Here is a 144179-nt window from a genome sequence, read left to right as displayed (position 1 = left end):
TCGGTCTGAGGCATATTCATACATTCATTTACATTTTTATTTTAAATGCCTTCATTATCGAACTCCTTTAAACCCTACCCTATCATTTAGAACCGAATTCCAAAACTTTTATTGTAAACCAAGTATTTGTAGTAACATCTGTGGAATTCACACTAATGTTGTGAATATGATAGGCATGTATTTTACCTCTTCAGGTGGGAAAAATAAATCCATTCTTAACTAATTCAAAAGAATAACTTCAGCAATATATTCAAGTAGTTATCAATGTGGGTCAACTTCTAATAAACATCGAAGAACAAGCTGCCAATCCACACATACTTACCGAATGCTTATAATGTATAAATATTTAAAGGAGGGTGAGCTGTCACCCTGGCCCACAAGTTAGAGAGGTAATGAACAATTTAGAGAACAGTTATATGCTGATTTAAGTGGTTCTGATGACTGTAATTAAAAGAGCAATTCAAAAGAAAGAGAAACTGGTGTTGCTAAAGTGAAAGATTACCTTTCTAGAGAAAGTAGGATTTATGTTGTCCTTAAGAGCCAAATATGATTTCAATAGATGCAGAGAAGGGTCAAAAGAATAGCAAAAGCAGAGCACAAAAGAAGAGCAAGAATAAAAGGCCCGCTTGCTGACTGGGAGAATATAGAGAGTGATTGAAAACAGTGTTGGAAAGGTAGTGAGAGAGTAGGGTCCACAGGAAGTGTCCAAAACAATGGACGTAACTCAGTACAGCAGGCAATGTTGGAAGCAGTGAAGGAGGTAACAGCTGTGGGAAGTTGGTAGCTGGATGGATTGGAAAAATGAGACCCCGGGATCAAAGAGGTAAGACAAAGACTGGTAAGATTAGGACTTCAGCAAGGAGAGGGGCACTGGGCTTTCATTCAAGCAAAGTAGGTAACCATATAAGCTGCTTATTTTCAGTGGTCCTTATTCATGGTGAATGATATCTAAGATTCAGAGCCTTCATTACTTCAATGCAAAGCTTGATTCCACTTTTTAAAAACTTGAGTTGCAGTAATAGTAATAGAAATTACACTGGGTAACGTGATAAACTGCCATCAGATATTCCTACCTCAAGACAGGCATTTTTGTTTTTCGAGAAAGAGAATTTTGATTAGAGGAAGGCAGATAGACTGTTGGCACTATAAATTTGAGGGAACAGGAAACAGACATCACTAGGGGTGCTCAGGATCTAGAACTGTTTGAGTGAGGGTCCCATACGCAAAATTCACAGGCTTCAGTTTCAACCAGGGTACCGTGTGAGGAAAGTGGACATGCAGAAAATATGAAAAACATTTTGAAAATGAAGGACAAAGCTAGTGTAGAGTGCATGAAGGAGAGAAAACATGTAAAACATAACTTCAAAATTATGTGAAGATTGTAATATTGGTGAGGCCACTAACAGAAATAAAGTGGTTATAAAAAGGAACCCATTTCAGAAGTAAGTGAAAGCCTTCAATTTTCCTTTCAAGTGCACTTATGCCAGAGACAGTTGGAAATGCGTAACTGGAGCAAGGGAGGAAGTAAGGTTACTAACGCATATTTGGAAGTTATTCAACATAGAGCAATATCTGAAGTCTAGAGAGGTACATGTGGGAAACAGAGTAAAGAACATGGCTTTGGCTTTGGGAAACAGGAATAGGAATGGGATTGAGAGTGACATAAGAGCTAGCGAAGAACACAGAAAAAGAGCAGGGGAAGAAAACAGGAAAGCACTTCACTGTAGAAGTCAATGAGAAGAGAATTTTTTTTCTAATGGGTAGTCAGCATTATCAAATGTCTAAGGAGTCAAAGTAGATAAAAACAGAGGAAAGTTTTTTAGATCTGGAAAGAAAGAAATCAGTAGTCATCTTTGAGAAATGAGACTCAGTGCACAGGGGTAATACAAATACAAAACAGACGTCAAATGATTAAGGGTTAAAGTAGCAGAGAAAAGAATGATTTGGGCAGGAGAGACAGAGGGAAACAGTAAGAAATGATGTCCAAGAATACAAGGGAGGCTGTAACCAGAGCCAAGAACCTGCCATCTTTGAGTTTCAAAGGTGGGATGAGAGGAGAAGGAGGGTGAGCGATTTGCTAGAGTGAAGGCAAAGGACATAAAGATATTAGGGTTGGCTTTAACATTGAACACCTTGCCTTTTCTTCACCATATCATTTCTTTCAGTCTTCTGCGTAAAATCAATATGATGTCAATGGAAGGTTTGGGAGCTTAAGAGAGAAAAGACTAACTCCCATGAAGAATGTTTTGGGTCAATGAGAGATGAAAAGGGCTGACAAGCATAGTGGGGCCAGATTAAAGTTGGACCCTATATATATGCTATGCTCTAGATGTCTGTGACTCAGTGTCTCCTCTAGCAGTGCCTGGAAATTAGCCACAGGAGAAGAGAAAGCCCCTGAAGAAACTGTCTGGGGCACAATTAGCTCAATGCAGCCTTAAATATTGGAAGTGAGGAAATAAAAGATGCTGGAGAGTACCGGATTGCGGTAGCTTTCCAGGGTATCTGGTGTGGAGGTGCCCGATATATCCTAAATAAGGCAATCTACAGTCATTGATATTAGCATGGGCTTGGGGGAAAGACAGACCTAGTTTTAGACCCCAGCTTTACCTCTGACTAGCTATATGTCTTCATGAAAATTATTTAACTTCTCTGCAATTGTGCAGTAGATATTCCTAGATCACACTGATGTTGTAAGGATTAAGTACTCTGATGCATGTGAAGGGCTTCAAACGACACCTGGCGCATAGTAAGTACTCAGGAGGCAATAGCTGTGACCCTCACGGCTGAATTCATGTTAGTGCATTGAGAGAAGGAAACAAGCAGCAGATGAACACCAGCTGCTGGCAGAAAATGAGAACCTAAAGTTCAAGATCTCAGTGATGTCACTTGGTGAAGTTGATCGGGGTCACAGTGGAGTCCTTAGGAGTGGACTATAATAGAAAATATGAGGACTGCAGAAATAGGCGAGAGTTTGCCTACACCTCACATTTCCTTGAGCTGATTGGCTGTGTTAAATCCAGCACTAGGTTATGTGTCTGTGAAGAAGCGTAGGACGTGGCGATGGCCGTGGAGGGTGGGGGGGTATCCCCGGTGTCCTCCTGTGTCCCTTCCACCGCCAGCTTTTAGAACCTGTTCTCAGTGTCACAGACAAAAGTCACCCAGCCCCCCACAGCTGTTTGATGCCACACTACCTACATACAGGATGGCCCCAAGGGAGGAAACAGGCCAGTTTGGGAAGATTTCCAGGAACATCCTGGAGAGTTGGCAGGGCAGAGGAAATTAAAATAAGGAACTACTTCTCTCCGTGTGTGTGTAAGTATCTAACAATCTATACACAGACTAGCGGTTTCTGAGTTTTCTCCAAAACCTTGCTGGGCCAGGGCCAGGTTGGAGGAAAGATCAGAAATAAATAAATAAGTATACTGTCATCTTACTGTCCAACATTTTCAGAAGGGGCTTCTGTTCAAAGCTAGTGTGACATTAATATGAATCTCATGAAAGAATGGGTTCCAAGGTCAGATAACTGTGAGAACCACTGGATTCAGTGAAGTTAAGTAGCCTTCTTTCTTGCAGCGTTCCTCGGAGCTTTTAATATGTAATGATGTATTCTAAATCTGCAAAATGAATTCTTTATTTCTAGACCTCTGTGACCATAAAAGACTTTTTTTTCATAGAGCATCTAGAGGGACAGCGGGGACGTCTGAAGCTGAGCCCATCAATAATAATTCAGGTGCCTGCAGTCCCAGAGCTGGTGCCCTCGTCTACCACTGAGGAGTGAAAATCACTAGGCATAGATCAAATATAGTCAGTGTGGAATTTTCCTCTCTCAGACAGATATACAGCGTATATCTAAGGACGTGCCAAGATATATCAGACATACTGACCACCATACACTCCTACTGATCTGTGAAGGGATGAAGGACCGGGACAGAGAAGACTCAGGCAGCATCCCTGGAGCAGACAGCAACTAGCTACACTCATCTAGAACTAAATGTTTGGCACCATTCACTCATACAATCCTCACACAAGAATGATAACTATTGCCCCTATTTACAGATTTTTTTGTAAAAACTGAGTATCATAAACACTAAGGCCTTTTTCCAAGGTCATTAAGCTTGTAACTGGAAACACCAGGATTCAAACCAGAGTCTTCTAATTGTGAGGGCAGTGTGTTTCCACTGCACCAGGCAAACACAATACTGGTGCACGATACTTGAGGACGCAATACTGTTTTTAAGCTTTTTTATAAGTAATGGTCACTTGTTCTTCCAAAAACCAGGATTGTGGAAATGGGAGGGGAAATAATAGAATACTTTGCTGATGGTGGCAAAGAGTAGGGGTTTTGTACCTGGGCCCTGGCATCAAATTCCAGGATGACATAACCTTGGCTACTGACAGGTACTTTCTCAAGAAAAGGGAAGAACATGTTTTCCAGAAACTGAAAGATTAAGGCTAAAAATTTTAAAGGGAGGTAAAAAGATCCAGATTAAAAAAATCAGTAATTATATTGAAGGACAGAAATCTTAAAAAAGGGAAAAAAGGAAAAGGAACAGCACTGGAATTGACCAGTAATTCACGTGGGAAAATAATATGTAATTGGGTTAGAAACAAGATTTGTATTCTCTTTGTATAATACCAAAGCCCAGGGTATTGGATAAGAAATGTTTATCAGTGAGCAGGTTAAAGGCTTGGACATTTGTGGAAGACACAAAATTCAAAAGGATGGTCGCTTGACAGAGTCAAGATCTAAGAAGCTCTTGAGAAGCTAGAAAAGGATTAGCTAGGTCTTAAAAGTAAATCTAATTGGGAAAAACATAATATATTGGACTTAAGTTCCCCCAAACTTAGCAAGTTCATGATAGGGGTATGTATCTAAGAAGCTGCCTGTGTTAAAAAGAACAATGGATTTTAACTCATAGCACATTCTATGTGAGTCAACAGCACAATACGGCCACACAAGAAGCTATTACAGATTATATTCATCACAGTAATTAACACTGTATGCTGCCAAAAATCACGGTGTTTAAAATAATAAAACTGAATTTCACAGTCACTCCAAGTCTGGTGATGCACTGAACGGCTCTTCTGCACAGCTCTGTACCATGTGGTAACTCAGGACCCAGAGCTGCCTTGTAGCCTTGTGATCTGGAGCACATGACTCCCAGGGTGGTCATGAAGAATCCCCTGGGGTGTTCTCATGGATCGGAACTGCTGGTGCTTTACACCATTTCCATGTTCCCAGCTGAGGCCAAACAAGCTGCCTTTTTATTTCAGTTTTCATGCTATAAATGAGTATCATCCCCTTGTTGTCATGTTTTTCATAGTTTTGTACTTTTTGTTGGTGATTTTGCTATTTGGAATGACCCCTACGTGTAGTGCTGAAGTGCGGTCTGGAGTTCCTAAGCACGAGAATGTGCCCTCTAGAGAAAATAGGTGTGTTAGATAATCTTCATTCAGGCATGAGTTTCAGTGCTGTTATCCATGAGTTCAATGTTAACAAATCAACAATATATATTAAATAAGGTGTCTTTAAACAGAAGCACATATAATACAAAGTTATGAAAATACTGTGACCAGAGGCTCACAGGAACCTAACCCTTTATTTCCCCTAGGAGCAATGTGCTAATTCAGTGTTTGTGGCGACTTTATAGAACATACTACCTTCAACGGTGAGAATCAACTCTATCGATTAGCAAAACAAAGATGATCTTAGCTGACAATTATTGCACACTTATCAGGTACCAGGAACTAAGGCAGTACTCTATGGGGATAATCCTTAATTTCTATAATAATGCCATGAGACCAGTAGTTTACTCCTTTCACACATGAGAAAACAGAGGTTTGGACTTATCTGAGGTTCTAGGATTCAAACTCCAACAGCCTGACTCCAAAACCTGCACTCTTAATCCCTGTGTAGTAATGGGGTCTCACTAGTTTTCCCACCCTGAACTGGTAAGATACTGTGATTTTACCTGATCACAAACAACCCACGCCTGAATACTCCAGTGCTTTTTACCGTGTTTCCTCACCTCCTTACGCAAAAAAATCACATACTCAATAATACTTGAGAGTATCATCACCTTTGCATTAGACATATATAAAAACTGGGAGGGTATATATATATTGCATTGCTTTCCAAGCCTCAGATGCACAATGCCCATCAACCCTTTAATAGATCATTAATGAGGAGACCAGCTGATGCTGCCAAACAGCCCTCCTTGCAGACCAAAGGAAACAGCACTCACTGCTTACTCCACAGCAGAGTCCCCCTCTGCCCCCAGTCACTGCAGCCAGTAGGAAAGGGAAAGGGGCTGAAACATTGCATGACAGCCTTTCCTCCAGGTCCCCAGAACAGTGCTCTCCCTATGTCCTGTTGCCTCTGTTCTCGGGGCCCTGAGTTAAGGGATGGCTCTGTGACTAGGATGTTGACGAGGCAGGACTCATGAGATGTAATCAGCAAGTGCCTTTACTTTTGCCTCCCACTATACTATTAAAATTTACTCAGTGGAGGAAAGTCCTTCCACTCCCCCCACTGCAACCCTGGGCAATACCATACTTTTCAGTTCACTGTCAGAGTACAAAATGCCTCCAGGCACCGTGGGTCACAAACACAGGCTCAATTTGGTAATCAGATCATCTTGTCTTAGCTTTCCATTCCTGTCCCTGTCATATACTTCCAAAACCTCATCCTCTTCTTCTTGTCCTGCCATGGGTATACTGGGGGAGGTAAAAGAGGGAAAGGAGGAAGAAAGGCTTCATTTGATTAGTAACACTGCAAGACAGCATCGTGCTCTCTGGGCTTATCTAAAGCTCTTATTTTTGAGGCACATTTGAGAGCTCCTTGGGGATTCTCAAGCATCGCCATCCTCTGTGGTCACTTCTTTGACTCAAACAATGCATCTCCAGTCTGGTTGGTCACCTGATTTCTCCTTCAGCTGCTGGGACTCCACCAGTGACCTAAAGTTCACTCTGTCTGCTGGGGTGCCACCACCCCTCCAATCATCAACTCTCTCTCATGCAGGATTCACACCTTTCATGGGAAATACCCACAAATCCTTTACCTGAACAAATTCAGGGGATATAGGCTAATCCTAGTATATCAGAAACAATTCATTCCTGTAGCACCAAGGCAGCTAGGCAGCTCATCCCTCATGTTCTAGATTCCCCACGCAGAAGGCAAATCCCTGTCCATGGTGCCTGGCTAACTACAGGCGCACATTTCAGGATCTCCAGGTAGTCTTGTTGAAGACCAGAAGCAGGAGGCAGGTAACTTCTAACCCTTGCCCTTGACGGAAGAGGGGGCAAAGCTCACAACTCAACCAGCACCTTCCTCCAAAGAAATCCTTTACAAAAATTTCCTGTCCACAAATATGAACCTTCTCAACTCTTTTCTATATGCAAAGTGAGTAAAAGATTGAAGAGTCATAAAACCAGGTTTTAAGCACCTACTTTGAAATTCCAAACAGATGCTCTGTCTCACAACATTCTGGTGTCTGATATCGATCATATCTCGGTACCTTGGGTAAGATTCCAGTTTAACATTTTGTATATCTATATCTTCTTTTTCCCAAGACATAAAATGTATTTTCCAGCCACTCAAGAATTTGGAAAGCATAGTTCTATGTGGATGCCATGCTGTAAGCCATTTGCAGTTGCACAGAGTAGTCTTTAAATTTTTAAATTTATTTTGTCTTCTAAACTCACACAATTACTGTAATTGGAAAAATTATGAAATGAAGCAATGGACTTTTTACATAATTATTTCCTAAAGAGATAATGAAAATTCTTCTCTCAAAAGTAAACCTGCAGGCGTAACAAGGGATGATGTCCCTTATGTACTGTGTACATGGCCTGCAAAATAAACTAGCACAGCACTTTTAACCAAAATGGCTATTAAATTTTGCCTAGGTAGGTATTGTTTTGACAACTTCTATTTCTCAGGGACCAACTCCATTTTTTTCTCTCCTTGTTTCAAGGTCAGTGGTTGGTTCTTTATCTTCATATGCTTATATTAAAGAAAAAACACAAGAATTTTTCATTAAAGCTTAAAAAGGGCATAACTCCTCAAGCAACTCTTAACCTAGAGTCATTTCTCATTTTTTTAAATTCTTCTTCCTCTTTTTTTAATATGGAGTCAGAGCTAATAATTCTTCCTCTTAAATCTTCAGTTTTAATAGGGTCACAAAAAGCATTTGCCATGACTCTTGCAGAACACAACTATTCTTCTTTCCACACAGAGGCACTTAAGTCACCTTAGTGGTCTCCTTGTACCCAAAGCACATTATTCTCCAACGTAAAGGGCAAAGCCCCTAGACTTATCAGGGAACTTCTGGGGGCACTGAGATACTGATGAGGCTAGACAAGCCTTCACAAGGCTCAGAGTGGTTGCTATTCTGAAGATGTTTGGATAATATTATTTAAAACCAGTTAACTTATTTATTTGAATATGTACACAATAAAAACCTTAGGGGAATATTTAAAGTGTCTAGACACAAAGCCACAAAATATAATCCCAAAGACAAACTGAACCTGATCATGTCACCCCCTCCCATTTAATAACTTGTGGTTTGCTTTCCAGTACTTAGAGCAGCAGTCTCCAAAATAAGGTATGTGCACCCAGGGGATAAACAAGATGAGCCACTGGGGTGCAGAAGTAAAATGTTAGAACTTCTATTTTTAGATATCTAAAATATAAGAAAGTAGCTAAGGATTTCTAATATTTAAGATACGCATTGGGCTTCCCTGGTGGCGCAGTGGTTGAGAGTCTGCCTGCCAATGCAGGGGACACGGGTTCGTGCCCCGGTCCGGGAAGATCCCACATGCCCCGGAGCGGCTAGGCCCGTGAGCCATGGCCGCTGAACCTGCGCGTCCGGAGCCTGTGCTCCGCAACGGGAGAGGCCACAACAGTGAGAGGCCCGCGTACCGCAAAAAAAAAAAAAAAAAAAAGATACGCATTGATCTCAAGGATTTGACAGTGGAGCCCTCAGTCATTCGGTTACTTGAGCACAATACAACACAGTTCAGTGTCCATATCTCAGGCTAAGTGGACTTATAGGGTATATGAAATACCTTCAACTAGAACAACCATTACAAAAGGGATAAAAGGCTTAAAGAGATCTTTCAAAGAAGCTGTGGATTAAAGAAAATGCTAATGAAGCCAATGAATAACAAGAAAATAGCCAGACAAACATTTCTTCCATTTCCAGTTTGAATTCTCAGTCAACCACAAGAGGAGGTGAATGCAACAATGAGATAATCAGATCTGTCACTGAGATACAGTTTTTTTCAAAAATTAAGCACAAAATCTTTTCCTTCTACATAAATGAGACAGTGTAAGGCAATAGGGAATAACTTCTTTCCTGGAGAAACCTGTGAGAGAGCATTTCAAAGTAAAATGTTTAGAAATATTTTCTTTGTTATATGATTTTTGCTGCTGGAAATGATACGTATCATCTTTAAAAACTGCCAAATCTGGAGACTTAAACTTCCAATTTCCTAACCTGTTTAAAAATTTCCAGGTGAACAGTTTTACTGGCTTGAACACATTATAAACACATTGTACAAAATATGAAAACAAAGCACTTTCAAATTCACTTGCATATTGACAAGCAATTGACAGCAGGGAAGGTGCAAACATAGCACACAAATTAAAACAAAAACTTTTGCATAATTGGTGGATAGTTTTGAAAAATAATTATCATAATTTGTAAGTGAAACCAACAATGTATATCTTTCACTTGAATCCATGTATCTTTGTGAGCTATCATTTTTGGCTGTGATACCATTAAAACCCCAAATTAAAGAAAACTAATCTTGAAATAATAGCTTCAAACAGCTGTATCAGTGTTAAGCCAAGATTTTCAAATATAATTAAGCATATTCATTAACATCACTCTCATTGAGCATCATCATCATTATAAGGCAGCCAAAAGGTATTGTAAGACATCAATAAACTAAAATAAAATGTATTTAAATATTAATTTTACCTTCAGTCTATCTTTTTAAATTTCTATATTTGTACATACTATAATGTATACAGTATAGTACTAATACAGTGTTACATGCAGATAATTTATGGAAAATATAGTTAGAACAAATGCTCAAGTTATTTTACTGAGAGAGAAGATGTACAAGCAGAAAGCACAATTCGGAAGCTAAAGTTCAGGCTCCCTGGTCTGGCATGGTTTTCTCTCATTCTAGTAGCCTCTTTCCCTGTCAATTTCTGCCCACCATCCCCACAACTACCAGCACCATGTTTTGGTCAGTCTGACTAGCTATCTCCTAAACACACCAAGCTCCCTCATACCTCTGTGTCTCAGCGTGGAATGTTTTGTCCTCTCCTGGCCACTGCAGAATTCCAACTTTTCCTTTAAGACCTAGACCAAATGTCACCTCCCCTGTGGAAATTTGTTAAACATATGTCAGCAAGGAGATCTGGTTTCTGGGGAAAGATGATAAAAGGGAGTGTGGTGACTTTGAATCTCAGTTCTGCCACTTGAAGTCTAGCTACGAGATAGTTGATCTTCAGTTTTCCCACCTGTGAAACGGAGATTCTGTGTTACCTTATATATAGCAAGAGTCAGCAGACCTTTTCTTTAAAAGGCCAGAGAGTAATTCTTTTTGGCTTTGCAGACAAGTCTCTCCTGTAACTACTCCATTTTGCCTTCCCAGCCCAAAAGCTGCCATACACAATACAGAAACAAATTGGCATTGCTATGTTCTAATAACGCCTCACTGACGAAAACTGCTGATATGCTGGATTTGGCTCGTGGACTATAGATTGCTAACTTCTGCCTATAGAATTGTGATGAGGATTGAAGGAACCCACACAACATAAGTAAGGCCCCTGGCATATAGTGGGTAGTTAGTCTCTTATGTGCTAGGCTTGGGGAAGCATCAGTACATGTGATCCCTGTAGTCATGTGGTGGGGAGATGGGTATTAAGCAATCACAGATTCTATAAATAAACCCTCCCACCCAACCTCACATGCCGGAGTTAAACTGATCACTGTTATGAAAGGTCTGTGAAATGCTCCTCTGTTGCCTTATTTTGTTTGCCATGGTTCTTTGAAGAAAACATAGACGCTGTTATGAGTGCACAGCAGTGCTCTGTGGAAATGACACTGCAAGCTGAGCCATGACTTAACCATTAGAGGGAAGGGAAGAGAGAGGAAGTGTGTTACAGGCAGAGATGAACATGAGTAAAGACCCTGAGGAGGAAAACTGTTTGGCCCACTTGCAAAACAAAATGAAGAGTTTAGGGGTTGGGGAGAGTCTAAATATCGGGCTGGGTAAGTAGGGAGGGGTTGGAGGCCTATAGGCCAGGGGTCCCCAACCCCCGGGCCACGGACTGGTACCAGTCCATGGCCTGTAAGGAACCCGGCCGCACAGCAGGAGGTAAGCAGCGGGCAGGCGAGTGAAGCTCCATCTGTATTTACAGCCTCTCCCCACTGCTTGCATTACCGCCAGAGCTCTACCTCCTGTCAGGTCAGCAGCGGTATTAGAGTCTCATAGGAACTCGGACCCTACTGTGAACTGCGCACGTGAGGGATCTAGGCTGCCTGCTCCTTATGAGAATCTAATGCCTGATGACCTGAGGTGAAGCAGAGGTGGTGATGCTAGCGCTGCAAACACACAGATTATCATTAGCAGAGAGGTCTGACTGTGCAGAGACCATAATAAATCAGTTGCTTGCAGACTCATATCAAAACACTATCAGTGAGTGGCAAGTGACAAGCTGCATCTAGTGGCAGGCTTTAAGTCGGAATCCAACACTTATTTTAGTCTGCACGTGGCCCACCCATTATTTTATTTACCACTTCTGTCCGCACCTCTTTCCCACACTACGCACTTGTCTCAGTCACAGTTTTGGTAAGCCCACAAGCTAACCCTAGCCAAAATAAGTAAAAAACAAACGTCGCTGGAGAGCTTCTTTGAAAAGGGGGAAAGACCAAATGATGAGACAGCAGAAGACTCTAAGACTGCCAACCCAAAGAAAGCTGCATTTAAAAGAAAATATCATGAGTCCTACTTAAATTACGGGTTCATTGCAACAGGTGATTCACATTCTCCAGTCCCGCTTTGTATAATATGTGGTGACTGGCTATCCGACAAAACCATAAAACCTTGAAAATTGCTTTGCCACATGGAGACCAAGCACCTTGCAATGAAAGAGAAGCTTCTGGAATTTTTCAAAAGAAAAAAACGTGAACATGAAGAACAGAAGCAATTACTGAAGGCCACCACTTCATCAAATATGTCTGCACTGAGAGCATCGTTCTTAGTGGCTAACTGCATTGCTAAAGCTAAAAAGCCCCTTACTGTTGGTGAAGAGTTGATCCTGCCTTCTGCTAAGGACATTTGTCATGAACTTTTAGGAGAGGCTGCAGTTCAAAAAGTGGCAAGTGTTCCTCTTTCGGCTACCATCATAACTAGATGAAATGATGAAATAGCAGAGGATACTGAGGCACAATTGTTAGACAGGATTAATGAGTCACCGTGGTATGCAATCCAGGTTGACAAGTCTGCCGGTGTTGACAACAAGGCAACAATGCTTGTTTTTGTACGCTATATTTTTCAGGAGGATGTGCATGAGGATATGTTACGTGCACTTTTGTTGCCAACCAACACCACAGCTGCAGCACTATTCAAGTCTTTGAATGATTACATATCAGGAAAACTGAATTGGTTATTTTGTGTCAGTATATGCACAGACAGAGTGGCTGCCATGACTGGACGGCTTCCTGGTTTCACTACTCGGGTCAGAGGGGTCGCTTCTGAATGGAGCCTACGCTCTGTGTCATACATAGAGAAATGCTGGCTAGCAGAAAAATGTCACCTGAACTTAATAACGTTTTGCAGGATGTGATTAAAATTATCAACCACATTAAAGTACATGCCCTTAACTCACGTCTGTTCGTGCAGCTCTGTGAGGAGATGGAGGCAGAGCACACATGTCTTCTCTTATACACAGGAGTGAGTAGGCTTTCTAAAGGGGAATCACTGACCAGAGTTTCTGAGTTATGAGAGCCGCTCCAGAGATTTCTTTTAGAAAAACTGTCACCACTGGCAGCACATTTCAGTAACACAGAATGGGTTGCAAAACTTGCTTACTTGTGTGACATATTCAACCTGCTCAACGAACTCAGTATGTCACTTCAGGGGAGAATAACAACTGTGTCCAAGCCGGCAGACAGAGTGACTGCATTCAAAGCCAAACTGGAATTATGGGGGCGACGAGTGAACATTGGGATTTTTGACATGTTTCAGACTTAGCAGAGATTTTGAAAGAGACGGAGCCAGGGCCTTCTTTCTCTCGGCTGGTGCATGATCACCTATCTCAGCTTTCAAAAGAGTTTGAGCATTACTTCCCAACCACAGAAGACCCCCGAACTGGGAAGGAATGGATCCGCGACCCAGTTGTGAATAAGCAGGTGAATCGACTTTGTCCCTGCTAGAAGAGAATCAACTGCTTGAGATCGCAAGTGACAGTGTCCTTAAAAGTATGTCTGAGACAATTTCAAATCTCCATACGTTCTGGATTAAAGTCAAGGCAGGATATCCTGAGATTGCCACAAAAGGCCTGAAAAGCCTGCTTCCATTTCCAGCATCCTATCTTTGCGAAGCAGGGTTTCTGCAGTGACAGCACCCAAAACGAGATTACCTAGTAGACTGGACATAGCAACACACTTCGGGTGTCACTGTCTCCCATCATCCCCAGATGGGACCACCTAGTTGCATGCAGGAAAACAAGCTCAGGGTTCCCACTGATTCTGCATTACAATGAACTGCATAATTATTTCATTATATATTATAATGTAATAATCATTACATTATTATTATTAATAAAGTACACAATAAATGCAATGCACTGGAATCATCCCAAAACCATCCCCTCCCCCGGTCCGTGGAAAAATTGTCTTCCACGAAACCGGCCCCTGGTGCCAAAAAGCCTGGAGACCGCTGTCACAGGACATGTAAAGGGTTTGGGATTTGATTCTAAGTCTCAAAAGGAAGCCTTGAATAGTCTGTAATGATCTCATTTGTATACCCAACATATAGAAGATCATGTGACTGTCATTATGTACTACTAATAAGGCAGCAAAAATATTTTGTGAACTATTAATAACTAATGACACCTTTGAAAAGAATCCCTCCTTCAAACTCTCCCCAAAACCCCTTTCAATTGTGTCCTCTGTTTCCTTCTGGGACTGTTGGATGCAAGCCACTAAGAAAGTTGCTTCGGTCCTGGAGTGAAAGGTGGGGCTGGGACCCCCTCCCCGCTTCTGAGGAGTATGAGACATGGCAGCAGCCACGGGAAGTGTGCATCACCTAGGAACAGGAGGGCTCATGGCCTCCAGGGCACAAGGAGCCTGACCCCTGCACAGTGGTCAGCGTGGCCACCGGTGGGACAGGCAGTAGTGGTGAAGGCGTTCTGTTCCATGTGACCTCACAAGGAAACAGTAGAGCTCAAGGGAGGCCCAGAACTGGTAATCTGGTAATCTAGTAGGTAAAATGTTTCTGATTGCTGGGAGCCACTCTAGCACATTAATTGAACCTGAGGAGGGGGTGCCTGGAACCTCTGATCTATATGTGGGTCAGAAGCACGAGTGACAACCTGGGCTTTTGCTTGGCACCTGAAGCGGAGGGCAGTCTTGCGGGACTGAGCCTGTAACCTGTGGAATCTGACGCTCTCTCCGGGTGGATGGTGTCAGGATGGAGTTGAATGGTAGGACACGCGGCCGGTGTCGGACAGTGGTGGTGGTGTGGCACAAACCTCACAAACCAGAACTGGATGCAGAACCCCTTCAAAGGGGACCAAACAGCAACATGGAATACCTAGAAGCAGGACCCAAAGAGGGGGCAGAAGCAGAAACTGAAAGGGGCAGATGAAGATGGACAGACAGGGCCCGAGCGAGACAGCATAAGCTCAGTAGATTTCTCAAGGTAAATTGCTTTTGTCACATCCTGCTGTTTGTGAACATGAGTAAGCTTTGCCTGTTATCACTGACCTTTACGATTCTGATTAGCTGCTCAGCAATTAACTAGTATTCCCCAGACAGTCTTAACTCTGTAATAGAGGAGAGAGCCACAGCAGGTCTCCAGGTTGGAGGAAGAGTGGAGAGAGCCTGTCGAGGAGAAGGAAATCACAGCGCCAGCTGCAGAACAGTGAGCCTTACAGGCTCCTTGCCCGTGGTTCTAAAAAAGAATAATCCTACAATGAGTTTATTAAACTTAAAAATACTTTATGTCACGGGCAACACAGCAAAGCTTTCCTCCACTTGCTGTACCGCAAACCTGAGGCCGAGTTGGGTTAGTTACACATCAAACATGGCACAAACTGCAGGGACCCAGAGCTGGGAGATAGCGCCCGCCCCGGCCCTGAGCCCCAGGCACCTTCTCATCTGCCTTATTTCCTCAGTAACCAAGTAGAAGGCTGGACGCCTTGCTGGAAATCAGTCTGGAAATGTTTGTTCTTCTGAACCTTCATGTCAGAGCACCTTCTTTGACTCTGGTTTCAGGCAATAAGATTAGTGGATGGTTTCTCCAACACAAAGCTAAGATCTTGGCAACCCTTTCAAGCACTATTTTTAGGCTCTCCCCACACACACAAGAACAAGAGGAATCTGAGGCAGAGAGTGTAGACTTACACAAAGAGCTTCAACACAGGGGCTAACACGGAGATCTTCAGTCACTCAGCACACCTCCTCTGGCTCTGCCGTACTTAAAATATGCAACACTGAGTCCACAGGCCATCGTGCTCCTCGGCCCTTGGAGAGGAAATTTCCAATATGATGAGGAAGTAGTTCCAGGGTAATGATGTATAAATGTACTAAGTATAGAGTCATCACACAATTATCCTAATTAAAAAGTGAGACAAAGTGTACATTTATCCTATCAATGCCAAGGGAAACTTGCATTTTTGTCTTTATCCACATAGATGCACCACAGTGCCATTTTTATAAATTTCTTTAAGGAAGAACAGAAATTAAGGCTATAGTCAATATTTGTTTATGTCCAGCAATGATGCTAATACAATAGCTCTGAAATTGGGACAGATCCAGGATGAATTTCATGGAACTGCAGTGGAAAGTGAATGGACTTAGAGCCCAAGTGAGAGGCATGTGGATATAAGCTCATACCAGAGCATCAAACTGGGTTACTACCCCTCTCTACAGACAACATTCTGAAACAGCTGGGCCAACTGTGGTTCTATTACTAAGCCCTCGTGGAATGCAGCTCTCATCAGCATTAGTCTGGAAGAAAAGAATCCAAAAAAAAAAAGTTATTGGTTACTCTCTAACATTCCTGAGAAGTGATTGAAATCTTGCTCCTGTCTTCATTTCCATAAGAGTGGGGATGCAAATGAGTTCCTGTGAATGAGAACTGTAGTCAGCAAAGCCAGACTGGGCCAGGAGGCTGAATCGCTGACCCTCAATGCCAGGTGCCAAAGCCACCACCCACCAAACACAAGGCAGCAGACATACCACCGGGCATTTTCCTGGCCCCTTTAACCAGTTCCTCAGGCAGGGATGAGACTGGTGTCTCGAAAGGTAGAGATGGAAATGACAATGGAAGGCATTAAGATTCTTAAGACACAACAAGGAAGGGGTATATATAGAGAGAGGGGGTTGGAGACAATCACAGTGTCTGTTAACTTAAAACACAGCATGGGGAGACATCGCCCAGCTTCCTGGAGCAAAACCTCGCCAGTAAGATCATTCAATCCTTGGCCTAGTCATAAGCCCAAGGGAGATTACAGAAATGAGTGATGGCAGGTCTCCTCCCCACTATGTCAGTGCCATGGGATTTACCCAGTAGCTCAGTTACTCCTCGTAACAACCAAAGGAGGTTAAGCACTACTAATGGCCCCGTTGTACAGAATGGGAAACTAGCACGTCCAGAGGCTAAGCCCTTACCCAAGTCCTGCAGCTAGTAAGGGGTTGCAGATCAAAATGCGAATGTGTCTGATTCCAGAACGATGTTTATCAAACCATGCTTCTACTGCCACAAAGCAGCTCTTCTCCAGGGAGGGAGCAGCAATGCGGGTCCATTTGATCACTGAGCTTTGGTGAGTGTAAGACCCAGTGTGCTTCCTGATTACAATGACACGGTTAGATTCTCTTGTAACAGTGGATTACTTTTTGTTTGTTTCTAAAAGGGAAAACTCTCCTGTTTGCTTCTACTAACCTTACCACTTCTGACACTGAACGTGTGGGTTTTCCCCAGCAAGCAATTCGGACATTAACCACCCAGAATTAGCACAGACCCCATAAATTAAGGGCTCAGTCCCACAGGACTGCCCTCCCCTTCTCTTCAGACAGCAATCACAAAAAGCCAGATTATCACCTGTGCTTCTGATCAACTCACTGTAAAGCAGAGGTACCCACACCCTCCGCCTCAGGTTGATAATTTGCTAGAACAGCTCATAAAACTCAGGAAAGCACTTTGCTTACTATTATCTGTTTATTGTAAAAGACACAACTCAGGGACAGCCGAATGAAAGAGAAGCATAGAGCATGGTATTGGGGGTGGGGTGCACAGAGCTCCCATGCCCTCTCCCAGAGTTTACCACCCTCCCAGTACCTCCATGTGTTCACCAGTCCAGAAGCTCTCTGAAACCCTTCACTTAAGATTTTCATGAAGGCTTCATTATATGGGCAAGGTTGATTAAATCACTGGCCATTTGTAATTAAATAACCTCCAGCTCCCTCCCCTCCCCAGAGAGGTCAGGGGGTGGGATTAGAAGTTCCAACTTCTAACCACACGTTTGGTTCCCCTGACAACCAGCCTCCATCAGAGGTTATCCTGGAGCCCCCTAGCCACCAGTAATCTTCTTAGCATACAAAAAGACACTTGTCACTTTGGAGACTCTGAGGGGTTTAGAAGCTGTAGGCCAGGAAATGGGGGCAGAAATCAAGTATATGTCTCTTACTATGTGACATTTTCTTTATTTATTTTGCAGAAAATCCATGCTGCTGTGCTAAGTTAATGCATATTAAATTGTTTTTAAAAATCAAGTCCTTGGTCTGAAAGAGCCTCACGTTAAAACACAAAGGGTTTAGGCTAGGAGCTGTGTTTAGGATTAAGATTCCCTTTTGCAAGAAACTAAGCCTGAACACAAAAGTTGCTGTTACTAAAAGTCATATTGCCAACAGCTTTACAAGGTCTCTGAAAATGATCAAGTTGACTTAGAAGATAAAGATTTGCCAGAGAGACGTCCTTGGCAATGCACAGCTCCTTGCCTGAAATGAGACACAACAGGAAACATGAAAATGCAAAGTCTGTGGGAATATAATTTATCTAATGGACAAGACCAACTTATTTGGTATAACAAAGTTAAAAGAATGTGTTTTCAGGCAGCGGCTTCCTGTTATATATCCTATTTCAGAGCGAACTGCTAGTTACCAGACAAACCTAGAAGAGTCAGTCTGCTCTTCCAGAATCATTGACATAAGTTTATCTTTAAACAGTCCAAGTATATGGTTTCTATTCACAATTACAGACTCTCAGAGACACCCATGTATTCCACATCTATGTCTCTGGAAGAAGAAAAAACCTCTTCTTAAATTGATTTGCCCTTTGTCACTGTCACAGATATGTTTTCCCTGTTTTGACAGGTAGTTGTAATTCTATTAGCAGGCCATCGACTTCCCTGTGAAATCGATCTGTGTTGGGCTGGCTGGGTCTTCTTAAACTGGCTGATTTATTGCTTCTGCATGTTTTTAGAGACAGCACATGCATGCTCACAAGTGAGCTAAAGAGTCAAGGGGTTGGAGAGGAAGAGGGAGAGGAAAAGAGACACTCTTCTGTCACCACAAAGTATAAAGTATCTAAAGAACTGTTGAAAATAAATCATTTCTAGCCTCACTGTGGGCTGTCTCAATGGCAGGTGAGTTGTGACCTTTGGTCGGCAGCCTAGTTGAGATGCCTGCTGATGCCAGCCAGTATAAATGACTGTCACTTTCCCTTATTAATTTATCTTCCTGCCTCACGTATAAACTAGAAGGACTTGCTCACCTCAGATGTCCTTGATGTCAATCTATCGTCTTTGCCTAATTTTCCTCCCGGCTCACAGTAACCAGAACACGAGCGGCTGCCTCCCGGTGCCCGTCTCTGCCTGCAGTCTTACCCATTGACAGGAAAGCACCTAGGCCAACTGCAGGAGATCACAATTTGCCGGAGGTCAGAGACAGAAATCACCACTGCATTTTGTTTAAAGAACCACATCAGAGAAGAAAAGAAGGGAGAGGAAGGGAAGGGAAACTTAATAAACACCCTTGCCTTAAAGTTCTATCCCAAGATATATAATGGAATCAAGCAATGCTAGATTAAAATAGTATGTGTGAAGAGCAGGCAACCTAAAACTAAGTTGATTTTTCTGGTACTAAAGAACAAATCATTGCACAGTTATATACCTTTACAAACTGAACATGGTTCTAAATATTCTAGTTTTAACTCCATGAACGTAAATATGAATAGTAACACCTCACGAGTACCATCTGTAATTTCACCCTTGAGCAGTATAGTGGAGAGGCTAATTCTAAGCAGAATTATTACCAGGAAATACAGTTAGGTAGGCAAATTCCACTTTGGCACCCTCTCTTCTCCATTGATATATGTATAAAGGCTTCCACCAAGATACCTGACTCATCCTTACCTTCTAGGATAGCACTGGAGCTTTCTCCACCTTCTCTCTCCACACCTTCTCAGATGTTAGGCCAGCTAAGTGATAAAGCCATGTTTATATAAATGATTCACAAGACTTAATGTATTAACTCTCGCAGTAAGATTCTGCAATTTAACTGGGAATTTTTATAGATATAACACTTTAACCCAAAATAGAGATGAATGGTAAGAACCCTGGGCACCACCGAACACAAACTGGTAGATGGGGGGATACTGGTCAGCAGGTTTACTTTTCAACAGCCCTCAAATGACACTCCTAGGATGGTGCCGGTTCTGAACCACAAATAATAACTCTCCTGTCCTACAGAGCCCTGTGGAAACTGACAGTCCTGTTCTGTGCTGTGCTTTGTCTACTTGGGTAAGCTGAGGATCCTGAGGTTTCCAGGTTAAAGCTGGCCAAAAGAGGAACTTGTGCATGATTTGGAAGGCAGAAGCGAAGCAGCAGCCTTTACTCTTGGAAGGTGGTCACAGTCTGACATGGTAGCAAACAGATGCAGATGAGCCAGGTAGGTGCCAGCTTGTTCTCACTTTGCTCTGCTTTGCATCCAGCTCTTCTTGCCAACTGATGGCCCTGCTGGCCAACAGTGGCCCCAGGAACACCACCAGCTGCTCAGCTGCAGACCCTCAGAGGTAGTAACCACACAGAGGCAACAGTTTCCCAAAGACTTTTCCATGGTTCCACTTTGGCAGCTGGATGAGCTTGGCTTCCCAGATCAGGCAACACAGACTTCCCTGCAAGCTCCAATTTGTCCATCCTGGCCAGCACTTCAGGCAAATTGGTTAAGAACTCCTTCTTGGATCCTCCAACTCCTCTGCAGGACCCTACTTCCCAGTTCCTCCCACATTTGTTTCAGGTCTAATTCCTATAAGAAATCTCTTATTCCCGTAATACTCACAGTGGCCCTGTTGTGAACCAACCCCTGACTGACATGGTCCCTTGCAGAGGGTCTTTACAGAGGCCGTGTCCTACACACGCAAGGCCACACACATGTGCATGATTCACAGCCACAAGCTATTTCCTGTTACCACGGACCACATTATCTGTCTGAGCCTCCGATTTGTGTGATATAATGTACAATTCATTTTTTGACTTGTTTATTTTATCATTTTTAAAGCTGAGTCTGATTTTCAATATGTGCTCTCTATGCATCATCTAAATTGAGGTTACAGACTCAGGTTTCAAAAAACAAATTACAATGGCATGATCAACAGGAACCATCTTGAAACCCCAAGCTAAACAGATCATCTTCGCACACATGTCTGCATGCTGAGTGCAAAGCATAAGGGCCAGGGGAACTGGGAGGTAAATATTGGACGGGACAGACTGGTCAGCCTATAAATGCTGCCTTTTGGTCCGATGCTCACAACTGGGCCAGTCAGACTTGGTCAGGGCCAGGTTCATCTGCTGCAGTGGAAAAGTGACCGTTCACAAGAAAGCTGTGAAGGTGACAAGTGCTCTAGGACCCCTCTTAGTGCAACACCTATTTCTGGCACTTAACATGCATGATAACAAACTGGGACTTCAGAAGGGAGTCTTTTCAGAAGGGAAAACACACAAACTCTGTCCATGTATTTTACCCCATTTATTGTATAGACTGAAGAAAAAAAAAATCAAAGAAATGCATCAATATATACCGCCGTCAGAGAACTCCAGTTACAGTTTTTTATTCAGAGCAATTTTTTAAATCCTACCTTTAAAATCTTTGAAGCTAGAAAAATAACTATAATATGTAAAGCTTTTCTTGTTTGCCATGAATATCAAGTGCTGATACAGCGCTCAAAATTGTACAAGCCATACAGACAAGCACAACATCTGCCTTTGAAAATGCAAAAGCATTTTTCAGAACAGAACTAAATAGCACACATAAAAGAAGCCAGCTTCTCTGAAGTTGCTCAGGTGTCAGATTACATCTGCAAAATCAAAATTATATCACAATATTCTTGTCTGATATTTAATTTGCTTTACATCAAATAAACATGAATAATGAGAATGAAATCTCAGCCTAGGAGCTGATAACATCATAAACCATATAAAGGACACTTGGTTAATTTCTGTCATAAAATGCCATCATAAAACCACACCTGCATGAAAAAAGTTTTTGCCAGTTTCTGTCTTCTGCCCTCAAAATAGCCATCCCTGCCAAAGGACATTCAGTTCAATGTCTGGGACTATCAGTTATTAGGGCTTGTCAGCAGTCAGAAATCATTCAAATATATTTCCTGCACCCTTCCAAAGCTATAAATTAAAATTGTACACTAGCACCTGCTGAACAAAAGGATTTGGGCCTAAATGACAGCAGTCAGGATTTAGGTTAGATAGAAATAAATATTTTGTGATAAGGCAAGTTAAGATATTGGAAAGGGTCATATTGAGAGAAACTAGAGCCCCCCCGCCCCCGCTGACCCTATTTGAAAAACAAGATGTATTTTCCTCCAGGATCCATAAATCAAGAGCTCAGGTAACTGTCGGGCTTTGTATATAATAATAAAAAAAGGTTGTATCCATTCATTTCTCTATTGATTATCAATTCCTACAAGTCTACAATTAAATCAGAAAAGCAACATAGGGAGACAGTTCTCATCCTCATTTTCCATGAAATGTGAATCCTTTCACACCTTTATCATTTTCCCTTTAATCAGTCACCCATGAATGTGATAATTAACAAGCTTGATAACAGAAATCCAAGAATAATAGAAAGATCTCTGGCCTTTAGGTCAAGAGACCTGGGTTCCAACACCATTCTATTAGCTGTGTGATCTTGGAAAAAATCAATTAACTGCTCTGGGCCTCAAATTATTCACGAGTAGAATAACGTCTGCCCTACGTACCTCACAGGCTTGTCATAGGATCATATGCAATAATGTCTATGAAAGTGCTTTGTAAAACTGTAAAAGATAAATTATGTGATGGTGCCATTATCATTATAAGTGGCTGTACAATCACATCCCCAAATTATGGAAAAGCAGATTTCTCTCAATTAATAAGAATATATAATGCAGATGCAGTGAATAGTAAGTAAACACCAGCAGGATGGGGCAGGGAATGGAAACCAACTGAAATGTTTACCCAAGTGGTTTTTGAACAGATGGAAACCATGAGGTCTCTGCCATACTTCGTATTCTCTGGGTCTCTTGTGTTCTGAGAGACAGCTTTGTCCCCTTCAGCTTTTCAGTCCTTGATATGGTTTTCCACAACTCCTGCTACACTGAGAATCACTGTGGTAAAGCCTGCTGACACCTGCTCTCAGGAGCCTAGACACTTGTTCAACCTTAGAGAACACAGAATATGAATCATGATTCTCTTTAGAATCCTGTCTTTGGCCCATGAGGGTTTATAGTTAAATTCTGAATGTAGGTTGGCCTGTCTTTGCTCTGTGGTACATTGTTAATCTGGGAGGCTTTAAACTTTTTGAAGGCAGTGGCATGGCAAAATAAACTTTCTTATAAATAGGAGACAGCCAAAAACCCAGAGATACCAGAGAAAGTCATATAGAAAATTCATAAAGAATCACACAGTATTTCTGCAACATGCTTGTCATAATAATTAAAATTACTTCAGGGTGCCTTGCAAAATATAAAAGTACTAAATAATAATTGCAAAACCAGCTAAATGTTTGATGACAGATCTGGAGAAAAGATAAGATGTGGCAGATAAGTTCTCTTCTCTTTTGAAATAAATTCTTAAGTCCAAAAAGGCATTTAAATTTCAAAACTCAGCTAAAATATTACTTTGGGACATACTCAAGTAATTTACGGCCTATTCTGTGACTGCTTTCTTCAAGAAACTCATGGAATCTATTTGAAACCTTGACCTATTAAAACAATATATAACTTGAAATTTCACTAAAGATTTCCAGTAGTTAAAAGTGGCATCCTTAAAACCAAAATGCTTTTATCATAGCATAGATGATTCAAATCCTAAATGCACAACTTCTAATAACAATATTTGACCCATAATGCTCAAATTGGCAACTGTGTATAAATACAACCAAAAATAATTCAAGAGTTAACTTTCTATTTAATAGACTATTTAGGCTCTTCAATTACCCAAGTCCATTGTAGCATATGATTTTTAAATCATCTAACAGGTTACCTCTCCAACAGAGCTCTTGCTTTGTTATTTTGTTTTGCTGTCTCAAACGTACAGGTTATAGTCTGTTCCTTATCCTGAGAAATGTGTGTGCTCCTGAAAGCTAATAAACCAACATGTATTTATGGTGCATTAGGCTTCGTACTCTGTGAGGCTGTGGCAGGTACAAAAGGTGGCCCATACACAGGAATCTGTCAAAAATTAAGCCTACGGATTAAGTGCTAAATCGTGCCACAGAATACAACTGTGCTTGGAAGTCAGAAGAAAGGAGAACACTAAGTAATGGAATGGTTCAGTATAATCTCCCCGGAGGAGAGGACTTGAGTGGATCTTTGAAAAATAATTTAGGATTCAGAGGGAAGGGTACTGGATTTTCAAATGGAGAAAAGGTCATGATCAAATTCTTTAAAGAAATCAGTCAGAAGTCTAGACTGACTGGAGATAAGGGATGATATTAGAAGGTAATGAAGGATAAACTTAGCCAGGTAGAAATCATTTTATAGAATCTTGATAAGTTGACAAAGAAGTCAGGCTTGATGCAATAGGTAAAAGGGAGTCACTAGGCTAGTGCCCAAACAAAGATATAATATGAAAGATTAGTGTTTAAGGAAGCTTCTGGTGACAACTATATGCATGGGATTGGGTAGGAATGAAACTGAAAGCTGGAATAACAGATTGTAGTATCAGAATCAGAAAGAAAAGATATAGAACTGACTACCTGGAAGAGAATTCACTGACTAAGTCAAAGCCCTCCTTTTTTCAAATGTGGATACTAGGACTTAGGAAGGTTGTTAGGCCTGTACAAGTTGATCATCTTCCCAGTTAGCAGCAGAGTCGGGACTGAAACCTAGGTTTCTGGGCACCTGGATAATTCTACTAAAGAAATTTTGAAGAAAGAAATTGTAGGACTTGATAAAAGGCTAGTTTGGCAATAACAATAAAGATAAAAGGCATAAAGCTTACTTCTGTGGCTTAGAGTCTAGAGGTGAGTGGTTTAACAATACCGCAGTTAGCCATGAGGAAGTTAACATAACTAGCTTGGGAGAAAAGCTGATGAGTTAGAATTTGATTATGTTGAATTTCAGGTGATAGTAGAATATCTAGGTAGACATGCCCTACAACAATTGGACATAAGGAACTGCTCAGGGCTCATAGCACAGTCTACAGCTCCTACCCAGACCTCTCTCCAAACTCTCCAGACTCTCTCCCCAAGCCTCTCTCCAAAGTATCATCATATATCCAACCACTCATCTGACACTAGTACCTCCAATTTAGATTGGTCAAAACTGAATTCATTATGTGAACTCTCAGGCTTGGTTAATACTGTTATCCATGCTGTTTATTATTGTCATTGAAGTCAGAAACCTGGGACGCATCTTCATCTCCTTCTTTTATAATACCTCACTGACTGCAGCCAGTTAGTGACCAAATCCTGGTTGATTTCTCCTCCTTCCCATTTGTCCATCCTTATTACTGCCATTGTGGCTTAGACCCTTGTCATCTCAGGCCTGATTATAGCAATTGTCTCCTAACTGCTTCCATTGTCTCTACCCTGCTTCCCACTTTAGCCTTTCCCCATATAATTATCAGAATGATCTTCTAAAATGCAAATAAGATCATCATGTATTCTTTAATTTCTATTCTCATGGTCTATATAGAATTTAAGGTCCTCAAAATCTTATCCTTTTTTCCTTCTTAAGAGCTCCAAACAATGAAAATATATGGAATTGTCTGAATAGTCTATCTGGTTTGCATCTCAGTATCTTTGGGTAACTCTTTCTGCTTGGAGCACCCTTCTCTCCACATCTCCCCTACTCATACTTTCCACCCCTTGAAGCTACTGAACAACTACTCCTATTTCAAAATTCCCAAATGAGTTGTTTCAGAGATCTAGACAGCAGTTAAGGTTCAAGCACAGCTAAAGAAGCCATAAAAAAAGACGGAGAAGGAATGACAAGTACTTTCCTAAATGCCAAGGAAGAAAAGAGTTTTAAGAAGGAATGGGAGGAAATCATTTAAAGAGAGTTAAAAGTATATTAAAGATATTTATAACACCATTACTATAGCAGTGAAAAACGAAGACAATCCAAATCTTCAAAACAGCGCACACTCTGACATATTGATTTGATAGAATATATTATGCCAATAAAGGGTTAAATATGAAATACATACAAATAAATTCTCCTGTAAAATAATGCTAAATTAAAAAGTAGAAGAAAATGTGGCATAACTCATTGACTACAACCATGTAAAGATATATGAGCTTAAATAAAAAAGCTGAAGATGAATAAACATAGTTACTGAGGGATTATATAGATTTCTTCTGAAATATTTGTATGTTTCATTTAAATGTTTAATTTTTAAAATAATGGATGTTATCAGTATTAAATTCAACAAAAAAGGTCAAACAGTTATTTATAAATAAAATCATGCCTTACCTGGGTTTGACAGGTACTACTCAAAAGTATACATCACTGATTTCTTTTATAAAGTAAACATGCATAACAAAATTAAGTCATAGTGCTTCTGCTTTGTAAGTTCAAATTTTACGTTTTGTGTTTTTTTAAAACACGGCATACCTTCACTGACCAACATAAATGTTATTTTATGCTTGTGATGGTCCTCTCTTTAAAACACAGAAAATTGAGATTTGATTTTACCAGTTTTGTTTCCTGGATTAAAATTTCCAAAAGTTCTTTATAAGTCAGTTATATGCTAAGTCAACCAATAATCATAAATGGAAAACTTAATTGTTAGAAGTAAATGTGTTCAGGATAACAAGTCCTTTTTTTCCTAACCGGACACCTACCCCGGACCATATTACTTCCTTGGGATATCATAAGGTAGCATAAAGTTTGGGTGTAGATAACAGGTTGAACTAGGAGGTCTAAATTAAAATGCCCCAGGCAGGCAAGGTAAATTAATGAATCAAGTCATACTTCAGAGTACATGCCTATCCATAAGAGACCATTAGCTACTCAAATCCATGACAGGTTGCTCTAAAGAAATGCCAGCTCAGTGTTGTCACAGCTTCACATCAAGCAAGAGAAGGAAGAAATCCAGACTTACCTATGAAATCTACCAATTTTAAATGTCCCTCAAGTGAATGATGAGACTAGAGAGTAACTGGGGTCTACAGCCCTAGCTGGGCTTAATTACAGCAGGTCATACATTAAAGGTCATAGTTTAGAGGCAGGTTTTATTTCACTTATGTAGTATTTCTGAAAATGTTGAGCTTCTACTCTACGCCAAGCACTGAGCTAGGCAAAAGATTAGTATGACTTATTAAGGATACATCCCTCTCGTCACTCCCCTGAACAAAGCTCACAAGAGAAACCAGGGAGGCCCAATCACAAAACCAAAAGGTGGACTACTGTGTGCTGTGGTATAGAAGCCAAGGAACTACAGAATTCCAGTTATATAAATGTTGTTAGAATTGGAAATTTGGAAGTTATCGGTAACGGTACAGAGAGACATTTGATAAGTCCTATGGACGCAGGCACAACAGCATAGAGTACAAACATAAAAAGGAGGAGAGGAATTAAAGGCAGCAAATGAGGACTACTCTTTTGAAAAGTTTAAATAAAAAGGAGGAGAAATAGATTGTATAGTAGCTGTAGCATAACATGAGAGAAGAATTTATTTTAAGGATTTTTAAGGAAAATAAAAATCAAGGGATTGATATAGAGTGGATGTTTAAGATTCTCAACCAAAAGTGGAAGACTAAAAGAAGGAAGGCTCTAACGGATACAGCAGTGCCCAAATGGAAACAATAAGTCAGCAGGGTTTGTAATCCTAATATAAAGTAGAATTCAGGCCAAAAAGCAACATTCAAGAAAAATAAAAGCACTATATAATGCTAAAAGCCAGAATCCACAAAGATAGGAGAGTTATAAATACCTATGCCCCAAACAACACATAAAGTACCTATGCAAATCAGAAACTATCGATGATACAAGGAGAAAGAGATGGAATATCACTTTCAGTACAAAACCAAAGAAAAAATATAAATAAGGATATAGAAGATAGAAACAATATAATTATTCGATGTCTCTTTAAAAAATATATATGAACTACAACACTAACCTTGAAAATAAAAAATATATTCTTTCAGAGTACACATGAAAAATTCACCAAAATTCTTAATATGTTACGTGACAAAGAAAACATCATAAAGTTGCATAAAGTAGAAACACTGCAAACAATACACACTGACCAGAATATAATAAAATTAGAAATGAAAAGTGCAATTAAATATAAAAATCGCCTTCCAACCTAGAAAAAACTTTTAAATTTTATTAAACTCATTGAAAAAGTGAAGAAAATATAAACAGAAATTATCAAACTTCTGAATAATGTAAAAATGAAAAAACTATATGTGACAGAGTCCGTTGGATATATTTAAGGCAGTGATCAAAAGAAAATTCATACCCTTGAATACCTACATTAATTAAAATAAAAGAATAAAAATAAATGAATTTACAATTTAAAAACGTACAGAAAGAGTGACTGATTAAACCAGAAGTAAGCACTAAAAAGGAAGATAAAGATAAAAGTAGAAATTAAAGATGCAGTGAATTGGAAAAAAAAAAGATCAAAATTTAAAAATCAAAGTTCTGGTTCTCTGGTAGAAATTGACAAATTAGACAAATCACTACTTAAATTAAAAAAGGAAAATCAAGGGGTTTTTTTTTGCTGTGGAGTTGCATAAGTTCTTTATAATGGTTCTTTATAATGATTTTTCATCATTAGTGTACAGGAATGCAAGAGGTTTCTCTGCATTAATTTTGTTTCCGGCCACTTTACCAAACACAGTGGTTAGCTCTAGTAGTTTTCTGGTAGCATCTTTAGGATTCTCTATGTATAGTATCATGTCATCTACAAACAGTGACAGCTTTACTCCTTCGTTTCCGATTTGGATTCCTTTTATTTCTTTTTCTTCTCTGATTGCTGTGGCTAAAACTCCAAAACTATGTTGAGTAATAGTGGCGAGAGTGAGCAACCTTGTCTTGTTCCTGATCATAGTGGAATAGGTTTCATTTTTTCACCATTGAGAACGATGTTGGCTGTGGGTTTGTCATATATGACCTATATTATGTTAAGGTAAGTTCCCTCTGTGCCTACTTTCTGGAGAGTTTTTATCATAAATGGGTGTTGAATTTTGTCGAAAGCTTTTTCTGCATCTATTGAGATAATCACATGGTTTTTCACCTTCAATTTGTTAATGTGGTGTACCACATTGATTGATTTGTGTACATTGAAAAATCCCTGCATTCCTGGGATAAACCCCACTTGATCATGGTGTATGATCCTTTTAATGTGCTTTTGGATTCTGTTCGCTAGTATTTTGTTGAGGATTTTTGCATCTATGTTCATCAGTGACATTGGCTTGTAGTTTTCTTTCTTTGTGACATTTTTGTCTGGTTTTGGTATCAGGGTGATGGTGGCCTCGGAGAATGAGTTTGGGAGTGTTCCTCCCTCTGCTATATTTTGGAAGAGTTTGAGAAGGGTAGGTGTTAGCTCTTCTCTAAATGATTGATAGAATTTGCCTGTGAAGCCATCTGGTTCTGGGCTTTTGTTTGTTAGACGATTTTTAATCACAGTCTCAAATTCAGTGCTTGTGATTGGTCTGTTTATATTTTCTGTTTCTTCCTGGTTCAGCCTTGGAAGGTTGTGCTTTTCTAAGAATTTGTCCATTTCTTCCAGGTTGTCCATTTTGTTGGCATATAGTTGCTTGTAGTAATCTCTCATGATCCTTTGTACCTCTGCAGTGTCAGTTGTTACTTCTCCTTTTTCATTTCTAATTCTGTTGATACGAGACTTCTCCCTTTGTTTCTTGATGAGTCTGGCTAATGATTTATCAATTTTGTTTATCTTCTCAAAGAACCGGCTTTTAGTTTTATCGATCTTTGCTATAATTTCCTTCATTTCATTTTCATTTATTTCTGATCTGATCTTTATGATTTCTTTCCTTCTGCTAACTTTGGGGGTTTTTTGTTCTTCTTTCTCCAATTGCTTTAGGTGTAAGGTTGGATTGTTTATTTGAGATGTTTCTTGTTTCTTGGGGTAGGATTACATTGCTATAAACTTCCCTCTTAGAACTGCTTTTGCTGCATTCTATAGGTTCTGGGTCATCGTGTTTTCATTGTCATTTGTTTCTAGGTATTTTTTTATTTCCGCTTTGATTTCTTCAGTAATCTCTTGGCTATTTAGTAGTGTACTGTTTAGCCTCCATGTATTTGTATTTTTTACAGATTTTTTTTCCTGTAATTAATATCTAGTCTCAGCATTGTGGTAGGAAAAGATATTTGATACGATTTCAACTTTCTTAAATTTACCAAGCCTTGATTTGTGACCCAAGATATGATCTATCCTGGAGAATGTTCCATGAGCACTTGAGAAGAAACTGTATTCTGTTGTTTTTGGATGGATGTCCTATAAATATCAATTAAGTCCATCTTGCTTAATGTGTCATTTAAAGCTTCTGTTTCCTTATTTATTTTCATTTTGTATGATCTGTCATTGGTGAAAGTGGGGTGTTAAAGCTCCCTACTCTTATTGTGTTACTGTTAATTTCACCTTTTATGGCTGTGAGCATATGCCTTATGTATTGAGGTGTTCCTAGGTTGGGTTCATAAATACTTACAATTGTTATATTCTCTTCTTGGACTGATCCCTTGATCATTATGTAGTGTCCTTCTTTGCCCCTTGTAATAGTCTTTATTTTAAAATCTATTTTGTCTGATATGAGAATTGCTACTCCAGCTTTCTTTTGATTTCCATTTGCATGGAATATCTTTTTCCATCCCCTCACTTTCAGTCTGTATGTGTCCCTAGGTCTAAACTAGGTCTCTTAGACAGCATATATATAGGTCTTCTTTTTGTATCCATTCAGCCAGTCTATGTCTTTTGGTTGCAGCATTTAATCCATTTACATTTAAGGTAGTTACCGATATGTATGTTCCTATTACAATTTTCGTAATTGTTTTGGGTTTGTAATTGTAGGTGTTTTACTTCTCCTGTGATTCCTGCCTAGAGAAGTTCCTTTAGCATTTGTTGTAAAGCTGGTTTGGTGGTGCTGAATTTTCTTAGCTTTTGCTTGTCTACAAAGATTTTCATTTCTTCGTCGAATCTGAATGAGATCCTTGCTGGGGAATCTTGGTTGTAGGTTTTTGCCTTTCATCACTTTGAATATGTCCTGCCACTCCCTTCTGGCTTGCAAAGTTTCTGATGAAAGATCAGCTGTTAACCTTATGGGGATTCCCTTGTATGTTATTTGTTGGTTTTCACTTGCTGCTTTTAATATTTTTTCTTTGTATTTAATTTTTGATAGTTTGATTAATATGTGTCTTGGCATGTTTCTCCTTGGATTTATCTTGTATGGGACTCTCTGCACTTCCTGGACTTGACTATTTCCTTTCCCATATTAGGGAAGTTTTCACCTGTAATCTCTTCAAATATTTTCTCAGTCCCTTTCTTTTTCTCTTCTTTTTCTGGGACCCCTATAATTCGAAAGCATTTAATGTTGCCCCAGAGGTCTCTGAGACGGTCCTCAACTCTTTTCACTCGTTTTTCTTTATTTGCTCTGCATTAGTTATTTCCAGTATTTTATCTTCCAGGACACTTATCCATTCTTCTGCCTCAGTTATTGAGCTATTAATTCCTTCTATAGAATTTTTAATTTTATTTATTGTGTTGTTCATCATTATTTGTTGGCTCACTAGCTCTTCTAGGTCCTTGCTAAACATTTTGTGTATTTTCTCTATTTTATTTCCAAGATTTTGGATCATCTTTACTATCATTACTATGAATTCTTTTTCAGGTAGACTGCCTATTTCCTCTTAATTTGTTTGGTCTGGTGGGTTTTTAACTTGCTCCTTCATCTGTTGCGTATTTCTCTGTCTTCTCATTTTGCTTAACTTACTGTGTTTGGGGTCTCCTTTTCGCAGGCTGCAGGTTCGTAATTCCCATTGATTTTGGTGTCTGCCCTCAGTAGGTAAGGTTGGTTCAGTGGGTTGTGTAGGCTTCCTGGTGGAGGGGACTGGTGCCTGTGTTCTGGTGGATGAGGCTAGATCTTGTCTTTCTGGTGGGCAGGACCGCATTCAGTGGTATGTTTTGGGGTGTCTGTGACCTTATTATTATTTTAGGCAGTCTCTCTGCTAATGGTTCGGGTTGTGTTCCTGTCTTGCTAGTTGTTGGAAATGGGGTGTCCTGCACTGGAGCTTGCTGGTCCTTGAGTGGAGCTGGGTCTTAGCGCTGAAAGGGAGATCTCTGGGAGAGCGCTCGCCAATTGATGTTACATGGGGCCAGGAGGTCTCTGGTGGTCCAACGTCCTGAACTCGGCTCTCAGAGGCTCAGGCCTGACAGCCGGCCTGAGCACCAAGACCGTGTCAGCCACGTGGCTCAGTAGAAAAGGGAGGGGAAAAAAAGAAAGAAAGAAAACTAAATAAAATAAAGTTATTAAAATAAGAAATTTAAAAATATATTATTAAAATAAAAAAATTTTTTTAAGTAATACAAGAAAAAAAAAAAGAGAGAGAGCAACCAAAGCAATAAACAAATCCACCAATGATAAGAAGCGCTAAAAACTAAACTAAGGAGCAGAGACCTTCAAAATGGCAGAGGAGTAAGATGTGGAGATCACCTTCCTCACCACAAGTACATCACAAATACATCTACATGTGGAACAACTCCTACAGAACACCTACTGAATGCTGGCAGAAGACCTCAGACTTCCCAAAACGCAAGAAACTCTCCACATACCAGGCCATGTAGCTGACAGGGTCTTCGTGCTCCGGGCGGGTTTCAGGCCTGAGCCTGTGAGGTGGGAGAGCCGAGTTCAGGACATTGGTCCTCCCAATGTCCTCCCAATGTGGAGTCCTCCCGGCTCCACATAATATCGAACAGTGAAAAGGGAAGAGTGATGCAAGATAAAGGTGGAGATAGCACTGACATATACACACTACCAAATGTAAAATAGATAGCTAGTGGGAAGCAGCCGCATAGCACAGGGAGATCAGCTCGGTGCTTTGTGACCACCTAGAGGGGTGGGATAGGGAGGGTGGGAGGGAGACGCAAGAAGGAGGGGATATGGGGATGTAAGTATACATACAGCTGATTCACTTTGTTATACAGCAGAATCTAACACAACAATGTAAAGCAATTATACTCCAATAAAGTTGTTAAAAAAAAAAAAAAGATAATATTGGGGGTAAGCTTGTAGACATCATTTTTTTGGCAATGGCTTTTTTGGATTTAGCACCAAAAGCAACAAAAGCAAAAATAAATAAGTGGGATTATATCAATTTAAAAATTTTCTTCACAGCATAGGAAACCATCAACAAAATGAAAAGGCAATCTCTGGAATGGGAATAAATATTTGCAAATCACATACCTGATAATAGATTAATATCTAACATATATAAAGAACTCATACAACTCAACAGCAAAAAAAAAAAAAAAAAAAACCCTTGATTTTCCTTTATTAATTTAACTAATAGTTTGTCTAATTTGTCAATTTCTACCAAAGAACCAGAACTTTGATTTTTCAATTTTGATCTTTTTTTTTCCCAATTCACTGCATCTTTAATTTATACTTTTATCTTTATCTTCCTTTTTAGTGCTTACTTCTGGTTTATTCATCACTCTTTCTGTACCTTTTTAAATTGTAGATTCATTTATTTTTATTCTTTTATTTTAATTAGTATAGGTATTCAAGGGTATGAATTTTCTTTTGATCACTGCCTTAAATATATCCAACAGACTGTCACATGTAGTTTTTTCATTTTTACATTATTCAGAAGTTTGATAATTTCTGTTTATATTTTCTTTCACTTTTTCAATGAGTTGTTTAATAAAATTTAAAAATTGTTTCTAGGTTGGAAGGCCTTCATTTTTAGTTGCATTTTTCATTTCTAATTTTATTGCATTCTGGTCAGTGTGTGTTGTTTGCAATGTTTCTACTTTATGCAACTTCATGATGTCTTCTTTGTCACCTAACACAGCATTGTAAAGCAATTATACTCTAATAAATATGTTTAAAAATAAAAACTAAACTAAGATGAACATAAAAATCAGAAACTGGTCAGTTGCATACAGCAAACCCCAAGTCTATAATTGCTCCCAAAGTCCATCGCCTCAATTTTGGGATGATTCCTTGTCTATTCAGGTATTCCACAGATGCAGGGTACCTCAAATTGATTGTGGAGATTTAATCCGCTGCTCCTGACGCTACACGGAGAAATTTCCCTTTCTCTTCTTCGTTCGCTTGGCTCCTGCGCTTCAGCTTTGGCCCCGCCTCTGCATGGAGGTCGCCCTCTGGCATCTGTTCTTTGCCCAGACAGGAGGTGGTTAAAGGAGCAGCTGCTTCGGCGGTCTGGCTCACTCAGGCCGGGGTGAGGGAGGGGCACGGAGTGCAGGGCGAGCCTGCACCGGCAGAGGCCGGCGTGACGTTGCACCAGCCTGAGGCATTCCGTGTATTCTCCAGGGGAAGTTGTCCCTGGATCACAGAACCCTGGCAGTGGCAGTCTGCAGAGGCTCCCGGGAGGGGAGGTGTGGATAGTGACCTGGGCTTGCACACAGGCTTCTTGGTGGCTGCAGCAGCAGCCTTAGCATCTCATGCCCGCACTAGTAGCCACGGCTCGCACCTGTTTCTGGAGCTCGTTTAGGCGGTGCTCTGAATCCCCTCTCCTAGCACACCCCGAAACAATGGTCTCTTGCCTCTTAGGCAGGTCCAGACCTTTTCCCGGACTCCCTCCTGGCTAGCTGTGGCACACTAGCCCCCTTCAGGCTGTGTTCACGCAGCCAACCCAGTCCTCTCCCTGGGATCTGACCTCCGAAGCCCGAGCCTCAGCTCCCAGACCCCGCCAGCCCCAGCAGGTGAGCAGACAAGCCTCTAGGGCTGGTAAGTGCTGGTCGGCACCAATCCTCTGTGCGGGGATCTCTCTGCTTTGCCCTCCACACCCCTGTTGCTGTGCTCTCCTCCGTGGCTCTGAAGCTTCCCCCCCACCCCCACCGTCTCCGCCAGTGAAGGGCCTTCCTAGTGTGTGGAAACTTTTCCTCCTTCACAGGTATCTCCCCAAGGTACAGGTCCCATCCCTATTCTTTTGTCTCTGTTTTTTCTTTTTTCTTTTACCCTACCCAGGTACGTGGGGGGTTTCTTGCCTTTTGGGAAGTCTGAGGTCTTCTGCCAGCATTTAGTAGCTGTTCCGTAGGAGTTGTTCCACATGTAGATGTATTTTTGATGTATTTGTGGGGAGGAAGGTGATCTGCCGTCTTACTCCTCCACCATCTTGAAGGTCTGTCCTCCCTATGTCTTCTTCTAGGATTTTGTGGCTTCAGGTTTATGTTCAAGTCTTTAATCCATTTTTTGTTGATTTTTGTATGTGGTGTAAGATAGGGATCCAGTTTCATTCTTTTACATGTGGCTGTCCAGTCTTCCAAGCACTATTAATTGAAAAGACTATCCTTTCTCTATTGTGTGTTCTTGGCACCATTGTCAAAAATTAGTTTACCATATATTCATGGGTTTATGTCTGAGCTCTATTCTGTTCCACTGATCTATGTGTCTGTTTTTATTCCAAAGCCATACTGATTTGATTATTATAGCTTTGTAATATAGTTTGAACCCCTTAATAAATTTTTCAGTTCAATTACTGTATTCAGCTCTGTAATTTCTGTTTGGTATTTTCTTACATTTTCTACCTCTGTTGAAATTCTCACTTTGTCTATGCATTCTTCTGCTCTCAGTGAGCATTTTTAAGACCATCATTTTGAATTCTGTATCAGGGAAATTACTTATCTTCTTTTCATTAAGGCCTGTCTCTGGAGTTTTATCTTATTTTTTTGTTTGGAACATATTCGACTGTTTCTTCCTTTTCCCTGACTCTCTGTGTTGGTTTCTGTTCATTCGATAAAATAGCCACCTCTCCATCTTGACGCAGTGGTCTTATGTAGGAGATGAAACTTATAACCCGGCCCTAGCTCTTGTTTGTCTCTCGAACCTTTGTGATTGTCCAAGTTGCCTCCTTTGTTCTTAGAACTCCCAGAAATTGAAGCTGGGCCAAGACCTGTCAGTGTCCCAAAGGGGAGGATATCAGTCAGCACCTGATGGGAAGCCAGACATTTAGGCAGCAGCTGTTAAAGAAAGACTGGGGGCTGGGCATTTTTGTCTCTTCTCTCTGCACTGAGCCTTGGGGGGATAGCCAGTTAAGAACTTTTTCTTTGTTTGCTATAGTCCTGTGGGGTCCATGACCACAAGCCATACTGGCTACCAGAGATGCACTATCAAGTGTTTCATCATCTGATCTGAAGCCATAAAAGCTAGGTCACCAGAGGTGTGCACAAGCTCCTTCCAGGGAGACACCAATGACCTGGAGCAGGCCAGAGGGAGAATGTGGAGACAGTGCTCACCAGCCTCCCAGGTCTCAGGGGAGGATCATAAGCATTTATAATAATTATTATTTATTTACTTGTCATTTACAATAATAATCCAGTGTGCTAATTAAAGCCTGACCCTCAGGCAGCAGCTTTTAAAGTGTGTAAATAGGCCTCTTTCAGGGGCAGACTGGAAGATAGGTGATTCTGTCTGCTCCTTCTGTGCTGAGCCCTGGGGGAATAGCCATACAGAGTCCTTGTGTTCCCATTAATAACTGTTTATTTCTTTGCTATAGTCTTGTGGGTCTCATGGAAGTAAGCCCTGTTGGGTTTCAGAGCTAGATGTTTGGGGGGCCTGTCCCTCAGGTAGAAGTCTTCAACATTGGGATGCTAGATGTTGGGTCCAAACCCTTCACTCCTCAGGGAGAAGCTGGGAGTTGTAAGTTCCCTCCCGATTGTTTGTTCCTGTGCCAGGTGTAGGGTTTGTGGCATAAGTTTGTCTTAGCCTTTCATATCCATCCTAATGTAAATATCTTCTTGTTTACCCCATATGTAGGAGTCACTCAACCAGTTTCTGGATTTCTTTCAGAGGAAATTGCTCCATATATAGCTGTAGACTTGGTGTGCCAGCAAAAAGGTGAGTTCAGGAGCCTCCTGTGTTGCCATCTTGAACTGGAACTCACAGAGGACTTTTTAATATACCTACACAGCTCTAAGGAATCAATGACAAAACTATCTCACAAAATTAAAGAATTAATCAAGGTAGGAATATATAGAATTAACATGCAAAAATCAGCAACCTCCTTATACACAATAATAAACAGAAGATATGATAGAAAAGAAAACCCCATTTACAACAGCAACAAAAAAGACAAAATACTTGAGAACAAACTTAGCAAGAAATGTTCAAAACCTATATGAATAAAACTACAAAGCACTCCTAAGTGGAAAGACATTCCTTGCTCTGGTTAGGACATTTCAACATCATCAAGATGTCAGTTCTCCCCTAATTTATGAATTTAATGCAATCCCAATAAAAATACCTACAAATTCTCTCCTAGAGCTAAACAAGGGACTCCTAAAGTTCATATGGAAAAATAAACATGCAAGAATACTTGGAAAACACTGAAAAAGAAAAGCTGTGAGAGGGTACTAACCCTACGAGATATTAAAACATACTGTAGAAGAGTGTACTACTGATGTGTGGACAGACCAATTAAGTAGAATAAAAAGTGCAGCAACAAGCCCAACTACATATGGAAATTTAGTATATGATAAAGGTGGTATCTCAAATTACTGGGGTGATGAAAAGATAAAATTAAATCCATTCCCGAAGCATACATTAAAACAAAATGAAACAACACAAGCACTAGAAGAAAACACACAAATTCCCCTATAATCTTGCTATAGGGGAAAAATTAACTAATAATAACTCAAAACCCAGATGCAATAAAGAAAAATTGATATTTTTACTACATGAAAAGTTAAAAAAAAATTTGCTTGACTTGAATATCACAAACAAAATCAAAAGACAAATGACAAATTGGGAAGAAAATCGGGAACATATATCACAGGTAAAGGGCTGATATCTCTGATATAAAAAGAAATGAGGAAAATAATGAACAAAAATTCTACAGAAAAGTAGGCAAGAGACATGAACAGTCAATTCACCAAAAAAATAAAGATTGTAAAATGACTCTAAACATATGAAAAGATGCTCAACTTTACTCATTAAATAAATGAAAATTAAAATTACACTGAGCTACCATTTTACCATCAAATTGGCAAAAATTCAAAAGCTTGACAATATAGTCTGTTCACGAAGTTATGGAAGAAAAGCACTCTCATACAACACCAGAGTAATGCAAAATGATACAACCCTTATGGAGAGGAATTTAACAGTATCTAACAAAAGTGCAAACACATTTACCTTTCAATCCAATGATCCCATTTCTACTATTTTTACCAAGAAGTTATACATCAACAATATGAGGTTATTCATTGCCACATTATTTGCAACTGAAAAATCCAAGAGCCCAAACATAAGAGATTGAATGAATTAACTATGGTACAAAAATGCATTGAAATATCATGCAGCAGTGAAAAGGAATAAGGAGAATATCTATGAACTGATATGCAGTGGTTTTCATATCAGTGCAAAAATGTGTATACAGTATACTTCCTTTGTCTAAGAAAGAAGGGAAAGCAGGAAACGTATAAGAATATGCTTGTTTTTGGAAAAACTATAGAAAAGATAATATAGAAAAGAATGAAATTAGTTACCTACAAAGAGGTTGGGGCAATAAAATGAAAGGAATAGAGGAGGGATTGAGTATACATGATTATACCTTTTTAGATACTTTTGGAAACATGTTAATGTTCTATATAGCCAAAAAAATAAAAGTTAATCAACACAGATGAGGAAAACCACAAAATTAAATGCAAACAGAAACAAGTGATCCAAAAAGTATTTTAAACAATATAAGCATACTGTGGGAGAATTAAAGAACTAACCAAAGTTACTTTTGAACACCAGTCATGGAGTAAAAGAACAGCAAACAAATCTGGACCTCCTCTTAGTAGGTTTGTTTTTGTGGTGGCAAAGGTGTATGAATTCTTAAACTATTTTATGTGCGTTGAAGGGATAAGCAAATGAGAAAATGCGTTGATGTTGCCAGAAGCCAGAGTTCTCAGTGCAGAAGAGACAGGTAAATACGGAATGAAGAAAGGCAAGTAAAAAGCCTTGTGAATTTGGATTAAAAGCAGAGGTCTCAGCAAGAGCTCATGGTTTCTAATACGCAAATATACACAAGTTCTGCAGGAGCTCCTTGAAGAAATACCGATTCCAGGTCTGGGGCAGGAAGAATTTAAGATCAGCCTTAAACATCTTTTTTATGCCAGAAAGTAAGAAAGCACTCAAAAAAATGATGGAAGCATGTCAAAAAAAACACAAGAGCCAGCTTGAAGGGCCTCCCACTGACCCAATCTGGGCCAATTTGAGATGGAAATAATTACAGTAAGAATTATAATCTATTGAATAAAATAGGAATCCATGAGTCCGTACTGATACTAGATGACAGTGATAATGATGATGATGACACATACATACCTAAATACATAAACTTTTGTAACGTATCTTGTTTCAATATTAATTTCTTTGATTATTAATAACAATGGATTTTAGACCCCTCTGTTTCTTCTTTGAAATATAAGCCCATGTCCTTTCCCCATATTTTGATCATCATAGTACATCTATGATGGCACAACTTTATCATATTCATTGCAGCTAAATTGGCAACTTGTCGTGTTCCTTTTAACAAAACTTTATCGTATTTACTCTAACTATTTTTCCTAGTTTGTCATTTTTCTTTTAGTAAACAGGAATATTTCATTTTTAAAAACTCCTTCTGACAGTATACGTACATTAAGAAAAATACTTACTGTGTTACATTCCTTAACTCTTCCTCAGGAAGAGAAAATAAAATGTCCCCCCAAATCCCTAGAAGGCACCACTGCTGCTGAAATGGAAGAGGAAAGAGACAGAAAAGAGGGAGCCAAACTGTGAGGGTTAATGAGAGAGGAGTCCTATTCCCTGTGTCGTGCCTTAAACCATTCAATTGCGGTAAAGAAGGACATCAGAAGAGAAAAATGTGATCCTTTTCCACAGAGAAATTAATTACTTTCTTAGATTTGAAACCTTTCCAGTGAAAAATTTCCTGTTGCCCAGAAGCACCTTTCTAATTAATGATATCCTTTAGTTTCTCAGGTAAGCTCACGCTGCACAAATCCCTTCTCAGCTTAGAAGGGAAGAGGCTTTTAAGGCGTGAACTGCAGGCTGAAAGAACAGGAAAGTTACACAGAGGAAATGAACTGACAGCTGAAGTCCCGGCCTCCCGCTCTTAACTCTTGGAGCCAAGGAGGGGCTACAAGAATCTTTGCCCCTGGGCTCAGTGGAGAGGAGTGTGTGCTGACTCAAGGCTCTAGCGCATTCTTGAAAACTCACTGCACAGTTAACTTCTAAATTACTGAGAACAATTGTAGAGATCAATAGAAAACACCAACCTCTAAAGAAATTTCCTACAGCATAATTTGAAGAAGTGGAATACAGGAAGCAGTGAACCACAGAAAATCAGGTCTTAGCACTAATTAGAAAATTTTCTAAGCTTTCTCTCTCAAGAAAATCAGTTCGTCAGTTACAGGACCAATTTGAAACATGGTTTACAAATTTTCATTTGGGCTGAAAAAAATTACAGCCAGATATTTGAACCAACATTCTAAATAAAATTGTGAGACTGATTAATTACTTACTGTTAATAAAATTGTGACAGAAAATTGATTATTCACTAGTAGTTAAAAGCTGTTTTCCACACGTCAGAATGAAGACTGGCTATGAAGCAGAAAAAATAAAACCCCACTAGAGTATCTCGTTTAATCAGAAAGGGAAGAAAGGAGCTTACTACTGTGTCTCCAGAAACATAACTTCTTCCCTTAAACTGTGATTTTATAACATTTACTTCCAACAACTTATTAAATGCTCACCTTGTGATTAGCTATTAATCCCAACTAGCAAAGCAATCTTTTTTCTGTTATAGCTTGATTTTGTTTGACCTAGAGTACAGATGCCCCAGAGCACTATGATATATATGTATATCTGGCAGCCTGTGTTTCTTCTCAACTAAATAATTTAGAGGCTAATTCTGCTCTTCCTATTGCTGGAAATTCCTGCTTAACCTCCACGCAAATCCACCCGTCTCACTTGAGTTTTGTATGAGTGATCCGACTGTTCACACTAATGTGAACAGTGCCCCTGAAAATACACCTGCCAAAAGCTACTCTTCTTTTAAATAGAAATCAGAAAATAAATTCTCCTTGAGCACAACAATTGGACCATGTTTCCTCCTCACTCAAAGGGATACAGCCTTATAGAAATAGGCAGCCAGCATGTTAGCTGACCCATCATCTTTCTTTAAAGGAAAGTCACACTTTCTGTCCTGAGTGATTGGTTTGACCAACCACTACCTATAGGTCTATCATCCTCCTCATGTGCAGACTCAAAATGTGGTAAAATGTGGATCTATTTCCTTGCCTTTCATTCTTTCTGAATGTTAGTTAAAGTTTTAATACTTGTAAAATATGTAAATACAAGAACAGGATAAATGAATAAATAGGAATTGTAAATATATGTTAGGACCAACTAAATATCTGCAAGAGTACACAGTTGTATTCTAAAGTCATATGAAGGTTTTCCTGCTAAACATTAGGTAGACTGGAATAGTAACATATTCTAATGATATGCCTAACAAAAATGAAAATCTTCCATAACCCCAGTGCCTGAAATGACCACTGTTAACATTCGGCATATATCCTTTCTGATTTTTCCATTCTTATATATCTTGTTTTTTTTTTTTTTTTTTACAGTAGTGGGTCTCATACTATATAGCCTGTTTTGTACTGTGTTTTCTATACCAGTAAACATACATCTAAAACATCATTCTTTATGGATGGTTTTTATGAATTTTATGAATGCCCTAATTTGGTTACCCAAACTTTAAAAGATTTTTAGATGCTATACCTGGATCTATTTTTTTCCATATAATTTTGACTTCGTGATTGCTTTATGATAATTAATGCATACCAGGCTCCACTTAAAGCCTAGTATTGTATCAAAACATTAGCAATAATGTTTAGCTTTTAGAGGAATCTATGCAACATAATGTGAAATCCAGCTAAATACTTTTTTTTATTGAACGACAACATTTAGTTCCTCAGGTTCATCTGCTATCAATTAGGGTGATAAGCAGGCACTCAAAAGCTAGTTTTTCAATTATGTTTTCTACCTTTCAAACGAAATGTTCCTGTCATTGCATATCGTGTAGTAATTTTGAAAAGGCTTCATCTTAGCAACCAAGAGATAACTTTCAAATCAAGAATCTAAACCAATTAATTCCTAACATTAATTATTTCTTTTAAAACAAAAGGCACTTTAAAGTAAGTGACTGCAAATATACTTTTTATCCCACTAACACTCCTTATCTCTTTTTCCCCCAGCTCACAATTCTGTTGACAACTCATGCTCAGACTCAAATCATCATTCAAATCATAATTAAAGCATAATTCTGAGCTCTCTTTGTACATGCTAATTCCACAACCACCAGATGTAAAAGCCACACAGAAATTCCTATAGAATATTATTAGCTTGCAAGGAGCAGAATTAAGATGCATAGAAGTATCTTCTATAGAAAGTAAATATTTTGGTTTTAATTACATTATTACCTTGTTTTATGCTACTAATTACTACAATTTATTGTATAACTGACTCTCAGAAAAAAATATTATCAGAGAAGTTCTGCAGTCTTAAATTGAAGATAGTATATACTAGATTTTGCCTAACCCCTCTGTTTCCTTAAAAATACAATGTAAAATATTTTTATAATAGGTTTGATAAATCTTTCCTATTTCCCCACTAATATATAAAGTTATCATATGCTACAGTTATTTGTTGATTTATTTCTCATAAATCACAGGGCAATTAAAAAAAAAGTATATTTTCAAGTCCGGGACAATGTATTAAGCTGTCTTTATTCCCTAGAACACAGGCCAGGACATGAAAGTTAGTAGGTGCTCAATTAATTTTACTAACTAAATTAATGAATTAATCATGTAAAGCATTCATTTCACTTAACATAATATAAGCATTATTGTTAAATACTAGCTAGTATCTATTTCAGCCTCTATAGATTAAAAACCTGCAGCCTTAGAGCAAAAGACTGAACATTAGAAATAATAACAGTTTGCTGTAGACTGAAAACAAATGAACTCATTCTGAGACTCCGAAGTCAATCATAAGCCACTTGAGGGGCCTGCCCTCTTGCAGTTTATGACCCCAGTCAAGGCTTTCTAGTGAAATAAAGCCCTGTGTTCACTCTGGGGCCATCTATTGTTCTCTCTGTAATTTGTACCAAATTGTAAAGGTTATAAATACTTGCCGGTTAAGTTGCATTCATTCACACTTAGGTGTCTTTCTTTTTTTAATAACTACGAGACCAGGGACTAGCATTTACTTACTTCATAATAACCTAATCGTACATACCTTTGAACTCAGGATGTTCTTCAAATGTCATGATTTATTATGTCCTTCTTGGTCACATAACAGTCAACCTCGTCAAATTCAACTAGGCCAACGTCATTCTTCTAGGAGTAGTAGCTAGCAATAAAAAGTGAAGAGTTATTATGTGAAACTGTATGCATTTAAATTCTTTTCAGATTTAAAAAACTAATAAATTATGTTGCAAATGACAATAAAATGAGTGAAAATAAGCACAGTTAAACACATAAATTTTCTCTGCCTACTACTTCTAAGCCTATTTTCTTCTTGTTGCTGTGCTTTTTGTTTAATTTTTCTTGAACTAATGTGCCCTCTAATGGTTGAAATAAAAATATAATCAGAACCATAAAAGAAGTGTCAACTTACTAACTGCCAGGAATATTTATTTCTATTCAATAAATACTTCTTTGACTTGAACCTATGCCTTCAAGATTAAAATGGATATGTCTTTAATAAATAACAAGAAAAATACGCATTTTGTTTATTCTGTACGATAGATAATGCAAACGAGGTACAGCAAACAGACCTTGTCAAATAGATTTAAGTGTCAGTTCCTATGAAAAAAAAACATCAAATATTTTAAATGATATCTATAATTAAGTCTTGCATCTGCTGAAGTTGAAATACAGATTGGGGTTATACCTATTCTAATACTATAATTTAAGCATTTAATTTAAAAACTCTGTTAGTCCAAAATAGATTATTTTGGTTCTTCATTTTTACTTCTCTAACCTTAAATGAAAGTCTGCCCCTAACCTCTAAAAAATATAAATGTATGTACACAGAAAAAGTTAAATACAGTGCTATTTTTTCACAGTTTACCCTCAGTGTACATGCTCTCTTACTTTTGGTTCAGCTGTCATAACAGAAAGTAATGGAAATGTAGTAATTACCCAGTTAATGTGACCAATGGCAATAGTCCACTGAGCTAAGGAGATTCAGGGAGAAACTGCTTGAATAATTTAGCTTCGCCTACTAAATTCAGGAAAGTTTATTGTAGTTTTACAACACAATTTATTTCTAACAAGAATTTGGTCAAGACAGAAAAACATATATACAGAAAATTTATTTAATTCTGTCTATCCAGAAGAACAGAATTGAAATCAAAGGCATAAACAGAGACTACAATGTTTAAAGATTTTCTGCCTTGTTTAACCATTATTGTTAGTACTTTAGATAATTTGCTTCTTATCAAAACGTGGTAGCATGCTCATAACATGGAATTTGCAAGTCCCCTCCAACTGTTAATGCATTAAAAAAAAAAAAAAAAAAAAGGGCAGCCTTTTCCCTGCCTCAGAAAGTAAAGACATTATTTTTCCTATTATAACCATGGGGTAACTGTCATTGAGGTGAACTGACCTACCAAATACTGCACAAAGACAGTGACAGAAGCAAGATTAGAATTTAGAATTATTTATGCAGTTTGCTGATTTTGGCTGGTACTTTGTGTGCATAACAGGAATGTGTTATTTTGTTAGAGAAAAAAATACATCTTCCTGAATTATATTTCTGCTTTTATCTTTCAGCGCTAGTTTTATAGGGAACATTCTGTATTCGATATATGTTATTTAGTTTTTCTTATTTTAAGTGAATACAAAACTATTAAAAGGGCTGCAGTTTGAGGGACAGGAAACCTGGGTTCCAGTTCTGTTTGTGTTCCCAAGGAACTTACACAAGACATGAAAGAGGCTGATCCTTGATTGCTCACCCTATAAAGAAGGGGATTGAATTAGATAACCTCTGATCTCCCTTCTAATTTAAAACTGGAGGGTTCTTTTTTATTTTAATAGCAAGATGGAAAAATTATATTTTTGCAAAATGGTCAAGTACAGTGATAAAATCTAAAAGAAAAAAAAGTTTATTATCTTAAAAAAGCTAAATAACATCTTGCAATTTTAGATTATATTTACAAAATGCTTGTTCAAGACCTGCCTCCACAACCATGGATGCTGGATGTATGAGAGGCAGAATAAGGTGATGACTGAGACGTGGACTCCGGAGCTAAAATACTTGGGTTTGAATCCCAGCTCTCTTGGTTACTAGTTTTTTGACTTTGGACAAGTAATACTCCAGATCTTAGTTTCCTCTTCTATAAAATAGGGAAGAGAGTAGCAACCTCATGGAGTTACTGTGAGGATTCATCATATTTTTATAAATAAAATGCTCAGAATAATTCTAAATACATAATAAATGATCAAAAAATGTTAGCTATTTTTAGAATGGCCTATTTAAATTTTTCCCTCAGTCATAATGGCAGAACACTAAAAAGGCAGTTAAAACTAATTTTAATGAGTCAACCACCTGGCAATCTTAGTCTCTATTTTTTATAATCAAGGTGCTCATAAATCCTAGTTTCCCAGTTTATACCTGTCGCCCTGGGGGATTATGAATAGCAACCTCTTTTACTCTCAGTGTCCAGATTTAGACAATAAAGTACGTAATCACTCTAATTATAATATGGATTATTCAGCAGTTCTCCTGTACAATTAGGAAAATAAATTAGATGGCTTTTGAGGTCACATAAAACATGAGGAGTTTTGTTAAAATATATTGGTTATAAATGGAAAGAAATATTTGAATGTTCTGTAAATAAAGTCTAAAATATTATAAAGAGCTACTAGTTTTGGTCAAGATGACACAATTTGATGGCTTTTTTATTTTTAAATGAACAGTTTGAACTTACATGTGGAGAGCTACTTTTATTTCACTTGTTCAAACGCATGACAATCTCTCTGGAACTGGGCCCTCATTCTCTTTCGGTTCTTCCTCTCTTCTTCCCTACATGCTTTCACTCCCTCTTCTCTCCACTAGATGTGAGGCAGTGTGGGGAGTGGGCAAGAATAAAGAGCTTCTCCCCTTTCCTTAAACTCAACCATTAAATTAAGGTTCCCCAAAAAGCTGACCAGTCTCCAAACCTAGCCTCGTGAGCAATCACTCCTAAACAAATATTAACTGAACTTCTTAAATATGGGGAAGAAAAATAGATTTGGAAGAGTCCTATGTCATTGCATGATAACTACAGAATAACAATACCAAACCCGAGAAGTAATAACATCTTCATTTAGCACATTACTAACATTTTAAAGTATTTATCCAACAGCATGCCCACGCTGCACCTCTACCTTATTATAATTATATTTAACATTAAAAGGAACACCACCTTAAATCACAAGTAGAATTTATTTACTAAGTCCTCAAAATAAAGCTAGCCTTTGGTGCCAGCCCATTTACCAGAAATAGTATAAAGAAGGATGCATTCCCTGTTTAAAAGATTTGTCTAAAAGAACCCTTGTGTTAAACAGGCCTTTGGTCCTGGTTAAGGCTGATGTTCTCAAAGATATCTGCCCCAAAAGAAATGCCAGTTAAAGAGGATGGCAGCTTGAGAAATGAGAGTTTCATGTCCCTGGTTTAACCAACCAAAAAAGGGGGGAGCTTAATAATATAATACTGTAAAGAGGGAAGAAAGGAGGGTGAAAATGTACCTCTCACGATTAAAAGGGGAGATCAAGAATTATATGACCTAAAACTCTTGGAAGATTAAATTTGAGGAAGGGAAACATTCATCTCAGGCTAATTTCAATGATCCGTTCCACTTGATTTTCCTGTAAAGAAGTCTCAGATATAATATGAAAACATCCTCTTTAATGCATGCCATAGAAAAGAAGGTTTATTTGACATCCGTGAAGTGCCATTTGATCAGTAACACCAACACAGAAAGTGTAGAATGTATTATTAGAGACAACAATATCTAAAAAGCAACATACTTATTCACAAAATGAACTTCCCAATCATGATATTACCTCAAGTAACCTGGTGGTTTTTTGTTTTGTTTTGTTTTGTTTTGTTTTTGCAGTACGCGGGCCTCTCACTGTTGTGGCCTCTCCCATTGCGGAGCACAGGCTCCGGACGCGCAGGCCCAGCGGCCACGGCTCACGGGCCCAGCCGCTCCACAGCATGTGGGATCTTCCCGGACCGGGGCACGAACCCGTGTCCCCCGCATGGGCAGGCGGACTCTCAACCACTGCGCCACCAGGGAAGCCCTAACCTGGTGTTTTGACTGGTTTCACTAAGACTATTTCTGCTTTTCCTGGATGATCTGTGCTTATATAAAACCATTTGGAAGGAAGCAAATGCAGTTCTGGGCAGTGAGGTCCCAGTCCTGGTTCCCACTTATGAAGTCCCTGCAGGGAAGGAGTCCTTCTGTCCCTAAGACAGTTCCTCCTGCAGCTGGCCCCGAACAAAGGTATGTTACAATTTTAGAGACATTGAAAGGCTCCAAAAATACCTCCCATGAAATCCAATACTAATAAATTCTCAGTTTTATGGCTTTTCCTGTACCTCAAATGATTGATTTCAGAACGCCCTTATTAAAATACAAATATTTACTGGAAGAACTAACATTTTATCATCGACTATGATAGCAACACCAACTTTGTAATTTCATAAGCTCTTTGTTGGAAAAGGCATTGAATAAATGAGGTTAGTTTTCATTCATTCAAACATATATTGTCAGTCTACCAGAGTGAGACTAATTGTTGGAAATCTCAAAATAAATAAAACAGTGTCTGGTGGGGAAGATGGACATATGCACAATCATTTTATCTAGTACATGATGACTCTTAATGAGGTGTCATTTGATAACAAGGAACAGAAACTCAGTTGCTCAAGTTAAATAAAGAAGGTATTAGCATAAAGAGTTAAAAGTGTCTAAAAAGCAATTGCAGCCTCAAGAGGGACTCCAATAGGAATTGACAAGCCAACGAGAACCAAGACAGCTCACCACTCATTCCCTATTTTTTGCACATCACTTATACATGCTTTTCCCTGCAATTTGCCCATTTTACTACCTTTCCTTACAGATCAGCTCTCTTGGCTTACACGTATGACCACATCAACTCTTGAGCCCATAAGACCTTACTCATCCAACACCCACAGCCAACTAATTCACTCTCTCTTTCCAACCCCATATCAATTCCTTAGACAGAGAATCTGACCTAATCCTACCCTAATCCCAGAATAGATTCTCTTTTTCTAAAAATGTATGGATGATGAGGAAATAATCGCCATCTCTAATACAATAAGGTAATTTCAAGGTGAGTCTTGAAGGAAAGGTAGGCATCTTCCAAAGAAACAAAGGGAAAAATGCAATCCAAGCAGACAGACTGTCATGTTCAAAGGTATAGATAAAGTAAAGCAGCCCATATAAAGATGCATGTATAAGGATCCATGGGCGGGAAGTTTTGATGATGCTGGGAAGATAACCAGGAACTAGACGACAAAGTACTTTTTATGCTTTGCCGAGGAATATGATTTTTATCCAATAGCTGAAGGAGGTGTGGTGTCAAAATTTTTAACTGGAGGAGAAACTAAAGCAGACCTGTGTTTTAGGATGAAGACAAAAACAAAACAAAAAACCCTCTAACAGCAGGGCAAACGATGGACTACAGGAAGACCAGGCTGAATGCACCACTCCAGAAGCTATTTCAGTAATTCAAACAAGAGATGGTGTAGTTTCAAAATTGGACCATGGCAAAGAGAATATAGAGGAGAGGAACGATTCAAGAATATTACGAAAGCAGAATATAAAATGAAGTAGAGTCAATTCAGAAAAGCAAAGAATCACAAGCTTTGATACAGGGAGAAGGAAAGTCTAAACCAAACCCGAGGCTGGTGCTAAGCAATGCACCAGACATAGAAAAGAACACACTGGAAGAAGGGATGGTAGGCATGGAAGACACACTTTGCATTCTTTCTGAGCTATCCTTAGGGTAGCCTTTCCTATGGTCTCTAAGTATCTTAACCCACATAAATAAAGGCAGACTCCAAATCTTCAGGATGTGAGCACAAAGGGCATCAAAATCATTGGTAATTCAAGCGTTAATCAAAGGCATACTCGAGTTATCCTGTCATTTTATTAAAATGTCTGTCGATTCAGCCTATCACATAAAAGGACAAGAATTCATTCCTGGTGAAGTCAACTTGCCAGTGCCGGGCCTTGTTTCATTATGTATTTAACTAGAAGTTTTCATGGTGCTGTTTTCCTTTCAATTCCAAGAATAAGAAGTGAAAAATGAGAAACGCAAACTTCTCAGATGATCCTATGACTTTGAAGCCACATATCTGAGTATAGGATCGCTTGCTTCTGCATTTAGAAGCCCTGGGAAGCAACATTATCAGACTGATTATGAATGCGTATATTTTCATAAGAATATGCAATCTTGGCCAGCTCAGGGCAGGACACTGAAGTGACTAAGTATCAAATTAAAGATTATTCTTTTTTGTGTGGAATTCACTCCAGCAAGAAATTAAACAAGGGGATTTAAAATCCAAAAACATTGGGACCACCTCCTGAGACATTATTAATTATTAGTGGGCCCCAGTTTTCCAGTTTCTTATCTCCCTATACACCCAATGCTCCCATTGCTTTAAATTATTATCATTATTTGTTAAATGCTTTCAATGTGCTTGGTACCCTGGCAGGCACAGAAAAAAGTTACCATACCTGCCCAGGGGCTTTCTACCTAAATTGCACAGTTATAAATTAAGTTTGAAAATGGGTTGTAGTTGTCAGTTGCAGTCTTTTCTAAAGGCTTAGAAGCAATAGAACAAAACTAAAAGTATATAAGTTCAAACACCTCCTTTCTCTCCCGCCTTGGGTCTTCTTTATATTCCACAGCCTGGTCTACTAACCCAGAAAACGATAGCACAGAAATATGCCAAACGTCGGTAATGAGAGGCCATCAAGAGCTCAGAGAAAATGATCAACACTTAGAAACAATCTTGCGTGTCTGACTTCTCACCCTGCTCCCTGCTGTCCCGGGAAGGGAGCCTGTGGTTCAAAAGAAATAGCAAGTGAGGAGAGTTGAGTGGAGGGAAAAGCCCCGGAGCTGGCTTCCCCTTCCCTGTCGCTACCTCACGCAGTCTAAGCTGTGACATCGCCGGCAGTGCCCTCACCCCGTCCAAATTCTCACTATCCTCTCAGAAGCCCGTTCTTCCCAGACACCTACTCCAACTCCCGTGACAAATGTCTAGAGAAGTGGAGTCTGAAACTTAGCCTCTGACTCAGGTCCTTCTATATTTATATATCTGTGTTTCCCTAAAAATCTACGTGTATAAAAGAAAAGAAAAATGGGGGTATCCTTTCACCTCTATTTGTGCCCTCCACTCCCATTATTACTAATAGAAACAATCCTTTTTAAAAACCAAAAATGCTTTGCTTGCCTCGAGGTCAGATGGGAGATGGGGCAAAAGCAGTGAATAAGGGCTCTATTCCACCATCAGATGAAGAAAACCCAGACAAAAAGCACTTGAGACAGACATGGAACAGGAAAACAGGCAGACCAACCCTTAGGCCAGTGAAGAAAGTAACTGTAGAGTGTTGGTGGAGGGGAGAGGGTATTAGGAAATGTCCTGAGACTACAGAGAATGACATGGGGTTTGCTCTACCACAAAGTTCCCCACACTGTAACCCCACTGCCATTGCAGCCACCAACAAACCAACAACACCCCCCAGATCCCAGCCAAGCCTCTACCAGTGGCCTTGGGATCCACCACCAACAGTTCATCATAGGGCATTCCTTGCTTGCCCCATCCAGCAGAGAAGAGAGGGAGGAGCTCTTCTAGACCACACAGAGGGGAACCATGAGGTACACTCAGAAGTTCCATCACTGAAAGTCATTTCCTGACACAACATCATTCATTCCACATAGTGAGTTATCTAACTTTGCACACATACATTTTTCCTTTGACATACATATTCCTTGAAGGCAAAGCTTTTATCTGAGCATGAATACAGTGAACAGTGCATATGAATACATTTCCAAGGGATAAGTACTCATATATCCACTTCATTATTGTCTCCTGGCTTTACCCTCTGCCTTGATCCCCACAGAGCCAGCTCCTCGGTCATTGCAACCCAGCAAAGTACCACCAACTATGCCCACTTCTACAACTAACAAAGTCCAACTCTGCCATCTCTGGCCTTCTCTTCTGTTTCCTATCTGTATTCATCCAGTCCTGCATTCCCTCCCCCATGCAGGTGTTGCGTACACATTCATTACTGATGTAAAGATTATTTACTGAGTGCCTACTGTGTACAAGACATTGTGCTGAGTACAAGGCATTGTTAAGTTTGGAGTCCCTGGAGTTTCAGCATTCCATTCAGGTCTGCTCTAACCCACCAATTTCTAAAATGTCAACTAGGTCTTAATCCATTCATGCAATATGAACCTAAGTTCTTATTCCTCACACTCCTGGCATTTGTCTGGAGATTCTTGAATGCATGCATAGTTCTTTTCTTACTGATCCTTTGCAGTCTTATTGTTTGGACCACCAAAACCCTGGCCTATTTTCTCTGAATGAACCTCAGTTGTTCAATCATTCAAATAAATGAAATTGCCTTCAATAAAAAACTCAGTGAAACTGTGTTTTACAGGAATTGTATGAAAGTAACTTTAAAATCTTTATGTCCAGAGATAACTCTGAGGAGGTTAAGGGAGCAAAAGGAAATGAAAACTGTAATAAAAGTAGAATAAAAATAACTAAAATCCTGAGAGTAAGAGGTACAACTGTGCCACACTTACTTGAAAACACAGATTTTCAGGAAAAAAAATATTGAAGCAGAGGTGAGTTTTCACTTGACAAAAAGATTTACAGTATCACTTTGCAGTATGAAAAAAAGTATGGTTCAATTAGTTAAAAACAGGATATTCGTAATTCTTTTCTGGTATATATGGATATAGCAAATCTGTAGTATTTGTACACTAATCACTTAATATAAGTTTGTTAAATAATGGACGCCCATTTCTCAATTTTTAGCTCCCATTTCATCTTAAAAACCCTGCCAAATCTCTATGAAAATAAGAATAACCAGGTGGGAAGCATACTTTAAGAACAGGTTAAATGATTTAAGATTGGATCAGTCCTCTGCTTTCTCTTAGCCGCCCAGACAAAGGCTAATATATGATTGTCAGATCTGGAATCCATAAATGTCATAAGCACAAAGCTGGATAATCTATATCAATGTGCAGGAGGCGGGGGGCGAGTACAGAAGACAGGGGAGAGACAGGCAGAGAGATTACATTGAAAGAAAACACTTTATAATCATAGTTTCTAAATGTTGGTTAAAAGAATGTTTTAATCTTACTGTAATGTATTTTTTCCTAGTTTTTGTACTGCCTATATTCTTCCTATCCAAATTACTGCTTAGATGTTATTCTTCTTTACCAGTAAATTCCCTTTTTTTCTTCCATTTCTTCTACAGATCTTTTACTCTACTAAGGTTTTCTCATCCTTGCCTCTTCTCCCCTTTTATTAGTCTATGTAATCTACTCTTCAACCATTTTATTTTTTTCTAATTTTTTCTTATCTTAAATCGCATTTGTATACAATCAGGTCTATAGACAACTGTAGAAGCTAATATAGGATGCTAAAAACAAGTATAAGAACAATCATCATCCTACTTTTAAATTTTTTTTCTTAAATCAGCTTTTTGTTTTACTCAGGGAGGAGTCTACCTTTCTTTCTTTTTATTGTTATAACCATCTTTACTCAGTTTAAGGTAAAAATGTGAATCAACACTTCCAACAAGAGCCCAAACCCTAAGCTAGAAAGCCCAGAGAATTCAGGGTCTGAGAAAACTCGCGGGTGACTCCACTTTTGATGAGAATAGATTTGGGTCTGGATGAAGTCACCGATGTGCCTCTGAAGAAACAAATGTCAGCGCGACCTATTAAAGTCAACCCTGAGCTAGGTAGCAACAATGAGCTGGGGATTAGCATTGACAGCTCCCTTAATGTGATTCTTTTGGACAGGGATTAATTTAATGTGTTGCTGTCAAATGAAACAAAAAACGAGATGGATTTACTAATGACTCTATACCACACACTTTTCCACCCCTGATCTATGTCAGAATGAATCTGACAGCAAAAGAAAATAATTTTTAAAATTTAAAGAAGACATTGCCTTCTCCAGACACTCGAGAAGGAAGTTTTTACTGGGCTCCCAGGAAGGGGGATGAGCGTAGGGTGCGGGGCCAAGTGAAGCGATGCCACGGGAGCCGTCAGGCCACCACTCCGACTGAAAAGGGGAGCTCCAGGGCGGGGCGTGGGGTCCGGCCCCCAGCTATGGCACAAACTTACAAGATGGCCTTAATTTCTTCAGGCCTCGCCTACCTTCCGTGTGAAAGTAAAAGGCTGTATTATGAGGCTTCTAAATGTCCTCTTAACTTTAAATTGCGAATCTCTAAAGGGGGGCGGGCGCAAACCTGCCGGAGCATTAGCCTTGTTCCAGAGACAGCTCTGCTGTGAGGCTGTGACAGAGAGGGGGCGAGTCAAAGAGCGAAGGTTGATCTCTAGCAAAACGGTTTGCCAAGTCAAATGTTAAGCCTCCTTAAAATAATTTGGATTCTTCTTTGTTCTCTCTAACAAAGAAACTTTAATTCGCAGTTCTCTGCGAAGGAAGACAATGCAGACAAGCCATTTTCAGGTGAAAGGTGTCTCGTCAATTAATAATCATTGAATAATCACTAAGGATTGGCAGGAGCTTTTCATCGAAAAGGGTGCTCAGAACATGAAACTGCATCCATTTACAGTGCAGACCGTTTGGGTATTATTCTTCCTTGTGACTGTTTTGTTTCTACCCCCTATGAGATACATACGTCCCTAGTCTTATGTATCTGTGTATATGCCCGTAAATTGCCGTTAGGTTGGTAAATACCCGCGACCTCCTCGGGTCTGAGTCAAGCCTCATTGACAGGGCCGCCCCACCGCGGAGCTTGAGCCCCGGCGCTGGGAACCGTCGTCCGCGCCGGGTTCCTGAGCCCTGAGGCGTGTGGTTAACTCAGCACTCACCCCGTGCACCCCAGCCCGCAGCCCTCGTTGCTGCAGGCCGCGAGAGGGGGGCACCCCGCGATGGCGTGGCTAGGGGACCTTGAGTGCGATGCACGAAGAGCCTTTGCGCAACGGGGAGCCAAGGGATGGGACGCCTCTCACCTCGCCGGGGTCTGGGGCCGCTCTCTTCTCACGCCTCTGCCCAGACTCGGGCTAGGAGAGGCCCCGGACCGCGCACGTGAGAAGCGCTCTTGCTTGGGGAGGTAATGACCGCTCTCCGCCCGGCCACCTCCGCGGTGCGCTCCTGGCGCGGCGGCTCAAGCCCGGCCCGGGGCCGCGCGTCACCAGCCTTGCTAGTCCTTTTTCCGGGCGGCCGGCGCGATCCGGCCAAAGCCCAGATCCCGGTCGAGGAGCGGTGAGAATCCTGGTTCTGCCACTTAGCGCGGTGACCTTGAGCGGTTACCCAACCTTTTAAGGTCGATGTTTTCCCACCCATTAAGCGGGACCGAAGATGCTGTTTCCGCGGGCTCCCTGTGGGATGAAATGAAAGGATAGACGCCCAGCCTCGAGCTCCTAGTGCCCTGCCCCGTCTTCGTCTGATTCCGCTTCTTCTTTTCTGTGTTCTGCCTTATTTTTTCTCTGGCTTTTACTATCATTTTTTTCATCGTGTGTTTTCCCTTGGTTTTGTCTCCCCAATTTCTCGAAGAATCCTCTTTCTTTTCTCCCTTTCCTCGCAGACTCATTATTGTAGTCAACAAATTCATCAAAGATTTGTTTCCACTTCCTACACCCTGGGCTCCCCAAGACAAATGCCCATAATCTCCATCGGCCCCCTCCCGGGGCCACCCCAAATAATCGGGCAGTCAAGGAAGGACTCGGCTTACTGTGTAAACACGGTCTCAAGAAACAAGTCCCCTCGCCCTACTTCCCACCATTAAATTTCTCCTCTGCGGGACTCCTGAGACCACCGCTGCCCAGAGGGCAGGGGCCGCGGTGGCTTCTTTGTCACTGTGTCCTCGACGACGGGCCCAGAAATCTATTCAAGGGCTCAGCAACCGTCCCCAAACGACCCGCGAACGGAACCTGGAAGCTGAAACGGGAACCCAGTCTTGAATTACTCGTCTTGAATTTTTACTAAAAGACAAGCAAATTCATACATGATGTTCCATACTTACATGTAAACATATTTTTTAATCTTCAAATACGCTGAAAGATACAGCGTAAAAAGAGCACAAGATACACTCAAGTGTTTTTTTTAAAGCATGTTCTCTAATTTTTACCTATAAAACCACGATTTAAATCAAGTTCTTACTTATTGAGTGGTTAGAAGAGAGAGGAAACTGAATTGCCTAAAACTTGAATTGCCTAAAAATGAGCTGCATTTATGCTCATTTATTGAAACATTTTAAAGATGCCTGAAAATACATTATTTCTTTATAACAAAAAACCACTCTACACTATCATAGTATATATAGTATAAAGAGTATAAATAAAATACCATAAACTATAACCAAAATTTGTATAAGAATTTTTTAAAAAGAAGAAAAAAGCTAAAGCTAAATAGAGAATTTTTGATTACTTGCCAGTTACCTCAAACCGAAAAGTATCAAGTTTCCTTTGAAATTATTTCTCATTTTTATTAAAATCTAATTGAAGATAACTCGTAAAATGTTGGGGGAAGGAAAACAAGTAGAGAAATATCAATTCTATGCTTAGATTTTTGAAAGAGTAAAAGAACCACAGTACCACCTTGTGGGGACGTGAGATTTTTTTTTTCATCTTCTCTATTATGGTTTTTATTTCCCTCTACTATATAGACACTCACACAGATTTTAAATAAAAATAAATAAAGCCATTAACAAAAACTTGGGTCTATGTGAATAAAATGTGATAATATGCTTTCTCTATTATTTTAAACACACTAGCATGTTTATATGAAAATAACTTTTAAGTTTTATTAACAAGTTATACATAATATATGTATGATATTAAGAAATTGTGCTTCTAGTACTACAAATAACTCCAGAAATCAAATGTTCGGCAGAAAATAGTAAATATAAAATTATGTGCACATCCTAAAAGAAGAATAATTCTTTAAAAAATTGGTTTAAATGTCACTATTAAATACTATTCATGGGTTTTTAAAATGTAGTTCTTTGTTCACTTGCTTGGACCCGGAAAAGCCACATTCTTAGATAAATACAAAGTAATGTTTTATTATTTTAAGTTATTTGTCTCATTACATTTAAGATTGGCAGAGCAGCCAGACATTTATAGAACCCATATTTGTTGGTTTAACAAAACTGTTCTAGTCACCTTCAGAATATACAAAGGGCATAGATCATAGGGCCTGGAATTTAAGTAAGATTATAAGACTCCAAAGCCAAGAAATGCAAAATAAAAAATGTTTCTCTTCTATTGTACATCTGGAAATATCTTACATGACACAAATGTTTCCTGCTCAAAACGTGTTTTCTGTAAAGCAAGAGAGAATTCCGGGGTTACCTGTAGGCATTCTTTATTCTCTGTGCTTTAGAATCACAGAGCTGGTATATCCCTCTGACCTTCAGGAAGGACTAAATCAAAAGCATCCCGGGAAGAGACCAGTGTATTTTAAACTGTGTTCAGCAGAGCCCTAGGGGCTGTCAAAAGATTATAAGGGGAGGGGAACACCAAGAGAAGCCCCTCACTCCCAGCTTCTACCAACTGACTCTGCTTTCATCGTTTTCACATACAGGATTTCTGCCTATGATTGAGCTTAAACAACAGACTCCATGTCTCTAGAAATATTAGAAAACCACTAATCTAATCTTACCTATTTTGTATAAGTCTAGTAAAGAATTGCCAGAAGAAATGTTCCGATGCTTCCTGCACGTTTGTTAACAAATGCACTTTAAGAGCAGCCCACCATGCTTCCACATACCGCATTCTCTTTTTTCTTTAGAAAATAGTTCATTACAAAATGTATACAGGTTGTTAAAAAATAATAATAATAAAACTGAGGTATCGATATATTAAATTAAAAATCTCTATATCTCAACCCCAAACCACTCACTTCCCAGGAATAACACAGTTAACATTTTGGTTTGTACCCTCCCAGACACTTTTTCTCTGTGGACACACATACACGCTTGTGTGGGCAAACACACACCCACACTGAGTGTTTGTTTCAAGAAAACAGGATCATATCACCTGTGTTTTGTCCCTCAATAATATAATACCTTTCTATGTCAGTACCTACAGCACTCATTATCCAAAGTATGGATGTATACAAGTTATCTAATCTCATCTCTATTGTTGAATATTTGGATTTTTGCTTTTATATTGTATATTTGCAGTTGCTCTTCCTTCTATCTAAAATACATTTCCTACTCTCCACCTGGCCAACATCTCTGTTACCCCAGAGTAACAACACTACCAACCTATAAGAAGCCACAATTTCAAAATTTTAAAACACAATTTCTCAATACAATATAATTCTCTACCCCAACATTTTAAACACAATAGAATGGGGCTTTCTTTTTTTTTTTTTTTAGCCAATTAATTTCTTCACAAGAAAACAAACCTATATCCTTTTCAGATTTTCCCAATGCCTCAAGAATGGAATCTATGCTTTCTGGAGAGCAATTTGATTGTGTCTATCAATATTTAAAATGTGCCTATCTTTCAGTCCAAAACCAGAGTAGTTTTCTATAGGCATATTTACACAAATTCACTAATTCATTCAACACAATTATTGAACCCATCTAAGTGTTAGTCATTTTGCTAGGTTCTTATGGAAATGTGGTTAAAAGAAAGAAAAAAATAAAAAAACCTCAGGGAGATTATAGTGTACTGGGATAAATCTACACTGGATAAATAATCACATAGTATGTTTATCATTTATAAATTGTGATAAATAGTAGCAGGAAAATTACAATATAATAAACTACTTTAACAGAGTTTTCTTCTCAAAGAGCTACAAAATGTTATAAAATCTCTCATTATATTTACCTTTTTGACCTAATCTTTGATGGTATCTTTCTAAAGCATCCCAATATGTCCTTTCTTTTTTAAAAAATATACCTCAACATATAGACTAGCCACTTAGGTCTAATGAACCTCTGAGATTGACAAATCACTGCTTTCAGCTCATTTAATAATTTTAATCTTTGTCCCAAATGTGTTATTAAGATACTTAGGCCTTTGTTTCTTACCAGCCCTTTCATTTTTCTATTGTGAATTCATTTTTCAAATAAGGATAAAATATAATAGGATATTCAAATATTAAATAAATACTGCTGCTTGGATTAGGCCAAGAAAATAGGTGAAGCTAAATTTTTGGCTGACAGTTAGTGCCAACCCTGCATTATTCAAAATCATTGCTGATAAGATGGTTTAGAAGAGTCCAAATTCAGTGTACAGAAGGTAGTGTGGGTGTGTCAATGTTTAAGGTATGGAAGTCTGTACTTTAATACATGAAAAGGAATGTATGAAATCTAAAGGCCAACATAAAAAATAAAGTGTTTCCCATTGTATTGGAGGAGTAAAGGCTAGAAAAAAGGTATGGCCCTTACCAATGGTTTAGTTTTGAAGGATGTCATTTGTGGTAGTAGCAACAGATACCAAGATGAAGCTGAGCCATGAATCCACAGAAAATTTAGACATGTCTAAGTATATCTACAGGACAAGTGAGATTTGGCCACCAATGTTCTCTTTATGAAAGAGCCCAAGGGTGCTCCTGGAAAATAATTTATCTTTAGGTTAGCAGAGACTTTAGGAGTACCAGTTTGACACAAGTAAGTGTAACAAGCTAGTGTCAACACAGAGGGATGATTGGGTCGTGTTAGGAAACCTATGTGAGACATGTTTGGAGACTTCCTGAAAGCACTGGTAAGAATTTAAAAGGCCAGAATGACCTCAGAATGGACCGGGGAGAATGGAGGGGAGGTGATAACCAGAGAAATACTGTATTGTTTCTGTTAGTGTGACCTTGTGACCTCTGACCCTATTTTTATTCTGTGCCTCCTGCACCCTGAGGAAACATGGATTAGATGGCATAACACTAGGCCTAACTAAAGTCATTACAAAGCTGGCGCTGTGCCAGGTTCTTTTTTTTTTTTTTTTCCAGTTTTGGTTGATTTCAAATTTTGGAAGCAGAGTTCTTTCCTATTTGAATCATGAGAAGAACAGGTAACAACTGAAGAAAGATTATTTGAGGGCTCATTAATGATACTAACTGGTACAAATCAACATCTTGAAACTATGATTTTAAAAAACAAAACAGAACAGCCCTGGCCTCTAGGGGTTGGGGCAGGAATTGACTGGGAAAGGGCATGAGGGAACTTACTGGGATGATGGTAATGTTTTGTATCTCAATAGGGTTTAGATTATATAGATGTATTCATTTGTCAAAACTCAACAAATGTACACTAAAGATCTGTGCATTTGTCATATGTAAAATTTACCTCAAGAGGAAAAAAATGTAAAAAATACTGAACTCTTGTTAATGAGTGCTGAAGTATTTATGAGAAACTGTACCAATGTCTGCAATATACTTTCATCAATAAATACATCAAAAATTGAGATGTACTAATGGGTGGATAAAAGACTAAATGCATGGACAGAGATGTGATAAAACAATAAAAAAATGTTGATACAATCTAGGTGGTAAATACATAGGTGTTCACAATAAAATTATTTCAAGTGTGCTGTATGTTTGAGATTTTTCACAATAAAATGGTGGGGAGAAAAATTAATTCCTTGCATCTAAGAAGGTTTGAAGTCTAAAAGGGACCAGAGAAGGCTAAGACAGTAAGCGTCTATGCCATATTTAAAACCAACAAAGAACCAGAACGGGATAGGAATAGGCGAGATCAGTATGTCAGCTCATATTTTCCCTGCCTCTGACTCCCCAAGCATCCCGCAGCACCCCAGGTTACAGTGATTCTCTAACCTCTTCCTGCTTATCCAGATATTCCATATGTTAGGCAGTCAGTATGAAAACAGATACAGTTGTCCAGTATACAACCTCCCACCACCGCTGCCAACTCATACACACATCATACTACAAAACATAAGCTTAGAAGCTGACACACTTGCCCATATTCCCAGTCTCATCACTGGCTTCCAGGTTGCTGCCTGAGCCTCTTCTGCCCACAGTCAGGCTTGGGATTGGTGCCCCTGTGATGACCAATGGGCTTCTGGGATTACCCAGCCCCTTTCAATTTCAACTCTGGGAAGTTCTAATTATAAGGGTGGAGTTTCTGCTTTGGCTTCTGTGATCACTCTCCCAGTTTGGTGCCTGAGGCCCAGGCTATCACATAAATAGATGATGACTGCTATACCACAATGACCCCTAGAATAGATAGCTAAAGGAGAGGGCACAAAGGGTCCCTGACTTGGAAGGCATGAGGCTCAAAAAAGGGTTAAGACAGTAGAAGCTACATCTCAAGATGTAGAGCCTGGGTCAAGCCACATAGTTATGCAACAAATATATTTAAGTCCCTACGATGTGCTAGGCACTATGCCAGGTACTGAGTAATCCAGTGGTGAACAAAACAAATATAGTCTCTGACCTCACAGAGCTTACAGTGGTGGGAGAGTTAGTAAATAAACACTAAAAAACAAATACCTATACATATATCTATTAGAATTTATTACAAATACTATGAAAAATAGGGTTCTTTGATAGAATATTAAGGAGATCTACTTTAAACTAAGTGGGGAGAAAATGTCTGTCTGAGGAAATGTCATTTAAGTTGTGACCACATGAAGTATCAGGGAGCAGAGATAGTCAAGACAGAGAGGAGAAGATGTGAAAGTTTCTGAGACAGAGTAATCTTAGAGGAAAGGGAAGAAAGCCTGTTTAAACTGGAGCAGCATAAGTAAGGAGGTATAAGCTCTTAGATAAGGTTTCAGACAAGTGAGCATGAACCAGATCCGTGCACTCCTGATAAATGTGTCAAGGCCTTTGGATTTTATTGAAGTACAACGGGAAACCCTGGGTTCAAGGCAGAGATTCAAATGAAGTCTTCCTGAGTGCCACGTGCCACGTGCCCCAGATATGGCTCCAACTCTGGGTACCAAGTCTTCTGGGATAAAACAAGCTCTTGGAGCTTGTCAGCTCCAAGAAGTCAGGGATTTTTATCTGTATTGCTCACTGCTCTATTCCTATGCCTAAAATAGCAGAAACTTGGTAAACATTTGTTGAATCAACAGTGTGTCTCTAAGAACAACAGGACTTCTATATGATTGCAGATTTTATTTCAATGGCTCTGCTCTCCTTTAAGCAACCATAGTTTCATCATCACAGGCACTTCTTACTGCTTCATAGCAAAGAAAAGCTTAACTTTCTAGCACAAACCCCAAGAGTCAAAAGGTTTTTAAAATAGAAGTCAATTTATTTGGTGTTTTGATTACAAAAGTCTTGTTGAGGGAGGGAGAAAAATGGTTTCATATAGTCTATATAGCAAGTATTAGGAAACTTACAGTTGCAAGTGAGAAAAAAAAGCAAACTGTGAAGGAGTGGCAGGAGAGTGGAACAGTTGGAACACAATGGTTCATGTAAGTAACAGTTCAAGGGTAGATCTCCAGGCATCACTGAACCCAGATGCTCTGGATTGTCCTTAGGATTCTGTCTCTCTCCATCCACACTCCAATTCCCTTTACAGGCTTTGTTCTCAAACAAGCTCTTCCTAAGTGGTCACAAAGATAGCTACTAGTAGCTTCAGGTATACAGACTATGAGTCTAGCAATCCAGCAGAAGGAGAATGCCTCTTTCCCATGGTTCTAGCCAAAGTCTATTGGCTCTGATTGACCTGACTTGGTTTACACATCCATTCCTGAACCAATCACTGTGGCCAAAGGGATATACAACTCTTCATGGCCATGCCTAGATGATGTGCCTACCACTGAATGGAGGAGTAGTCAACCTCACCTGAAACCCAAGTACAGAGAGTGGTCACTCTTCAAAGGAAAACCAAGATGCTAACGCCAGAAGAATGTTAGGGAGACAATTAAAAGGCAATGCAACTACAGAGCGTTAAGAATCACTTCTACATGCAGAGAAAATTAAAGGCAGAGAATGACTAGAATTTGGTGTTTTTTTTAAAGGAACGCACATATTTATATGAGTACAAACCTTCAAATAACAGACAACGCACATAAGCTTTCTGTAATGTTTCCTCAAGTTTTGGCTGAGTGCAAGTTTCAGATGAACACTCCAAGCAATGCATGCACATGAAAAAAACATATCTTTTAATTTATATATGTTTACCCTGACATGTAACAGGAAGGCAGTAACCATTTAGAAGAATTTTATGCATGTCTAAGAAAGTTTTAACTTAATATATTTTTAAATTACGTTGAAAACTGCCACAATGTGGAAAGCTTATTTCAAACTGATAATATACTATTCAGTATAGTATTAAGAATTATTTGTTTTGGACCACTTATTGACTTAATCAAAAATGTATTCAGTTTTGAGCATTTTTATACTTAATAAAAGACTTTAAAAATCTTAAGTAAAATATGGCTGAACCAAATATGAGAATATTGAAAAATGTTAACCTTAATGAGATTAGTGTAATAATAAAATATACCTTGAAACAAACAAAATTCTACACTAATGAAAAGTCATTCTTGAAAGAGAATTCTTGAAAGAGAATGAATGAAACTGAAGAGGGAAAAAAAAGAACTAATTAAGTAGACCAATGAGATATGCAAAATCAGTAAGCAGCAATCAATATAGAAAAGTATGACAGAAGAAACGTATTACAACTCTGAGTCTTGCAATGCAAGAACTAGGAGAAAAAGTTAAACACACTGTGTAAAACCAATAACCTTCTATTAACAACTATTAAGATTTGCAAGAACAAGGACCTCCCTGGTGGTCCAGTGGTTAAGAATCCGCCTTCCAATGCCCGGGACGCAGGTTCAGTACTTGGTCGGGGAACTAAGATCCCACATGCCGCGGGGCAACTAAGCCCGTGCACTGCAACTATTGAGCCCGCGCACTACAACTACTGAGCTCGCACACAACTACAGAGCCCACGCACTCTGGAGCCCATGTGCCACAACTAGAGAGAAGCCCGCGTGCCGAAACAAAAGATCCTGAGTGCCGCAACTAAGACCCAACGCAGCCAAAACTAAAAAAAAAAAAAAAAAGATTTGCAAGAACAGCACACATTTGCAGAACAGCATCTAAATATAGCTGGAAACAATAAAATAAGCTCAACTTCAAGCTTTCATGAGGGCAGACAGGTAAGACTAAGTAATCATTAGTCTTATTCACTGCTATATCTCTAAAGCCTGGAATAGTGCCTGGCACATAGTAGATATTCAATAAATTTTGTTCAGTTGAAGAATGACATACATAATCACTCTATCCAGTTATTTCCATTATTTAAAGTGAACAGTTTGGTGGATCATTTTGTGATCTCAAAATGAAACCAGTTAATCCAATATGTATTTATGTGAATGTAAATCTACAATCATATATACCCAGAAAGATTCTGCCAGTCATATGTTGGGGTATACAGTTTTCAGGCCTGAAAAAGATACAAAAATCCTACTCATTATTTGTATTTTGTAGACTTGCACTGCCACAACCAGGATTCTACCTGGATTGTTAGAATAACAAGTTCTTCGTTGGGTTTCCCCTAGAAGCAAATCCTGAAACAGGGATTGAATGCAACATAGCTTATTTAGAACAGTGACCCTAACAGGGAAATGGGAAGATGACATAGAAAATGAAAGGAAGTCAATACACAGTGTATTATTAAGCCAACTACCCCAGTGGATACTACAGAGAAGCTCTAGAATTATTCCAGCAAAGGGGTGAAGAGCCTGGGAATTTATACGTTTACACCACAGGTCCACTGGGTTAAGGGCCTTCAGCTGAGGGACATTAATTCCCATTCACTTTCAGCCTACCCAAGCATGTGGACAAAATGGATTTTGGCAACCCAAGGCTAGCCCCCCAACAGAGATGTAGTTGCTGGCCCCTGGAAGTCAAGCTGGCTTGTATGGAAGTAGTAATAGAATCTGAGGGGATAAGTTGGAGCACTCACAGCGTCTGCTACACCAGGCAAGTAACAGCAATTGGTATGTAAGCAGAAGAGGCCCTAGAATACAGAGAGGATATGAAAGTAAAATATAACTGTAACTTCTTAGCACTAGGCTAAATAGCCTTTAAAGGCACTATAGTATAGCGGTCACTATATAGCGGCCACTACTGTCTACGCTCAATAAATCACTGTTGTTGATGAGGGAGTGAATAAACGATTTAGGACTCAACTATTCAGAAACAGATACACCAGAATACCACACACAGCCATAAGAGCCCAGTTACACTGAGCTTTGAATATTAATTTATTTTCTAAATTTCATTTTTGACAACCTAGCTAAGAGGGGAGAGCTTTTATGCAGAACTTTTTCTTCCATAAGAGATAGTCACATACTCTGTTTTAGCCATAAAGTATCAAGAATAAAAGAACAGATTAAACCTTACCGATTTTGCCTAATATGAACACAATTATACAGTCAATAAAAAATCTAAAGTAAAAAAGCATCTTGAAAGAAATAAAGTCATTTAACTTCTTGTTCTCCACATATCCTAAATCACCCACATTCATTCTCAAGATCTAATGGCATTTAAAGGCTAAATTTTTAATCCAGATTTCACATCTTATTATGGTCCTACAGCTAAATTTTGTTGCTTTCAGAAATCATTTGCATGCCAGTTCAACATGCTTCAACTGGAGGTGAATTATCAATTCTGATGATATCTTTTTTAAATAAATTAAGCTAGAGACACAGGAAATAACACATTCTTTGTTTTCCCAAGGGGATCAATCTGACATTTATTAAAGTTGATATGAGTCCTTTAGAAAAAGGTAGAAATCAATTCTACCTGCTTACCTTAAGGTAAGCAATATTATATGAAATTGAAACCAAAGATGACTCTATTTTTGTTAGTTTAATAACCACCATATGTCAATTCAAATATGCTATTGTTTGTCTTTTAATGAAGATGGTTTATATTGATTAATAAATTTTTGAATTGTATGCATATATGAGGAGGTGTAAAACTTACTCTCACTTATTGATCAAGAATTGCTTAATTTGATCTCGGAATAAAATTGCCCTTCAGGCAGTGAATTGCATCCAGTTTGGATCAGGATAATGACATACTAACCTTAAGCAATTGCCATTTATCGAGGTAACTGGTAGTATTCACTAGAAAAGTTAAAGAAATTTAGAGATTTAAAACTCTAACATAAACTGAATGACAATATTTGCTGTTTTTCATCCTCCCAAAATTACCAATTTCTATTTAATGGCGTACAGTATAACAATATTACATTCGATGCATTCATTATAGTATGACCACATTCCTAAACATCCTTGAGGATTCATTCCTGAGGATTAACTGACCTTTCACTCTTGAAAATATTTCACTCTCCTTAAATTTCAACTTCAATTTCTTCTCTCTGAAACCAAAGAATCTCACCACACCAGCCCCAAATTTAAGCATAATTGGCCTTAAATCAGTAGTAAATGATCAGATAAGAAAAGAAAGAGAATACTATTAGGAAAATCATTGTGATGCAATCCTAAAGTATAATTATCTCATTAAATAAATGAATAGAAAAGACTTCTTCTTCCAGGGAAGGCCCATATTCTTCAGACAAATAAGATTACAATTAATCATTTGTCTTAAGGGGCCCCATTATGCCCCAAAGAAATCTAATTATCTGATAGCTCAACAAAAGCCTAGAACTGTATTGTCCAGCAGCTACAATGAGTAATATAGAATCTAGCTCAAGAGCACAATAGAAGTCTAGAATTAGTAATCTAACTCTATGCTTTCAGGCAAATAGGCTTTGGTGATTCTACAAAGACCCTCGAGGACCCATTAAAATAAGATGCCTTGGGCTTCTCTGGTGGCGCAGTGGTTGGGAGTCCGCCTGCCGATGCATGGGGCGCGGGTTCATGCCCCGGGCCGGGAGGGTCCCGCGTGCCGCGGAGCGGCTGGGCCCGTGAGCCATGGCCGCTGAGCCTGCGCGTCCGGAGCCTGTGCTCCGCCACGGGAGAGGCCACAACAGTGAGAGGCCCGCGTACCGCAAAAAAAAAAAAAAAAAAAAAAAAGATGCCTTCCTATCGTTACAAAGCTAGTTGTTGTCTTTTTAAATAGTGCTCAGGTTGATAAAATGATATTATAGGACACTAGTGAGTTCATCACAACAAGACCAGTTTCTTTAAATACATCACCCCTCTCAAGCCTCCTTTTGTTAATCTACTGTAATTGTCCCCCGCTTGACTAGACTCCCTTTCTCCAGCCCCTTCCTCGGAAGGACTAGCATACATTACTGGCTTTTTAGTTCATATGGTCACTAGTGGTTTTGGCTAGGAGGAATCAAAAGCCTAATCATCCCTTGAGTGAATCACTAAAACCGAGTCACTGAATTTGCAAAACCAGAGATTACGTAATAGTCAAGATCAAGGTATCCTCACCAAGGTGAATTTTTGTCCCATGGACCCTAACTGGAAACAGTCTTCAACTTTAGTTAAAAGAAATGTACTAGAAATCAGAACAGAATCACTACCATTAACTTTCTTCTTTTAAACAACAGGCAAATAGGCCCAAGATTAAAATGTTATCAATAATTTTTAGTTCAAAATGAATTATTAAAATTATTTATTAAAATATATGCTGCTGCCTGTATGTGACCTTAACGGCTCTCAACTCCTACTGGGCTGTGAAATAGAAACTCGGGCTGCCTCAGCCACATCTTAGACCTACTGGATCAGAATCTCCAGAAGTAAACTCATTGACTGATCTGGAGGCTGTGACTAACTTTTATTGTCACAACATGTCAACTTTTTCTATGCCTTTATACAATATTTCATTCATATTAACATTTTTGAACACCACATATTTTCTAGGCACTGTACTATATAGTTTCACACACAATTTAGAATACATTAAGATTTAGAGATGGAATGACATTTTATATTTAACAACATCGATATGATTCACATCCCTATTAACAACAGAAACAAAGTATTTTAATATTGATAGGAATACAGCATAACTCATTTAACTCAATACTGACAGTACGGCTAGTCAGACTTCAAATATTAAAGACTTACCAGATTACTTCTTTATTTAACAATTCAAGCTAACACTACCAGCATGGGTTTAATAATCCATGCAAAAATTTCTGCACTTCAGGTAGATTCCATTAAAGAACAGTTGTCAAAATTCCACTTCCTGAATGTCTTCTAATACTTCTAATATTTCTTCAAATATCTGAGCACTAAATACTGAAGATCAAACTAAAACACCTTTGGGGTATGATATTCTGTTTAGACTACTTCCCTTACCTTTCTGAATGCCTCTGGGCATAACTGAAATACCCTGTTACTTTTCCTGTACCATGTGTTAAAGTTTAAGTGCATTACATAATTGAATTAACAATTTTTAGAAGATTAATTAGCATCCAGAACAGATGGCAAACAGAACTTTTCATTAATACTTTAATCTTGATAGTACCAGTTTCCCCCTCAGAACACTCTGAATTCCCAGAAATGGCTTCTAAATACGGAGGCTCTATTTACTTAATGGAGCTTTGCACCCCTGAAAGGAGCTCTGTAGGGTGCTGGGGAACTCAGGAAAATGTGAAACGGGCTGCTTATGAATAAGAATGCAAACTAGGCCCTCTCAGCCTTGCAGGTTTCAAGCGCTATATATTCCTTACCCTGATAGCAACTTCAGCAGAGTGGAGTGGTTTGTTTGTTGAAATAATGAATAGTAGATGGCATCCACTTTAGTGGAAAGTTTTAATTTGTGATTCCCTGAGGCTGTGTGAAATGAAACACCCTTATTTATTCCCATAAATGAAGCCAAATTGCTTCTGGAATTTCTTCTGAAAAAGACCATCTAGGAACACTGATTTGACATATTAGCCTGTGAAATAAAACATTTAATGAATGTACTTTTGTAGTGAAGAGCACTATTTCTATGAAGATTATTGAAGTATGTTCTTATCTGATTAAGTTTCTACTTTAAAAAACTGATGCTGAGGGGCTTCCCTGGTAGTGCAGTGGTTGAGAATCTGCCTGCCAATGCAGGGGAGACGGGTTCGAGCTCTGGTCTGGGAGGATCCCACGTGCCGCAGAGCAACTGGGCCCGTGAGCCACAATTACTGAGCCTGCGCGTCTGGAGCCTGTGCTCCACAACAAGAGAGGCCACGGCAGTGAGAGGCCCATGCGCCGCGATGAAGAGTGGCTCCCGCTCTCCGCAACTGGAGAGAGCCCTCGCACAGAAACGAAGACCCAACACAGCCAAAAATAATAAATAAATAAATAAATAAATTTTTAAAAAGCTGATGCTGAGGTACATCAGGATGTTTAAGCTTGCCTCAGAAATTCAGAAAACAAAAATGTCTATCTTGATTTTACATCTGTTTTAGTTGAAATATCAGTTACTACTGAAAGCAATCATTAGTGCCCCAATAACACCTTATTATTAAATTTTAATAAACAAACAATTCAAATGGATTAAACAGTAGTGAGTGTTGGGAAAGAAGAACTAAAGTTTACCCTTGCAAAATACAGAAAGAGAAATACCTTAAACATTAGTAATTTTAAGATTGAAGAGAGATTTAAATTGACCAAGAGAACAAAAGCACCTTCAAAATTCTTAAATACTTAAGAATTCTCCATGATGAATAATTTGGTGTGCTGCTTTTATATCAATTTAGCTATTTATTAAATCTTCCCTCAGTGGTATTACAGGAAATATTAGGTTAACCTATTCCTTTCCTGAAACGACTAAACAGCATTTACTTAGGAATGCAGATACTCATTTAGGTTTTAGAAGATTATTAAGTGTCTACGTTTCAGGTGCTGTTCTAAAGCCTGAGGAGACAGTGGTGAACACAATGCTTACTATCGATCCCTGTCTCAGTGGAACTAACATCCAATGGGTAGGAGTGGGGAGGGGGTGGGAGGACAGAAAATAAACAAGACAACAAATAAGTAAATAAGATAATGTCAGGTAGGTAAAGGAATAGAAATAAAATAAAACTGAGTAATGGATAAAAAGTAAAGGGGTGGGGAGCTGAGTGCAGGTGATTGAGCTGAGACCTAAGTGATAAGAGACATCTATGGGAAATCTGAGAAATTGCAAATGCAAGTTGGAAACATCTACATGTAGACCACTAGCACACAGGAATAGAAACGTAACATATATAAAAACAGGCCTTCTTCTAACATTTGTGGAGTCCAGGGCAAGAATACAAATAGAGGCTCATATACCATATGTCAAAATATTTATAACTTCTAACTCAAGATAACTGGTAAAGGCAACAAATTCCATCCTCCTACGTACCTTCACAAGAATGTGGTGGTATGAGCTCCTAACCTACCCCACCCCCTCCTATTCTGGACTCAATTGTATACTGCAAGGAACCTTACACCCTCACATGTGGACAACCCAACCTACCCATCTGAGCCCATTCACAGATCCTTCCCACAAAGAGATACGCCTTGGCTAACCTTCAGGAGGCAAGACCCAAATCCAATAGACATTCCTGAGTTTTTCTCATGTTTAGCTTGACAGTGTGCAATGCTGAAACACCCTTTTATCTTGATTTCCACAACATCATAATTTTTAGTTTTCCACAAATTTTTTTGGCAGTTCCTCTGCCTCCACCCATGCCTTAAACATTTTATCCCTTCAGGCTCTGTTTTAATTCCTATTCTTTCTCACTTTACACATCTTCCCTAGGTGATCTCATTCATTTCCATGACCTAAATTATCATCAGCAGGCCAGTATCTATTTCTCTAGCACTGTCTTTTTCCCTAAGACTAGCTGCCTACTTGATAATTACACTTGGAACTCTCACAGGCACCTCGAGCTCAGTGTCTTAAACTGCTCTTTACTCTCTTCTCCCCCAACCTTGTTCCAGTCTTCCCTGCTTCTGAAAATAGCACCCTTCCCATCTGAGTTGCACGAGTAAGAAATCTGGAAATCACCCCTTACACTGCCCTTTCCTTTGTCTCCTTCCCCCACATACCACCAATTCTGTTTGCTCAGTATCTCTCATATCCATTTATCCATAACCCCTATGGCCGCTGTCTACATTGTTCAAACCACTATTACTTCTGTTACTACCACAAGAGCCTCCTCAAACTTTTTCATGTAATGGCACAGGTTGAAAATGATAATATTGTAAGATACTCTGGAATAAACTGGAAAAGATTTTAAAGAATCTATTTGGGCTTAACTTAAAAAAAAAACATTGCTTTTCTCACACTGTAATTTTGAAAAATAAATATAAAGCATTATAATGTTAAACATTGGAATTTTATAAATATCAAATATATTTTTCAAAATTTTAAGAGAATTTTTATAAGTTTTCCTTCATAAATATAACTTTTTAATATAAGCTTTTATAATTGAAATGCCTACTATCAATCCTTACCAAGACTTTTTAAAGATGAACTCTTCAAATTCCTGATAGGCATTATCTAAGAGAACTTATGTTCATAAAAGGAAATGAAAAAAGTGTTTAAATATTTTTACAACATTTTAAAATTTACAAGTTGAAATCATATTTTAAAACTCTAATAGCTCTTCCTGTTATTTAAATAGCAAATATAGTGTTCAAATTCCTTCCAATAACATGAATGGATTTTGAAACCAGCTGAACTTTTTCATATCAAGTATTTCAAAAACAATGATGGAAATTTTATCTGCAGGACACACGGGCACCATCAAATCAGTTGCCTTGCAGCTAGCACAGTTGGACAGGAACAAAAAAGAACATCAGCTGCAAACAGAAATGTCAGCTATGTGTCATGTCAGATAATGCCTTGGAGCTGCACCTCTACCCCACCTTTCCAAGCCCTCTCTGACCAGCCACACTGCAGGCACCTGGAACAAAAACCCTCCCAGCAGCCCCATGGACTGTGAAAGACCTAGAATGAAGATGTGCGGAGTAGAAAATACAGAATAAACCCAAATATCAAAGAAATGCAGGAATTTGGGGAGCCACTCTCCATTCAGCCACTCACCGAATTGCTAAGGGGTTGGCTATCTTCTGCGTACTGCAGTTTTGAATATAATGAAGCAGAAAACTATTTCTGAACTTCCTGGAAAGAATAATATTTGACTGGGGTGGGCTAGCTTGGTTCTGGAACAGGCAGTAAAGACACACTTTCTAAGAATAGAGCTCAACCTGAATAGACATGAATAATGAACATTTGTTGGTTGCATTCCCAGCAACCATTCCCTGCTTTGCCCCTCTTAAAAGTCTCTAGATTTTTCTTCTGGTTAGCAGCTCCTCCTTCTCAAAGCTCACGACTCTTTGAGTCCTGGATCTAGGATAAACAAGACATTCACAATCTTAAACGCCTGTCCCCATTCTTCACTCAAGGGTACAGTTGCCAAGGGCTTAAAGTTCCCTGCTCTTCTGAAACGGCTACCAAAAGAGATGCTCTCTGTCACTGTACTGGACAACGTGACCTCATATGAAAAATGAAACTGCTAGAGCATGCATTCTTAATGGGGGTGATATCATTTCCCAGGGGGTGAAAACTGGGGAGAGAAAACTTACTCTCTTTAGGTATAAAGCATAAATATGCATACCGTACATAAACATATACACAATATATATGTGGTATTAAAATGCTGGGGGGCCATGAAAAAAAGTCTTAAAAGGCTCCTTAGGGGATCAATAATGGGAAAAAAAAAGTTGACAAACTCTGTTCTAGAGCAATGGCAAATACCACAAAAAGCAGAAGACAATAATGGAAACTAAATTATTGATGTTATCATTGTTTATGAAACAAATGACACCTGAAGCCTGTTCTAGCTCTTAGCTTCCCACTTAACTAAGCCAATAAATCCTCTTTATTGTTTAAGCAATGTTACCTTGAGTTTCCTGTTACTCATCACAAAAGTCCTATTAACAGATAAAATATGGAACCCTTTCTCTGAGGTATTATATTGACACATGGCAGTGCAACAGAATATTAAAGTGAAACTATTTTAGTCTGCTTCTGCTAAGCCTCCATGAAATTAGGTGTCAGATACCTTCATATCCCAAATGAGCAAAGTAAGATGAGAATCCCACTTACAACACACAAAGAGATGGTGAGAAATGGATTTCAAAACTCTTTGCCCTCATCCCCTGGGTACTATAAAAGGGTTAAAACTGAAGACAGAGTTGAAGGTTAGAGAGTAGTTATTAGGACACTGACATGAGGATGGGTGGTGGAGAGTCCTCAAACTGGGAGGAAATTCAAGGAGACCAGTTAAATAGCTTGATGTGTATCTCTGGAAATTTGTGGAGATGCAATTGACTAGTGACTGAAGTTGACATGAAATTGTGAGGTTCAAGCTTCCATCTGTAACTCATGAAAGTTAAAGAAGTTAAAAGGAATACAAAGTCAAAATTGAGGTAAACTGAGACAAATTCTCCTCCCTCATTTCTCTGGATTCAAACTACATTGCTTAGGATTCTTTGATTGCAAGTGACAAAAATATAGGTTGAATCAGCTTAAATGAAAAACGGTAATTTATCGGCTCATGAAGTCAAAGCACAGAATGGGAGGGGAAGATTGGACCTTGGGGATGACTAGAGCCAGAGACATAAGCAGGGCTGAGAGCTGGGACTTTATTATCAGAAGCTAGTGAAGAGGTGCCAGATAGGGAGGGAGGGAGGGAGGAAGAAAATCTGCAAGCAAATAGGACAAGAATTGATTTTCGATTACTATCAATATCAGAAGTCCAAATCGGTGCATAAAACACAGAAGGAGAAGTACAGTATTGGGGTAGATGTTCAAGATCATGTAGGAAATTCACTTTGAAATGCATCCAACAAAATAAGACAGATGTATGAGTGGATGGATAGACAGATACATGATAAAACAGGTATAATAAAATGTTAATGATAGCATCTTGGTGGTAAGTATATAGGTGTTTACTGTAAAATTCTTTCAACTTTTCTGTATGTTTGATGTTTTTCTTAACAAAATTTGGGGGGAAAAAATCAAGCATAACAGCATCATGGCTGTAGTGATTAGTCCCTTATCAGCAGGATTCTAGTCCTAAACTGAAGGTATAGAAAACAGATCTTGCACTCCAGGGAAAGTGAGGACTGGCAAAACCTATTCATTCAGCTAGAACATATAACAAATATTTCTTGAATTCCAAATATTTCTTGAATTCCCACTTGGTAGCATCCATTGTATTAAGCTCAACGTGTTAAAAAGAGAAATTAGATATGACCTGCAGAGTGAAAGGACAAGGTTAAGAGGTGACCATCCTAGTTTGGGAATTTGAGTAAAAAAATGACAGGTAAAAATGGTTATCCCACTGATTTAATATGCTTCTATTTGGTTACAAGTGCACTAAGCATCACTTCACATGTAGAAATAAAGCTCTGATTTCTCACTTGGACAACTGAGTAGATGATAGGATCCTTCTTGGAGACACAAAATGCACACGGAAGAATGTATCTGTGGTGGATAATAACTTCTGAATTCGCTTTTGGAATCTTGAAGTTTGGGTGCTTACGTTACATCTAAATAGAGATGTCCAATAGGTCCGGAATTCAGGAAAAATTTTAACAGTGGGAGAAATTGGGAGTTATCATCATAAAAGTGGTCAAGACCCTGGGTAAGATCATCCAGAGATTGTGCTGTGAGAAGAAATTATTCTTTCTTTCATTCTCTTACCCGTTCACCAAACTACCATTGAGTGTTACTAAAACTACAAAAAATGACAGAATGTTTTCCAGGAGTTCATACTTCTTAATTGCCAAATTCAATGACCTATTTGCAATCCCAAATGAGTTAAACTTACTTCTGTACAGCATTTATTTGGCTGGCTATTCCTTAACTGAAAAGCTCTCCTACAGTGATATTCCGATCACCATTCCCCCACTTTTTTGCCTGTTCCTTTTTGGTCTCAAACTGAGACTTAGAATTTGACATTCCCAGGGTTTCATCCTTGGTCCTTAAACCTTCATCTCTAACTCCAATTTTCCCAGTTAGGCTTCAGGTCAAACTGACTAAAGTTTAACAGCTAGTTTAAAACTAAAAATTGTGTTGATAGTATTGATACAACACCGGCATTACTTTCCGCCTTATAGATATTTGGACTTAGGTTCTACTAGCCTGTGAGAATCGTAATTGTTTTACTCTGAGCCTATTTTCTCACGTCCTGAAAATGGCAACAAAAATATTTAACTTGCAAGGCTACTGTTAATGATTAAACTATAAATGTAAAGCATCCAGCACAGTGCTCTGCACTCCAACACGTACCATAACACACCCCATAAATTCAGATGAACGACAAATTATGCCAAATTATAAGTATCTACCTTACCTAATATTAACTTCTGTTCGTGAGGCTACATACTGTAAATCAGGTTACACGCGCTGGCTCGCTGTGTATTATTTTCTTTAGAATTTCTCATAGCATCAGGGACTGGCTCAAAGTAACAGTAGCAACCGCTTCCTTCCAAACACATTGAGGGAAACACATTTTCCAAGGCTTTTTAAGAAATAGTTCAGTTTAGCTTAGGGGTGAAACTGAAAAGTAAGCTTCGTAACAAAAACTCAAGCCAACACTACCGTCCGTCTGCAGGTCTCTGAGGGAAAAGGGAGCGGGGTCACAACATAGTTCACGAAGCAGAGTACAAACCGAAGGTTTTATCTTTCCCGCCGGTTCGTAGAGGACCAACCATACTGATAGTCCATCATGCCCTGCGCCACTTCCGTTCGCGCGTTTTAATTACGTCACGCGCCAGTTCTCGCGGTATCTTCCGGTTGCTGAGGCCCTTTAACAAAGATCTTGCGAAATTTGTCCAACGGGTCCAATCTAGCCTCTCACCCTCCCCCACTCCACCCCCAACCCGTCCTTCCTTTCTCTGTCTCTGTCACCAAACTCTCTCCTCCCCTCCCTTGAGCTCACCGCCCACCTCTGGTTTCCGATTTTAGACCGGAACCGGAAGTTTTGTGGGCGGGGCCCGGCGGAAGAAAACGCAGCGGAGCCTGAGCCGGGACTCGGCTGTGGCCACAGCCCCTGTCCCCGGCACGGACCGCCGTGGCTCCACGTTGAAGGTCGGTCCGGAGGCCGGTGGGCGCGGGTCTCCCCCGGACTGTCCGGGCCGCAACCATCCCTGGCCCCCCGGGTTCCGCAAGGGATCATGTCTACAGCCTCCGCCGCTTCTTCGTCTTCCTCGTCTTCCGCCGGTGAGATGATCGAAGCCCCCTCCCAAGTCCTCAATTTTGAAGAGATCGACTACAAGGAGATCGAGGTGGAAGAGGTGAGCGAGGCCCGGCACGGAGGCGCCGGCCCCGGCCGGTCCAGGTCTCTTCCTGGTCCCGACTCTTAAGGCGCCTCCTCGACCCCTCTGTTTCGTGGGGTCCACCGGGTGTCCCCACACTCCACGGAGACCGGGTGTAAAGGGGACTCTCCGCGTTCACCTGCTCCGGTGTAGCTCTCTTTTTTCCTCACTTCGGCACTCTTGAGTTTGAATTTGATATTCCGGTGCCTGGATTTGGGTCATCTCAAACAGAGAAGGATGAACTGGTGCGGTCGTGTGGTCCACCAGTTCTCGAATCTGTTGAGTAGTAAAATTCATCAAAGACCATGGCCGTTTTGGAGTTTTGGTTCTCTAAGGCATAGTGTTGTTAAGGGCTAAGGATTTTATTATGTTCGACTTCCAGCTCAGCGTCTGGCGCCCAGTGAGTGTTCTATGGATGCTTGATAAATTAATACATCCCCAGGTCTAACACAGTTTTTCCCCGAGTACGGAATGGTTCTCAGCTTAGCCGATTCCATAGAGCAGTAGTCGTAATAGTAAGTGTTCTGCCTTCAATTAGACTACTTTAGATTGATTTCACCTTTAGTACTGTAGACTGCTATACGATGAAAAGATGTTTCAAGTAGCATATTCTGAAAAGATAACTAATGATTTCGGTGACAACCAGAATATATCAGACCAAAAATCGCTGTTAGAAAACCCGAATCCATTCTTTATTCTGCAATAAATTATTTTAGAGCAAGGTAATAATGTGCCTTTAATAACTGCTTCTTTCCAAATTCACAGAGATGGGTTGTAAAGTCCACAAAATTTAGAAAAGTAAAATCTGTATATATGTAAAGATACACTTTAGAAAGTGTTAAAACTTTGGTTGAAAATTGTATCTGTTATTTACCATTTATCATTTTTAAAATGTACTAAGCACCTTACATTACATACACCAAAAAGAACCCTGTATGTCCTATATTACAGACTGTCAATTACCTCTACTTTAAAAATTCAAAATTATTTTTAGGTGGTGGCAAGCTAAAAGTAGTGAGATAATTATCCTTCAACAAATAATTTTTTTCTATGCATGTTTTGGAAGAATAATGGACTATTTAATCATATTTTTACTTGAATAAAATAACCTTAAAGGTCACTGAAAACAACCTCATTTTACAAGATAGTGTAAGTGGGAAGAGCAAAGCCTTTGGAAGGAGTTAGATGAAGGTTCAGTATATCAGCTATGCCACTTATTAGCTGTACGATTTGGAGCAAGTCTCCTGACTAACTTTGTTAAGCTTTCATTTCCTTAACTGTAAAATAGGGATAATAATTTCTATTTCATTTTATTTGTATAACAGATTTTATTAGGTAATACATGCAAAACACCCAACACTGCCTGACACACATTACTAGGAAACTGAGTTACAGAGAGGAACAGTGACCTGCTTTAAGGTCACATGGCTAAAAGAAGGACCCATAGTTTGGAAAGAGGGGGGAATTTGTGTGTGTGTGTGTGTGTGTGTGTGTGTGTTCTGTTGAGGCTATGATAAATTCCTTTTTAAGAATTGGATAGTTGATCCAGCTTTCATGGCTAACATTCTTTCTTTTTTAAGAATGAAAATTTGGTGAGTCAGTATAAAAGAATTACAGTTTTTAAATAAGCATTTACGTCTGCTCTGTGGTGAACTGTTATGCTTGTAGACTACAGATTGTCATATAATAATAACTTATACTTCATGGTCTTCCAAATGCTTTCACAGACTTACATCATTTGGTTTTTACCACCTTAGTTTTCCCACACTACTTTCTAAAGCATTTTACATTCTTGGTTACTAAGGTGTCATTTATCATTTTACTGCTCTTCCTCCGAAGCCACGTAACTTCTGATTGAGGTTCTGTTTCCAAAGACCCTTCCTTCAGTTTAGATAATGTTTCAACTTTTCTTTGGTATTTTTAGGACATTCCTGAGGAGTAAATTTTTGTTTGTAGCTGAAGTTTTCTAATGTCAGGCAGTCATCTAATTTTATTCTTCTCACTTTTTTATTACGCAGTTTAATTTCATGTTAAGGATTGAATTTAGACTCTTCTAATGTTAAAACTGTTACATAATTTTCATTATATTCTTTATTTTCACATTAAAACAGTGTTACATAATCTAGGGTGCACAGCACTCGGTAACTATTTCTTAACTTAGATTCTACTTCTGGCTTAAAATCTTGAATAAGAGAACAGAGAAAGGTGACTAAAAACAAAAAGTATTTTATGTTGCTTTCAGTATTTTATGTGGTACCGGTATATTGCATATAAATAAAGAAAATCATATTCTGTTTCTCAAATAAGTGTAATTGAATCAGCATTATATCGATTCAGTTGGAAACTATGTAAGAAAAATACTCCAACCATGAGCCAAATATGCATTCATTTCGTAGGTGCATATTTTTAAGGCATCAGCTGATTTTACGCCTTACATTTCTAATATCTCTAATATCATGATTCAGTAATATCAGCATGGAACTTCCTAAATTCAGTTCTGATATCAAATTATGTCAGGTCTCAGCATCAGAAACCTATGTAGGTACTTTTTTTAAAGTCATTTAGCTTTTGTCGTTGTGGATCTGAGTGTAGAGACTGTTGGAATAAACTGTGAGGTATGCACATTGTGGACTAGCTTGCAAGAAGTGGTGAAGGCAGTGTGTTGTGGTAAAAAAGTGTACCCAGTAGGCTGGGTATTTAGAAAATGTCAATGCCATACGGATTTTGCCATAATGTGTTTCAGTAACTTTGAGCAAGTCACCTTATTTTTCTGGGCCTCTGATTTCTCATGTAAAATAAGAGATTGAACAAGATCATGTAAGGTCTCTTCCAGTTCTAAAATGAAAACACATTATTGTTTGCAGTATTTATGCTGTGTTTCCACAGTAAGCTTTAAGAACAGTGATCATGACCTCTTGTGGACTGTCGTTTGTGACTAACTAATCCTGGTTAAATAGGGCAAATGATACCCAAATGGTCATAGAATTTGATTTGCCAGAAGCCTCATGTCTAATTAAATGGTAGAGCCAGGAAATGAATTTGCGATTTCTCACTCCTGAGTCATTTGCTCTTTCCATTTGGATTTACAGGGTCACTTTGGTTCTTTCTGAAGTACTCTGTAACCAAACCTTATTGTAAGAATGGGGAAACAAAATACTGATTTCCTTTATAATAGTTGGTCTTGAGCATTTAATGAACAGTGTCTTCTGTGGATAATACTGCTAAGATTATGGAAGATGAATAGAAGGATCCTAGGATTCTCTCCTTAAAAACTTTGACTTACTGTGAGGCTAGATTTTTAGGACCACAAATTTAAAACTATGAATGTAATGTAAATTGAGCATTTAACCCATAATTTGAAAGTAGAGTTTATCACAGAAGGCTCCATTGAGTGGGAAAGATTTTGAAACTACGTTTTGAATAAAGTAAGCATCAGAGATTGGGAAAGATACTAAGATGAATTTTCTTTGCAGTTGTTCCTCTGCCTCTAATGCTCTTCCCCCCAGAACTTCAAATGGCAGACTCCTTCTCATCATTCAAGTCCGACTTCAAATGTTACTTCCTTAGAGAAGCCTTCCCTGAGCAACCTAGATCTTTGTCATTTTTGTTATCCTTCATGGCACTTACCAGTAACCAAAATTATGTATCCCTCCAGCAAAGTTTAACCTGTCTTATTCCCACTTGTAACTCCAATGCCTAGCATCTAAAGGTTTTCTATAAATAGTTGCTGAGTGAGTAAATGAAGTTACCACAGCATAATCATGAGAATTTTAGTGTCCATCTGGTTCTCTTATATGGTCTGGTTCTTTTATGTGATATAACCAGAGGTTAAGATAAGTTAGTGATTCGGCTAAAGTAGCATTTACACTAAAAATGAAATCTGATTCTCTTTGCAAATGTTGATTCCATTACAATCCATTATACCTAGCAAATACTTTGGTTTAGCCGGGGGTAAAAGATGCTGCAAAGGGTGAGGTGCTGAAAGTAAGCCATGTATTGGTGGGCCTTTACTAAAATGCTAAAAAGACCATATTTAGTATGGTTGCTTTTTAAAGGGGAGACCCACAGTGTTGATGTCAAGAATAGCATATGTGCAAGACACATATAATCATTGCAGCATTTATATCTTCTTAAGTTTCATCATGGAGACTGCAAAGATTTTGTTTTAAAGGGAAATACAGGAAGAACTTTGGTAGTGATGTACATTTTGTAATTTTACGTTATAAGTATATGGGCAACTGATAACAGAGAAAAACCTAACTTACAGTGGCCTGAATAAACTGATTCTATAGATTTGTTAGTCAGTATTAATATTATGAACATCCAAAATTATTAATAAGCTCTTCCACGTGAAGCTTAGTAATTATCGTATTCAGTAGAAATCTGTAATTGTTATCTCAGTGAAGAGGTAACCACAGCGATAACTTTTATATTGTGCATGTGTAGCTTAAAAGATGACATGGGCATATTATTTGAAAGAAGGGCCTATTAAACAGGTCGGATGTCTTATGGCTGCTTTTAAAAGACTGCATGAAAAAGTCAAAAGAAAGTTTGAATAATCAAAGTTTTACTTTTATGTTATCAAGTCTGTCTTGTCAGCAGATGGCAGTTTACTCTGCCACAGTTTATTAATAGATATTGAAGTTCTGAAATAGTTGGAGGCTCCAGGTTCTAACTGATAAATGTTAAGATCTCAGCTTGTTCTGTCATGTTCCAAATTTCTAGCCAGAGTAGTGGCAGCACAGCCAGGGTCCATTCACATAGACCACAGAACAGAGCCAAAGCAAACTGACAGCTACAGTCACTGAACTAAAAATAACATGAATTGGGCACAATTAAGAATTATTTCATAGTAAATTAAGAGCACAGTGGCATACATGCTTTTCCATGTAGTTTTAGTTTAGGTGGTTTTTTGTTTTTAAAAACCTAACTTGAGTAAAGGAATGGAGTAGTCTTCCATCTTAGAGAAATTAGTTTTTAAAGGAGTTGCTTTCTTTAAACACATACACCAACTTCTGATTTTGGTTTTTGTGCCTTTTAATACTAATTGCATGGAAATATTCTATAATCATCTCTCTTATTCTTCTGTACTTTTTATTAAGAAATTAAATTTAAATCTGCTTTATTACATGAGACTAAAGTTGTGGACCCAAAACCATGAGGGCTAAACCATAGGGGGAGAGCTACATATAATAAGAGAATTAATCTGAGAACATTTTAATTTAGAAAACATTCATAAATTCAGAAGGAAATATTTCTAAATTGATTTCCCTTTTAAAACCAAAGTTCTCTTTGCGTTCCTCTGTTCTTCTATTTTTACATCTGAGGGATTGTGAAAAATATCTGAAATATTTATTTCTAGGTTCACCATTTTGGATGGATGTGTGTGTTGGAGGGGATACTTGTAATTTGGATGTGCACCATTTTTTACACTCTTGGTGAAAACTGATCTTTGTGGAAAGCTGTCAGTTCAAACTAATTGTTAATGATAATATGTCAAAGAACCTTACTAAGATATGAATGCAATCCAAAAAGCATATTTGATTGTGAACTTGAATTAGAAATTTGGTAGTAAGTAAAAAGTGACTTCCTTTCAGTGTTTTGTAGTTTGAATATTAGTTTTTTCATTGTTTACCTCAGTTGCCATTGTGTCGCAGTTTGCCATCTGTGCCACTCTTTTCTCCTGATCTACCATGTGTCAGGAAAAACATTAGGTTGCTCACAAGAATTCTCCTTTTCCTTTCTTCCTGCCCAAGATGTCATGTCCATATTATTTATGGAAAACTTCAGCAAGGGAGGGCTCTCTGGTCTATGTCATGGTTTCCAGTGAAGTGTCCTGTCTCACAATTATGGTCTTAATATAACCTAATACAGTAATTCTCAAATATCACAATCACCTGAAGGATTTGTTCAAACACAGATTGCTGGGCCGGACCCTCAGACTCAGTAATTCTGGGTGGGAACCTGAGAATAACATCTTCTCAAATTTCCAGGCAATGAAGATGCTTCCGGCCCAGAGACCACACTTAGAGAGCCATTGGCTTAATGCTTTTGCTGTTTTTATGTCTGCTTTCTTCTTGAAACTCTTCTTTTTTGGCTTCTTGTGGCACTTTCCAGGTTTGCCTGCTACCTTATTGACTGCTGCATCTCAATGTTTGCTGGTTCCTTCTCCTCTGTGTTCTAAATGTTGAAGTGCTTCAAAGCTCAGTTCTGGGACCCCAGTATTTACATGTTATTTTTTGGTCACAGCATCCAGTTGATTGACTAGAAGTACCAACTAAATGCTGATGACTCTCCCAAGTTTTCATCTCCTGCCTGACTTCTCCCTGACTCATGTTTCCACTTTCTTTCTTGATATCTCCGCTCGGATCTAATAGGCATCTTAAGCTTTATATGACTAAATCAGAACTCTGTGTCATTAAAAAAAAAAGAAAGAAAATCTGCTTGCTCCAGTCTTTCTTATCCTTCATTAAACTGGTGCTGAGTCTAGACGTTATCCTTGATTCATCTCTTTTCCTGTCCACCTGTCCTGCCTGCATGGAGATCATCATTGACTTTACCTCTAAAACCTATCCCAGATCTGCCCATTTTTCTGCACTACCATCAACCTTGTCCTCAAAGCTCTTCTCTCTTGCTTGGGCTACTTTTACAGCCTCTACCGGGTCTCTCTTTGTATATATACTAGCTTCCCTACAATCCATTCTTCACACTAGAGCCAGAATGATTTTTTTTTTTAATGCAAAATCATGTCACATTCCTCCTTAAATTCCTCTAATTGCTTCCCATTACTTAGACTGAAATCCACACTCCTTTTCATGGTGCCAAGAGCCGTTCAGGATCCAGAGTCTGCCTCTATCTCCAGCTTTATCTTTTTTTATTTTTTTAACATCTTTATTGGAGTATAATTGCTTTACAATGGTGTGTTAGTTTCTGCTGTATAACAAAGTGAATCAGCTATATGTATACATATGTCCCCATATCCCCTCCTTCTTGCGTCTCCCTCCCACCCTCCCTACCCCACCCCTCTAGGTGGTCACAAAGCACCGAGCTGATCTCCCTGTGCTATGCGGCTGCTTCCCACTAGCTATCTGTTTTACATTTGGTAGTGTGTATATGTCAATGCTATCTCCACCTTTATCCTGCATCACTCTTCCCTTTTCCCACTATGCTCCGCTCACACCAAACACTCCAAGTATTCCTCTAGGTCACCACTAAAGTATCACCTTTCTCAGTGAGGCCTTGCAGGACTATCCTGTTTAAAACTGGGGTGGGGGTAGTGCACACACGTGTAAACACACACACACACACAATTATGCTGCTTTTCTTCTTAGTGCACTTATTAGTTTCTAAAATATATCTTTTTTTAAAAAAATAAATCTTGCTTCCTCTTTATGTGTCTCCCTCCATGAGAATATAAGTAGTTAGAGCGAGGATTTTGGTTTGGTTTGTTCCCTTCTTTGTCTGGAATGCGTAGGATAACGCCTAGTCTCTAGATGGGGTTCAAATATTGTTGAATAGGAAATGAGGGTTTTTTCCCCCCTTTAGGGCCTTTACATTAGTTGTTTTTTCTTGTTTGCTCGGTTCCATGTGTCATTCAAATATCAAGTTAGTAACCTCCTCAGATGGCATTTCATACTATCCAGCCATAAGTTTCACCAGTCTCTTTGTCACATTATTCAATTTTTGGTTTTCTACACAGCATTTATTTTACAAGCTGATATTTTTCTTATTCATTTTTTTGTCTATTGACTGTCTTTTCTTTCCTCTCCTGGCCCCCCTTAAATTGAAAGTACATTCCTCGTAGATCAGGGCCTTTGTCTTATTTACAGCTGTATCTCTTGTATCCCAGATGGATATAGTAGACATTCAAGAAATATTGGTTTAAGAAGTAAAGAAGTGAAGTTCATCATTCTCTTGGCATTAGCCTCACTTCACCCCTCGAAAGCAGGAGATCTTACCCATTTTTCCCTGCTTGCTGACTAAGCCTTCCCCTTTGGCTTTCATTGATCCTCTGAAATTCAGCTGAGCTCTACATTTAGCTCCTTGTATTTGAGCTGTCTACCATCCAACAGCCTCCTTCCTGCAGTCAGAAAACTCTTCAGTTACCTTGTTTTTCTCTTGGCAAGAGTTTTTCTGTATCATTTCCCTGTACTGTCGGGGCTGAGGGAACCTGGGTAGGGCCTCCCTCTGACTGTCTCCCTTGCCACACTTACTCATTTGCAGCTTCCCATGTTGGCAAAGCATATCCTGTGAGGCTGCTTCCTCCTGGGGATCTCAGTGAGAAGTTGGGAGGGAGGGGGCATGGGAATATGTCTTTCCTGCCCTTGAAACCCTAAGTCTGTCCTGAAAGCCGCCATCATGGACTCTCACTTTTGGCTCTCTTCAGCCGGGAAGTGTTTTTTTTTTAAAATTTCAATGCTGTTGTTTTGTCTTGAATTTCTTCTCTACCTTGTTTTCATCCCACAAAGGCAGGAATCAATTCTTTATATATTTTTTTTCTTTCACTCCTAATATTTATGCCATTTGAAAAACTGAGAAGTCACATTTTGATTCTGTGATATGGTGATTTATAAGAAATAGGTACTTGGTCGTTCAAATGATCAAAATATATTTCTCATATATATATTTGGTCTTTGTCTACAGTTCCTGGCTCACAGCTCCCCAGACTCTGATTTTCGTAAGTGAAGAGAGAGATAAAGATGTCTCAAGGTTAATTTTGGACCACACCTAAGGATGGGGCTGGTTGCCAGGAGAACCAACAATGTGATTAGAGGGTTGGGATTTTCAGTCCCACAGCTCTGACCTCTGGGGAGAGGAGAAGGGCTGGAGGTTGAATCATTCATGGCCCTGTGATAAAGCTCCATATAAACCCAGAAGGACAGGGTTCAGAGAGCTTCCAGGTTGGTGAACACGTGAGGATTGGGGGAAAGTGGGGCACAGAGAGAGGGTATGGAAGCTCCGTGCCCTTTCCGCTTACCTTGCCCGGCTGTTCCTGAGTTATATCCTTGTGTAGTAAACTGGTAATCTAGTAAGTAAAGTGTTCGAGTTCTGTGAGCCACTTGAGCAAATTAATCAAACCCAAGGGAGGGGGTCACTGGTACCTCCAGTCTATAGCTGGTTGATGAGAAGCACAGGTGATAGATAACCTGCCTTGTGACTGGCCTCTCAAGGGGGAGGGGTTGCACTCTGGTAGAACTGAGCCCTTAACCTGTGGGATCTGATGCTCTCTCCAGGTAGATAATGTCAGAATTGAGCTGAATGGTAGGATGTCCAGCTGGTATCTGAGAATTGCTTGGGAGTGTAGGGAAACCCCCCTCCACACATTGGAACTGGTGATCAGAATCATTAGATACACAGAAATATAATTTGTGAAGCAATGACTCTGTGCCTCTAACCTTTGAATTCACAGCAGTTATTTTTTCTATCATGTGTTTCAGTTTATGTGTACAACCTTGGGCATCTTGGACTTACTTTATTATCATTTTAGATCTGTTGTTTCACCATACATGTGAAATATAATATGACCCTAATGTGAGTGGAGGCTTCTTAAGTACATGGGCTCTCATCTTACATGAATATGCCTGTTTGTATTTCAGACAGTTCAAAACATTGCTTTCTTAAACAAAAGGGAGGAAGCTTATCATGTCCTTGCTTGCCCACATTTTGTTACCATAGTTTTACGTTGCAAACTCAGAGTCAGCCATCATCTCAGCACTAGGTGGCATTTGTGCATCACAATTAGTCATGCACACCTTACACAGTTTTTACAACAGATGTATGATCCACAAATGCAATGTTTGGAATCCCTGCAGGGACATTTCTGAGAATAGGAAAATGAAACAAGAGGAGACCTACCGAGTACCAGTTGCTTTGATGTATTTGTAAATATATAATTGAAGAATATATTAAATTACTCCACAATCATTATTTCATAGTAATATCAATAAGTTGGCTGGTCTCCATCCATGCTTTCTTAGCCGACATTGTCATAAAGTTGAAATTCATTTTAGGACCTGTTTGCTATTCATAGTGGTTAATTGTGAGAGAAATGAGGAATATAGCTCCTGAAACTGATTCATACCCTACTCCAAGCACTTATTATTCTTTTGTAATATTGAAGAAAATGCCTGGTTTTGACTTATGAACACTATAGATATTTGCTGAGGAAAATGTAAGCATCTCCCTTTTACTGTTGAGAAAGCAGAAACTCAAAGACATTAACTTGCCCAGTATTGGTAGCTAATAGGCAGACAGAACCTACACTTAAACTCAAGTCTGTTAGGTTCCAGATCCTAGGTGTACTTTTTCTGTTATTCTGATGGTACCAGGTTTAACCAATAACCATTCACGTTAAAGTAACTGAATGCCAAGTCCAAATAACTGACATTGGTTCCTTTCCCTTATGAGAGGTGTGGAGGAGAGCTAGAGCCTAAGCAGGAGGTCCCTGAGCACCCAGGGCTAGGAATGGAAAAAGGGAAAGTCACTAAAGGAAAGACAGCCCAGTTTCCTTTAAGTTAATGACATCCAGAGGCTGAATATAGAGTGAATTGGTCATTACATACTCTAGGCTTCAAATCCTGGCTTCTCTGACCCTGTGATCTTGGGCAACTTGCAACCGTCTGACTCAGTTTACTACTTACCTTAATGGAGGAGGATTAAATGTGTTAATGCATGAAAGCACATAGACTAGTAGTACCTGGCACATGATAGGCATTCAATAAATGTTAACCATTTGGGTGGTTTTATACATTAAGCAACATGAGAAATGTCCATACTGCTTTGTGTAATGTTTGAATTGGAATTTGAGGTATGGCTAGAATGGCCATCCATCTCAGTTTACAACTACTGTCCTGGTAGTTATAAGCACCCCTTTCTTACTCTACAAGGAGTCCCTGTACATGTAAGTTTGCCTAAAGTGAAGACTCCTCCTCCAAGAGAAGATATAACTGCTCCTTTCCGAAATATAATACAGATATATGTGTACAAATCAGGATCTCTAACATTCTGGTGTTAGACTTCCTGGCATCAGACTGCACTTGCTCTTTACTAGCTACATAGCCCTGGGCAAGTTAGTTGATTTCTTTAAACCTAGATGCTTCATCTGTAAAATGAAGATACCTCTAGTACCTGTCACCTAAGGTTGTGTAAATGATGTAATGTATGTAAAGCACTTAGCTTAGTGCCTGCTATATAGAAAGTACATCATAAATGAGAGCTGTACAGGGAATTAGATTTTTTGCTTAAGGAAGTACTTAGGTCTGTTGGAAGTTGAAATGGAGTAGATGGCACCTAACTAAGGTCATTTACAGTGATAATGTAGAATGATTTTGTTCTAACAAGTATCTAAAGCTATTCTTTTGTTGTTGTTTTAATATTTTGGCAAATTTCAAACGTTAATAGAAGTCGAATAGCCTGAGAGAGGAATGAGTTCATGAGCTACCCATCAGCTTCAACAATAATACAACATATTGTCAATTTTTATTTTTAACTTTAATGAGATATATTTTACATATCATAAAATTTACCCATTTGAAGTGTACAATAATTTGTACAAACATCACCAGAAATCAGTTTTCAAACATTTTCATCACCTTGGTGTAGGATTCCTCCTACCCATTTACAGTTAATCCCAGTTTCCACTCTTAGCCCCAAACAACCACTGATCTACTTTCTACCTCTAAAGATTTGCCTTTTCTGGACATTTTGTATAACTGGAATCATACAATATGTGATCTCTTGTGTCTGGTACTCAAGTGTAGTGTTTTTAAGGCTCATCCATGTTGTAGCATGTATCAGTAGTTCATTCCATTTTCTTGACAAATAATATTCCATTGTATAATATGATACTAGCATGTATCAGTAGTTCATTCCATTTTCTTGACAAATAATATTCCATTGTATAATATGATACTATGTTTTTACTGTCCTTCACAGTGGCCAGTTTTTTATCATCTCTATTTTTAATCTTTCCCATCTACTGCCTACCCCCACTGAATTATTTAAAAGCTACTTTTTAATTTCATAAATATGAGAGCTTAAAACATTGATTATACGTTTCTGCTTTTTATTTATTTTTTTCCAAGCCATCTTCTCTCTATCCTCTCATTCATCTTGCCTGTTTTAATTTGTTTTCTGTCACTAAGAGTCTTTTTTTTTTTTTTTTTGCGGTACGCGGGCCTTTCACTGTTGTGGCCTCTCCCACTGCGGAGCATGGGCTCCGGACGCGCAGGCTCAGCGGCCATGGCTCACGGGGCCCAGCTGCTCCGCGGCATGTGGAGTCTTCCCAGACCGGGGCACGAACCCGTGTCCCCTGCATCGGCAGGTGGACTCTAAACGACTGCGCCACCAGGGAAGCCCTCTTAAGAGTCTTTTTTGTTTGTTTTCAGTTTTGAGAATGAAGAGATGTCTAGACCATAAACTTGCAAAGATAGAGACAGTACATTTCATTATCTCCTCACTCTAATGAAAATTCATACCTACTCAGTGGCAAATCCAGATCGTGATGATTTCTAAAAATCTTCTTTAATAAATCTTTCAGATTGGCTTCATTGTTATGCATTAGGCTGTTATTTGTTTCTGATTCTCGTGAGTTTTTTTTTTAAAGGTCGTTGGAAGAGGAGCTTTTGGAGTAGTATGCAAAGCTAAGTGGAGAGCAAAAGATGTTGCTATTAAACAAATAGAAAGTGAATCTGAGAGGAAAGCTTTTATTGTAGAGGTAAGTTGAAGTGTCATTTCTGTTGTGTAGTTCTTCACCTAAGATACTCTGTGAATTTAATATTATGAAAAAAAATGTTTCTCAGTTGTCATTTCTCTGTATACTTGAACATCAGCAGTTTGGTTGAACCAAAGGGAATGCCATAGGAATATTTTTTCATTCACACTCTTAATTCTGATTAAAAATTAGGGGAAAAGAGAATTAGCTACATAAATGAATTCGTCCCTGAATTAAAATACAATCTCTTCCATGTAATTCAGGTCTATTTCAAGGCATATAATTTAAATTTTAAAATAGAAAAGAAATGGTAATCTCTCCCATTATCTAAAATTAAGAAGGGAAATTTTATGCATTCATTTTTGACTGAACATTTTTAGAAATTCGAATGAGATTATTTTAAGGAAAAACAATTTCAAATTGGTTTCTCTCATTTAACACGAAAATTTACAACTCTCTTCTCTTACATATTTGATGATGGAGGAGAATTTGATAATCATGAGATTATTGTATTACCAGCTTCATTCTTTTATGCTGTTTTATATATTAGATCACAGTATTTCAATAAATCAATGGTTTTATCACTTTTTAACTTCATTGGCCAATAGATGAGTGGTCTTTACCTTATAAACCTTCTGAATTTATATCTGTGATTTTATTTAATTATAATTTCAAAATATACTTCATGATACTTTTTAATGTATAACATGAAGAAATGAGAACTTAGTTGTGAGATGATGAAGTGGATTTTTGTAATTAGTTGAATGAGTTGAGAAATGCTGATGAATGGTTTGATGTCATCATGAAGAAAGATGATCTATAGTAGTATGTTCCAGGAGTCTGGCTTTATCTTGCCTTATTCACAATTTTTGTTTATGGTTTATATGAGGTCATTGATCGTATACTCTTGTATTGGTAGTTTCCTAAAACTAGGTAAAAATATGTGTTAAAGGCTAGCAATCCAGAGTCAAAAAGATCATAATAGCTTGGAGAAAAAAAGTTTCTCATCAAAGTTATGTATACATGTAATTTGTTGATAAATTGTCAAATGGTTCTCCATGTATTCTTACTAAAAAAAAACGTTAATCCCCGTACCTCCTCGCATCAAGTTTTCTGCTTCTCAGAGGCAACTACTTTGAGCTCATCCCTTAGTTTTATATGGTATCCCCCAATCCAGAGACTCACACCTTCTTTAAAGAAGGTATTATCATATTTCTATCTCTGTATTTATCTCTATATTAAATATATATCTCTATATTTAGGAAGGTATTACACCTTCTGTAAAGAATCAACCTCTAATCTTTGAGACAGTAAAGAGGCAGTCACTAAGCTGTTTGAAGTCAGGGCTGGAGGGAATCTTTGGTCTAACTTTTAAGCAATCTCTCTGCTCTTTTATTAGCTTGTATGAATAGATACCTGGTACTACCACCACTCCTCCACCTTTTGGAAAGTTTGTGAGATAAATCTGGTTGCTTCTCACTTTTTCTCATTTCTTTTAGGTCTGCTGTGTTAGTTATTGCTAGTCATTTGCTGTCCAACTTCCAAAAATATGTACTGTTTTCTCATTTCACATTCTCTTCATCCTTCTGAGTTTATGCCTTGAAAAAAGTACCTTTACCTTCTTAGTGGTATTTGAGGAGGGAACAGGAATAAATGCTTGAATAATCTGCTATCTGAAGCTCAGTAGTGAATCTTAATGAGATGAAATATAATAAATAGTGATATTAAGTCTGTTAGGACTGAAAATCTACAAATGTTGGCTGTAGAAAAATACAGCTTTCTAAGTAGCATGTAGTAAAAAGGTTTACCTTAGTGGACTTCATATGAGCCAGCAGTATAATGTAGGTAGTAGAGAAGGAAAGGAAGAAGAAAGGGGGAGAAGCAGAAAAGGGAGAGAAGAGAGAGCAAGGCGCAGTTTGGGGGGATATGTTAATAGAAATTTGAGATGTAGAGAAAGGGAGATGAGTACAGCCAAACCCCTCACTGACCTCCATATGAATCATTGGATTGGATTGGATAAAACTGGAAGTAAGGAGACCAGTTAGGAGAAGGCTGTAGTAATTACTACAGTGGTTCAGGTTGGAATTGCTAAGGCAGTGGTAGTGGGAATGGAGAAGAGGGAGTTAACTCAAGAGATGGAAGATGGAAGGAAGAGAATGCAGATTTTAAGTCAGACCAAAGTTCAAACCCTGGCTGTACTGTTTCCTAACTCTAGGGTATTTAGCAGCTCATTTAACCTTCTCTGAGCCTTATCTTAAAGGTACCTCATCTTTAAAATGAAAATGATAATACCTACCTTGCAAAGTTGTGAGGATTATACAATATCTATAAAGTGCCCACCAGTGCCCAGCGTAGAGTAGGTCGGCTATTCATTCAACCATCACCTTTGAAGATGATGATGATGATGATATGGCTTCTTCTGGTTTGGATAACTCAGCTCAGTGCCATCTCGGGGATGGCATCCTTGGCAAAGTTAATTTCTTCTTCTAATTTGTACTTATGCCTTGTACATAACTCCTGTTATAGCACTTGGCACATTGCTTTAATTATTTGTGTACATGTCTCTCCCCCAACTAAACTGTGAGAGCTCTGGGCAGGGATTCTGTGCCATTCTGGGCAGGCACTTAGGACCACAGTGCCTGCTACGTAGGAAACAGTAATTGCTGATTGATTATGCTAATGTTTTGTACAATGTTAAAATTTGAATGATACTGTGAGATCACTTCGTTAAAAGTTAGCACTTTTTAAAAGAAACCTTAATTTGTTACAGCTTCGGCAGTTATCCCGTGTGAACCATCCTAACATTGTAAAGCTATATGGAGCCTGCTTGAATCCAGTAAGTTTGTCACTTTTTCATTATACTCTGTCTATAAGAAATGATGTGGCAGATACGTGCAGCTGTGTAGTTTATGAAGCTATTTTGATCTGTCATATTATTTCAAAAAAAAATTATATGTGTTTCTAATCTGTTAGCAACACAATATAAGGGAATAGTTGTCTTAGGTGGTCTTATCCAGTAACCTCATCTTCTTAGGAGGCTTACAATATCCTATGACAGCACCTGTTCATTTGCACTGGAAAAAGTCACCACAGATCTCGTGATTATGTTTTTATATACATCTCCACTCTTAGACAGTGGTCCCCTAGAAAACAAGGTCTTAGATCATAGATACCTTTTATTTCCTCTAACACTATTCACATAGTAGGGGACAAAAGAATGATTTTTAATGCATTTATAAAATCAAAGGTTGAACTAAGTTATCTCTCAAGTTCCGCAAGATGGTATAGCTCTGTGGTTAATTATTCTGGCATATGTTTCCTGTAGGTGTGTCTTGTGATGGAATATGCTGAAGGGGGCTCCTTGTATAATGGTGAGTGTCATTAGACCTGTCTTTATCTAGTAGAGTGAAATAATTGAAAAGCTTTTAATATAAATTGTAAGTTACTTAATGTTCTTCACAGTTTATCCTCAGAGTCCCCAAAGGAGGTAATTAAAAAAAGAAATCTGCTAAAGATTAAAAATGAAAAGACAAGATGCTACAACATTAGTATGTGAAATTTAGAGGTCTAAGGATATCAATCTTTTAAATTGATGGTACTCTGCATAATGTTAAAAGCATTTAAGTAAAGTCAAACTTGCTTTTTAAATAGATTTTAAAATATCTTCATACTTTTAATTTTTTCTTTTTGTCCTCTCTTAGCTTTCAGTCTCCTCTTCTAGAACTCTTTAACCGCACATCCTTATTCTGCTTTATTTTGCTTTTTTCCCCAAAAATAAAATTGTGAAAATTCACTTCACAGAACATTTTTTTTAAATACAGCAGGTTTTTATTAGTTATCTATTTTATACATGTTAGTGTATATATGTCATTTTGATAACAATGAAAGGAAACTGTATCGTTTAGTTACCTTTATAGAACAGAGCTAACCCTTTCACTGTAAGAAACACCAAACATATATATAAATAGTCTCTTGTCACACCATTTATATAAAATAAATTGTAGCATTTTATTTTTTTAATTAACATTATTTTATATAAACTTTTACTTATATTTACTGCTCATGTGATCATCATTGTTAATGGCTATCTGATACTCCCATGTTTTATTTGGTTGAACTATTTCTAGTTTTTAGCCATTATAGAAAGGATAATTGTAAACATCTTGATGCACATTTCGTTTCCTTCCATAGTATTTCTCTGTATCTCTCTTATAGTAGTATGTCATCACATTGCTTATAATTTATAGTATTGTGTGAAAGACTGCATCTGTCAATATGAAAAAACCTGGTAATGTATATTAATTTTACTTGAATGTATGTATAACAGTTAATGGAATCTTATTAAATGTTAGGTACTTATGTGGTAGTTATCCATTTTAAATCATTAACTATTTCCATCTTTTTATTCGGAAAAGAATGAAAAGCAGGACCAATGGCAGCATGTGTAGGAAAATACCCAGTCGTGTGTTCTGATAGTGCTTGCATTCACCTTGTGTCTTTTGTTATATGCAATAAAATTCTTTTTAGTTTGTGCCTTTCTTTTGCAGTGCTGCATGGTGCTGAACCATTGCCATATTACACTGCTGCCCACGCAATGAGTTGGTGTTTACAGTGTTCCCAAGGAGTGGCTTATCTTCATAGCATGCAACCCAAAGCTCTAATTCACAGGGACCTGAAACCACCAAAGTAAGTTCTAATAATGTGGTGTCTCTCTCTCTTGCCATCTCCTACCCACTCCCTAATTTAAGCTGGTCGTTGCACATCAGTTTTTCTTCTCTCATCCCCTTTGGCTTGCTCAAGAATGTTTGTTTTTTATTTTTTTAAGATTGTTTACTTTTAACTCACCTTCATCATTTAGTCATTTATCTAAGCTTGCATTTTAGAATGTTGTCTTTAGTGGCATTTTTATTTTAGTTGAATTTTTATTTTTAATAACTTCTACCTTAGATTAGCATAATTCTAGAATCTATTAGTCTGTAAGTCCTATTTTGTGTCCACGGTATGTATTGTTTTCCCTAAATAGTTAGTTCCATGTGAGCAGAGACAAGTCTGTCTTGTTCCCCACTCTATCCCTAATAAGCGCAATGTCGACATTACACAAAAATATACAGAGTGGTTATTATTTGCCTTTTCAGAGGAAGGCAAAGGGCATTGCTGGCACATCTGAGTAGAAATTGAAAATATTCTGGATTTCTCCTTATTGAGGATTCTGGGACTTTGAAAGAACTTCAAAATTCCCTACATAAATATTTTTAAAGGCTAAAATTTTGTGGATTTTTTGTTTCTGTGGGTACACAATTAAAGAAAACATACATATTTTTGTCCCCATTTCTCTCTAATTTTTTTCTTCTCTGTCCACCTGTGAGAAAGTAAAAAGTCCCCGTATGCTCTTTCCCCTCTACCCCTGGCCACCACATCAGTCCTCAGATAAGAGGTATCCCCTAGGAAATCAGTCTCAAGTATTCCATTCTCTTGATGCTGGTTTAAAGCATTAAAGCATCCCTTCTGGGTATAACTTCTCACTCTCCTGTCTAACCTGATACACTCTACATAGGTTTCAACTCTTGGAATCACTGTTCTCGCTAGTGTACCTTATTTCCACCTCCAAGCTTAAACTGATTTCCCTTTCCCCAGGTCCCTGGTCAAATAATGTTTAAGCCCTAGATTTATGATACTTGTATTTTTTTGACTTGACTCCTAAGGTTGTTGTTGCAGCTACCTGTCTTGTGTAGTAAAGAAGAAAGCACTTTTTTTTTCCTAGTTTTAGAGACTGTATCCTCCATACCCACCTCCCCCACCCCATTTAAAAGAGTTGAATTATCAAAGCAAACTCATGAAAATCATAGCTCTTATCCAGCAACAAATTGGCTGATTTAAAGGATACAAGCAAGTAATCAGGCACAGACAAAGCATTCTTTTCCTGGACGAGCCAGAAACCATTAGATGCAACTCCCAAAAGTCACCCGTCTGCATTAGGGCTTTTTTGGCTTTGGAATAACTGAAGAATTATTAAACAATATACTTTAAAATATCTCACAAAAAAGTTATTTTTGTTTTTTAACATCTTTTATATTCCATAATTACACAGCTTAAACAGCTACCTCCATTCTCCATCCAACCATACCCCATAAATCCGTAAATGTTAGGTTTATTTAACCGACGTATTTAGACAGACCAGATACGTCCTACCAAAATCATCTACAGATGGGGACTCTCCTTTTGCTAATAAATACCATTAACATATTTAGAAGAGGTCTGGTCTGTCTAGGTCATTAATTTCTCTTGGGCATCCTCATGGTTGGACTCATCCTGTAGTGTTGCACATTTCCTGTGGGGCACCCAGCATACAAATTGGGCTTTAGAATTAGAATTGATTTTTCAGAATGTACTGGGGAAAAGAAAATTATTTGGAATGACTGCTTTCATATATAATTGTATATACAAATACATGTACTGTATCTTATTGTCACTGGAAAACCTTTTGATTCTGTGGTCAGGAAGAGTTCCTCAGAATGGCATATAAAGAAGGGACCTGATGATGTGGTTAGGTGTTTTATACAGTATCAACTTGCACTAGTGCCCCTGTTTTATTTATCTTTTGCAAGTTCATCCAAAGTCTTATGAGTAAAGGAGTACTAATTGTAGCAATAATAATATAAAAGTCATTCAGAAAAATTATTATGATATTTTGAATGTACCAGGATGAAACAAGGAAGTCAGTTACAGAATTCTTATCTTGGGTTAAAAGTAGTAAGAACTTAACAACAATGAAACAAGGAAAAATTGTTTGTTTGTTGAAGTGCATGTAATTTGCATTTAACATTCTTTCCACTTAAATTGTCATAGAAGTATTTGTAGCATTATGGAGATGTGAATAGTAGTTTATCTGGCTTATCTTAGTCATGTTGGACTAAAAGAAAACTAACTTTCTAAGTAATCTCTCCAGTTAGAATTTTGTAACAAAATTATATACAAAGAATTTATTAACTGTAATTATAATGAATCCCCAACCCGATGTTGAATATTGCTACAATGTGATGATGCAAATTATATTACCCATCTTTATTTCTGTTTGTCATCAAAAGGAAAACCTGAATAAGAGTATGCTACTTGGTGATTATATTTGCATAATATAGCACCTAGAAGAGTTGGAATCTTAAGTTCAGAAAATTTTCTGGAAATCTTTTATTGGGTCATTTTAATCAAGATAGGGTTATACTCTTACCACACACACATACTCTAAACATAAAAATGGTTTTGGGATTGAACATTTTTAGAAACATCTTCAAAATAAGGACATTAAAAATAAGGATAGGGAAAAAAAATAAATAAATAAGGATAGGGCTTCCCTGGTGGCGCAGTGGTTGGGAGTCCGCCTGCTGATGCAGGGGACACGAGTTCGTGCCCCAGTCCGGGAGGATCCCACATGCCGCGGAGAGGCTGGGCCCGTGAGCCATGGCCGCTGGGCCTGCGTGTCCAGAGCCTGTGCTCCGCAACGGGAGAGGCTACAGCAGTGAGAGGCCCGTGTACCACAAAAAAAAAAAAGGATAGTTGTTTTCTTTCTTCTATATTGTTCATTTTTACTTTACTTTCTTTAATTATGTATATGTTATTTTTAAAAATGTAAAGTAAGTCTTTTCTGCCTCCCATTTCCAATCCTCAGAGATAAGCACTGTTTTGTTTTTTAAGCATGCATAGATTACACTATACATAATGTTGCTGTTTTCACTTACTGGGACTTTTTTTTCATATTACTATATACAGATATTTACCTCTTTATTTTTAATGGATAAATAATATTACTTACTACCTCTTAAGTAAAGTGAGTTATTAAAATAGAAACTCTTCTTGGCCTGATGGGCAGTCTTAGACTGGGAAGATTTAATTTATAGAGCTGTTTTTAGAAAATACCATGCTGCCGAATCAGTTGACATTTTTGTCAGGCCCTGTAAGGCCCTAAATTCCTAAATTGGTGCTTCTCAGCTTTCCTCCATACCCCCCCACCCCCCAGAACAAAGTTATGATGTATATAACCTGAGTAAGTCTGAGAGTAGGGACAAAGCTTAAAAAGCCTTCTTAAGGAAAGTTACGTAAGAATTTTGCATTTGACTTCCTGTGTTAATGCAATTTGTTTTGAAGTCACTGTTAGGATGTTAAAGATACTTAGAGTTGAGTAAAAATGTTGGTCCAGGGAGATGTGCTGGCTTTAACCCCGGGGCTCTGTTGGCTCCCTGCCACTTATCCCAGCATACACTAATATATTGGCAAAATTACATACCTTGTTTTGAGAAGCACATGAAATTTAAGCCATGATATGTATGCATTTAAAATCTAATATCCTGTGTGTGCTCACAGGGATAGCTTGGACTCTTATACTCACATGATAAGAATTTTGACACTCCAGCAATATGGCAAACCAGATAAACTGAAAAAACATCCTACAGCAAGCACCCAGAGATGCTACATATTACAACAAACATCCTTTTACATGCGTAGGTGATCTTAGAAGAAAATAAGGGAATCATTAAGCCAAAAGATGGAGAGAACTGAACCCTGAGTGGGAAGCCAAGGGCTCTCCTGTGAGCCTCTGCCAGTATCAAGAATGTAGAGGCCCAAATTTTAACGGCTTCTGTTTAACGGGATGCAGACCCTTTGTTGTGCACCAGGTGAGGGAGCAGAACTGAGACCTCTGCCTAAGTTCAGTATCTTGGACGGAAGAACTAAAAGAAAAGTTGACTAGAAAAAAAAAAATCCGTTTTCTGACTAGACAAGCTTTTATTTTTTTAACTGAGAGTCTCCCCTCATGCTGTTGTGAGTTTGAATCTACTCTACTTGCCCAATCAAAAAAATCCCAACAGGACAGGTTAAAAGTGCTTTGGAATTGGTGGTGTCTCAGGGCATTCAGGGTGACTGAAACTATTTTAAAGTCATATACTTTCAATTCAGGTCTTTAGGATTTTTCCAGATTAAGATCAATCAAATATGAAGCCACAGTAGATATTACCACACCCATAAGGATGCAAGTTACCATGAGTAAAAGTCAGCATAAAAAACACAAAATGGAGGGCTTCCCTGGTGGCGCAGTGGTTGAGAGTCCGCCTGCCGATGCAGGGGACATGGGTTCGTGCCCCGGTCCGGGAAGATCCCACATGCCGCGGAGCGACTGGGCCCGTGAGCCATGGCCGCTGAGCCTGCGCGTCCGGAGCCTGTGCTCCACAACGGGAGAGGCCACAACAGTGAGAGAGGCCTGCTTACCGCAAAAAAAAAAAAAAAAAACACAAAATGGAATAAAGCCGTCAAATAGTAAGACTCCAGATATTTGGAATTATCAAATATGGAGGATAAAATATATATGCTCAAATTATTTACAGAAATGAAGGAATTAAAATGTGCAAGGAATGAAAACTATCAACATGACCAAAAGAACTAAATAAAACATTTAGAAATAATTAAAATTTTTAAATGGCAGATATGAAATAGGTGACAAGAGATTCAGTGAGCTGTAAGATATATCTGCAGTTACCCAGAATGCAACACAGACAAATAAATGAAAAAAATGATAGGTTAAGGAACATGGAGAGAAGGAAAGGGAGGACTAACAGCATAGAATTAGAATTCCAATAAAAGAAAATAGGATGGGGAGAGACTAATTCAAGAGGGGTTAGCCAGGAATTTTCCAAATAAAAGATACGAATTCTAAGCAGAAATCTCCCCTACGACACACCATAATGAGGCTACAGAACAGCAAAAACAGAGGGGAGATTTTTCAATCAGCGAAGCGATTACCTGCAAAGGACTGACAGTTAGACTGAAGTATACTTTTCAACACCAACAATGGAAGCTAGAGGACTGGAATCATAACTTCACAGAGCTGAGAAAAAATAGCTCTCTACTCAGAATTGTGTACCTGCCCTAAATTACATTTAAGATATTGTGAAACAAAACCTGAGTGAATTTATTGTAAGTAGACCTTCATTAAAGGTGTTTGGGGAAGAAAGAAAATGATTACATAAGGTGAGCATAAGATTCAAGAAGGAATAGTGAAATAAAGTCAGTAAACATACATTAAAATAAACGTTGGCTATATAAAACAGTAGTACCTCTTTTGCATTTAAGAGAAGATGGTTGGAAGGGATTCAAAATAAAGAATTGTTTCTTCTGGTTTGCAGAATAACCCACATGCCTATAAGCCTTTTAGGTAATGATGTACACATTTTTGTATGCAAAATGTATACATTTTTAAATGTATAATTAATTTTTAATAATAATAAGCTAATAAAAATTATCTTTTGTGTTCATGGTTCTTTTTACACTTTCAGATTGCTTTATATATTTCAGTTCTTAAAGGAGTACCAAATTGCATTGGGATATGGAAAACCTAAGACTATGAGTACCAGTTCCCTAAGAGACTCTGATAGCTGAGTATAGTAGTTGTTTTAACACTAGCTGCTATAGCCAACATGAGGCTTATCACAGCAGAAATTTATTTCTGACTCAGGTGAAATCCAAAACATATTCCTGTTTGACAGATGACCTTCCATATGGTCATTCAAGGGCCTAGTTAGGCTCCCTCCATCTTGTACTTCTGCCATCCTCCAGGACTTTGGGGACCTCTGCATTCAGCCAGCAGGTAAAGAGAATGAAGCTGATGTATGAGAGCTTTGTGGAGCCAGACCCATGGAGTGAACCCGTCCCTTCTACCCACATACCAGTGGCCACAACTCAATCTTAGCCACACCTACCTGCAAGAGAGGTTGGGAAATGTCTTCTGTTCTCCAGAGGAAGAAGGGATGGATTTGGTGAGCAGCTGGTCAGTCCCAGCCACATCTGCATGTGGTTTCTACTACTCTTACCACACAAGTAGAACCACTTACTGCCCTTTGCCAGTTAGACATCTTGCAGTCACCACCTGGCTCACAGTCCAGGATCTCAGGATGCTGTGTGGTCCTCTCCAGCAGGTCTGGATGCAGCTGCTCACGGTCTGGAAACAAATGAATTAGAAAGAAAAGTTATCTGTCACCCCCCACCTCACCCCTCCCAGCACACGTACACACACACAAAACAGTAGAAGAGAGGCCCATCAGTAAAAGGCTCCATTGGGAAAAGGAAACAACAGAAACATACAGCAGCTACTGGTCTGTAGCAATGAAGTCCTGCATTTTCTGGTCCCTCTGCCCTGGAGTTGTGAGAGGTTTGTCTTTTGATCAGACTCTGATCCTGCCCTAGGAGAGGAACTCCTTTTTCCATTGCTTGTGACTCCTAGCTTCACCCTTTAGTAAGCTTCTCCTTGTCCATTCTCTGTAGCAGTGTCAGGAGTAGGTGTTGGGCCATATACTCTCCTCAGAAGCTGTCCAGCTTTCATAGCCTGCTTCCTGCTTCTGCACATCTGGGGTCCGAGGGCATTGTACGACAGTCAGAAGCATCTTTATTCCAGGCCTGTGGTTCCGTTGGCAGTATAATTTCCTCAGACGCGGGCTTTTGATCCCTCAGGTTCCAGTCAGTTCCATGTTCCTGTGACTAATACTACCACAGTTCTTTCTTAGACAAAATCTTGAGCCTGGTTTATTGAATTCCCGGCCTCAGTGCCTTTTCTCAACTAAATGGAGGCAACTTGAAGTCATGAAACTGAGATGGGAAGTACTTTTCTCTTAATTTGTTCTTTGCAGCAATGCTGTCTTAATGGGCCTTTGTGAATCTTATTTCCTGCTGTTTGGAGTCGAAGAAGTCAGCTTTTCCAGTCCTTTAAAGCCACAAATTATCACAGGAGACAAATTTTACCAAATGTTTTGCCACGTCATTACATGGATCTCTCTCTTTCCAGCTTCCACTTTCAGTGTTCTTGCTGCCTACTGCTAAACCAACACCAAATATATTAGATTTTTACTATAGCAACACCCATTTCAATACCATTTCTCATATTGGTTACAGTGATGCTGTTATATAAGCCCTGAAGTCTCATGGCTTAAAGTACAAAGTTTGTGGGTTTTGCTCGTAAAGTCCAAAGTAAATGTTCCTGATGCACATGGTGGGTCAGGATCCCAGATTCCTCCTGTCTTGTAGTTCAGAATCCTGTGCCTTCAGTGACATATGGGGAAAGGAAAAGGAGTTTATATATGTGAGAGTTCATATGGGCCGGGCTTGGAGGTGAAGTACATCACATTCTATTGACTAGAATTGTCATATAGCCATACGTAATTGCGCAGATGGCTAAGAAATGTACCCAGAGAAGAAAGGAAATAGGGTCAGTGAACAGCTAACCAGTCTTGCTATGTTAGGCTAAAGACTCTTTTCTGCTCACTGCAAAGCAGGTGAGCAAAGCAGGTTTGCAAACTTCAGGACCATCATCCACAGTAAGAAATACTTGACAATCTATCGTGTGTACATATTAATGTATATAGAACTGAAACTGAACTTCCCTGAAACAATGTTTAATCTTAGTAGTTGTGATGCACTTTGATATTTTCTATTTTATTTTTTAAATGCTGTCATAGTCTACTGAATTAGTTTTGTGATGTAGGTTTCCAGATCAGTGATCTAGAATTTTGTGACTAGGTTTCTGCCTGTAGCTTGAAAAACACTGGTTAAGGTTAAGTATAGGGGGTGAACAATTTATGAAAGTATTGATATACATCCACTCCCATTTCAGGACACCATAATGTTCACTTGCTAGATGCTTTTTAAACCCCATGTTTTATTTTGGCCCACAGAGAAGCATAGTCACGAAAAATTATGGAGATAGAAATGGAGACATCAAAATTTGGGTCTAGCAGTCTCCCTAAGAGAACTAGGTTAAGGTCAATTTTTGCTGATATTCCTCTGTATTATTAAGCTGTTATAGGTGAGTGGGTAACATTTCACGGAAGTTGAATGGTGACATTTTGCTTAACCTTTTCTGTTTCCACAAATGTCTCTTCTTTTATTGTAGAATCAAATATTGGTCTTATAACCTTTTATTTTTTAAAACAGCTTGCTGCTGGTTGCAGGGGGGACAGTCTTAAAAATCTGTGATTTTGGTACAGCCTGTGACATTCAGACACACATGACCAATAATAAGGGGAGTGCTGCTTGGATGGCACCTGAAGTTTTTGAAGGTAAAATGGCAAAAGCATGATGTGACTGATAATCTGCCTTATTACTCCATGTAAATCCAGTGTGTTTATGGCTTTGCCCTGTTTCCATGCTTTTATTTCTGCATAGTATATAATTATAAGATATATACTAAAGTCTAAGGAGGTATTAAATAAATATAGCCTTAGATCTTGAGTCTCACAGCAAGATTTAAGTTGTCTAGCACCCTCTATGAAGTTCAAGCATATGTACGGTTGATCCTCATTCTCAGGTTCCATAACTGCAAAATTGCCTACTTGTATCCTAAAATCAGTACTCATAATTCTTTCATAGTTATTCACAGACATGAACAAAGCAGGGAAAATTTAGTCACCCAACACACACCTTCCCAGCTGAGGTCAAACAAGGCAATGCTCTGCCCTGTTGTATCAGTTCTTATATTTTATCACTTCTGTGATGTATTTAGTGCCTCATTTTTTTCCTTTTTTTGTGCTTTGTGTTGATGATTTCACCATTTAAAATGGCCTCTACGAGTAATATTGAAGTGCTTTCTAGTGTTCCTAAGTATCAGAAGGCTGTGATGTGTCTTACAGAGAAAATACATGTGCTAGCTAATCTTCATTCAGGCATGAATTACTGTGCTGTTGGCCATGAGTTCAATATTAATGAATCAACAATTTATATTAAATGAGGTGTTTTGAACAGAAACACACATAAAACAAGGTTATGTATTGATCAGTTGACAAAAATGTCAACTGATCAGTATAGGAGCCCAACCCTGTAATTCCCTCGAGGAGCAGATGATTCAGTGTTCACTAATTCAAGGTTCACAGCAACTTTGTAGAACAATACTGGGAATAATGAGGATCTACTGTGCTTTGTGTTGGTTTCCTAGCGATTAAGAATTAGCAGTTTAAAGTTTAAATGAGCATGCCTTAGAAAGAATGCAAGGACCACAAGTAAAGATACTAAGGACCTTAAGTAAAGGATAAGCTTATGCCTACTTTGTTTTACGTCTCTGTGTCTTACTGAAGTTCTAAAAGAGTGGTCCATAAATTGCATATGAGGTGTCTATATAAAAACATCAACTTATCTTTTAAATGAGAAAAGTTGAACTGAAGATGTGTGATTCATATGTTAGGAAGTATGAAAGCCCATAAAATTCAGAAACATTTAGTAATCAGATTCTGATTTTGACTTATTTTTGATGAATTTAAAATTTTTTGTTCTTTGTTTTTAGCCACCAAGAGAAAAAAATTTGCTATGCAGCTGGTCACTTGAGTGGAGCTATTTTGCCACAAAATTCAGTTAAAAAGTTAGTGGACAAGCAAGTGTTAAATTATATAAAATTAAATAATGCCGCCTGTTTTCAAGTTTGTATACAGAATGCATATAATTGGCATTGTTTTAAAATTATTTGTTTATTTCATGTGCCTTTCTTTGAGTTAAAATAACACAGTTATTACTGTAGTATGGAGAGCCGAAAGATTTGTTTATACAAAAGAACCTAGAAATAAAAGTTGCTGTTAATTGTTTAGAGCAACAAAGCTCAGACTGTTAGCCTATGTAGATTTCTTCATTTCTGAAAGATGTCAGCACCTGTAGCCCAAATCAGATTGTAAAGTCATTGTAACTCTTACAGTGCACTGCCTAGTGCCTTTGTAAAGTACATGCATAGCTATTGCTGTAATAATTGGTCACTGTTATAGTGGGTTGTTCGTGGGTTTGGGGGGTTTGTTTGGCTATTTAATTGTGCTGATTCACCAGCCAACTTAGTAATCATATATATTTTGCTGCATAATCTGCTTACTGTAAATTTGTATTCATAGTTTTTCCTGCTTACAACTTTTTAAGTTTGTAAATTAATAATTTTATCTCACCAGATATTTTGAAAAGAAAATCTTAACACTAGATTAGAAATTTTTTCTGCTTTGATAGTAGCATCAAGAGAATGGGAGAAGAATATTTAAGATTAAGAAATTATAGAAAGGAGTGTACAAATGTTTTATACTTTGCCCCAGAGAAAATATAAGTCTAAATAAATAAAAGATAAGGTCTGTTTCTTGATGAGAGGGTAAAAAATGACCAGCTTTCTAAAGTGGATTTTTTAGTGCATTATTAATACTTAACTCATTTTAAAAATGTATTTATTGCAAAGACTTGAGGTCTTCAGAAAGAGTAATTTCTCAGCTCTACATGGGGCATTCTCTTGTTTTTGTACATGATGCTCATTCTTAAAGTTTATGAAAGCAGTTGCTTCTGTTAGTCATGTGGGAAAAAGTCTTGAAACGTTACTACCTTTTTTTTCTAGGTAGCAATTACAGTGAAAAATGTGATGTCTTCAGCTGGGGTATTATCCTCTGGGAAGTGATAACACGTCGGAAACCCTTTGATGAAATTGGTGGCCCAGCTTTCCGTATCATGTGGGCTGTTCATAATGGTTTGTGAAATTTTTTTCTTCAATATATTTTATATATTTTATTCCTATTTGGAAATTGTTTCTCCCCCAAAGAAGACCATTTATCCCTAATATTAAAATATACAATTTCTTATTACCAGTCTCCAGCCCTCCCCCCTACTCTAAAAACGGGCAAGGGCTGGGAGCAGTCCTGGCTTTGCACAAAGCTGAGAAGGTTTGCTGGCTGTGCTCATTAGGGAAAGGCCATCAGTAGACAGCCAGAGCCAACTACCTCGGTTGGCTCTCTAGAGGGGACAGAGAAGCACTGGACTGGACTCTCTTGGAAAAAATAAAATTTAAAGATTAAATTAAAATCTCTCACATGGTTCAGATAATTAGGGAGCTATTGCCTTTTTCTCCTTAGGAAGCAAGTGTCTCATTGAGGAGAGAAAGCAAAGCATAATACAGTAAGTCCCCTACATACGAACGAGTTACATTCTGAGAGCACGTTCTTAAGTCCAGTTTGTTCATAAGTCCAACAAAGTTATCCTAGGTACCCAACTAACACAGTCAGCTATGTAGTACTGTACTATAATAGGTTTATAACACTTTTCACACAAATAATACATAAAAAACACAAAAAGTAGAGAAAACATTCTAAACCTTATAGTACAGTATCTTGAAAAGTACAGTAGTACAGTACAACAGCTGGCATACGGAGGCTGGCATCAAGTTAACAGGCAAGAAGAGTTACTGACTGGAGGAAGGAGAGGAGGTGGGAGATGGCAGAGCTGAGGGACCGTCAGCAATAGGAGACAGAGGGCAAGCTGCAATTTCACTCACACCTGACGTTGATGGAACGCATGTTCATATGTTTGAAACTTCGCAAGTTGAAGGTTCATATGTAGGGGACTTACTGTAATAAGTGTTGTTACTTAAGCTATTTATTAAGGCAAAACACAAAGTGCTTCACAGAGTCTTTCTTTTTATCTTCTCGTTCATTCTTATGAGGCGAGTACTATTATTGCCTCACTTTGCAATTTTACACATTAGGGAACTGAGACCTAGAGCAGTTAAATAACTTGACTGAGGTCACAAGATTAGTAAGTGGTGTTGTTGGGATTTAAATCTGGATCTTTCCGGCTCAAATGCCCATATTTTTAAGTTATATTGATTTATGGACACAGTGTCCTTTCATCCCTCCTATTCCTTTTATGCCTGTAGTTACAATGTTTCTGACCGCTCATGATATTAGAATATATCCTCATTAATCAAGTTACTTCCCAGCTGCTTTGGGAAAATAAACTTTTCATGAAGGGAAATTGCTTAACCTTCTAACTTTTAACATCACTCTCTGTTGTTTAATTTCTATCACTTGATTATAATTATTCTGATTAATGTCATTTTTAAAACACTGTTCCACATGTGATAGAAATAAATATATGCCTCACTATTTTGATCATTCATAGACATGTCAGGCAGTAATCTGAGTAATCTCAAATGTGTTTACCAGTTTCCTATGCTACCTTTCATTGTACTACCTTTCTTGTCATTGTAGAGAATGCTAGAGCATTGAACAGGACAGTTTGTTTTCTTTTTCTGTCAGTTGTCAGTAACTAATTGAATGTCCATGAAGTAAGGAATAAAAGAACTAACTTATTAATTGATAAATTTACGAAGATTTCATTATACTTGAGACCTTCTTTAAGTTAGGGACCTTACTAATGATATTACAGTCTTGTTAATTACACAAAAGTTGGCAGTTTTCAGCTTGTGAAATGATTGATTCACAGCAACCCTAAGACCCGTCTCCCACAAAAGAACCATTTGGAGGTCAGTGAGTATAACACCGTAGTTGATGACTTTTGACATATGGAAGATGATTTGTCAAACACATTTGAAATTGTTACGATAAATCTGAAAATATAGTTCAAATAAGATTACCTCAAGCCACCATTTTATTCTTAATAAAATACACATTAAGCCATTATTATTTGTTAAAAGAGTGTTTATAGCAAATGAAGTATTATTAACTTTCAGTCATAATGTATATAAAATTTTAATTTGGCTTCTCAAAAGGTGTAGCTTCTGTTTTATGAAAATATAATGTTAATCCAAAGGACAAAAAAAAAGGTACTTTTAGTCCTCCTAAAAAAATCTTAAATTACAAGATCTGTAAAATAAATAACACTTCAGAAATGCATATTTAAAAAAAACTTACACCATTCTTTGAGTAAATACATTCTTTTCTCCACTCCTCTAATTTTCAATTGTAGGTACTCGACCACCACTGATCAAAAATTTACCTAAGCCCATTGAGAGCCTGATGACTCGTTGTTGGTCTAAAGATCCTTCTCAGCGCCCTTCAATGGAGGAAATTGTGAAAATAATGACTCACTTGATGCGGGTATAATCCTTCTTTTGAGGGGCTTTGGGTTTAAGGGAATTTTATATATACTGACTTTTAATGGGGTTTTAAAGTAAAGGGACAGTATTGTTCTTTTTTTGCTTCATACTTATCTGTATTTTCCATGTTAGAATGGGTGTTCTTTACTCATATAATCAGAGGAGGAAACATTCTTTTGAAAAAAAAAAGAAAAAGAACTAGTTCTTTATAATTAAAAGATGGCAAGACTAGGTTTCTGGACGTGCTTTTTCCTTCTGCTCAACTTAGTGGACAGATGTGTTTGTTTCTCGGCCTGTTGCCTTATCTGTAATGTGAGAGAAGTTGAATTAGGTGATCTCTGAAGCCTTTACAGGACTTAGGTATTTTATGGCTCTAATACTTGCTAAGTTTTAAATTTTCTTTAGTAGAGATCTTTATCAAGCAGTCATTTATGTAGTGCAGTAGAGAGGTTTCATTCCCAGACACGTTTATCTAAGTAATTTTTACCTTTTGGTTTTTCATTGCATATTTTCAGCTTTTCATTTGCCGTTAAAAAGTTAAACTTTCTTCTAGGCTCTGTAGAATTTTGGAATTTAGAAGGATCGTTTTAAATGATTATTAGAATTTCCTAATCTATAAATCAAACACTTAGAATTATTTGAATAATTTTAGGCCTCTGGTTTTTGGTGCACTAACAAATCTATCGAGTGGTACCTTGACTTTAAAAAGTTTATGTACTTACGAAAGTGCCTAATTTCAGAACAATTTGCTAAGTAGAAGAATCTTTCAATCTCTTTAAATATAGATTAAGTAATTTCCTAAATGGCCAAAAATTTAGTTTTTTCATTCTAATGAAAATAACTTAGGCAAACCAGCTTGAACTAATCTGATTAAAGCTTAACTGCATATTTGGATACTAGCTATATATAGAATCCTAGGACCTGAAGATAACGTTCATAAGAAGAGAGCTCAAATACCTTAAAACTTCGGGTTACATAAATTGTTCACGTTTTAACTGTGCTTTTATGTACTTTGTCTAATTTGAGGAGAAAACCTTCCTTTTTTTCCCGAAATTCTAATTTTCACTCGACAAATATATCCAGTATTTTATCTCTAGTTCATAGAGGGACATTCATAATCCTTGATATTTAAAATATAGGTTCTAACAAATTATGACATACCGTTTCAGTTGTCAGACTAAGTCATTTCAACAATTTGGAGGTTTACATCACTGCTGTGAGAACATAAATATGTTTCATTTAATTATGAGGAATAATACTACTGTATTTCATATGTTCCTCTAGAGGAATATTGGCAGTTTTCTTTAAGACTATCTAGACTATCTATCTGATAGATATGTAGGTAGATACATGGCATTGATAATAGTTGAAATTCAGAAGAGTAGCACATTATTGTCTTTGTAAAATCAAAACCTTAGGTATTTACAAATTCAGTGTATCCCTTAGTGAAAATAAAGCAGCAATTTTTGCTACATTCAAATCTCAAAAAGGAAGTAATTAAAATGTACCTTTTAAGTTAGTTTTCACAAGATTTAATTTGTATTAAAGAAAGTTTAAATTGTTGTTTACTTTTTATATATATAGTACTTTCCAGGAGCAGATGAGCCGTTACAATACCCGTGCCAGTATTCAGATGAAGGACAGAGCAACTCTGCCACCAGTACAGGTAAATGGATAGAGTAGAACAGTAATAACCTAAATTTTTGTGTCTCTATTCCCATGAAGTTATAATCAAGAAGCAATGAATGATGTCCTCACTTGCATTTTAATTGCAGATTGACTTCAATTTGAATTTCCAGGTGCACCATTCTTCATGCAGGTACCCAGATTAAAGAGTTGCTGAAGACCTGTTTCCAAGTCTTGAAATTCTTACGCAGTTATATATAAAAAGATTGGATATTATATTGCTGTGAATGTCATTCTTTATTTGAAAAATAGTTCTTAGATACTGCTAGATCAAATAGTATCAGAAATTATTGTAAATATATATATATTATAAATATATATCATATATATAAACAGATATATGTCATATGTATATATATACACACATACATACATATATATATAAAACAATGTATTTCCTTTATCGTGAACACCCTACTTTTTGGTCTTTGTAGAACAATCTACAGAGACTCTTATTTAAGAAGCTGTGTTTTAGTTCAGGAGTTCCTCAGCTCCATAGTTTGTGGTCATCAAAAAAGATAGTAGAGGGACTTCCCTGGTGGTCCAGTGGTTAAGAATCCACCTTCCAATGCAGGGGATGCGGGTTCTTTCGGGGAACTAAGATCCCACATGCCGTGGGGCAACTAAGCCTGCACGCTCCAGAGCCCAAGAGCCACACCTAGAGAGCCCACGTGCCGCAGCTACTGAGCCTGCGTGCCACAACTAGAGATAAGCCCAAGCGCAGCAACAAAAGATCCCACATGCCACAACTAAGACCCGACACAGCCAAATAAATAAATAAATGTTTTTTAAAAAAAGCTCCCCCAGCCCACTCTCCCCACTGCCTGTATCTGCCCCTCTACTCTGCACTCTCTTCTGTTCTGTGGCTGAACTATCCATGCTCCTAGCCAAAGGCAAGCCTGTCTCCTTTGTGCGGCAGATCCCATCTGCTCTTCCTAGCAATTCTTCCCTGTCTCTTGCATCATCAGTTTTAGCCTTTCTGCTGGGATCATTCCCAGAGCATATATACAGTAGTCCCCTCTTGTCCACGGTTTCACTTTCTGTGATTTCAGTTACCCCTGGTCAACTGTGGTCCAGAAATGGAAAATTCCAGAACTAAATAATTCATAAGTTTTAAGTTGCAGCCATCTTGAGTAGCATGATGAAATTTCGCTCCATCCCACCTGGGACGTGAATCATCCCTTTGTTCAGTGTATCCTGCTCTCTTAGTTGTCAGATCAACTGTCGAGGTATCACAGTGCTTGTGTTCAAGGGACCCTTATTTTATTTAATAATGGCCCCAAAGCACAAGAGTAGTGATGCTGGCAATTCGGATATGTCAAAGAGAAGCCATAAAGTGCCTCCTCTAAGTGAAAAGGTGAAAGTTCTCAACTTTAATAAGGAAAGAAAAAAAAAATCATATGCTGAGGTTGCCAAGATCAGCAGTAAGAACTTCTATCTGTGAAATTGTGACAAAGGAAAAAGAAATTTGTGCTAGTTTTGCTGTTACACCTCAAACTGCAGAAGTTACAGCCACGGTGCAGGATAGTGCTTAGTTAGATGGAAAAGGTATTAAATTTGTACAATAAGGTAGTACAATTTGAGAGACCACATTCGTGTAACTTTTATTATGGTATATTATAATTGTTCTATTTTATTGTTAGCTACTGTTGTTAATCTCTTACTGTGCCTAATTTATAAATTAAACTTTATCATAGTTATATATGTATAAGAGAAAACACAGTATATGAGGGTTCAGTACTATCCAAGTTTGCAGGCATCAACTGGGGATCTTGGAATGTATTCCCCCAGGATAAGGGGGGGACTGCTGTAGTCTGTATTTGTATTTCTCTAGCTTCTCTCTTTCCATTCTCTCTTGTGCCCACTCCATTCAGTCTTTTATTATACCACTACTCCAGAATTGCTCTTGTCCAGATCACCAGTTATTTTCACATTACTAAAATCTAAATGAATGATTTTTCAGTTCTCATCTTTTTTGATTCTCAGCAGCCTTTGACACAGTTCACTACTCTCTACTTCTTTCAGCACTTTGAGTTGATCTCTAGGATACCATACCAGCCTGGGTTTCATCTTACATCTCTGGTCACTTGTTCTCATGTTTTCCTATACTGTTTACTCCTCAACTTCCCAACCTATAAACGTGAGAGTGCTCAGGGCTCAGTTATTCGGCTCTTTGCTTATCTATCTAAATTCATTCCTTGGTAATCTCATCCAGTGTCATGGCTTTGTATACCATGTATTTGCCAATGTTTTGCTCCATCCCAGACCTGAACTCCACACTCATATATCCAACTACTTGCTTGATATCTACTAGGAACTCAAAATTACCATTTCCTAACTGAGCTCACTTCAAAGTCATTCCTCCCGTGGTCTTCCCCATCTTGATTAATAGCCACTCCATTCTACTAGCTCAGGCTAAGAATCTTAAAAGTCATCCTTGACTATTTGAAGACTAGGCGTTTTGGTTCCCTTTTTGTGCTATCCTTAAATTTCATTTAAAATGGGTTTGTTTGGGTATCTTCATTAGCTTGAAAAGTCTTCAATTTTATTTCTATTTATGTCTTGCTAGTTTAGAAAAGAATTTAAGTTGCATCTTATTGAATGAAGCATTTTGTATTATTCCCAACCCGTAGTCATAAATGTTTCTGCTTTCCTAGGCTCATTCATGGACATCACTTCTACAAATACCAGTAATAAAAGCGACACTAATATGGAGCAAGTTCCGGCCACAAATGATACTATTAAACGCTTAGAATCAAAATTGTTGAAAAACCAGGCAAAACAACAGGTTTGTTTTGTTACTAAAGTAACAAAAAGTAAAATCTTTTGGTAACCTAACCAGTAGTCATGAGCATTATACTAACAAGTTAATTGTTTGTCCTCTTCCTCTATATAAGTCCTGAGTCTTGTTCCTGAAACAGACAGGCAAGCTTAAGAGTAGAGATGTGTAATGATTCTCTCCTAGAATTCACTACCAGTCAAATCATTTCCTCTTCTGATGATTGCTGCCTTTGCCACCTGTGCAATTCCTGCCTTACAGTGATCCCTAACTTGAACGGTTGATGGTTACAAATGTAAAATGCGTATTCCTTCCCCAGTTAAAGGAATTGTTGTAGATCTCTCATTTCATATTATCCAGATTTATTATATTTTTGCTATTACTGGTTTTAAAACATTTTAAGGAGTGATTTTATTCATCTTGTCTGATGCATTTAGGTTAACCAATATTTGGGGCATGTAACTCCCAGCTCTAGTGACCAGCGTATCCTAAAGGCCAGTATCTGCAGCTTGTTCTCCCTCAGCCTTACAGCTCCCTCTCCCTGAAAACTTTCTATTTCTTTCAGAACAGACCCCCTAAGAATCCCAGTTGGTATATTCCTCCTTCTAGGCTGTCCAGGATTTTTAAATATAAAGAGCTTTAGTGATTCAAATTGACCTGTATTTTTAACAGAGCGAATCTGGACGTTTGAGCTTGGGAGCTTCTCGTGGGAGCAGTGTGGAGAGCTTGCCTCCAACCTCTGAAGGCAAGAGGATGAGTGCTGACATGTCTGAAATAGAAGCCAGAATTGCTGCAACCACAGGTAAAATGAAAATAAAAGTCTAAAGAGGAGTGAAAATGGTAGTTTCAATTGCTTCAGTAGTGGGAATGTCAGTGGTTTTTTTTGTGCATGTCCTAAATTTTTTTTAAAGTAGGAAGTTAGTTTACAATATACTTCCTATGCTTCTAGCAAAAAGTGTCTCAAATTCCAAATAAGGAAAGCATGATTTGTAAAATTATTTGGATTATAAAATATACCTTCCTAATTACAAATTTTATCAAATGTAATTCAGCTCAAACACGAGCTGAAAATCTAAGTGAGAAATTGAAATTTTGCCAAAACCAGGATGTTTTGGAGGATTTTGAGTGATTCTACTAGAATTTTGCGCTGAACTCAAGTAATAGCAAATGCTTTGTTTTGAAATTAGCAGGAAAATGTACTCCAGATCCAAATATAATTTGGCCTTACTATCTGCTGCTGCTCCTACTTTCAGTGGCAAAAGTAGCTAAGTTTAGGATTAATTCTTTTAATTGTAAAATAAAAGATCACGGTAATTTTATTTGATCTTGAAAAAACTAGCATTTGTATTCCATTTTGTCAGAAAGACTGGTCAGCACAAAAATAATTACATGTTTTGTTACCTGAGTGAACTTCTAACCTTTTCTAACCAGGTTCATTTAGTAATGCTGGGTTAAATTGTTTTCTTTCTGATTCCCCCAGGGGTGGAGAGGAACTGATTACAAATACATTTCTATTGTGGAAAATGTGGAAATATAAACAAATAAAAATACCAGTCTTCCATAATTGTCCCACTCAGAGATAAACAATTTGTGTATTTACCTCTAGTCTTTTAACTACGTATGTGTATACAAGTATATTTCCAAGTGTATTAGCCTACTTTTTTTTTAACTTAGCTAACCAGGTTTTTGGGTTTTATTTGTTTGGTTTTTTGTTTTTGTCCTCTTTTTTTTAGGTCTTTATGGTTTTTTTCTAAACAGAATATTTTCATTTTGTGTGAAGCTCTTTTCAGAAAGAAGCTGTCCAGAGGACCATCCTAACTATACTTGTCTTCAACTAATCACTTATTTTATTAGTTAGCATTAGAATCAGTTAGATATTACAGAATATCCAAAATAACAGTGTCTTTAACATATAAGCTTTATTTTTCACACACAAACAAATCTGGAGGTAGGCTCCATGATCATTAGGTAACTGGGTTTCTTCTGTCTCTCTGTGTCATAATCCCTATTGTGTGGCTTTCATCCTGAAGGTTACTTTGTACTCCATAATGGCTATTACAGTTCCAGTCATCACATCCACAGTCCTGGCATCAAGAAGCAAGAATTAGGGGAAGGGCTCATGCCCAGGCTTTTTTAAGGAGCATTCCCAGAAGTCCCTCCTAACAACTCCCACATAGATGTCATTGGCCATAGTGTTAGGGTCAGATGGGAAGGAAGAGCCCTGTGCCTCCATGGGAAGGAAGGATCTGCAATCTTTTATCTAGGAGCATTGCTGTCCTGAGTAAAGTTGGGGTTCTGTTGCGCTGGTGACCAGGAGTCTCTGCCACATAGATGGGTCTTTAGAAATGATCAAGTTGAATGGAGGTCACCAGCCACTGTCAAGCTTTCCTGGCCTCCATGAGTCACAAGCGTTTCTGTGTGGAGTCGGGGTGTCGCAGCGTAGTGTCCAATGAACAGTGTACACAGGAACACATGCTTACACTTCGGCAGCCTTTTTCATTTCAGGAATATCATTCAAGTTAGACCTGCCAAATAGTGGTTGCTACCCTAAAACAGGAAATGCTCTGTAATGTAATAACAGTAATTTTATATCTGCTCGTGTCAATTTTTTAGTCAGGTACTGGTTTATAAGTATTCTTTACAGAAGTGTTATTTCACTAGATTAAAGATAACCACACATTTGAATTACCCTGTCCTTTCTCTGCCTAAATGTAAAACAGATGGTTGAACATCCGTTGGTGAACTGTCTTACTTTGAAAGGTTCATATTTTCCAGCCTTTCAATACTTTTCAAGTTTAGCAGGAATACACCCTAAACTTTGGAAACTACAATAAATATTCAGTTTACCAGAAGTATGTTTAAATATTTAGTTATAAAAGCATAAACATTTCATACTTTGATTCAGTAATTATCATTTAATCACTGAATTTTACTTTATAGCACACTTCAAGAAACACCTAATTGGACATATATTCCTGTGTTTGTTCATTTAAAACAAATATGGCAGCTTATCTCTTTTTAACTCCTCTTTTCCTTCCCAGTTTCATCCTAGACCCCCCCATTGTACTTCAGTGGTTTCACTTAGGTAGATTATTTCTATGAACATGTTTGAAATCTAGCTTTCTCATTACCCTGCAGCTTTGTTTGTCTTGGCCCTATTTTTTTTTTCCTGCTAATTAAAGCCAATATGTGAAACATCTTGTATTAGTAGTTGTTTGCTCCTTAATCACGCCTTTTCTAAGCATGGATGAAAAGTTAGATAGTTCTGCATGCCATTCTGCATGAAGTGTTATTAACATAACTATTTGGAAAGTATTCTGTTTTTGTTCATCGTTTTCTATTACTATTTGTAGTTGTTTGCATGTATACTGTATATATGTGTTTTTGCAGCCTTTTCCAAGCCTAAACGGGGCCACCGTAAAACTGCTTCATTTGGCAACATTCTGGATGTCCCTGAGATCGTCATATCAGGTATCATAGACCACCTGAGTCGGTCTAATAGCTGTGGAACTGGAATAATGATCCCTGGTACTTAAAAAATGCTTCTTGCTCCAATTTGATAGAACGTGAAAATAGATACCTTGCATGCAGTCATTAGGGAGACAGATTAAAAACTGTATACGTTTATCTACACTGAAGTGGGCTTGGCAGGAAACCTCACATCTCCAAAACTGAGGATAAAATCGAAGGTAAAGTGAACGTTTTCACGGAAGGGAGAATACCAGTCCAGAATTCTGCCAAGTTCCTCTCATCTTTTAAGTGAGCAGAAGAGCTGAACCCAGACCTTTTTTGCACCCAGGAGAAAGAGGAAAAAATCCTTTAAAAATATTTGTTGTCCTTCGCTCCTTTCCTTCCTTCATTACTACTTTGGGGCTCCCTCTAGGCATTCTATCCCAGCCTCTTTCTGTTGGGAACAAGTGAAATATGAAGTTGAGAAAAGAGTTGCTAAATACCGTTTTGCCTTAACCTAGAAAACAGAAATGAAGTAAAACTAAATGAGATTTGCTGTTTTGTTTGGTATCCTGCCAAAGAATTACGGTCAGTTCTGATTCCTGTGTATTGACTCTTCTTGCAAATTACGTGTTTTTATACCCAACTCACACACGGTACCTCCATGTCTCATATTGGCAAATTGCTTTTATTTCTTATGGTGATCATTTCACAGACGCATCTAAATCACCATTTTCAATAGAAACTTAAATGGCATATGTGATCTTCAGTATTGGTTAATATATGTTATCAAAATCATCATTTATTTACCCTTCTGCTTTAAGTTTTCCTCCACCTCTTCCCCTGAAATTTTGACAGGGAAATATAGTTTTCCCCACACAATCATGGGCGTAGTTAGGTGAATGCTCCAGCACACTGTCCTTTGCCTGGGATTGTGCTTTTAGCATAGTATTGGATTATATCTGAATGCCTAGTAGTTCTTTTCTCCTCCAGTAAACTGAAACATGAGGATAGAGACCATGCCTTTGTGATTAATTATTGATGGCACCAGCAGTATCTGGCTCAGTGCCTCACACATAGTGTTTAGTAAATATGTGCCTATTATATAAATGAACAAACCATTATTGAGCTCCAGCAGCTAGGAACTATGATACATGTAAAATTTGTATATAACAGATATGTGTAAAATATAAGTTATACAATTCTTAGGGGCCATTTTGTCTATACCTAACCATTTTATTTCTAGAGTAATTAACTTTTATTCTAATTATCAAAGTGGTTTACTTTACAACATTTTCACTGTTGCCATTCAGAGAATACCGTTAACCCTTTCTTCACATAGTAATTTTATTTATTGAGTCATGAGCTGCTTTCAAAATTAGCAAAGTACTTAGGATCATTTTACCTCTACACTGAAAGGTCCCACGTTTAAGGGAATAATATTCTGACTGAAGAAGTGGCAACATTTAAACATACATACTGCTGAGCTGTGATTATCTTAAACGTTTGAGGGAATCAGGAAAATTGAGGCAGATGGCACAATAATCTTAATCCGGTCTTATGGGTAAGCATTAAGAACAGATACACCCACACATAGTGGGTGAAATAGCCAATGGCGTACAAGATAACAAGGGAGAGAGAAGAGGAGAAAGAATAGTAGTCTCAGTGGGTCTCCTCCAGGGTGCATTTGCTCCCCAGGGGACATTTGGCAACGTCTGGAAACATTTTTGATTGTCAGAACTAATAGATGCTACTGGCATATGGTGGACAGAAGCCAGGGATGCTGCTACACGCTCTGCAATGTCCCAGGTAGCTTCCCACAGCCAAGAATTATCCAGCCGGAGGTGTCAGCAGTGCCAAGGTTGAGAAACCCTGGTTAGATGTGCTGTGTGGCCTATAAAGTAGTTTAAAGCACATCATCTTAATTACCTTCGTAAGTCTTATAACTAGGTTATCAGATAAAATTACAGCCATTTTACAGATGAAAATCTTAGATCTGATGATGTTGAATGGTTTTCCCAGAGTCACACAGCCAGGATCCCATCCTAGATCTTCTGATGCCAAATTACATCCATGTTCTCTTGTTTTGTTTGAGTCAGAGAAGTTAGAATAATTCTGCCTTGCACTTCATTAGGGTTTGTATTAAATTTAAGTGAGCTCTTCAGCCAGGAGACGCTTTTTTATGACATTGGATACTTACGGAGTCAGAAAAGCTTAATTCTGCTCTTAATTGCCAGAGTAACAATGCTGTTCAAATGGAAATATCATTCGGTAATACATTTTATTAAATATTCTTGTTGGGTTTTTTCCCAGATATTCAAACATTAACCTAATCAGTTTCACTTCCTTTAATAAAAGGATGCAAGCACTGGAATTGAAACAATTGGACATAAAAGCTAAACATTAATTTGTTCTTAGGTTATATTTTTAAATTAAACATAAAGATATAACCCATGCTTTGGGAATATCTCAGATGTCTTACATGGCGATTTTAATTGTAAAGGAGGATGAAATTTAATTCCCCCAATTTTTTAATACCTTCTAGAATTTTTTTCCTCAAGGTTGGTTTCCCTACAAGCCCTGTGATTATATTACCAGATACTTCTTGATATATCCAAACTGACATTAATTAGCATTGGATCCCATTTGTAAGCATTTTTTTAAATATAGCTGTACTTTTTATCTTATCTGTTTTGGATAAGTAGTTTCAATAATATTTTCCTTTGGCCAAGTGCAGTATACTGTCTAATGTACCTCTTGGAATAAACGGCCTCTTTTTAATAGGAGTGCTCATTTAAGCATCACATAAATTTTTATGTGTATTTATTGGCAGTGTACAAATGTATCTTTTCTGAAGTGTTTGTTGTTTCTTGCATTTTTTAAAACCTTACCAAGTCTTAAAAGTTTTTAAATACACACTATTACTCTGAAGATTTTTTTAATATATCTTTATAATGACTAAAATGCCTAACCTAGTCATAGGGTCAGCAAATTTAAATCTTGTGTTTTGCTTGCTTTTCAACACTATTATATACTCTGTCACCAACAAATGAGGAAGAACAAGCAACTTACAGCTAACACCAATATTCATCAATTTAACAGTCTCTCAGGTCGTGCAGAAATGGACCTTTAATACCTCAGGACTTCCTATGGATCAGACTACACAATATTTTGTACCCCTTCTACCTTGACCGTGGCTCTAAAGAGGTATTGGCAAACTTTGGTATGGATAACCCTTCTTTCCACTTTCCCCTGCCCACAGAGAGTGGCTATAGATCGATCTGGCTTCTTTTTACCAAGCAAGACACATAATTAAGAGCAAATTATCAATAGAGTATGACATTTTGCTAACTCTTCATTTGTGAAGAAGGTCCTGCCCAATAATGGTGTGCTACCTAAGCAAAGTTAATGTAAATGTAGAAGTCTCTTGCCCAGAATTTAAACCATTTGATCTATAGTTTTCTAATGCATTTGTTTATTGAACATTATAAGACTTCCAGGAAAGGAAATAGGCTTTCTTAAATGTTTTCCATTAAAACTTGGAGTTTTAAAAGCATAATCCTTTCTCCTTTTCAACCAGTACATTTTAATTTGTATTACTTTTATTTGAAGAAAAGAGAATGGGTGGCATATTATTGGATTGCTTTAAATGTTTCTATTTTTTTGTCCTTTAAGACTTTAATAAGATCATGGATTTTTGTTTATTCAGCTCTTTTTACTTGGATTTTAGAATGCTTTGACCAAAGAGCATTACGTACTCTCTTATGTACTGTTCTTAAGGATTTCATAAAGAAGATTGAATATGCAAATGTTTTGAGTCAATCTTGTTAATATATATAAAATATTTTTGCCCAGGTCCCTGAATTTAATTGATATTTCTTGTTTATAATATTCTTGAAGCTGAAAAGAAACTTTACGAATCCTTACGATTTCAGCTGTATTTAGATCTCTTAACTGAGAAAATTTTAATGACTATTCATTCACTTTTAATTTCAGTCAGGTACATTTAGCTCTATTGTATATTGGGTATTTTCCAAAAGTAAGTGTTAATATATAGTTAAGTAGAATAAGTAGAATATGGAAAAGGCCAAACATAATATTTAACAGAAAGTAAATGGGTAGTTAGCTTTCTAATACCTATGTGTTGTTTTCCTCCTTCAGAAGTTTCAAATATCTTAGGTAATTTAAGTGGGGGGGCCAGGGGTGGAGGGGAGTGGTGAGGACCTTGCAGAATGCTGGGCAGCTGGAGGCCGAGATGCTGTGCAGAGACACCTGGGCACCGCTATGCTTTTTCCATCAGGACGGAAATATAACCTTCTAATACTATATTTGGTTCAAGAGCCAGTAGGTACTGTTTGTAAACATTCCTATAACTGTATGTACGTAAATTATTAGTGCAATTCTTCCCCTTTTTAAATAGTGCAGCGCCAATATGAAGAGACCATGAGATAGAAAGAACTGAGCTTTTCTAGATCTTCAAGTTCCTACCTTGCACACAGTGTCATTAACAGCTGTAAACCTTTATTTAGGGACACTGAGGCCCAAGGAGAGCTCTACTGAGATATACTATACCTGCTTCTGCCAAGGGTAGCCACCGCACCTTCAGCAAAATTCTATATTTGTGACTAATTAAATAGGGAAGTGCATCTAACCTAACAGTGAATATTTAGGTAGTCTCTTTGCACCATATTGTGGTCTACCAAGATCACTTTTTTTTATTTAAATAATTGAACTCTAACCTAATAAAGTAGGTTTATTAGAAAGCAAAACTCATCAATAATAATTGCTTTCCTTTAGTGGGGGGAAATAACCCCCACCCTAAAGGAGACTTTATTCTAAAAAACCGCTAGGTACTTCCCTGGCAGTCCAGTGGTTAAGACTTGGCCTTCCAATGCAGGGGGTGCAGGTTCGATCTCTGGTCAGGGAGCTAAGATCCCACATGCCTCGCAGCCAAAAAACCAAAACATAAAAAAAAAAAAACAGAAGCAGTATTGTAACAAATTCAATAAAGACTTTAAAAATGGTCCACATCAAAAAAATGTTTTTAAAAAAAAAGAAAACAGCCAGAATTGTTAAAACTAGTAAAGGAATATGAAACTTGTGCCAACTTTAATATATATGTATATTTTTTAACATCTTTATTGGAGTATAATTGCTTTACAATGTTGTGTTAGTTTCTGGTTTATAACAAAGTGAATCAGCTATATGTATACTTATACCCTCATATCCCCTCCCTCTTGTGACTCACTTTGTCCCAGCTTACCCTTCCCCCTCCCCGTGTCCTCAAGTCCATTCTCTATGTCCGCGTCTTTATTCCTGTCCTGCCCCTAGGTTCCTCAGAGTCTTTTTTTTATTTTCAGATTTCATATATATGTGTTAGCATACAGTATTTGTTTTTCTCTTTCTGACTTACTTCACTCTTTATGACAGACTCTAGGTCCATCCACCTCACTACAAATAACTCAATTTCGTTTCTTTTTATGGCTGAGTAATATTCCATTGTATATATGTGCCACATCTTCTTTATCCATTCATCTGTCGATGGACACTTAGGGTGCTTCCATGTCCTGGATATGTAAATAGAGCTGCAACGAACACTGTGATACATGACTCTTTTTGAATTATGGTTTTCTCAGGGTGTTCGCCAGTAGTGGGATTTTTGGGTCATATGTAGTTCTATTTTTAGTTTTTTAAGGAACCTCTATACTGTTCTCCATGGTGGCTGTATCAATTTACATTCCCACCAACAGTGCAAGAGGGTTCCCTTTTCTCCACACCCTCTCCAGCATTTATTGTTTGTAGATTTTTTGATGATGGCCGTTTTGACCAGTGTGAGATGACACCTAATTGTAGTTTTGATTTGCATTTCTCTAATGATTAGTGATGTTGAGCATCCTTTCATGTGTTCATTGGCAGTCTGTATGCCTTCTTTGGAGAAATGTCTGTTTAGGTCTTCTGCCCATTTTTGGATTGGGTTGTTTGTTTTTTTGATATTGAGCTGCATGAGCTGCTTATACATTTTGGAGATTAATCCTTTGTCACTTGCTTCGTTTGCAAGTATTTTCTCCCATTCTGAGGGTTGTCTTTCTGTCTTATTTATGGTCTCCTTTGCTGCGCAAAAGCTTTTAAGTTTCATTAGGTCCCATTTGTTTATTTCTGTTTTTATTTCCATTTCTCTAGGAGCTGGGTCAAAAAGGATCTTGCTGTGATTTATGTCAAAGAGTGTACCTCCTATGTTTTCCTCTAAGAGTTTTATAGTGTCTGGCTTACATTTAGGTCTTTAATCCATTTTGAGTTTATTTTTGTGTATGGTGTTAGGGAGTGTTCTAATTTCATTCTTTTACATGTAGCTGTCCAGCTTTCCCAGCACCACGTATTGAAGAGACTGTCTTTTCTCCATTGTGTATTCTTGCCTCCTTTATCAAAGGTAGGGTGACCATATGTGTGTGGGTTTATCTCTGGGCTTTCTATCCTGTTCCATTGATCTGTTTTTCTGTTTTTGTGCCAGTACCATACTGTATTGATTACTGTGGCTTTGTAGTATAGTCTGAAGTCCGGGAGCCTGATTCCTCCAGCTCCATTTTTCTTTCTCAACATTGCTTTGGCTGTTCGGGGTCTTTTGTGTTTCCATACAAATTGTGAAATTTTTTGTTCTAGTTCTGTGAAAAATGCCATTGGTAGTTTGATAGGGATTGCATTGAATCTGTAGATTGCTTTGGATAGTATAGTCATTTTCACAATGTTGATTCTTCCAATTCAAGGACATGGTATATCTCTCCATCTGTTTGTATCATCTTTAATTTCTTTCATCAGTGTCTTATAGTTTTCTCCATACAGGTCTTTTGTCTCCTTAGGTAGGTTTATTCCTAGGTATTTTATTCTTTTTGTTGCAGTGGTAAATGGGAGTGTTTCCTTAATTTCTTTTTCAGATTTTTCATCATTAGTGTTTAGGAATGCAGGAGATTTCTGTGCATTACTTTTGTATCCTGCTACTTTACCAAATTCATTGATTAGCTCTGGTAGTTTTCTGGTAGCATCTTTAAGATTCTCTATGTATAGTATCATGTCATCTGCAGACAGTGACAGTTTTACTTCTTTTATTTCTTTTTGTTCTCTGATTGCTGTGGCTAAAACTTCCAAAACTATATTGAATAATAGTGGTGAGAGTGGGCAACCTTGTCTTGTTCCTGATCTTAGTGGAAACAGTTTCAGTTTTTCACCATTGACAACGATGTTGGCTGTGGGTTTGTCATATATGACCTTTATCATGTTGAGGTAGTTTCCCTCTGTGCTTATTTTCTGGAGAGATTTTATCATAAGTGGGTATTGAATTTTGTCAAAAGGTTTTTCTGCATCTATTGAGACTGTTATGTGGTTTTTATCCTTCAATTTGTTAATATGGTGTGTCACACTGATTTGCGTATATTGAAGAATCCTTGCATTCCTGGGATAAATCCCACTTGATCGTGGCGTATGATCATTTTAATGTGCTGTTGGATTCTGTTTGCTAGTATTTTGTTGAGGATTTTTGCATCTATGTTCATCGGCGATATTGGCCTGTAGTTTTTTTTGTGACATCTTTGTCTGGTTTTGGTATCAGGGTGATGGTGGCCTCACAATGAATTTGGGAGTATTCCTCTCTCTGCTATATTTTGGAAGAGTTTGAGAAGGATAGGTGTTAGCTCTTCTCTAAATGTTTGATAGAATTCGCCTGTGAAGCCATCTGGTCTTGGGCTTTTGTTTGTTGGAAGATTTTTACTCACAGTTTCAATTACAGTGCTTGTGATTGGTCTATTTATATTTTCTATTTCTTCCCGTTTCAGTCTCGGAAGGTTGTGCTTTTCTGAGAATTTGTCCATTTCTTCCAGGTTGTCCATTTTATTGGCATAGAGTTGCTTGTAATAATCGCTCATGATCCTTTATATTTCTGCAGTGCCAGTTAACATATATTTTTAAATTACATATTCAGTTTACCATGAAGCAGTAGTATAATCCTGCAGTGTACAGTGCTGTGTGAATTTTTTAAATCTTGTGTATTTTACACATAAGGATAGTGTCCCATAATTTTTAATATTCAAAACTTATGAATATCAGAATTTCCAATATTTTATTTAAGAGATGTCTCCAGAAAAATGTGTTGATTTTTACATGAAGAGAGTCTTCAGGAAGTTGGAACATAGAAAAATGTAAGTAGTTAAGGTAAGGAAACCGATAAGAAAAACCTCAAGAATTACTCTCTGGGACCCAATCCAGCAGTCTCTGGAGGGACTCTATAATGATGACTTTCCAATACCAGCTCAGGAAATCAGTTGTACTTAAAAAGAGCAGCTTTTTGAAGAGATGGATTTTGTTTTAGTGTGGTAGAAATGATCGACCTATCAGCTGCCATTCCAGCCACCCTGTTGGGTGGGGGAGGGGCTTAGGGATATAGTATATTCCTTTTGTTGCTCTTACTTAGTAAAGTTATTCTTAAAAAGATCATTTGTTCCCTACCCGAAGTCGTGAAAGTTCCAGAATTCGTTACAGAATAAAATACTTAGGACATCATTTACAGGTTTCATATTCCTTGATTAAGCATCTGTTAACATCATATTGTCCCTCATTTCTACTTCTTTTTTCCTTTATACTGCCATGTGTAATATAGTTATGCACATATCAAAGAACCCTGAAAAAGTATAAAGTTAGTGAGTTTCTGAATTAGTGTTTAGTTACCAAAAACTTCAAAATCAGTCTAAATTTACTGAGCACACACCCAGTAATTTTCATTTGCGATAATAGGAGCTTGATGTTTTTTACATTCATATTTCTAAATTATGACTTAAAACTTAATATTGGAGCAACAAGTATTTGTTGATTGCAGTCCTTTTTTGCTTTGTCTGAACTGTTTGCCAGATGGTTTCTGCCATGGTTATGCTAATGAAAGTGCATTACCTAGTATTGCTTGCTTTGACTCATAATGTAGCTTGAAGATTTCTCATTCTAAGGCATTTGTTAACTATCAGCTCTCCTTTACCCTACTTAAAAGCTTCTATTCCCCTTTCTGCCTTCCCTCACCTAGATTGGAGCTTGTTTTTGTTGTTATTGCAATGGTGATGTACTGATTTTTAGACACTGTGCTGGGTGGTTCCCCAGATTCACAAATGTTGCTAATCTGAAAAGAGAATTCCAGACACTTTTACAAGCCTGTCTCATCTAAGCTAATTTTAGAATGATTGTGTAGAATGAAATGTGCCTGAAATTGCTTATTAGTCATGGTGGTAGGGATCCATTTTGTCCTCTGGAAACAGGGATAATTAAAAGTTTTCACAGAAATATCTTAATGTGCCTGATTCAGTAAATGTGCAATTTGTTGTTATGTCAAATTTAATCAAAAGTTGGAGCTTGGAATAAAATGAAACTCGAAATAAATTTGAGTTAAGATTATGCAAAGAATTCTAAAACATAGCTTTAAATAGAAAAGAGTTATACTTTCAAGGTGGCTGTAAATTTGAGTTATTCTGTTCACTACATGCATTATTGCATTAAACATTATTCTTCTGTTGTAAGGTCCTTTTAGTTTATGTAAAAAATAATAGGGTCATCTTGATTAAGATGCTAAATATATTGCTGATTGGTTTAAATAAGGTACTGAAGGTTATGGAAATACAAAATTTTAAGAATGAATTCTGTCTTCTAATCAGGCCACAATTATTAGAGTACAAGATCTGAGTGCTGCCCACTAGTTGAGAAATTACATAATACAGCTTTCAGAGTCAAAAGAATTTTGACTTTTTTGTCAGCTGTTACTTACAATATTTTGGTGTTTCCTTTTAGATAGCTGATCTCTCATCTTAGAAGATACTGTATAAACAGCCCTATTCCCAAGTAAAAGTGCCGAGTGAAGCTGTTGTTTAATTCATTCCATTTTACTGAAGACTTACATGTGTAGAGTTCTTTCATAAACTGATTTTTAATTAAATTATTTTTAGCATAGAAGTTCCTGAAGCAGGATTAACACACTAGCCCATTTCAACAAGCTGTGTATTTGGGAATGGAATGAGAGTCATTCATCTCCACTAGGAAATTAAGAGTTGTTGTTCACAAATAATAAATTACTAGATTCTGACAAAGACTAATGGGATTAGGTAAGTGTGACTCAGTGTAATAAATGCAAGCCTAAGCATCCTTTCAGGCCCTGAATTAAACCAGGTACTGCTATTGGTTAAAGTCATTCATGGCTTACAACCTGCTAGCTGTCTTGCTGTAGAAACTGTAACGTAAGGCCCTTGAAATAGATGCCGTCATCAGCCCCAGCCCCCAAGCATTCATCTGTTTAAACACATGACAGAAGATGGTAGAAGAGAATTCAGCAGCTCTTCATGTAGTAGGAGTGGTTATTGTATCAGGACATACTTTGTTGTAGGCCAGCAACTTTTGAGTTAAAATACTGTAGCTGTTTCTCTTCCTCTCCTTACATCTTTCTTTCACTCTTTTTTTTTTTTTTTTTAGGCAATAAACTCACTTATTTTTCTCACAAATATTTTGTGTAGATCCAAGGAGCAACAGATTCCAACTTTCTCCTGTAGCAGTTAAACCCTTATTGTCTCTTCAAGTAGATTTCAGTACTTTACTTCTTTTATTTTTTAAAAGGGAACGGGCAGCCAAGACGTAGATCCATCCAAGACTTGACTGTTACTGGAACAGAACCTGGTCAGGTAAGATTTAATATTTGAATTCTCTGTCTTTGAAGAATAGTAATGGGCAGAAATCAAGAATTAACTATTTTATATATATATATATATATATATATATATATATATATATACACTCTGCAAAATTAGTTTTATGAGTTGACCTAAAATTATGATAGAGAAATTCATTATCACCAGAACTTAAATACTTAAGGGAAAAACAGTATAGATGCCATTATTGATTTAACTTGAAGGAAAATTTGTGAAAATATGTTGATTAATTCAATAGTGCTCTATGTATGTTATATGGTTTTTATATATGCTTTAATAAGGAAGTATTCAATTTTGTAATTTAACAATTTGTCATTAACATTGTCCTCTAAAATGAATCATTAGTATTATCTCCTTTTTACTAATGAGGGGAATAAATATTTCCCCAAAAGATGTCACTCCTCTGGGATCACAGGCACTGACATACTTGGCGGATTTTTAACATCTTTTAATTTGTCATATCCCCTAGATTTATATTTTTGTGAAACATCCTTAGGACAGTATTTACTAAGCAGATGGATAAACTCTAGAAAGTCTTCTATCCCAGTTGTTCAGGTTTTTATTCTTCATCTTTATATTTCTGGATATTCTTCTAAATGCCCCTTACCTCTTTGTAGATGACCCAGACAGTGCTATAATTTAAGCCATTTCTGACAAGTGCAGAGTTTTAACCAACCAAGTATATAAAAGTAGCAGTCATTGCTTTTTCTGTTACTCAGGTCAATAGACTTAACATATATAATTTATATCACATTCTTAAAATGAATTGAAAACTAATTATGAGGTTTTGTTGTTGCTTTCAGTTTTGCTGAAATAAATTTTAAGACTATAGCATGCATCTGAAGTAATAAAAATACCACATTATGGTCCATATTCATGAAAAATTATAGGATTATATGTTATAAATAATGTGATTTAATTTCTGGTAAAATGTATTAGTACTTTTCATCTAAAAGGTGTTTCATTATTTCATTTTAATAACATACTTGAAATTTTAGAGATTCTTTGTAGTCATTAATAAATATTTAAAAACTTTTTCTAGCCATCAGCTAACTTAACTAACAAAACCACTTGAGATATTTAAATGATAGATAGCCTTGATCTTCATTTATATCTGGAAATATTTTTATTTCTCGCAATACCCATACACATACTCAAATACGTATATACACACATACGTACATATACTATATATACATAATACATATTAATTTATTATATATTTTATGATATTAAGTGACCTTAAATCTTGGTTTTATTTATTTAATAGCAGCTTTTTCAGTATATCTGCTTTCATGAGATCCCAGAACTTTTGAATGAAGTTTCCCACTTTCTCCCCCTCAAATACTTAAAGTATTAACCAGGGCATTCAGTAACAGATAGCTTGACATCTGGTATTTGCTGTGATTCCTTAGAGGCTTGATGAGCTCAGTCTTTTTAATGCTATTTACTATTGCCATTGACATTCCAGTTATGAGAAACTCTAGCCAAGTATTCTCCCTTTGACTAGGAATGGGAGGCTTGCTCTAAGACAGTTCAGGAGCATCTGCCAGTGCCAGTGCTCTTCTCTGTATTCTATATTAAAGGCATTGCTGTATTTCAGGACTGACCTCACCATACCAAGCCTTAACTTATTTCCTCACAAACTCCATATTACTTGAGACGTCTATCATTACCATTTTCATCTATAAAATACTGGAACTGAGGCCGACTTTGATTGTGGGACAGTCACCTGCATGAGTTGTCATGGACTACTCCAAGAGATTCAGAGTGAGGGGGAGTTTGATATGGTGGTAAAACTGTTCTAAAACAGGTGCTATGTAGCCATTGTCTAGCCAGTTTTTAAAATTGATCCGCTCTTTCAGAATTACTTAAGTATTACAAACTTAAAATGCCTAATATCCAGTTTGGGGTGAGAATGACAAATGGTAATCCTCATATACTATGAAAACATTTTCCCCTGAAAATGTTATGATAAATGAGCATTAAATCTTTTTAATTACTACTGAAAATAACATTCATTATTTGAAGAAGAAAAGTATGCGTAATCTGGATGTACAAAATTGAAGGTATAGTTCTTTTTAAAATCTGGCTAAGCAGTGATTAAACAGATGCATAGCAGGGTTTTTTGTTTGTTTTGGCCATGGAAATTGATAAAGAACATAAAAGCATTTGCCCAGTCAGTACAACCATCAGAGGAAAAGAGAGAGCTTACTAATGAAGTTTACTGTCACATCTCATAGGGGAAAGTGATCTGGTGAGAGTTTCTACTATGACTCTTGATTCGAGACTGATCTTAATAAAATCACTTAAACTTTTCATCTGTCAACTAAAATTAAATTGGTTGTTTTTATACTGCCATTTCTATTGAGAGGAGGAATAGTGAACGTAGCAAGCTTCTTAATTAAAAGTGGTTGTGTAAGTATTCATGTAAAAGATTGCATCCACACAACATACAACTCACTTTTAAATTAATTGATTAATGTTTTTAATTAATTCAGGAAGCTCATTAAGCACATGTAATGGATTTGGCCTCCATTTGAGAAGATGCTGAGAAAAAAGCTGCCCTTGATGTCCAGGAACTGATCTGATACTAAAGCCTTGGTGTTGTTAGAAGCTGGACATAAAGAATGTCTCAGAACACCAATAGACAAAGTGACTCTGAGACCATGATAAAATGAGACAAAACAAGACCATTTTGTCTAAGCACAGACAAAAACAAGGTCACTGTGCCACCCACAAAATACAAACATTGCCCTCTCCCAGTGGATATGAGTGACTGATGCTTCTTTACCAGATGCAGCTTTACCCTGACCCTAGACTGCCCTCCCTGTAGAATTGCCATTGCTTGCTGACAGTAGCCAATCTAGAGTGAACGCCTCTTTCTTTGCAGCCTCCTCAGAATCATTCAACAAAAGCCCAGATCCTCTAGTAAGCTCTTTCTAAAACCCTCTTACACCCCAGAGTGCCCCAGGGGGAGCACTTTGCTTTACTGCAGCAAATACTAAACCCAACTAACTCCACGACCGGTGTGTTTGTGGTAGTCTTTGGCCAGGGTGCATTGACAGTACCAAAAAGGCCCAGTCTCCCAGGAGCTTATTTGGGCAGATCAGACTTATGCCCAGATCATCTAGAGAACTTTAACAGTAACAGCTGCGTTTTATTTATTGTGCACCCATTTCGTGCCTTTAATGTATATTATTTAAATCTTAACCCTATAAGTTTGGTACTTTTTATTTGCCCCATTTTGCAGATGGATAAACTGAGAGTTAGAGAAACTTACCTAAGTCTTTACTTCCCTTACACTGGCCAGTAATTGCTATAACCAAGTTTTGAATCCAGATCTGATTCCAAAAACACACAAACTCTATACTCTCTCACTCTCTCTTGCATATAAAACTGAATGCAGTGCAGGGTAAAGTAATCCTAGACCTCTTCAGTTTCAAGTGTTTTGGCTTCAGGTGGTCTACATCATCATTAATCATTTAAATATTGTTTATTGATGATCATTTTTTGTTGTATTATATTGTTGAGCAAGGCTAACCCACCTTGATAATAAATTTCTTTTTTTTTTTTAATTTACTTATTTATTTATTTTTGGCTGCATTGGGTCTTCGTTGCTGCGCGCGGGCTTTCTCAAAGTTGCGGTGCGTGGGCACTACTCTTCGTTGAGGTGCACGGGCTTCTCATTGTGGTGGCTTCTCTTGTTGCAGAGCACCGGCTCTAGGCGCGCGGGCTCAGTAGTTCTGGCTCGTGGACTCTATAGTGCAGGCTTGGTAGTTGTGGCGTGCAGGCTTCAGTAGTTGTGGCGCGCAGGCTCTAGAGTACAGGCTCAGTAGTTGTGGTGCACGGGCTTAGTTGCTCTGCGGCACGTGGGATCTTCCCAGACCAGGGATCGACTCCATGTCCCCTGCATTGGCAGGAGGATTCTTAACCACCGCGCCACCAGGGAAGTCCGATAATAAATTTCTACAGATGACTGCACAGATTTATTTTTTATAATACATCTGGGTGAACCTTTCTGTGTTTCCCTAAAATTATACATTCTCATGTATGCCTGCATACCCGTTCTGGAATTGTATCCGATGTGGATCTGTTTTCAAGATTTCTCTTGGAGAGTGCTGCAGTCAAGGAAAATTTCAGCTGCAAGATGATGTGATGATGATTCTTTAAAGAACCAGACGTACTGATTTCTATATGGACTTTAGAATCTACATTTACTGGTCAGATGTGTGGCTTTGGGCAAGTCCTTAATTTCCCTGAGCTTTAGCAACCTTATCTGCCAGTGGGGACCATAACATCCACCCCCCAGCGTTCTTATAACATGTGAAAGTACCAGACACACAATAGATGCTTAGTACATGCTTATATGCCTGTCCCCCTTAGTGTGCCTCCCAGGGGTCTTACAGCTTATTCTCACTATAATGTATTACTATAGAGAAATAAAACAAAACTAGCGCTTGGAAAGAAGTAAAATCCATTAGTGTTCTATTCCTGCTGTGTCATAAGAGAAGCTTCTGTCAGGGATCATGGAAAGTATTTGCTTTAAAGGCCTTATATCACATATCAAAAGCTGTATTATCATACATTGTTGTTATTTATTTAAGGAATATAATTTATCATACTACTTCTTTTGTCCATCCTCATTCTGTACCTCCTTTAGTGTAAATAATTTTCTGTTAAAGCTCTAAATCAGAAGCTTACATAATAGTCTTAAATAATTCCTGGCTCATAGGATACCTTCCTATTGGAGAGTTTAAAGACCATATAAGAAAAATAAAATTCTAAAATTTCCCTTATAATGAACTATGGTGAAGCCAGAATTAGATTGAGCCCGTAATTTTGGATTAGGAAGGATGTTTTTAATATACCCTGTCATGTATAGATTTAATTAATCTGATTATCATAATGAGGAAGTACCCTTGTAAATCCACATTACCTGCTGATACCCATTTCTTTTTAATATTTATGTTGTTCAGATGTACTTCACAGAAATATCATATAAATCTCTGTGTTTTGTGGTTCTATAATTTTAGCAACTAAGATGATTTCTGAGGGTTTTAAATAGCTTTCAAATGTCAGTCTAAATAGTAAGTAACCCTGGCCATAGATTCTTGACTTCTGAAAATATTTTCCCAGTCTTTCAAGTGAGACATAAAAAGCAAAGCTTTATCTTTGTAAATAACTTCCAATTCCTCTTTATAAATATAGAGATAAAGTTTTGATCAAAGTCCAATTCTGGTTCATGTCTACTGATGGTAATTTGCCCTGCAGTTTAAATTTGGCTTAGTATTCTTTTGCTGTCTTAAATTGCTGTGTGGCATTTCTGCACTCTCAGAACCACTTTCATAGCCAACCCTTGTGGTAAGTCAAGTATTTCTATATCTCTTAAACTTTTCAGTTTCTTTGAGAATAGAAAAAGTAATTGTAAATGTCTGGAAGGAAAGAGCAACCTAAATGAGTTTTAATAGTTTCAGAGCATTTATGGCCATCAGAATTTTATCAGTAACTTTTTTTTAAATAGCTAATATAAAAATAAGACTTCTTTCCTACTAGGTTGCCAGCAGTTTCATATTTTTTAAAAATTATCAAATATTATCTGTTCTTATCTATGCTTTGTATTTTTTAGGTATTCAAAAAATAAAGTTATGGTTTATTTTTATTTATTTATTTATTTTTGCGGTACGTGGGCCTCTCACTGTTGTGGCCTCTCCCGTTGCGGAGCACAGGCTCCGGACACGCAGGCTCAGCGGCCATGGCTCACGGGCCCAGCTGCTCCGCGGCATGTGGGATCCTCCCGGACCAGGGCATGAACCCGTGTCCCCTGCATCAGCAGGCAGACTCTCAACCACTGCGCCACCAGGGAAGGCCATGGCTTATTTTTAAATATTCTTTATTTTTTTAAAATACAAACATGTTAGCGTATTATATTATTCATTGAGATACTCATTCCTTAAAATATAAAGACTTATTTAGTTAATTTATGGTTTTAAATTTAACTCGTAGCCTTTCTTATAGCTTTAAAGAAAGACCAGTTTTGAGACTTGACCTAAAAATATGAGCATTATTTCTTAGTTTTATAGCTTATGGGAAATATGAAGTAGAACAAATGAGTGTGCACATGAGGTACTAAGAGTTTCTTAGAACGAAAGAAATAAAGTAGCAAAGAATTCTCTTAGGAAAGGTTTAAGTTGAAGGAATATGATAATTCATACTAGGTCCAAGTAGGATAATTTGTTTTAATATCACAAATGGGGCTTCCCTGGTGGCACAGTGGTTAAGAATCCGCCTGCCAATGCAGGGGACATGGGTTTGAGCCCTGGTCTGGGAAGATTACACACGCCATGGAGCAACTAAGCCTGTGCACCACAATTACTGAGCCTGCACTCTAGAGCCCACAAGCCACAACTACTGAGCCCGTGTGCCTAGAGCCCGTGCTCAACGACAAGAGAAGCCACAGCAATGAGAAGCCCACGCACCGCAACAAAGCGTAGCCCCCGCTCGCTGCAACTGGAGAAAGCCCATGTGCAGCAACAAAGACCCAATGCAGCCATAAATAAATAAATAAATAACTTTAACAAAACAAAACAAAAGCAGTAGCAAGTAAATTTGTCTGTCTTGGGTAGTAGCTCTGGGTAGAGGGGAGAAAATGTATCCACTGTGAATCAATAAAAACTTTCCCAGCTTGATGGAAGATATAACAAATCCCAACCACAACAAATCCCAAGCAGAAAAAAAAAGAGAAAACCTATATATTACTGGGTTAAAACACAGGGCGTACTATAGTCAAATTCTAGAAAACAAAGACAAAGAGAATAGAGTAAAAAAGCAGCCAGAGAGAAAAGATTGTCCACAAAAGAATACCAGTTAGATCCTCCAAAGCAACAAGGAAGACAGAAGAAAGTAGAGTATCTTCAAACTGCTGGAAGAAAACAACTGTCACCCTAGAATTGTTAAGTCAACAAAAATGTGAAGAATGAGGTCAAAGTAACATTCTCAGGTGAACAAAAACTGAGTTTACCATCCATAGACTCTAACGCTAAGAATTTCTAAAGCGCATATGTTAGGGAGAAGGGGAGTCCTGCTATTGCTTTTGTAGGGTAGGGTTTTTTCCCTAGTTTACTGAGAGTGAAGCCTTTCTTGGGTTTTGGCTTTAAGCAGGGGGTTCGCCAGTCCTACTCACATCCAACAAAGACGTAAGACTTTATGCCTGTTTCTCTGAGTGCAGCAGGCAGTCAGAACAAAAGCTACAGGCCACTGGGGTTCAATTGAAATTCCCAGGGCTAGCAGCTTAAGCACTTGCTAGACTTTATTTCTGGTCTCAGAGCTTTTCCCTTACTTCCTTGCAAGCTTATCAGTTTTTTAAGAGATATTTTATGTGAGTGCATATAAATTTTTTTAACATATGTATATTTATCTAATATTCTTAGAGGATTTATTTGTTTTTTGCAAGTGTTTTGGGACCTCTTCTGATAGAAATGGAAGTCTCTCCTGTGTCTTAGAATGGAAATTATCTCTTGTTATTTTGTTTTCATATCAAAATCACACTTTGTTCCTCCTGTCACTTCTTGCAGGTGAGCAGTAGGTCATCCAGTCCTAGCGTCAGAATGATCACTACCTCAGGACCAACCTCAGAAAAGCCAGCCCGCAGTCATCCATGGACCCCTGATGATTCCACAGGTGACCAGTTTATCCTCATTATAATTATGAAGTTGAATTTATCATGTTTATGTTCATTTAATCATGTCATTTCTCTAATGCTTACAAAGGCAGGCATTATACAGTAGTTTAGATTTCCCTGTTAATAAGATCAGATATTTAGCAATAAGTTTTAAAATGCCTTTTTGAGTGCTAAGACAGAGACTACTACCTTGCCCCATGTGTTTTTTTCCCCCAGATACTAAACATGTATTTTGAAGATGGTTTGTTTGGGGACTTTTTTCAAATAGGAAGATATTCTATTCTTGATATTTCAGTCTGATTGTCCTATTACAATCCATCCTTTTCAGTAATAGTAGTAAATTCTCATCTTTTGATAACTAAAATTAGAATGGTAAAATAATCATCTTCATCTCAGTCTTGTTTTAAAAATACAAGATATTATGTACCTTGGTAAGAAAAACATTTCTGACCGTTGACCTTTTGAATCATTTTTAACTGAGAGGGAGACCTCATTTCAGTTACGTAAATATTCTGTTAAATAGACTTTTAAAAGCCTGGTAAGAGTTATTAAAACTCCCCAACATGAAAAACTAACTGGTCAAAATCAAAATATTAGTATTAAAACCTGCCTGTCTGAAGGTCGTAAGGGAATAGTTTCATTATGGGTAAGCAGGAAATTATGTGCCATAATAGAAATTTTCTTTAGCATTAAGGGGATACCTTGATAAATACACAGCAATATACTTCTATAAAAATTATTTATATGTTACTATGTCAGAGAAGGAAGATGATCTCTTAGATCTTGGAAAATTAAGCAATTTGGGGTTTTATATAAGATCAATTATGTTACTAATTGTGGCAATTAAAAAGTCAGCTTTCTGTCTTTACAAACTAAAATTCTGCTTACAGGTATTTGCAGATACTTGTCATGGTTTAGTCAAGTTCATAATTTAATTTAAAAATTAACTGGGTGGCTTTTCTCCGTGTCATGTAAGATAGAACTATGTTTAGCCTTGGGTGTACTCACTAGTTTTAGTAAGTTTAAATTCATTGGCGGCAAAAACTCCTAAGTTTCACCCTCAGCACAGCGCAGCCTAGGATTATCCAGAACATTCACCACTACTCAGCACGTGTGCAGAATTTACCATGACGTACTTCTCCTCAGAGGTGGGCAGGGAAATGCTCTCGACAGATTTGACCATTAACATTCAGGTAGTGTCAGCTCTTTTTGGTTCCTACATCCTTCGGTGAGGGCATGCTCGCCCAGACATTACAGCATTTGGCAGGTCTCCTCACTTCAGCCTGGACTAATCTAGACACGCCAGTCAATGTGTGGCAGATAGTGAATTCATGAGGGAAAAATCAAAATTCTCCTAAGTCCCTCTCACTTAACTGCTGCATTTTGTTTCTTTTCTGGGACCTAAAATACCACAAAATAGCAATAGCTAGATATCATACATAGGTCCAGGTTGCAGTATCAACTGAATTTTGACTTTGCCTTGAAATATACTGCAAATGTGTGGTTATCGTTTTTAAATATTTTGAATACAATTTTAGAAGTTGAGAATCTGGTTTAAGTTTATAATTAACGAAGTTCAGCTTTGCACTGTTTCTAAGAAAAATACTGATAATCAAGCTAACAGAATAAATTGTAGGAAAGAGATAGGTAAAACCTTTTTCTTTGAAGGCCCACTGACCCAGAAAAAAATTAGAAGTGCATACATACGTTAAAACAACATAATTAATTCGATTTTTTAACTTAAAAGGGCAGAGGTTTTTGTGCTTTTTCAGAGAAAAAGAGCACAATGATTTAATAATCATAACACATAAGTACTCTTGGGTTTCTACTTAGAATGTATTGGCGATAGAGAAAGATATACATACGCAAGAGCAGCTAGTGAAAGAGATGCCTAGACCCAGTAGAGGGTCCCACCGTGGGCGGGGAACGGTGCACAGGGGGAACATTCACTCAAGAGTTTGTCCTGTGCTTAGTACTTTGCAAAGATAGAAATATAAGACATGCCCCATTGCTTGCATTCTGATTACAGTTACAATACTGACACATTAAAAATAAATTCATCATGCTGTATAACAAACTACTACACCGAATGTTTTAATAGTTATAAATAAGCATAATCCTGGCATAGTCTGTGACTTTTCTGTAAAATAGTGAGATTAGTCACTATTGTTCTTTAGTCATAAAGCAGAAAGGAGAAGACAGCATTCCACATGAAGGGAGCACATAGAGAATATGAGATAGTTATAAGTATTGTGTTTAAGGGGCTAGAAAAGAGATTCCACCTAACTTAACCAAATCAGTGTGAATCTGGACATTTAAGAAAAGAGGTTAGATTTCATCAACAACTAAAAAACAAACTTTTGTGGCATAGCCTTGCTATCTTGTAACCAGAAACTGAAAGCTAAATTTCAATTTAAGTGAGAAAGTAAAATCTCACGTCTTGGTTTCAGAGAACAGATGAAATTCAATAAAGGACCTTAAGTTTCCCACTCTCAAAGAGCTTTAAAATTGTTTGAGTAGCACAATCCTTGGACTTTTTTTTTCACCCCCAGAATACTGTGAAACACTGATATATTTAATTCTGAAATACATATTGGATATAGGGGACTGATTTAATAGGATATATCAAGTATCAAAGATTTAAGAAAGAGCGATAGGAGTGGAAATATTAAGTTGAAAAACTCTTTCAAGACACTTAATTTTTCCAATAAGGTCAGGGGGAAGTCACTTTTAATCAGTTTAATTTTGTGGAAAGCAGTGTTTGGTGGGAGCATTATTTGAAACTATTGTAAGGGGGTGGGGAGAGGTTTCGTCAGAGAAACAAATGTATTTCTTATTTAGCCATTTCAGAAAAACCTTTATGTTATATAATTTTAGGGTAAAGGCTCTCTTAGGCAATCCTCTGTTATTCCTACTTTAGTGCACTCCAATATTTGATTAACAGTAATTTTTTAATCTGAAATATAAACTTGAGTATTTAAAATTGCCCTCATTTCCCAATTCTTCGTTTAGTATCAATAACAATAATTTTAAAACAATAATAATAACCACCACCAGCACCATGTGTTGAGTGCTCACCATAGGCTAGCTAGCACTGCATGGTATTCCTTACATGCATTATCTCATTTGGTCTGATTTAGCTTTGCTTTTGGAGTTATTTGCAAGCACATTCTTAATGGCCTTTTAAAAAAAAACTGAAGCTAGAATATCAGTCAGCAGTAAATTAGGAGGCTACTGAACCGTCAAACTGTCTTAGTTTCCTATTGCATTTGAGGCAGTGCCTTGCTGTCGTCCTGACCTTGCCTGCCTTCATCCGCACCACCCTTTCAAGGAGTCGCTTATAGAAAAAGGGCTGAACAGCTCACTTGTTTAGCTCACTTATTCTCTATTATAAACGATGGGAAAGCAGCTACTTCTGAAATAAAAAGTCCATATTACTTCACAGTGATCCTTCCTGCTTCTGGAACTGTTGTACATAAATGTTAATATTGGGAAGCAACCATCCCATGCTTCTCTTGCAAGTTGTTATGGCAGTTTTACCTCTTTTGAAATACAAACAAAACCTGTCTGTTCAAATAGTCTGATAAAATTGACTGGTTGTTTGAATTAACCCTTTTAACTATTTTTGGCATGATATTGAGTCACAGTTTCCATACTGTCAATGTGTGTAATATACTCCCATCAATAACATCTCTCATTTTCTGCAGTGATTCTCATTGGGAGGAGTGGGATGAGCAGCTCATGTTAGAATCTATACTAATTGAAGATGATCCACTGGGAGAGAAAGTGCCTCTTGCTTTCCCCCTTTCCCTGTGAAGGAACACTGATGTTGCCGGAGTTGACACAGCCTTAGAGTAAACTTAGCATGATCAAGGAAAGAATGTGGAATTTGATTAGGTAGAGTCAGTTACGACTGAATTTAAAATATAAAGGTCCCATATCACTGTTTTTGTTTTTAATTAAACAAAGCCTTACATGCTTTAATATATTGTGTTCTATTCAACTTATAGCCAACTTAAATTGTAGGTGTGAGAGTATGGTTGTATTCCAATTATCTGTAATTGGATATCCTCTGTTTACTTTTAGAATTCAAAAATTACCAGTAGCAATAACTTTTATTTTACTCTAAGAAAAACAATACCATTATCTCATGCATACTTTCTTGCTTTTTGTTTCTAATTATTTGTAACAGAAAATAAATAAAATACATACTCTAATTCCAGATACCAATGGATCAGATAATTCCATCCCAATGGCTTATCTTACACTGGATCACCAACTACAGGTAAAGGATTACTTTCTCAGCAAAGTTTACTTTTTCCTTTTAGAGAAGTTTATCTTTAAAGCTGATGGTTGTGTTCCTATCTGTTATTGTATATTCATTTATTTATGCTTTTAGTTGACCTCCTTAAACTTTTAAAAATCAAGCTGAAATAACTGATTCTCAGTTAAGTCAATCAAAATTAAAATTGCCAAAATCACTGTTCCTGTTCTAACAATCATCTTAAAATACTCGTACCTTTGTTCAAGACTGCCAAGAATAGCATTTTGCTCTTTATTTTTAGTGCATTAAAATGTAAAAGCCATATAAGCTCATTTCTGCTTAATAGATTTTGTGGTACTTTGGCATGTTCATGGTGACTGAAAATACAAGTAATGTACTTCATTGTCTCCTCATGCGTGTGAGAGCTATAAACATCTTTCAATATAATAAAGTCTGGCAACCTGAAATGTAAAACCAGAGGCCAAGAGTACTCGACTCATGGTTCTCTGTAACAACGAGAAAGTGTTAAAGCGGCAAGGGTAAATTTAAGATCTGAGTTAACGTTGACAAAAGGGCACTGAGATTTTCTAGGCCTGGTTTAACACTTATTTTTAAAAGATCATTGCTTTAGTGCTATAAAAATATATCACAGTCTCTGTCTTAACTCTCAGCTAGATATTGAGTTTGATTTAATTATGTTTTAACATTCCTGATTTTTCAGCCTCTAGCACCATGCCCAAACTCCAAAGAATCTATGGCAGTGTTTGAACAGCATTGTAAAATGGCACAAGAATATATGAAAGTCCAAACAGAAATTGCATTGTTATTACAGAGAAAGTAAGTTGTCTTTAATGAATAAGAATAAATCATTAGTATTTTGAATTTAAAACGTGTTAAGGTGCAATATTGTTTAAAGACATGAAAACTTAATAATTTTTAGAATTAATCACTAAGCATATTTCTAATGTGGAGATTTTCTCTATGTTTAAGTTTTAAGCACCCTTCGGCTAATTTTCCCTGCAAAACTCATCTCTTTTGACTATTTCTTATTATATTAGGAAAAATATAACTAAGGGAAATAAACTAGTGTTCATAACCATGTGTTTTATGTTCTCAGAATTTTAAAGTTAAAAGCTGTTTAGATTTACTTTTATAAAGGTTTATTGTTTCTTTGGACAAAGGTAAAATAATTTGATTTACTAATGTTCAGTTGTGCTTTATCTTAGAAACATATATGTAGATATATTCTTGCCAGGTGTGTGTTTAGGAGAGTAGAATTACTTATTAGAGGGCTTTATTTCATATCTATGAGTGTTTTTCTAGGGAGTTTTGTACTTACATTTTTCTGGGAGATACAGAGACTGCTTTACTCCCCTTTTAAAGAAATACAGTCCCATTTCCATACTTCTCTATTTGAGATTCTTTAAAAAACAGTATTTCAGTTTTCTTAAACATGACCTTCATGAAATAACCTATGGAGCTGATTTATGGTGGTAGGTAGTTTTTTTACAGTTTACTAATACAGTGATGTAGATGAATTCAACTTAATATTTTAAAGGCTAAATACGAGATTAAATATTACAGTCTGCAAACTGTAGAACTAATTATGGAACTCTGTGGCACTTTATGATAAGAAAAAAACGATTTCTTATGTCTGAATATGTATTTCTTGTACCTAACCTATAATTTTTTCATACTTTAATCATTTGAAAGAGGAGTTCTATGCTAGAGAAAAACAAATGGTGAATTGTGGGCACTGTAAAAAATATGATAGTTTTAATTGATTTTTAAATACTTTAAATAAGAAATGTTACTAGTAACATTTTGTTTGAGGACTTTTCATTAATTCAGTTATTTCCAGCAGCCTCACTTTAGGAGCTAATACATACTATCCCCCAAATAAAAGGCGCTTAAAGAAGTGTATCAGGCTGGGGGCTTCCCTGGTGGCGCAGTGGTTAAGAATCCGCATGCCAGGCTTCCCTGGTGGTACAGTGGTTGAGAGTCTGCCTGCCAGTGCAGGGGACGTGGGTTCGAGCCCTGGTCTGGCAAGATCCCACGTGCCGCGGAGCAACTAAGCCCGTGCGCCACAGCTACGGAGCCTGCGCGTCTGGAGCCTGTGCTTCGCAACAAGAGAAGGCCGCGGCAGTGAGAGGCCCGCGCACCGCGATGAAGAGTGGGCCCCCGTTCGCCGCAACGAAGACCCAACGCAGCCAAAAATAAATAAATAAATAAATTTTAAAAAAAGAATCCGCATGCCAATGCAGGGGACACGGGTTTGAGCCCTGGTCCGGGAAGATCCCATATGCCACAGAACAACTAAGCCCATGTGCCATAACTACTGAGCCTGCGCTCTAGAGCCCACGAGCCATAACTGCTGAGCCCCTATGCCACAACTACTGAAGCCCGCACGCCTAGAGCCCGTGCTCCACAAGAGAAGCCACTGCAATGAGAAGCCCGCACACAACAAAGAGCAGCCCCACTAGCCACAACTAGAGAAGGCCTGCACGCAGCAACAAAGACCCAAGGCAGCCATAAATAAATAAATAATTTATTTTAAAAAAACAAAAAAATTTATCAGCCTATAAAAGACTCTGGTTTTTCCCGAAAACGTTTGCAAGAGTAAGTGGTTCAAAAGTGGTATTTTGTATTCTTCTCATTATTTTAAAATAAGAAGGAGATTTAGGTTGGATAGCAGCTATTTTAATTAGCTTGCAGATGTTTTGTTAGCTCCCACTTTGCACTGTAGTTAAATAGGATTGTGGTTTCAGAATATGAATATGACTACGTGAGTATAAAAGTAGAATGTGAGGCTTCCCTGGTGGCGCAGTGGTTGAGAGTCCGCCTGCCGATGCAGGGGACACGGGTTTGTGCCCCGGTCCGAGAAGATCCAACATGCCACGGAGCAGCTGGGCCCATGAGCCACGGCCGCTGAGCCTGTGCGTCTGGAGCCTGTGCTCCGCAACGGGAGAGGCCACAACAGTGAGAGGCCCGCGTACCACAAAAAAAAAAAAAAGTAGAATGTGAATGATTAAAACTTCAAGTGTTATTTTCAAGGATAGCTAGATAAAGCCCTTCCCAGCCTTTTTGTCTTCCTTCCTACACAAAAGGGATACCAAATGAAATTTTCTGCCACTTTTATTATGCCATGTTATCTGTTTTCACTACTTATCTAAGTACAGTTGCTCATTAAAAGGATTATGGTATTTGTATGGTTACGCCAGAAGAACGGTTGATAGTTTCCATTCCAGCCCATAGTTATATTTGAATAATGTACCTAAGATGCATAATGATAGACCCAGAATAAAAGTTCTAATTAATTGAGCTTCCATCATTAGCTGTTAAGGTATGAATATTTCCATCCTGTGTAATATGTGGTATTTGTTTTTAGGCAAGAACTAGTTGCAGAACTGGACCAGGATGAAAAGGACCAGCAAAATACATCTCGTCTGGTACAGGAACATAAAAAGCTTTTAGATGAAAACAAAAGCCTTTCTACTTACTATCAGCAGTGCAAAAAACAACTAGAGGTCATCAGGAGTCAGCAGCAGAAACGACAAGGCACTTCATGATTCTCTGGGACCGTTAAATTTTAAAATATGCAAAGAAAGACTTTTTTTTAAAGGAGAGAAAAACCCTTATAATGACAATTCATGAGTGTTAGCTTTTTGGCGTGTTCTGAATGCCAGCTGCCTATATTTGCTGCATTTGTTTCATCGTTTATTTTCCTTTTCTCATGGTGGACATGCAATTCACCTGTCTCCTCATATAACATGGGGGCATCTGTACTTGAATAAGCAGCAGTTCTCAACTTCAAAACAGATGCAGTAAACCGTGGCTGTATATGCATGCTCGTTGTGTGAAGGCTAGCCTAACAAAAGGGGTATCAAACTAGCTGCTATGAGCAATCATTGTCTTTTTTTCGAGGTGGAACCTCAAGAATGATTTTGTTCTTGTATCTCATCTCAAAAAACCAATAATTTTTTTCCAAAAGATGGTATATACCAAGATAAAGACAGGGTATTATAAATCTAGAATAATTGGTTTTACATTATAGAAATACAGAACCTTTAGGGATAGTTGAGAGTGAGGGCTTTGATGCCAGCATCCTTGGATCAGTACTGAACTTTATCCATGAAATATTTAAAGGTAAGTGGCGGCTGCTGTATTTAATAAAAGCATATTTCATTAGACTAAACTTTGTCTATGATACATTGAACAAAATGGAACCCTTTTTTTTTAAAAGGTATAAAGATTTTTAATTCTGTGATTGCGTGTATGTGTGCTGAAACTGTAAAGCTTTTATGACTCTAATATTAATATCCCTCAAATGAAATTAAAAGGTAAATGAACATGATCCAGCTTAAATGATCATTCCTTCCTGCAATGATTATTGGATTGTTCTACTGTATATTTGAAAAACTGAAGAGAAATCATGGAAAATGGAAATAATTGCTCCAGCCAAAAGGCTTGGGCCTAGATTTCTTTTACAATACCAAATGAGCAAAAAACCTGGCAAATCAGGACAAGTTAATGAGGAAGTTAAAGGAGTAAATCTAAATTCATCAAGTATCCTATTATCGATACTGGAATGATTGATTTTCCTTGCAAGCCCACCCTAGGATGCCTGCTGCCTTTCAACACTTTTAAAGGAATTTCACTTATAAATAGAAAATTTATATTGTTAACAGTAACTTTGCTACCAACTTTGAAAATAAAAGTAATAATAAAACTTCATTGAAATAATAAACTATATAAGCTCTATTTTTTCAGTTGGTATTAAAATTAATTACATTTTGATACCAGTACAAGGTGTCTTTTAAGTAGGGATGTCATCGACCTCATTTTTATAGCATTAATGTTTTATGAAGAGAAAATTTAAAATGAAAGCATAATTGCTGTGATTATTAGACTTATATCGTGATTGTATTGTAGTTTTGCTCTATTTCAGATAAGCAAGCTGATCTAAGAATTTATCAAAACTATTCTTAAAAATACTAAAGCAGGTAACTTTTTCTTCCATTATTTTTTCTTCTTCCCACTGAGTTTTATAATGTATTCCTTATGTATACAAGCAATAAAGGTAAAGGACAGTTTGTACTAAACTGTGTCATTTTTAGCTTCTTCAGAATCTATTATTAAAAAGTTTTTGGTAAATAAATATCGACCATCACTTCATTTAAATAAAAGGAGGTTTTCATTCCCAAGTAATTTAATTACCTAGCTGAAAGTGATATTAGGCTTAATGTATTAATAGTAAAATAAAATTGGCACAGAAAATAACTCTAAGGAAAAGCTTCACTCTTCCATAGTATTGCTGCTTGTCCGTACATCTATTACTCCACCAAAAGGGACCTAGTCGGTGTTTAGAGACTTTTCTAATTATCCCAGAGCATGAGGTAGCCAAGCGTGGATGCTAAGGCTGAACTTTTCCATTAGGATTTAGCATTTTAGATTTCAGATTTTATTTCTAGTCACGAATGTGTTTTTGCTATACACTACGCACTTAAAGGGAAAGTTTATTATTGTTATTACTACATGCAATCACTTCATTAAAATATCCCAAATAAGTAAATGGAAGAAAATAGTAGTTTTAAGTCATGATGCCAAATGCAAAAAAGGCTGTTGAACGCTTGCTCGTTTGTTTACAGTATGTTCCTGGGGATTTTCAGTACTGTAGCGGTCCTGTACACTGAGTGCAATTCAGCCTTACTTGGTTTTTAAGTACTTGCCAAGCTCATATTTTTCAAGTCCTTATTATCCTTGATGATGGGAGAAAAGCATAGCAGGGATGATTAAAATCCACAGCCAGTTTCATCAGTGTTCTCACCCATCAGCCCTTCAAACAGAGGTGTTAACAAGCAGCCAAATTTGTTATTAATTCCGGTCTTACCGTTTATTCTAACCCTCGTTTTTTGGGGTGGAAATAGCAAACAGATAAACAAGTATCTAAGAGGCCCCAGTCTGAAAAATTCACAAACAATCCTTGAATAAGCCCTAATTACATTTTATTTTTACCTCCAGGGAAGGAAAACAAAGCTTTTATCTAACTTACAGGGAAATACTCCTCAGCAGTAAAAATAGCTTTTTTGAGTCAAATAAAAATCAGTTAAGAATATTTACCTTATAGCAACATAGCATATTGAAGAGGTCTGTTTAAAAGCTGTTTACAAATGTTTGACTATTTTTGGTGAAGTATTTTAGAGCATCAAATGTCTTTTTTTTTTCTGCAAGTTTCTTTTATGTTCCTAGTTTCAGCTCCTGCCTGTAGCCAGATCACAGGCCTTCCCTGTGAAACTTTTGTTTCTTTATGTAAGTGTGTGTGGTTTTCAGTGGTCAGCTCCTTTCTTCAAACGGTAGGAAGTTCTACTTCTGTCATTCAGAACATTTTATGTAAAATGATGTGATGCAGAAATCCTTGTGCATACTGTATAATTGAAGGAAGCTTTTTAGATTTATTTTTGTTTGTAATAAAATTCAGATTGTTACTCTAAACTTGGTCATAAAAATGGTGAATGATTTATAGCAGCAAATGAGCTGTGAGGTGTTCTACTCGAGCAGCATGTTTACGTTATACAAAATCGAATAAAAACTGAAAAGTCAGTAATCCTAATACTCAATGCTGTTGTAACATAATCATGATTTTTGAGAGGCTGGGTGATTGGCCAGTTAATACATCATTTCCCCCAATTCTAATTTTTGGTTAAATGGATTCTCTTCACAGTTTCAATGAATCCTGATTTGTATGAAGTATAACACGGTGTACATCACTACACTTCTGCTCATTAGAAACCTGATTTCTTGTAGTCTATCTAAATTACATTAAGTATTTCATTTCTTTATCAACCTACTAGCCCTCTAACCTACACATCTGTGCACACACACATTCTTATAAACTCTGCCTTCACTTTAGTAAATATACCTGCTTATTCACTCATTCCTCAACAAATATTTATTGGGCACCTGTGATAAGCCAAGCTGCTGTGGCTAATGCCAAGTGACATGTCCATTTCAGTCACATGGTAGTTAAATGGTGTTCCCATTTCACAGGTGGGAAAATAGGCTTCTGAAGGTTAAGACTTGTGCCTGAGTCTGCTTTTCTATCATCATCTGGTTTCAGCAGAATTACATGCCTGGAGACTCAGCAGCCACTATCAGCCCACATGAAGGAAAATGGAATGGCAAACAAAGGAAGGGGAACGTGAGGTAACTTTAAACTTGCAGGCACAGGGACTTTGTGACCACTTTTAAACCCAACATTGAGACCCATATTTGTCTTTTAAAGCCAAGTCTGTGTTTTAAGCCACTTGGCTGTGCTGTAACTTAAAATGCTCACTAAGTCCCAAGGTGCTTCAGCTCTTTCACTCACTTATTGGATGGGTGGGATTATCTCCAGTCTTCCGCCCCACCCTGCACCCACACACCTGAAGGATGCGCTGCAAATGGAAATACAGGTCGTGGGGCTGTGAGGCTTGGTCTTTAGACTCGTTCTCCACTCTATAGGAAAGTGAGACTTAGCCCAGGTTTTTTTGTTTTTGGTTTGTTTTTGGTTTGTTTTTTGCCCCTTTTGTGGGTGTG

The 144179-nt window shown here is 37.9% G+C and overlaps 1 protein-coding gene across 2 annotated transcripts; it reads left to right on the top strand.

The window, feature by feature from the left end:
• Window positions 1-75009: 75009 nt before the first annotated feature.
• MAP3K7 (mitogen-activated protein kinase kinase kinase 7) lies at window positions 75010-142828 on the top strand. 2 transcript variants are annotated; one of them, XM_030859508.3, is made up of 17 exons: window positions 75010-75418; window positions 88044-88154; window positions 90922-90987; window positions 91477-91522; window positions 92699-92837; window positions 101118-101242; window positions 103531-103659; window positions 105894-106024; window positions 107608-107689; window positions 110367-110497; window positions 111161-111290; window positions 113879-113959; window positions 124568-124632; window positions 132234-132339; window positions 136564-136625; window positions 137326-137441; window positions 139993-142828. In XM_030859508.3, exons 1-17 carry the CDS (start codon window positions 75299-75301, stop codon window positions 140171-140173), a joined length of 1821 nt encoding a protein of 606 aa, XP_030715368.1. In that variant the 5' UTR covers window positions 75010-75298; the 3' UTR covers window positions 140174-142828. The 2 variants fall into 2 exon arrangements, with proteins under 2 accessions (XP_030715368.1, XP_030715369.1); XM_030859509.3 differs by lacking the exon at window positions 113879-113959 and having other exon boundaries at window positions 75013-75418.
• The last annotated feature ends 1351 nt before the right edge of the window (window positions 142829-144179 follow it).

The sequence above is a fragment of the Globicephala melas genome, chromosome 14 (assembly GCF_963455315.2).
Source record: "Globicephala melas chromosome 14, mGloMel1.2, whole genome shotgun sequence".
Classification (NCBI taxonomy): domain Eukaryota; kingdom Metazoa; phylum Chordata; class Mammalia; order Artiodactyla; family Delphinidae; genus Globicephala; species Globicephala melas.
Note: the sequence above shows the minus strand (reverse complement) of the source record. Positions and strands in the feature narration are given on the sequence as shown.

What these genes read in the sequence shown, in the direction of transcription:
- MAP3K7 (XM_030859508.3), top strand. Translation starts at nt 75,299, where the DNA reads ATGTCTACAGCCTCCGCCGCTTCTTCGTCTTCCTCGTCTTCCGCCGGT. An exon ending in CATGTGGGCTGTTCATAATG is followed by an intron (nt 103,660 to 105,893) that starts GTTTGTGAAATT and finishes TTTCAATTGTAG; the next exon opens with GTACTCGACCACCACTGATC. An exon ending in GACCCCTGATGATTCCACAG is followed by an intron (nt 132,340 to 136,563) that starts GTGACCAGTTTA and finishes CTCTAATTCCAG; the next exon opens with ATACCAATGGATCAGATAAT.